Source organism: Bombus fervidus, chromosome 10 (assembly GCF_041682495.2).
Source record: "Bombus fervidus isolate BK054 chromosome 10, iyBomFerv1, whole genome shotgun sequence".
Taxonomy (NCBI): Eukaryota; Metazoa; Arthropoda; class Insecta; order Hymenoptera; family Apidae; genus Bombus; species Bombus fervidus.
The window spans coordinates 3,103,806-3,247,984 of record NC_091526.1 but is presented as its reverse complement, the minus strand read 5'-3'; the positions used below and the strand labels follow the sequence as shown (position 1 = coordinate 3,247,984).

The following is a 144,179-nucleotide window of genomic DNA, read 5'->3' as shown; positions in this document are numbered from 1 at the left end:
TTATTTCATGCAAGCTCTTTGCGACTTCTCGCAGCGACCACATAAACATTTTTAACTCAAACTCAAACCTAATACATTGGTGAATTTAAATTTTATTCGAATTATGAACCGTAACAGACATTTCTTGTAGCCTAACATGTACACGTTGTACACGGGGCTTTCAACTCGCTTAGAAACCATCGTTTAGAAACAGACGAAGAACGACTGACGACAGCCAAATGCTACTGACGCGTAATACGTTGCCGCAGACGAGCAACTACAGACTTTTATATAGTTTAATAGTTTATTGTAATGGTACCAGATAATTTTCACGAATATCTCAGAACTTAAGAGAGTCCAGCTTGCATAGGAATTCATGCATAGGAAAAACTTGTTCAAAATATCGATTTCTCTATCGTATCCAAAAGTTGTCGAAATCGGTGTCTACTCAGCCTTTCTACAGTTTCACTACTAAACCGTATAAAATGAAGACTTACCTGATCTATGGCATTCCTTACGCAAACAAATTCAAAGATATTTAATCGATATTTGTAGGTTCCGTAGAATACAATGATAAGTTTTTCAGTACATGTATTACGTTATAAAAATTCAAATATATATATGTAATAAAAATAAAAATTCAATTGTGTAAGAAAATAATATACTTGTATTTGGTTTTCAAATCTCTACAAGGAATACTTTAAGAAAGTATACGGAACAACTTATTAGCTGTTAGGTAATAAATGTTGACTTTGCTCAACTTCATCTACCTGTACATGTATGTACATGCATGGATTGAGAACATGTATATTTATGATGCACGTTAAAACATTTTTGTTTTTTATTAATGACGTTTTTAGATAATTCGAGAAAAAAGAGAATAATTTGTACCATATTTACAATTGTAGATTGGTATAAGCAGGTATATTGGTGCACGTGCTATATGTTGCTATCTATAGGTATAATTATTATCCAGTTTATAGTAAAATAAATTACCAGAATTCTTGCTTGGTTGAAAACAGTTCTTAAATTAAAGTGTACGAGTAAAGAGGGCTATGATTGGAACTGCCATAATCCCGTTTCGTTTACTTTTACTGACTCGTTAAATTGTACGGAAAAGAGTAAGCTACCTCTCACATGCTCTAAACCAGGGCTTCTTAAACAGAGACCCAAATGGGATCGCATAATAGAATTATGCGGTCGTGAAAATTTTTTCAACTATAACAAACCTATGAAATGGAAAATATCGATGATATCTAATAACATTTTCTATACTAATAGAATCATGAAGAATTCAGTGATTGTGAGTTATGAACCGACTTAACTATTAAGCACAGTCAAAAATATTATTGTTGAGATATGTATAATTTTCTGTGCTGAACTGGGTTAAATGCATAGAGGAGATACTTGTTTGTGAGTGCCAGTATGTGTGTGTGCGCAGCGTCTCGAAGACAAAAGAATGTAAACGGTGCAGTCGAGAAACATTCGGTTAAGAGTCGGGTATGGAAGAAAGTGCTGAGACGCGTGCAAGTGTGTATCGTTGAATATATGAGGAATCGTCCATGAACTAAATATATTATTATTTTAATATTAATCCTCAATATAAATTTAGTGTTCCTATAACATTATTTCGGCTCCAAAGATCCACAATTTTCAACAATTATAAATAAGAATTATATATTACTATCGATGAACGATTGTTTTTGACACAAGCAAGGTGTAAATATATTCAATAAATGCCCAGTACACCTGACAAATGTGGTATCAAACTCTAGTTATCATCCGATGTGAATAGCAAATATATTATAAACGACTTTCCCTATTTTGGAAAATATGAAGGGAGAGAACCTTCAGTTCCGCTTGGGGAGTTTGTCACTCTAAAATTAATAGTACATTAGCATACAGGGCGTGGATGAAATTTAACCACCGAAAATTTCTTTGCAAGCGTGTCGATCGCGACTATGCTAAAAAAAGTTACGGTTTTTCGAACAGTTCGTACAAGCAGGAGAGAACTGTTAAAATTGGCAGAACAGACAAAGCACAATATGACACGCTACTCAACAAAATTATATTGTTCAAACAATTGTACTCTGATAATTTCCAAATCTAAACTAAATAAAATAGTACTGATTCTTCGTTCAATGTATACATCTGTAGAAATAAAAAAAAAAAAAAAAAAATAATGCTCATATCCCGGAGACAATTAGATTATATATCATCAAATTCGGTGTAGGGATGACCGGTCAAATTGCCAGAAAATACACTGAAAAATTTATATCTCGGAGATGATACAAGTATTTTTCAATATCTAAGACCTAGCTGGGATAAATACATGGATTTTACATAAAGAAACCGCGGGAGAAAAACTTTCGAGGCAAGAATTTTTATCTCAGTTGAGAGAAGAACTTATCACCGAATAGGAAAAAAAGCAATAGCTATGCAAAGAACGTTCAGCAGAACCAGTAACAAATACAAATATCGCTCCACGTGAACAGAAAATATGCAAGATAAGGTATTGCAAAAACGGTAAGACTAACAAAATTGGTCTAAAATGTAAAAAATGCATGGAAGATGTGCGATCGAGAAGCCTATAATTTGTAAAAAATGCGGTGAAAAAGAATGAAATATACATTATCTTTTTCTACATGAAAGAAACTAAATTTTTTCACTGTCAAATTGGCTATTATATTCATTCTATATCAAGAATTATAGTTGCTTTAAAGACCGGTCATTTGACCGGTAAGAATAGGTACACATGGAGAGTTTCACTGTTATATAAGTTTCAATGTCGTTGCCACGTACATTCCTGATGGAAAGAACGGAAGATCTTGCAATGTAAATAATTATAAATCGTTTTGTGACTGTAGTTCGAGAGATACAAATACTCTTGCGATTTACTGTATTCGGATATTCTTCGTGGAATCATTATCGTGGACGGACGTTAACGTGAAACCACGCGAGTTCGGCATTTCCATATATGCGAAATATGATTTCAACGCGAGTATCTTGAACTAGTTCAATTATTTTCTTACGCTGCTGGAATAAGTAGCACGGAAGGGTCCTTTTTGCGCGGTAAGTGTCACTTGTTAAACATTGCCACTTGGAACAGATACGAACAGACACGAAACGGACTGTATCAGGAGAGATGGTCTTGCATTATTATAAAGAAATAGATATATTAATGAAATGAAATATCTCACACATCATGGTGCTGATCATTAATGTGAGTGAATGTATATTGTTGGGTTTTTAATGTACTATCGAACATCTTATATCTTCAGTTAGCAGGCCGGTCCGCAGTCCTGTTAAAATTATAGTGTTGCCACGGTATATTAATGGAAAAACACGTAATTGCTTTTAAATGCTAATTTATACTCGAAATTCTATTACTTCTAAATTTCACATGCTCTATCTTTACTCACTCGCTATCTCATATATGTTGCTGAAGATTCGGAATTTATATCAGTGAAAGCGCGTTGAGTCACGCACACCATTTCTCACACACTTACACAAACTCAAGATCACATCAATATTTCAGAAAATTTTGTTCATAAAGAAATCAGAATATATACTTCTGATCAGTTATTTCGAATGCAATAAATTGCATTTAAAATATTTTCTAAATGAATCAACAGTTAATGATTTATTTCGAGGTAGTAAATTTTATTAATTGAGCCTGTATATTAATTTACAGGAAACGACTTGGAAGTTATATTATAATATTCGTTGAAACCTCCCCAAACTATTTGAACGATAATAGAGATGAAATATTTATTGTAAAAGAATGAAAAGAATGATTTAATTTTTATACTGTTTTTTTTTTTTTTTTTAACAGCGTTTTGCATGCATTAGCATTTCAAAAATCTTTGAAACGAAATATGTTTACATTAAAAGGAGCATTTCTATAGCATCGATATTTAATGAAAACACAAGTGAATTATTAATGATTACGCATATAATTGCGTTTGGAAATTTACTTTGCAAATGAGTTGTACTGCAACAGAATCGTACACATACGCAGTTCGCGGAACAAACATCGGGGAATCATTTTTCCCTTAGTATGGATTATCCTGAATTTTTTTTCTTTTTTTTTTGGATAATATAAAATAATGGATATATAGAAATTTAATATATAAGATTATACGATATTCTTTATTTATTAATTTTCCGATTTATTTTTTCTTATTCATTTGCAGATATCTGGGTTGAAAGAGAGAAAGCCCTGTGATTTTGGTACAATGAATACAAAACTTAATGAAAACGAAATAAATGAAAAATTACGTAATGTGAATTCCATCGAGAGATTCTATGCCGGAACTGGAATTCTTATTACTGGTGCGACTGGATTCGTGGGCAAAGCCCTCCTCGAAAAACTGATACGCACGTGTTCACGCATCGCTGCTATTTTTATATTGATCCGTCCGAAACGTAACCAAACGATAGAACAACGATTTAAGAAGCTAATAGATGATCCGGTTCGTAAATAATATTCTACTCGCTTTTTGGAATTTCATTATATAAGTCTCGGATTAACGAGCAATTTACAAGAAACAAATGAATTATCTTCGTAAGTTCATTTGAGCCGTTTAATGCAAATATGGTGTAAGTCGATTCTCGCCCATTTGATTCAACACCGCGATTTGAAACACTAACTTTCATTCTGTTTTGAGCATAAATGTTATCAGTATATACTCGTTAATTTTGGATGGATAACAGAGTAGCTAAGAATGGCCCATTCAATTCCCTACAGAAGTTTTATTTTGTCATTCATTAACTGGTAATCAACTTCTTGACTTCCAACGTTTTTGTACTAAACGGCTCATTTTCTGCAAGAAGATGACATAAATAACAGTGAACTTTTACGTGAATATCGAAGACATCAATAAACGCGGTTGTTGAAGTCCATCAGTGCAGCTTTTCAACTCATTCATTTATTCATTTACTTAATAGATGCTATTCGAAACAAATTGGTTCATTTCTTGTTCCTTATCGAGGAAGACTTTTCACAGGGTAGCAGTTTAAAATTTCGATCAATTATCTAATTTTGTGTCATTAAAACTGCCTTTTTATTTGTGCTTTTCCACCCTTCTCCTAATTAAGAAATACTAACATAAAGCACGTAATACTGTCAGAATACTAAAATATTGGAAGGCGTACATATATTAAAGTTATTGAAATATTATTTCTGCTAAATATTATGTCTTTGATTGAATCTCACAATTTCTCTCGATTTTTAGCTATGTTACAATAGAGTATTCTGTTTTAGTCATAAAATAACCGCAAAATTAAAAAATCAGCAAAATTTTACTTGTAAATGTTCTCTCCGTGATTCTCAAATACAGAGAATAATAATTTTTGTTAAATAGATAATTGGACTGCTTGGAAGAATTAGTTTTGATTTGCAACAATTGATTGAATTAATGAAGGAAGAATTGCTGCCGATTACAATATATAACCAGGGATGAAATGACAGTGGTCACGTTCGTAGCTCTAGTTTCACATAGTACAGTAGTACAGATGCTGCATTACGCGGTCAATACTGGAAAGTGATTCACGCTAGTATATTCAAAAATTTATGCAATTAGGGAACTTTTCTTCTCATTAACATAGACAAGAATATGTTTAATTCCACACTACAAAAAGCCTATTTAATTGTACGGTTATACAGAAAAGTTCATATGCATTTTTCTGTCCAAGATAGGTAAGTATGAGAATAACAAAATCGTGCAATAATTAGGCTATTTGCAAATTGCCCAAGAAAGAGAAATTGATTGTTTACTATATTTTTTCTCGAGGAAATAGGAGAATATTCCCTTCCAAACGATAATGAATCAGTGAAATGAAACAATAATTTTAATATATTTTCAATACACGATAGCGTTTTAGATTTAAAATTAGATTGACTTTCGTCGCGATAATGTTTTTGTTGTAGTAAAATCTAAGTATCAATTGTTTAATAATAAATCGTAGCACACTGAATAATATTTCTGATGAAGTGTATGATATCTCTGATATCTGTCTTACATGCGTGTTCGTTTACAAAAACGATGAAAACGGGAAAACTAATTGATTATAGGCAAAAGGTAAAGAGATGAAAATATAATGAATAATTTGTGCAACTATGTAATTGAATAAAGTAACTAATCACACTTCTATCTATCTTATCGATGGGATTAATTAATCAAATGTAAAATAAGCAGAATATATGTATTTAGCAAATCAAAATAACAATTATAGTTATGTATAATAGTCAAGCTAGCTGCATGTTTTTCACACACTCTCTCACAGTCCACCCTCCTTTCGGGTTGCACATGACTTATATTCGGTTAATCAGTTTAACTTGCAGCACTTACTTTCGTTAGTAACGAAAATTTTTATATTAAGATGAACATTTTATATTATATTGAAAACAGACGATATGTCTCATTTGATATCCAGCGAGGAAACAGCGAAAGATCGGAAAAAAAGATTGTGAAAAATGAAACGAGGATACAAAATCTTTCAGCGAAAATTTAAGAAATAACCAATTAAAAGTCACTACAAAGAAATATATATATGTCGGAGATGAAAGGACAACGGGACCCCCCGTTGAAATTATTTGGAAAACCTCAATACTGTAGCATTTACAAAACAACCCAAATACAGTTATTCGAAACTTGAGACAATGAGCTTAGGCGGGATGAACGTTCCACCTAACAGAGATATGGAGTTGCATAGCTCGCCTTTAAAGAATTGGCCGTAACGACACTTGACAATAAACATTCCAGCGGCCACACACAGACCCCATTTTTTGGGTAGGATGATCGCCAGATGCCGATACATCATTCGCAGTTTATGTTCAGGTAGCCTGAGGAACCGTTACAAATCTTAGGATCTGGTTAACTAAAGTCCTTCAGATTGGCAAACAGTCTTTATTATATCAGCCCGTATATCTGTCACCTATTGCGGCAAGATACGGGAGATCTGATTTCCTCACGTACGACGCTTCCCGCTAGGAACTCTCTCTCAAGAGCGACTAGCATTCTTTTCTAACCGCCAACATGGAGATTAACCAATTTAACAGCAACGTCTATTTCCCTCACCCTCCGAGCGGAGGCTTTCTTTGACGAATCCGATGACCTCGTGCCCTTAGGCACATCCCACCATAGTTTTCCTCTGCAGCGTCGTTGCGACGGAAAGTCATTCTTTTTCTTACAGTCGCATTAGTTAGATACCTAGTGTGTTTGTACGATCAGTGAATAATCTACGTCTTAGTAGAGAGTTAATCAAGCGATCCTTGTATCACGAGGAGTAAGTCGAGTTCGACTTAGACTTCGAAGTAAAGTAGATCAGTTATCCCGTGGGCCGTGGATTCGCTATACCGACCCCACGATCGTTGTCATTATCGTTCGAGTATCGAGACCGGTAGTTTATCTTGTATTTGTGACAATAAAAGATATCATCGATTGTACACCGACGATGAGCGACCCTGGCGCAGATTCTTTACACGCCCCAAACCCAAGTGTTAACCCTAACCCGACATATATATGTCGGAGATGAAGGCGCACCGGAGCCTTTCTTTCGGAATATTTGGGAAGGTCTCCAATACTTTATTCCAGACTTTTTATTATAGTCGTACTTAAACAATAAAACTGAGAAATAGCTGTTTATGAGTTAAGTCAATTATAATTACCCGAGATTTATGACAGTGGGTTTGGGCTCGAAGTGACATAATGTGTCACTGAACGTAGCCACGGTCACGGGAGGGACGTGTACCTAATAGAGGTATGGATTAATTAAATAGCTCTCTTTAAAAACAAAGATTGACCCGTGGGATACAGAGAGGTACGGAGAGGAGTATATAAGGACAGTTCCACTTGGACTGAGGGTCAGTCAGATAAGTTCGACTAGCCACAGTGAACACGTGGGTCAACGCCCATACCGCGTTGAGAGCACTCGTTCTCGTTTGATCACGAAAGTTAAACAACGCTGGGCACGGATAGCAGTTAGATGGGTGACCACTTGGGAACTCCGTATTGTGTTGGCCTGGGGGGGGGGGGGGGGGGGGAGGCACGAGGCGGGTATGGGTTCTCGATGCATAGGACCATGCTCCGAAAAACTCCGATGGATCTGATGCTCTCTCATATAGTCGGATGGCGGCTGGTCGGAGCCTCTGACGCCCGTCAGTTCGCCGATCCGGTGCGGAGAGCTTCGGAGAAGTTGATGGGCCCATACCCGCCAAGACCACTCACCTCACCTTCCCGTGAGGTCCCCCCGTCACTCTGCACCGGCCTCGGCCGGGACAGGGTGTGAAAGAGTGAGTGGCACCAGGATGGAAACCTCTGTTGACGACTTGGCGACAAAATGAAAACAAAAACACTATGGATTTAGACAACAGTAAGAAGCAAGTTTACGGTGCAGGGGAGGGAGACCCCAGTACCGGCGCAGTCGTGGGTTGTAAAGTGGGCCTCGCTGCGTCGTCATCTCACGACCACGGCCGTCCGAGGGTGGACCGCCAGGCCCCCGGACGCGTCCTACGCCTGGCGAGGCGATAAGCGATGACAACAGGATGGAGGTGAACGAAGCCCCAAGGAGAACGAAGAGGGGCCCGCAGAGCATCGCGGACAGGCCTGAGGGCACCTTCCTCGCCCGGCTGCAGGGGACGACTATATCCCTCCGATAAGAAGAAGATCCTGGGCGCGAGCAAAATACGATGACGAAGAATCGGTCACGTCATTCATGTCCCGCTCGTCTTTGGGCTCCTCAATGTCCAGAGGAGAAAAAAAGAGGAAATTAACGTCGCTGACCCCGGACGTTTCGGAAGAGCTCGCGCTGGAGGTTAGAACGTGCTTGCCGGCCGACGAGGTTACGCGACAACTCTCGGAAATCATGAGAGTCGCAACGACGTCGGCCAATCTCAAAAGGACACTGAGAGACGCTGCCTCGTACATCACCACCGCATGGAGGGATCAGGCAGCGAAGAGGACCGAACAAGCTCACAGCAGCGACACCACATCCACAAGGCTTGTGAATGCAAGGCTGACGGCGCTAGAGGAGGAGAACGTGGCACTTCGCCAAGAACTAGCGCGAAGGCCCGCCTGCGCTCATGGGTGCCCACGGTGTGATGGCTCGGTCCCTGAGCCCAGCCACCCTCCGCGAACAGACCGAAGTGACAGCGAGCGCATCTCCAGATTGGAGAAAAGGATGGAGGAGTTCGGGCCCAAAATACTCAGGGCCATTGAAGAGCGTTTTGGGGGCCGACGACCTCGCACCCCAGAACCTCGAAACAAGGCGGACCATTCAGCCGCTCCCCGGGCAGCCCAGATTACGCCGCTCCCCCCCCCCCCCCGAAAGAGCAAGGGGGAGAGGAATGGAGAGTGGTAGAGCCCAGAAGAAGGAGGAGGGCAGACCAGAAAAAGCCGGAAAAAACAGCCGCCCCCGAAATGACAAGGAAAAGGGCGACCATGGCTACACTGACCAGAGCCGCAGGAGCACCGAGATCGAGTACCGCCATGGCCGCGACAAAGAAGACACCGGCGCAGGTACCAAGGACGACCGCGCTCCCCCGCACATCGCGAACATCCGCGGTGAGCGTGACGCTAAACGAAGGAGCGAGTATGTCGTACGCCGATGTGCTCGCAACGGCAAGGGAGAAGATCCCACTCACGGAGATAGGGGTGTGGAGTCCGTCGAGATGCGGAAAGCTATGACGGGCGCCATAATTATAAGGGTCCCTGGGGACAGGGACAGAGGAAAAGCCTCGCGACTAGCAGCACGACTGACAGAGGTACTGGACCAGACCGCGGTGAGAGTCGCGGCTCCGACAAAGACGGCGGAGCTACGAGTGGTCGGGATCGACATCTCTCGGTGGGCAGGGAAGAGCACTGGCCTCGGCGGCGGGATGCAACAGCGCGGAGGTGCAGGTTGGGGAAATTGGCACATCCAGAGGCGGCCTCGGGTCTGCATGGATTAAGTGTCCGGTGGCCGGAGCCCGAAAACTGGCCAGGGAAGGAAAAGTGGCGCTGGGTTGGTCCAGGGCCAGAATAATAACCATACCGGCAAGGCTCCCGCAGTGCTACAGATGCCTGGAACTGGGGCATGTACGCGCGGCCTGCGTGTCTGCCGTGGATCGGGAACAACTATGTTACCGATGTGGTGAAAGCGGACACCGCGCCAGAAAGTGTCCAGCTGCCACGCCCAAGTGCACCTTGTGTGAGTCGCTCGGGGCACCCGCTGACCACAGATTGGGAGGGGTGGCATGCGCTCCCCCACAGATCAAAAGAAGACGCCCCACTCGCGAGCCAACCGTCGCGGCGAGAACGACACAAAGGAGCACCACCGAAACAGCTGGGGATGGCCGGGGGGAGGCCATGGATTTGAACGAGTAAGTTCAAAAGCCTCCTCCAATGCAACCTAGAGAGAGGGAGGCAAGCGCAAGACCTGCTCCTCCAGACCATCCGGGAGAACGGAGTCACCCTCGCGGTAGTGGCCGAGCCGTACCGTGTTCCTGACGCTTCCAACTGGGTCGGGGACCTAGACGGATTGACGGAGGACAGCAGCGACACCAGGGGAAGAGCGAACCGTTTCGACCCACCGCCACGCAGATGGCGTCTCAAGGAAAGAAACAAGGAGATGCTACGGGCGGCAGCCATCGTCTCGACCTGGAGCTGGGACGCCCAGAGGACGACTGCGCTGGGAAGCGTCGACGAGGAAGCGGAAAACCTCCGAAGGTACATGAGCGCGGCATGCGACGTCTCAATGCCGCGCTCCATCCCGGGGGTGGGCGCGACCGCTGCGTTTACTGGTGGACGCCAGAGATCGCAGGGCTGCGAGAGGGCTGCAGTCGCGCCCGCAGAAGATTCTTGTGGGCACGCCGTCGCAGGCAGACGCGCGGCGAAGAGGAGATCTCTCGCACCTACGAAGCCTATAAAGAGGCGAAGCGCACCCTCCAGCGGGAGATCAAGATCGCAAAAGCTCGGTCTTGGACGGAACTAATAGAGTCGGTCGAATCCGATCCGTGGGGGAGGCCGTATAGGATCGTGACCAACAAGCTACGACCTTCGCCCCCCCCCCCTCCGCTGACCGGAAATATGGACCCAGTGGTGCCGGACAACGTCATGGGGACTCCGTTCCCACGGCAGGACAGTTGTGCTGGGCAACCAGGACCGCCTTCCGCCACTGCCTCCGACGAGAACTGCGGGAGGGCGCCGACGACGACGGAGTGGAGACAGGAACTCCGAGTCACCGAGGCGGAGCTGCACGAGGCAACGAGGAAGATGGCATCCCGTGACGTGGTACCAGGTCCGGATGGAATCCCGGGCCGGGCTTGGGCGGAGACGACGGACACCATGGCGCCTCGCCTGCGACATCTATTTACAAGATGCCTAAAGGAAGGCGTCTATCCCCGCATGGCGAACGACAAGGCTCGTATTGCAGCGCAAAGGGGGCTGCCCGCTGGACTCGCCATCCGCATACAGGCCGATATGCCTATTGGACGAGGTGGGCAAACTACTAGAAAGAGTAGTGGCCGCCCGTCTGGAAGCCCATATGACGCGAAGAGTGCCTGGTTGGCACGACAGCCAGTATGGGTTCCGACGAGGACGCTCGACGGTGGACGCCGTGGGACAAGTAAGGTCCATGGCGAAGGACATGATCACCCGGGAAGGAGTGGCGATAGCGGTTTCCCTCGACGTCATGAACGCCTTCAACTCCATCCCCTGGGCGAGGATAGTGGAGGCACTGCGCCACCACGAGGTACCAGCGTACCTCGTCAGAGTCATCGAGGCATACCTCAGCGACAGATGGGTGGTGTACACCAATAGGGATGGAGAGGTGAAAAGACTGGTCGAGCGCGGTGTGCCGCAGGGCTCCGTGCTAGGGTCCATCCTCTGGATCACCGCCTACGATCGCGTCCTTCGATGCCCTATGCCACCGGACGCGGGCTTGGTGTGCTACGCGGACGACACCCTAGTACTCATTGGAGGGCGTCATTGGCACGAAACTGTCAACCTCGCGAAGGATGCCGTGGTGTGTGCGGTGCACGCCATCCAGGAACTCGGTCTAAGCGTGTCACCTGCCAAATCCGAGGCCCTATGGTTCTTCAAAAAACGACGCAGAAGAACACCTCCTCCCGGTCTGTCCGTGAAGATCAACGGGGAGCCAGTGCCGGTGGGGAACCAGATGAAATATCTGGGACTTACCATCGACAGCCAGTGGTCCTTCAAACCACACTTCGAGCTTCTGGTCCAGAGGGTGACTGCCGCAGCTAACGCCCTATGCGGCCTACTACCGAACATCGGCGGAGCAGGAGTGAACGTCCGTCGACTCTACGAGAGAGTAGTCCGGTCCCGAGTCCTCTACGGGGCCCCTATATGGGCCGAAGATTTGATGGCGAGCCGCCGCAGCCTACTACTGCTGAAAAGGCTGCAGAGAACGACCGCCATTCGCACAGTGAGGGGATACCGTACAGTGTCCTACGCGTCAGCAACCATACTAGCCGCGTCCCCCCCCCCCCGTTCGAGCTACAGGCGCCCGCACTTCGGCGGGTGTACAAACACCTGAGGGCCCTGTGCTCGGACGGGTGGGCGACAACTCCACCGCCCGAAAACCAGTCGGCACTGGACGCGCGGAAAGCAGCAAAAAGGGAAACCTGGGAGTGATGGCAATACCAATTGGCCGAGGAGGGTGCCGTGCGGCCACACAGGGCCGTCCGCGCCGTGCTTCCTAACTGGGAGGCCTGGAGGAACCAAGGCGGAGCCCCGCTGACTTACAGGATGACACAGGTGCTCACCGGCCACGGAGTATTCGGGGAGTACCTGCTACGCATACAGCGGGAGGGGACCTTCCGGAGGAAGAGGAGGACACGGCGCAGCACACGTTGGAGTTTTGTCCGACGTGGGCGGAACCGCGACGCGTCCTTCAGCTCGAAGCTCTATAGCTTTTACTATTAAAAGCAATGCTGAGAGGGCGCCAGGAATACACCGCCGTCCGCACCTTCTGCGAGCAGGTGATGCTCGTGAAGAGAGAAAGGAAAAGAGCCCGCGATCCAGCTAGAGCGACAAGACAAGGATCTCGACGCTAGAGGCGTGGTCCCCCCTAGCGGCCCAACATAAAAAAGAAACAAAGGATGCCTCCCTCAATAAGGGAGAACACGACGAGGGGTACCCCCTGGTAGTAAAGCGCAAGAGAGCCATAGTACCTCCACTAAAAACGTGAGGATGGCCACCGTGGAGTTTTAGTCGGTAAGAGTCCGACACTACTCGGTTGCTGCGAAAAGCAACACCGAGTGTCCATGAGGATTTCTCCACGTATAATAAAAGAAAAAGCCCAGTGAACACGTACATCGAATTCCTAATCGGAATCGCCATCCCTTTGACCGTGTATTCGTTATCGAACCTAAATTCATCGTCATAGGCATCTCGAGCACTCTATCATAGATATCACTTGTTAACTTTTACATTTATATTTTAAATACATTCCCATAAACAAACATCATGTGGTGTAAGACAACTATGGACAACTTGCAACAAAACTTATCACACGCCCCGTTTTCCAAAAATGATCCGGCACATATAGGAATATAAATATAAAAATATAAGGCATTATGTAGCAATATTGGTAGACAAAATTTAATTTTAGAGAACAGTCGAATATTTTTACAAAAATTTAATATATCTGTGAATTTTTTACAAATATAAAAAAAACTATTGCGCATGAAGAATACATTAAAATTATAGCATCAATTCCATTGATCTGTTATCGTTTGAAAGGGAATGTTTTCTCTTCTTCTCTAAAACAAACATTGTAAACAATTACTTTCTCCTTTTTCGGCATCTTAGAATTAGTCTAATTATTGTACGATTTTGTTATTCTCATATTTACCTATCTCGGACAGACAAATACATATGAACTTTTCCGTGTAACCGTACAGTTAAATAGGTTCGTGCCGCATAAAGCTAAATAGATACTTGTCTATACTAATGAGGAACCCAATAGGGCAGTTCCGTATCTTTATAGGTTCTTCTATATGCTAACGTGGGTCACCTTCCAGTATTGTTCGCGTGATGCAACATTAGTCCGGGAATAATCAGGAACATAAACGCGAGTACTCTCATTTCCTCTTTGATATAAATTATTGTCTCGTGGAGATATGACAGTTTGAATATAATAATGCAAGCTTATACTGACTTACGAAAATATGTAGGCACTGCAACATTGTATGCATATACTACGTGGGATAGATACATTTTTTGAAACTTTGTCAGCTCTATAATGAGATGCGAGTATCGTAATTATACTGAACAAATTTTAAACCAGTCTAGGAATGTATAAAAAAATTGCAAGTCATTTTTGCGGACATACACTTCCAACACACTGTTGACCGGCTACGTTAAACAAAAACTAACAAGTAAACTTTCTGCCTAAAAAAAGAATTTATTCCTGATCGGTCAGTAATGTGTTAACAGAAAATTAGTATACTTAATTTATATAATTCTATGTTGGGAAATATTGATTATAACATTTTATATTGAGAACTGAGCTTATATATTATCTTCTTCAGATTTTCGATGGTGTCAAAGCACAAAACCCAACACTTTTCTATAAAATTCATCTCGTGGAGGGCGACGTGGCTCTACCAGATTTAGATCTTTTGCAAAAAGACAGAGATATGTTGATAGAGAATGTAAACATAGTGTTCCACATTGCGGCCGCTATCAATTTCCATCAACCGTTGAATACGATCGTCAATGCAAATGTGAAAGGTACCGCTAATATTATCAAACTGTGCAAGGAACTGAAGCATGTAATTAGCGTTGTCTATGTGAGCACAGCATACAGCAATTCGAATCTATCAGACATCGAGGAAAAGGTCTACACGTAAGAATCAGTTATAATTCGTCATTTCTTAAACAACTTTTTATATATCGTGCATAACCTACTTATAAATAGAGATAAACGATGAAAGTAATTGACAGCTTAGTATAATTTGTTTACTTATTTATCTAATTAACACTTGCAAGTCTCCATTGAAATGAAAAATACTTGTCAAAACAGGTATAGATTTAAGAGAACTTACACAAGAAATAATCAATGATACATGATCTGTCAATGATAAAAATTACGGATTGAAAGTTATTTTACCTTTTACTAATTTCTTTTTCTTATTAAATTTAATAATGAACTTTTATTCTTGATACACGTACATGATAACAACTAGACACTGATATCATTATAAATTCATATTTTAAGACGTTTAAACATGATTTGAGCAGCAGAATCTAAGCAGAACTTTGTTCGTTTACTAAAAATTACAGCAAGTACTTCATCTTCGATTTTGTCTATATTATTGTGTATTATTTTATTATATTCTATTATATTATTATACATTCTATGTGTTTTTGCATTTTAAATCCTTGAATGTGTCAAATTTGTAATTTATTAATGACTTCAGCGTGACGAATATGTTATCTTATGCTTGATAATTTTGCAGCACGAACCTTGATCCCTCTCTCGTGATAGATATATGCAACCGACAAGACAAAGAATTGATTAATCTGCTCGAAGAAAGAGTTTTAAAAACGTATCCGAACACATACGCGTTCACCAAGAATCTTGCAGAGCAGACAATATCCAACAATAGCAAAGGATTGACTGTTGCGATAGTGCGACCAAGTATAATTTCTTCTTCGCTAAAAGAACCGTATCCTGGTTGGTTGGTACCTTTTTCCGGACAAGCAGGTATTTCTATAGATATTTACAATGATAATTCCTCATCACTTCATATCTCACTCATATCGCAAATAAGAGCGTTTCATTATATCCAAATGATTCCCAATAATACAATTCACACGTATCACAAGACCTTAGCTCTCCATAAGTTTCATAGAAATGAAAGAAATCAGCAATAGAATAAAACTGTGACAATTTTTAACTCGCAGATTCTGAAGGTTACGTATATGGAAGTATACCTTTTGCGCATTGCGCTATAAAAATTAGTACATGACAGCGTTATTTCTTTTTTTTTTTTTTTTTTATTAATTTAATCACAGGGATATGAACCTTTAACATACAATCCAATTACAAGCAGTTAGCATCAGGCTAAGATGTGTAGTATAGTATAGGATTATGCCCGAGAGAAGATTAGGAGCTGGGAATGTCCAACGATTCATAAAATTCATTCGTGTTTGTAATTATGCTACTAATGGAATTAAATTAAGCATAAGAAGTGCGACGTACCTCTTGAAACAATAGAATATGCTTTGTTACGATGTACTTAACGTGAAATAACATTTTAGAGCACACGGTAATATCATTTTATGTAGCAACAAGAAGCGAATTATAATATATTTTCGTGTAAGAGGCAATAATTTTAAATAATTATATAATATATACGATGTATATGTATTAACGTTGGTCAACTTATTCAACAAGTGGCCAAACGCAGAAATTGACGCTGTATGCTTTCCAACATATAATAAAGAAATTGCTGATATGTCAGAGGATTGGTTATCGTTATAAAACTGTAGATTATGATGTGGCCCGTGTGATAGCTAAGATATACCGGTCATTCATCTGACAGTAAAAGAAAGATTACTCTGCTATGAAAGGACAAGACTAATGACGACTGAAGGAATATATTGGAACGAGAAGTGACCAAAAGTCAGATAAAAGAGGAGATTACTCTAACTGGACGAAGAAAAAACTCTCGAATATATTTCCGCGGCTGGAACTTCCGATGATTGGAAATCCAGATTTTCTTACTGTAGAAACTTTTACGGGATATGGAGTATTTAACTTCTCCTAGGCTTGGATTGGAAAAACTACATGTAGGAAGTGTTGAAAGAACGGATTCTGAATTATATCTCATCACTTACAAACGCCGAATAGCCGTTTACAGTACAGAACGCTAAGAGCCACGAAGAAAAATCCCGTTTGTCACTTACGACACACAGAGGGAGGAAATGACACAAACAACGCTTACAACTACTCAGTCTTCTTGTGCGATATGGAAATTCAATTAAATCCTTTATACAAGCTTGAAATTAAAAACAAATGTAGTCAGTTATTATAATCGCTTTGATTATGAGAGACGATCTGCGCAGAAGCGATTACGCTGATCAACTTCACGAATTACGATAAATAGGGAAAACAGTTGTGACATTGCAAACGTTATTCCCTAAAATTCAAGCTTGATTATATGATTTCTTCTTTCAACGGATAAACTCATCGCTATGAGTTATTTGCGAAGCTGAACGACAAACATTTTTAGGCAATGAAGTTAAAAAATTCAGAAAAATGTAGTTGTAATTAATTTCTGAGAAGCTAATTGACTCTAATCTTTACCAGATCGCCATTATTTAAGCTGTGTTTTTGTTGCCAGTTACAGCTACTCTTTCCATATCTGTATCGCTACATTTCGAGACAGTTGAGAATCATTAATAACTTTTGAACCAATTTGATGTTGCAGGTATTTTCGTTACTATCGGCAAAGGTATTGCAAGAGTACTCTTGGGTAAGAGAGATGTGAGAACAGATATAGTGCCTATTGATTATGTAGTCGACACAATAATGTGTGCCGCGTGGCACGTCACGCTACATATTGATAAGGTCAAAGTTTACAACTGTACGAGCAACACACGTTCCATCAAGTACGGAAGCGATATTTATTACATAATTTTCTCAACTAACGTAATTCAATTGTTATGGTATCCTAAAAGCTGTGATTCATTTAAGCAACCCGATCAATAGAAACGCCAATGAATAAAGTGCATTCCAGTGTGATTAATCTACAAAAGATTATAGTAAACTTAGAGAAAGATATCGAGAACACAAATGGATTAGAGCTAGCCAGATTTTTAATGTGAATATCGGTATATAGGATTGATTTATTCTAATGAAGGTGGATATATCATAGAAACGTTTTTACACTTTTACTACTGTCTTCGGAAATAAGAAAGGTATCTCAATTCGATGAGTAGTAACTTTTTTTGTGTTTACCGAGTTCTTCGCAACGGCTTGACCAACCGAGATTTGCATCTCGAAGGACATGTTCTAAAATATCCCATTATAAAATTCTTCTGTATTATTCTTTCTTTTTTCTTTTTGCGATAACCCAGTCTTTATGTATATTCATCGATTAGGTTGAGCTATCGGAAAGAAATCTTTTTTACAGGTATTTCCTCGATTGGTTTGATCCCCGATTGATTTGATTTTGCAAATGAAGTTCTCGTTACCTTTGCGTTTCTGCAAGTGCTCTTTCGTCATGCGTCATTGTACTTCCCGGCTTGAAATGTTGCTACTGCTGGAGATATCGGATGTAGCCATCCATATCTTTGAATCTGCTTCTAATGGATTCGTTGCGGAATTTTATGAGTACCGAATCCGACAATTCTCTCTCTTCCAGCTGATCTGTTTAAAGTGCTGGTTGTGGAAACATCTTTACAATTTCCATTGCATCTGTATTTTCTTTCAGTCGCGGGGAGACACGATCGCGAGGAAGCGCGTCAATTGAAATCGTAAATTCCCGTTACAATTGTAATAATCGTTATCACGAACAGGTCGATCCCCTTATTTCTTGTGAGATAATAGGGGTGGTTGATGTGGTATAAAGCTGTAATTAACAGTTTATAATAATGATATTTTTCAACAACTTAATACACTTAATGTTGATATAGATATAAATGATTGATAGTTGTAGACTTGGTCCCGGAGTCGTAGAAGCAGAGAGTTGATTGAACTGATGTCGTCTAAACCACTGAGATCACTGCCCTAATGTCGGAGGAACAGTAGAGAGATGACTACGCTAAGGTTGTAGGCACAGTTGAGATGAATGCACTAATGAGAGGACTGCTCTAGATTGTAGCAACCGTTGAGATGACTACACTCTTGAGAGGAATAGTAGAGACGACTGCCCTATTGAGAGGATGTAGCAAGAGTGAGGACGCGTCTCGTGTTATTACGGAGGATAGCTCAGTGTGGGTGTGCCTTTTTGAACTTAGAACACGAATTCGTTGCTCATACTTTTCGATAGGGAAGTGAGGGTAACATTCCGCGATGCCCATTGGTTATAGCCAACGTTAATAAGTGAAAATATGAGGAGGAAGTCTCCTGACAACGCGGCTCATGTGTGTCCTTGTTTTTGGGAAAAACCTGCTTTTCCGTTAGACAAACATCCTCTTTCTCCGTAATTTGTAAGAGCGTGCAATAAACCTAAGGACTGTTTTAAGGACCATCCATGAACCGAAAATACTTACATGAATACAGATTAAGTTAAAAAGATTCGGATTATGGTGGATCCTTAGGTTTATTGCGGTTTGGTGTAACGGTGTGTGGGCCTTGGCGGCCAGACCATGAGGGACGTAGCACGGACCATCCCACGCGACGTAACAGCATCTGTTAAACTATCAAAAATTGAAACGTTTCGTCGCAATTGTCACAAACTCAGAAACAGTAATTGGATAGGCAGCCATCGAAGCAATAACCAAATAGTAACATGATAGTCGCGTCTGATATATACCCGACGATACCCCTCCCCCCAGAAATAACAAACCGTAGTATTAGAAGCTTCCCAAATCTCAACTCAACACCTTTTTTGTTATAACACCCTGAATCGTTATTCGGTTGGATTCGTACAATAAATGTTATTATTACATCTAAATTGCAAATTTTTACCTTACTTATGAAACGTTCGAACTACGACACTAGGAGATCACCGGTGATCCGTCAATTTCGTGATTTCTTGTGTCTCCTACGTGACACAATATAACTCATGATCCCTCATCTAACATTATTGAATACACTCCTTCATAATTACTCTTTCGTACAGTGCATTCAAAATAACAGCCTGGACGAGCGTTGCTTCAATAATTTGCTCTGCATCAGCAAAATGTTAAACGGTCGCGTCCCCCAATTAATAGAACTAATTTCTTTGCAAAAACATCTCTGAAAACACAGACAACTCTCACAGACTTAACTAAAATTTCCATTTAAATAACCAAAATTTCATTTTTATCATCACTTTATTTTCTAGATAAAGAACGAGACATTCTCTTTTAACTGAAAACTTCCTCAACGTAATGGAGATATAACTCGATTCTATGCCTAACGAAAAAACAAACATATCGATATTGCGATATTGATGTGCGCGAAAAGCTGCGTGATTTCTTTGTCCGTAAAGTTTATTGCCATTTTTCACTAAATCATTAATTCATAAATAACTTCTGTAGGTGATAGCAAAATAGAAAACTTTCAATCGATTTGTGCTGCATTCTATTGTTCACACTTAGATAGCTCAAAATATAACCTATTTGCACATGTTTAATGATTACGCGTGTTTGAAGCTTCATCCTTTACGACAGAGTGTTGTAGCACCGAGCTTTAGATATTACTAGTTTCTTTATTCCGATAAATTTCCTCGTCGCCACTGAATTTCCAAGCGTAATTAAATTATTACAAAAATTGACTTTCCGTTATAATTCCAATAGTAAGCTTATTGAAATTCAAAATATTTATGCTACCTTTGAAACTAGCAATAATAACCAGAATGTTAGTAACTTCATTTGGATTTACATTGAGATTACTGGTAATGAGAAGCTAGATTTACTCGAAAAAGAAGCGACGAACGAAATTTATACTTGCATCAGATATGAGAGTTTCACTTATAGTCAAGTCGCATTAACATCTTTTGTTTAAGAACAGATTGAAAGTAGAAACGTTTTTGGATAATCTGATTCGGAACAACATTTAGGACAATATGAGCGATTTTGAGAAAAATTTCCTCCGCCGAGATATAAATAAAATATCGATCGTACGTAAAAAATTTTGAGTCATTGCAGGAACTTGTAAATAAAGTTTTACAATAGTTTGCAGCAAGTTGCTAATAAAATTGTGTTTGAACCGAGCCTTATTGCGTTACGATAAGCCCGATTATTAGGTTGCAAATTAATAAAAACTGCTTGTCTATGCGCAGCAGACTCTCCACATCTGAATTATGGCATCTGGGTACACCTACACTACGAGAATAAAAACAGACGCCGAGTATTACTAACAATGTTCCTCAGACTCTCCTTCAACGAAGCTCTATCTTTCACTTTGTATTAGATCTTTTTTTTTTTTTTTTTTTTATGTGATCTTGAAATTAAAGATCTGAAAGTTATTTATAATTTTCTTAAACCGTGTTCCGTACGAATCGTATTAAATTTAAATACGTAATGAGAATTGTAAACCTGTTCATGTTCACTACCTAATTAGAAGTTGCAGTGATAGGTAGATAATGAAAGATAGAAATACTATATTTGTTATATAACCCACGTCGCATTTGAAGTTACTAATAAACAAATACATAAATAATATAACGTTGATCACAAAAGAGATATTGCACTAAGAATGTTGTACTCGCGTCCATTTGTGTCCTCGATACGTCAATTCAGACAGCTGTAAATATGGTGTTACGCCACGAGGCTTTTTAGAGATCGTATTTCCAACCGTCGCTCGCGGCCCTCCAGCGTCGCAGATACATCCTCTTATCTGCCCGACGAAAAATATACATTGTATCGACGAACGCATACTTGTCACCAAGCAACGAGTTCTGGAACCGTCGATCTCGGACCGTTATTTTATAACGAAGAAGTCGGCCTGTGTGATCATCGGCGCGTGCGGTGGCGTGATCCGAGCATATGGGGGGGTCGTCTCCCCGAAAGACAAAGAATCGAAATCTGTAACCGATCAGTCTCAATCGAACACTCTAACCGATCAGTCTCATTCGAAATCTGTAACCGAGGAGTTCATTTTCGTCGTCCGAACAGTCAATAACTCTACCACGGTTCTACCTTCAAATCAATTCGTTTGCAAAGTCTAACTATCGCATCGAGACATATCGTCAAATCGGGTCACATTTTCTGTAACGCTTAAGCTGTACTCATCGTCAAATACTTGTGACGCTCATAACATTGTGTAATCCATTGTTGAATATATACATCATATTAACCTGTTAACACAGTGTTAATTTCAATTAACCACCCCTGTTATCCTAACCGAAACACGGGGAACGACTATTTCGCGGCGTCGATTAGCCGAATCGTAGCGAGAATTTACGCCTCTCGCTGACGCGTTTTCCTCGCGACCGCGTCTCTCCGCGAACGGTCGTAACATTTGGTCCTTCGAGCCGGATTCAGTGGTAAGTGAAAAGTGCACACCAGTGACACCCACTACCATACAGTGCCACATGAATCCAACATAACCAGCAGCGGAAGCGTTACCACTCCAGCGAAGTCAGTAACGTCAAGGGACCGTCACCTTGGAAGAGGCATAATTTAATGGTTGAAGACGCAACCAGGCAGCCTCCCGCCGCAACTGGACAATCGTAAACATAACGATATTCAACAACTTCGATCACACGAGAAAACACGTCATTTTCGGGAAGAATCGCCTTCCTCACGAAACGTACGTCAACGACATTCCACTGCGCAGGGACAAGCTACAACCTGCAGTCGGAACAACTTCAGTTTCACTACAACACGAGTGATCTTCGGGAAGAACGCCTTCCTCGCGAACATCACGATATCCCGCTGCACAGTGACGAGCGAGCACTGCAGCCGGAACAATTCTGCATCGGGAAACACCGATCGCACATCACAAGTACCACCTTCGTTAACGAAGCATCTTCGGCACAAAACATGGCAAACGAAGCAAGACTCATCGCCTTGAAACAAGAGTACGACGATATAAGCGAAGCATTCAAGACCATATGGAGACTACTCGACCAATACGAACAGTCCGGACAGCGCAACAAGGGCAGCTTAAAATTTTATCAAACACTGGTCGACGACAATTGGAAACAATTCAACATTGTCGTTAACGAATTGCTCGACATCGACGACAACGAACCTGAGGACTTATTGGATGTCTATACAGACCTGAAGATACGATTGGTTAGACTCAACAACATTGATTCTTCCTCAACGGATGCCTCCAACGCAGCGGCGAATCCAAAACTATCGGAATGCAACAGCAATACTTCCAGCAGTTACCAGAGACGTAAGAATAATCTAAATAATAACAGTAACAATGATCATACTCCGCCGATGGAGAATCTCGTATCGAGTCTAGCGCCGATTCCGTCGCATGACACGCGAAGTTCATTGCATAATACTCGCAGCGCGCCAACACGCGACTCGACGACGATCAAGTTCGCGTCCTCATTATCCGAAAAATCTGATTCAACGATACCGGTCGCCGTGAATCAGACAACTTCTAACGTCCGCCGCTCATCGTCAATACGCGACCAGACGACAAGTACGATAGCAACGTCTCTACCTGAACAATCTGATTCAACGTTACCGATCGCCGTGAATCAGACAATCTCTCACGTTCGCAACTCATCCCCAATACGCGACTTAACGACAAACAAGCTCGCGTCATCAGTATCTGAACGATCTGATTCAACGCTACCAATCGCCTTGAATCAGACAACCTCGAACGTTCACTGCTCATCGCCTACACGCGACTTGACAACGACCAAGTTCGCGTCCTCATTATCTGAAAAATCTGATTCAACGCTACCAAACGCCGTGAATCAGACAACTTCTAACGTCCGCTGCTCATCGCCTACACGCGACTCGACGACGACCAAGTTCGTGTCATCATTATCGGAACAATCTGATTCAACGCTACCAATCGGCTTGAATCAGACAATCTCTAACGTTCGCAACTCAGAGCCAAAACGCGATTCGACGACAAACAATTTCGCATTATCATTATCTGAACAATCTGATTCAACGCCAGTAAGCGCCTTAAATCAGACAACCTCTGCCACTCGCAACTCTTCGCCAACACGCGACTTGAAGACAACCTCTCACGATCCTCTGGACCGGAAAAAACTGAATCCCGTTCATGACAACAGAGTCAATTTCGAATCAAAACCTACAGCAGGGGTTTCGAAATCCATGATAAGATTCTCTAGGAACATTTCCTCCTCAATCAACATCTCAATGTTCAGTCTGTCTTACAGCACGTTACCTGTATCATCTGAGAGCAGGAGTATCATATCGGAGAGTCATTCTCCTGGACATAACACGAAGATGCCACCTTCGCCATTTTCGAAAGGGGCCACATCTGCAAATTACCCGAAGCGGAATAATCATCACGTTGTCACCACCGTAACGAATTCCTCAAATGAGATTAGTTGTCAAACCACACCATCAGTTTTCAATACTTATCCACTGAGCCCACAGATTGCTGCATCGGACAAGTCTCGGGAAAAAACCACGAAGATCTCACTGGAGTCACCCCTGGCTCCAATAACGCCAACATATTTTCCAATGCCAAGGCAAGTCACAGTTACGACGTCCAGCGTCGCGACGCCCAACGCTCATTCTCCGCCAAGGATCATCACTAAGAGAGCGCGATTCGGGCGGATCATCGGGGGGAGCCCAACCTCCCAATCAACTCCAAAACTCCGCATCGTGTTGGACGAATCAACATCAGGCAACACAAGAATTCCGTTCAACGACACCTCATGGGCAGAGGTGTTCCAAGACACTTCCTGGGTCGAGGTACTCCACGACACCTCCATGATCGAGACATTCCACGACACTTCATGGGCAGAGGTGTTCCATAATACTTCCTGGGCCGAGCTGCTGCATAACACCTCCAGGATCGAAGAATTCAACGACACTTCATGGGCAGAGGTGTTCTACGACACTTCATGGACAGAGGTGTTCCATGACACTTCCTGGGCAGAGGTGTTCCATGACACTTCCTGGGCAGAGGTGCTTCACGATACCTCCAGGATCAAGGCACAAAACGACACTTCCTGGGCCCAAAAACACAACCGCAAATTCCTAAAACGACGAGAACCACAGCGATCGAAACTACAAGGAGTTTCCGAACAGGACATAAACAACAAACTTGTCAAATCACTATAATTTAGTAATTTTCAGATGTAATCCGTACTCTACGAAGGGAATCTCGCCCATTCATCAACCTCAGAATCACCTATTGCAAATCATTTACGTCAAAGAGCGAGAGGATCGCAACCACCGCAGAATCCAGGTATTCGTATCCAACTTATACGTCTTGCAGTTAATGCAGTCCACATCGAGCTGGTCAACGATCTCATAAGCGAGGCCTTCGTCGCGTCTCTGGGAAGATTCATCGCTCATCGAAGGGTCAGTCTTTCTAGCCGGCCGATGGATCGAATGGCACTTCACACTCTCAACTCGCCTCACTTCAACGGATTGTGGAAGCTAGCAGCAATTCTTCAAACGACATCTCAGACGTGTCGTCATTAACAAGCATCATACAATTAAAACGCGAAACACACTCCCTATCAGAATCAAAACCAACCCTCAACTCCAGACCGCCAACTTCGATATCCCCAGATCGAAACGATCTCTTAATCCTTACTCCCAGTCACCTCCTCATCGGAGACTAACAAGTTTGCGAGATTGAGTTTTCAGGGATACTCCAACCAACCTTCTCCAGCTAGCATCAAGAATATCCACACGAGCTGAACATACGAACCAAAGGGAGCAAGGGCAGTTACGGCATACTAGAAGACATCATCGTCCTCCTCATAGAAGACAACGTTCTCCCAATGCGATGACCATTGGGCAGAATCATCAAGGTCCAGCCCGGCGCAGACAGCATCATACGGACGGCTACCGTACGAACGGCAACAAGCACACTGGATCGGAGCGTCAAGCGGATGGTACCACTACCGAGCAGATCGCCGACAGATGACTCCGAAACACCCAACAGCTACGAAGTCTAACGAGAGATCCACCTCACAGTATTACCCATAGTACTTGATCGGTACCCTCTCAACGGGGGGAGTATGTTACGCCACGAGGCTTTTTAGAGATCGTATTTCCAACCGTCGCTCGCGGCCCTCCAGCGTCGCAGATACATCCTCTTATCTGCCCGACGAAAAATATACATTGTATCGACGAACGCATACTTGTCACCAAGCAACGAGTTCTGGAACCGTCGATCTCGGACCGTTATTTTATAACGAAGAAGTCGGCCTGTGTGATCATCGGCGCGTGCGGTGGCGTGATCCGAGCATATGGGGGGGTCGTCTCCCCGAAAGACAAAGAATCGAAATCTGTAACCGATCAGTCTCAATCGAACACTCTAACCGATCAGTCTCATTCGAAATCTGTAACCGAGGAGTTCATTTTCGTCGTCCGAACAGTCAATAACTCTACCACGGTTCTACCTTCAAATCAATTCGTTTGCAAAGTCTAACTATCGCATCGAGACATATCGTCAAATCGGGTCACATTTTCTGTAACGCTTAAGCTGTACTCATCGTCAAATACTTGTGACGCTCATAACATTGTGTAATCCATTGTTGAATATATACATCATATTAACCTGTTAACACAGTGTTAATTTCAATTAACCACCCCTGTTATCCTAACCGAAACACGGGGAACGACTATTTCGCGGCGTCGATTAGCCGAATCGTAGCGAGAATTTACGCCTCTCGCTGACGCGTTTTCCTCGCGACCGCGTCTCTCCGCGAACGGTCGTAACATATGGTGTAACTGAAATTCTATAATTTTTCTTGAGCTATCACAGAATATTTTCTGACATACTCTAATAGTAATATACGTTATCTTGAATATAATTTAATTAACTTTACAAATGTAAACATTTCAATTTTCAAGATTGGCTGAGATTATAGATATGTTCCTGGAATGTACCAGTGAAAAACCGATGAACGATACGTTGTGGTATCCGAGTTGCACGATAGTAGCAAACAGATATGTTTACAATGCACTGAATATACTTCTAAATGTTTTACCTGCGTTTGCCGTGGATATCTTTTTAAGACTTCAAAGTGGTAAACCAATGTGAGTATTCAATCGTTTGTCAACCACGTCAAAATACTCAAAAAGCGACATTTCAGGGCAATGCATATGAGCAAATATTACAATAATTTGGTCATAGCGACAAGCTACTTCAACTCGAATGAGTGGTCCTTCAAAAGAGATAACGTTACCGACATGATTAACAAGGTGAATACCTTGGAAGACGGAAATATTGTTAAACTGGATTTGCAAGATATGGATTGGAAAAAATATGTAGCAGATTACTTGGTCGGAGTTAAGAAATTTATTCTGAAGGAAGACCCTCAATCTATAAATACAGCGCCGCAACGGTTATCGATGTACATATAGAAATATTTGATATGATGACTTGATATCATATTTTCTTTTTTTTTTTTTTAGATTCTACTGGATACGCCAGATATCTAAAGGATTCGGTATAATCATTTTGTTTCCGATAATGTTGGTAATAATATTGCTATGCACTGACTATTTCAATGTTATATTTTCCGCTTGAATCAAAAACAAAGTATATGGAACATTATGGAAAAGAGCTTTAGAATAGGAACATGTCGCTACATATAAAGGGTGTCCGGCAGAGTTATATATTATATACTATATAGTAAATATATGATATATTCTTCGAATAAAAACTGTGGATAAATGAAGTTATTTTCCGATATTGTGAATAATACATGTATAATATTAGTGTACAGTATTACATATTGTTAACATATATTAAATATACTAGATACTTCAGAACACTATTGCGTGCTTGCTAGCTACGACCGCATGATGGCAAAGAAGAACTGTTAACAACTAACTAGAACAAAAGAAGAAAGTAAGGCGTGCACACTTCCACCTAGAACATCGATCCCGGTGGTCACGTTTACACATTGCTATTTTTATTCAAATACTTCTATTCTAATTCATATACTCAGGGAAATATTAAATAGCGGAGTAGAGACCGCCAAATACGCATATACAATGCTCTCTTAAAAAACGTACGGGTAGGACACCGACTGAACGCGTAGAATGTAATTCGTGTAGTTACGTAGCTCTCGCCCCGTCTTCCCTTTCCACATAAACTGAAGTACATAATCACATACACACATTTATATTTTTCGGATGCATCACGATCACTCGTTATATTCTTCGGTATAGAACGATTTGATGTAAACTGTCACTCTGCAATCGTTGCTGTATGCATCGAGCAGCAACATTGAATTCAGACAGTTGACAAACTGTTTACAGAAGATAAGGATTTATTTTTCCGCATACATATAGTGAAACTGTACTTTGCAGGACACACTGGTTGTTTGATTTATCTCCAAGATCCACAACAGTTCGTTATGTGTTCGAATTCGGTGCCACGGCTTCTTGTATGCAAGAAAAAGTTCTGAGGTATTATGTAGTTCACACGGACGAATTCGCATTTGTTAATTGTTAAGGTATTAACAATGTACTGGATCTCGCAACTACCATCAATATTGCGAGTGATGTGAAGTCAGAATCAATCGAATGCAAAAATCTTTAAAATACATTTCAAAAATAACAAATGTTTCCATTGTAACTAAATAAGTCGTTTGCACCGTGATTGTTCTCACTTCGTAGACGAAGTGGATCTTATCGTCAAGATAATTTAAGTTCGAAACGATCTGCACAAATGTGCGCAATGTGGAGTGAATCTTTGATTGCCAGCGCCAAATGTAACAAAGATCCTTCCACACCAACATAAAACAATTAGGTTGTGTGTCAATGATTGACTTATTTGTATACGTGTCATTTAATCCAATCCAATCAATTCATAATTGTCATCAATTTTTTCGAGAAAGGGTTGCTAATTTCCTTATTGACACTGTAAATAACAACATTGTCTAAAATCTCACAGGCATTGATTCAGGAATCATACTTACTTACGATAAAATTTCATTAAAGTCTATCATATGAGTGCAAAGTTTCAATTATTGTTAATAATGACCTTTCCATTGCCGAGACCATCTTAGGAACGTTGTTTTTAGAAAAATTTACACGATATTGAAATATAGAAATGATGAGGGGAATAGTCTTCAGATTGGAGACAAAGGAATTTTTCCTTCTTTCGTCGTCTACCTCCTTGTACTAAAACCATATAGCCCAGTCTGTCAACGAATCCAAAATCAAAGTAGGTCACATGAGCAAACTGATCACTGATCCAGGCGTTTACATAGGGCAAGCGTCAGTTACGCTTTTTGCAATTAACATTACCTCTACCTATGTCACTGCACCAGTACCACCCATTGCATTAGAGGAATGTGAAAATAAACATTCTGTTCGACGCTCAGCGCGGCGTGAGAATCCTAATCTAGCTAATGCTCTAATTGATGCTGTTAGGTAACTAATGGCAGTAGGTACTACTTGGTGGGGCAGGCACGCTCCGATTAGATGGCAACGTGTTTTGCGAGTTCAAATCTCGCCGTCCATGGATGCCTGAACGGGTGGGAACCACCAAGTTTCTTGAAAGTGCCAAGTGTGGCGGGGGGGAGGGCGGTTTTCTACCTTGCGCGGTTGTGAGTAGTTTGTGTGGAGCACTTGCGTATTTAGATATAAAACCAGGTCGACATCTGGACCCCGTGTGCTATTAACTGTCCCGTCCGTGGAGGCTTTAACCGGTAAAAATTCGGCCCTGCCTTATACTCCCTGCGAGGGAGCACGAGACAGGTTTGGGTTATCGTGGCGTAGGACCACGCCGTGAGAAACCCCCCACCTCCCGGATGCATCTGATGGCGACCGATCTTGTCGGTGCTGATCCGATACGGACAATTTCGAAGAAGTTGGTGGGCCCATGCTTAAAAAGACCACGTCACCTTCTCACCAGTTACCCTGCACCGGTCTTGATCGAGGCAGGGTGAGAAAAAGTGAGAGTGGCATCAGGATTGAAATTACTTGGTAATTGTTAGGAAGATGATACAGTTACACTGTACATGTGAATGTGTGTGTAAGCGTGAGAGGGCGTCCAGGCCTTAGTTGGGACAAAAGACGGTTGGCAGTCGTTTAGAAGCATCTGAAAGAGTCGGTTGACAACAAGCGTGCGTGCGAGTAGGTTTACGAGGTCTTCAGAGTATAAGATGTGTGTATAACTGTTGTGTGCTAAATAAAGTGAATTATTTGTATTTCCGAATCCCTCCTATGTCTTTACAGTAATGACTACGCGTATGTCGCGTAAAAATTCAACAATTGACTAAAATAAAATAGAAAAATTGTCGATTTCCAAACAGGAGATCGAGTTCTTTATTTCCACTCAATTTATACAATAATTAAATTAAACCCTTTATAGTATTTGCGATTCGCGACGATAGACTTTTAATATTCAGGCTGGTTTGGACTTATTCAGACTGACTTGGGTAATTTTGGGAGGAGTATTTATATTCTTTATTCGTTGGAGTGGGAAAAGACTTTGATCGTACTTATCATATATTTCTGAGAACGGGTAGATCGAATGCTACCCAGACGGTCACTAATGATAAGGCACTTGGAATTTACTATCTTGTCGCATAATTAGTCGAATTTCACCTGTGACAATGACAATGATTTGCGGATTCTGGAGGGAGGGAGGACACTTATTTGGATCGAGAGCTAACATCCGTTTTCACAATATATGGACAAATTAAAGTATGCAACGTGGAAATAGAGCTCGACTCGATTAGCAATTCCGATAACGACAAGTATTTTACTGCTGACGAAAAAGAGTCAAATAGTAGTGATAGGAGCCTGGATCGTGTACACATCGTGGGTCTACCTCGACTCAGCAGTCTGTTGGCTTTTGGTGATTTCCTTGGAGTCCTCACTCTGACAGGTCAATTGGCTAATGAGATTTCCGTATTGTTGTCTCGACCGACACTTTGGCATCTGCAGCTGATTTTGAGGTCCAGATTGCAATGCCGCGTTTCACAGTTGAAGTTGCGATTGAGACCAACGGAAGTCTTGATTTTTCGTGGATAGAGATGTGTGTGAGGCTATTATGCCTGAATTTTTTTCTAATCAGTGCGCGCAAACCTCGGTTCAACCTTCAATGAAGTTTATTGACAGACCCGAAAAAATTAGTGAGTCCTAACCACAGGTGCTACGGATGCTAATCCTCTAAATCCAATCATTCATTCAGCAACACCTACGTTTCTATATTCGACAAAATTACCTTCACATGCGTCAGGGTAACGTAGTAAATTTTTATCTTTAATATTGAAATAGTTTCTTCTATTGTATGCAATGAACTGTTGAAACGCAATAAAATTTCTGTATCTGTGATGCAATGGAATAATTTTAGTCATACTTTGGTTTTCCCAAGCATAAAATTTTCTGTACTTCAATTATTCATCAAATCCATCCATACTGCTACATCAGTTCTTTAAAATATAAATTTTTGTCTGACCACTTTGAAACAATTAATGGATTTCATTGCTATTAAAACCATAAACATCTCTCGGAATAATAATAATTTAGAACCCGTCGGTTGGCCCTCTCTCTAAGCTCTCCTTCAGAAAAATTGTGGTCCACCAGAATATATTATTACTATATGCATGAGTGAAATTATAACTCCATTTATATCCAAAAGATCAAAAATTCTAAAAGAATATCTTGAATCGGTAGCAGGCGGTCATCAAACAGTGACAAAACTTTATATACAAATTAGAGCAGATTTTTGTTGACCAAGAATAAACGAATATTATAAATTTTATCCGGACATATCCCAGTTGTTAAAGAAATAAGATTGCCTCTGCCGAGACCAAACAATCTATGAGAATTATGGGCACTCACAAAACAGTTTTTGACAACTTTCAAATAGATATTGTAGATTCCTTCCCTATCTCAAAACGTAGAAATAAATATTTGTTAATAGTTCATGACCATTTGGCACGTAAAATATTTACATGGGATTCTATTATCCTCGGTAGACTCGGCTCCTGTTGCAACCGCGTTTCATAATTAGTTTTGGTTGCCCCGTGCAATTCATACGGATTAAAATATCCAAAACTCAAAGCATAACGTCTACCGCCTTTCATCTGTAACTTGCAAATTAAGTTTTTCTAAATTATTCAAGACATTATTGCACTGTGACAGACTAGGATAAGATTCTCTTTCGTACAACACATCTGTTACGTCGCGTGAGTCGGTACCTGCGACGTCCCTCATGGTCAGGCCGCCGAGGCCTGCACATCGTCACACTGACCCGCAATAAACCCAAGGAACCACCATAGCCCACATCTGTTAACTATAAAGTTGCATTCTTTGTACATATTCGGTTTATGAGTGATCCCTTAAAAGGGTCCTTAGGTTTATTGCACGCTCGCACTCATTACGGAGAAAGCGGAGGTTTGCCCAGCGAGGTAGCGGGTTTTTCCCAAGGACAGAAACACACGTGAGTCACATTTGCCGAGGACTGTCCCCTCGTATTTAATTCATTAACATTGGTAATACCCAATGGGCATCGCGGATCGTTACCCTCACTTTTCTACCGAAATGTGTGAACTACGAATCCGCGTTCATTAGTTCAACAAGGATACACCCACAACGAGCTTTCTTCCTAAATAGTACGAGGCGGGTCAATCACTGTTCTAACACTCATCGGGCCGTCAAGTTCTAACATAACTCAGTCAAGTTCTCTCCGCTCTAACGATCAAATCGAACAACCTTCGGGTTCATCACAACGCTTTCCGACACGACGAATCCAAACACGGTCTGTTCACGTCTAATAATGTAATCCAGTGCAAATAAATATATATATATTATATAACTGTGAAGTCCAGTTATATTCCAACCCAATCACCCTTTATTCTCCCACAAGAAATAAGGGGATCGCCCTGTTCGTGGTGTCGATTCGTGCAATCGTAGCGGGAATTTACGACTCCCGTTGACGCGCTATAACGCGACCGTCTCCCCGCGACTGGACGAATTAACAACATCCGTACATAAAGTCACAGGTTTTAGTGCACATAAATGAGTCTTCGGTGTAAGGGCTAACATTTCTTCAGAATTTCCTAAGAAAAAGGTACCATGCATTTTCATTGATTACGTAGACGAGTTGTTCAACAGTATTATCTGCATACAAACTTTTACAGCGCGGAATGTATAGAGTGTTCGGCTACAGGTGTCAGAAAATTTAAGGGCGATTCTTGAAGCCGAAATAAGATGACAATCAAGAATAAAAATAATTGCGTTTTCGGGTTTGTTTTTTGATTATTTCGTTCCTATACTAACGAAAGTAAGTTAGCCTAAGCAGCAGGGTACACAGCGATCCTTAAATCGAACGGCAGCTTATTTCATACAAGTTGTAAAGAAGAGGAATATGACATTTGAAGACATAATCTATTCTACTCGATGTTTTAAAAGAAAAATCGTAGATGAAACATTTTATCTGCCCAGTTATTAAAATCCATAACAGCATATCAAAGACAGTTCTCGTGGGATTTTCAAATAGAGAGCATTAATGTTTCCTCTAATCCTTCGCCTCCGTAAATAATAAATAAATGATATAACGTATGAACAGTGGTTATACATGTGGCGGCACTCGACAGCAAATAGCGACAGTAAATAGGACGACACCAACTAGCGTCGGACGACGGCATCGCAGTGGTTAGCGCCTTAGGTTACGAACGTTCGGGACCCGGGTTCAAATCCCGGCGACCGTAGTCAGATTTTTCTTCCACGCATCTAAATTAAAAGAAAAGCAGCAGTACCCCAACAGCGACATCTACACCCGCAGCAGAACCTATCTCGGCCTCCACTATCCACCAGCAGTAGCACTATCACCCACAACTATACCGGCTACCACAACTAACTAAAAAACTAACATGTACACCTCATACAAATTTCACACACGCACCGCGATTGTTCCATTGGCAGGTTTTCTACAGGAAAATCACACACACATTAAGTATTTGTGAGGTGCTACTAAATGTAGTCAAACGCTATCTTCCACGAATCACATATATTTTCCACACACATTACTGATCATTGCATATCACAATAGTCACATACATACACATGAAATAAAAAATGAAGAAACCGAAAGAAACTGCAAAAAAATTGTTTAATCTCATATATCTGCATATAAAGCCAAGAAGAAAAGCAAAGTATCTTGTCCGAAAACGATTGTTTATACTTGTGCAGGGAATCTCAAACGTCCAAATTCGACTTTTAGTATCTTATAAAATTCTTAAAATATTCGATGACCGAAAATAGTAATATTAACACATGTTAGACTTAATTGATACAAATTTCCGGGCTTACCATAGGTGGTGTTTCCATAAGAAAACACCTTTTTTAATTAAGGGCAAGGATGTTACGTATTCACAATTTCAAATCATTTGGGACAAACGCTGCATAGCGTTAATTATAAGAATAAATATAGTTACCATCTAGTCATGAACATAGCCACGGCAAACATTAATTGTACAACAGCGTAACCGAGGCTACGAAGAAAAGAGACTGATGACGAATTTACTTATTAGTGATGGTCAGAATCATTCGCCAATTTGATATTGTTAATAAATAGGTTTTGGAGTTTGGTATTTATTGATTCACTCAGATTTAGCTTTACGTCCTGTATTTCACCACCGTGTGCAAACATGTGAACACACCGGATACACTTAGATAATTAATACGTGGCCGACTCCTCAGACAAAGGAGAGCCGTTAGAAGTCGTACCAACTTAGCATGTAGGAACTAGTGATCATACCAAACTTTTTTTTTTCACGTGGAGAAATCCTCATGGACACTCCGCCGCTGCAGGCAGCAGCAGAGCAGTGTCGGACATTTACCGACTAAAACTCCACGATGGCCTGCCTGCACGCATGATAGGAATGCTCCGTGGTCTCGTTCTTTGCGAATTGCTATCGGTTCATTGCCGCGGCCCCTTGATCGAGCTGATCCTAATGTATTGGCACCAGTGGGGGCCATTGCCCCTGATACCATCCCTCTGCTAGTCGCGTCCCATTGAGGGTGGTGGTGGAGCGGCCCTGGGTCGCCTGATCGCCATCCAACTCCGTCGCGTTATCTTACAAGGGTGAAGTCCCCCTTTTTCTCCCTTTCTGCCCGTTCCTTTGCGAGCATGACTCGCTCGCAGAAGAGGCGAGCAGCCTCGTATTCTGCGGCTTACTCAGCATCGCTTCAAACTCCAGCGTGTGCTGCGCTGTGTCCCTGCTCTCCCCTCAGTGGTGACAGATGTCCGTCGTCTCGCGCCCGATTTTCCTCAGGAACTTACCGAACACGCCTGTCCCGTAAGCACCTGGATCATCCTGAAGGACAGCGGGAAACCCCGTCGGCTCCTTCATGCCTCAACGCCTCGATGTTCGCCTCCCTCGTTGATCTGCTGGGACCGCATCCTCCTCAGCGGTTCCCTGGTCGTCTGGGGCCGCCTGCTTAGCCGAATCCTCTCCCGTGTCCAGCGCTCACATGTGGATGTATCGCCTCTTCAGCACCAACGCCCGAAGCTCCGACGGTGGAGACACGGTCAGAACCGTCTCCGACGCGTGGGCCACTGGTCGGTATCCCCTGATGATTCTAATGGCGGTTACCCTGTGCAATCTCCTAAAGAGCAGGATGCTGCGACGACTCGTCATCAAGTTGTTTGCCCATACTGAGGCCCCGTACATCCCTCGGGACCGAACAATGCCCTCGTATAGTCGGCGCACCGCGACACCCACTCCGCCAATGTTTAGCAACAGGACGCACAAGGCGTTGGCCGCCGTCGTCACCTTCGAAATCAGGGAGTCGAAGTGCAACTCGGACGTCCACTGGCTGTCGATGACGAGACCTAGGTATTTCATCCGCGATCCCACCCCGACGTTTCGCCTGACATGCTTATGTTCAGACCGGGTTGTGGAGTCCCTCGCCTGTTCTTGTCGTAGAACTAGATGGCCTCCGACTTCGCAGGGGAGATCCTCAGGCCCAGTCCGCGCACAGAATTTATCGCGCAGGTCGTTGCGACTTCGCCGATGCGCAATGCCACCTGCGACCTCCTACCAGGACCAGAGTGTCGTCCGCGTAGCATACCATGGCTGCGCCCGGAGGCATCGGGCAGCGCAGTACCTCGTCGTACGCGATGATTCACAGGATGGGTTCCAACACCGAGCACTGCGCGACGCCGTGCTCGACAGGCTACCTTTTCTCCCCCTCCCTGCTGGTGTCGTGTGTCCCTGTCGTTGACGTAAGCGCTGATCAGCCGAACCAGGTAGATAATCTGAGATATTTACGAGCTTATGCCTCGATAGGATCATCATACTAAGCTCGGGCCCCCTAGGCTCCATTGGGGTCGGGATACGCCCAACCATCGCACAAGATGCTCTTGCACCTTGCTACCTAGAGTAGCTAAGCCTGGCAGGGGCTTTCGCTCGCCTCAGGTTAGACGGGGCTGCTTTCCAAAGCCCTACCGTCTCCCAGGACGGTTCCGGAGCAGTTGGTACGCTGCTCACCCGCCGGCGTAACCGCACCGAAGACACGGGGGGCACACCCGCGCTCCGCGAACGGTCGCCTTGCCAGCGTCTTGGCCATCAACCACTGCCACCACGAGTCCATACCCGAATTGTGGACGAGCAGAGGGGTCGCTACTCCCTCCGGACTAACACCCGTGGTACCAACTTATGTCGTTGGTGGGACCACCGGTGTGGATGTACGGCCACGTCACTGCTGGCCCGGCGACCTGCTAACCGGGCATTCACCAGACTTAGATGGGACTTCACGCAAGCGGGGACCTGCGGTACTTTTGTACCCAGGGATTTATCCCGGCGGTCCCATCCTTCGCGGCAGAATCGTGGGTGCGTTACTACCCAAGGCCGCGTAGAGAGAGTATAGCTGCACTTAAGCGCACGTATACTCCCGGCGACCTTCCCTGCGGTGTACATAAAGACTCACGTAAGTTTGTCCCGACGGTCCTCCCTGGCTGCGGGAACGTGGGTTTGCCAGCCCCCATAGGCACACAGCCTTCCCTGCGTGGAGCCGAACCAGGTAGCTGGGAACCTCGAAATGTTCCAGAGCCGCCACCATCCTGTCCCACAGCATAGTGTTGAACGCGTTGACGATGTCCAGAGATACCGCCAGTGCCACGCCATCCCGGGAAACCATGTACTCCGTGAGTGCCCATACGCGTCTGACCGCGTCAATCGTCGAGCGTCCTTTCCGGAAGCCGTACTGGCTTTCGTGCCAGCCCGGCACCCGCCCTGACATGTGTTACTCCAAACGGGCGGCGTCGACTCTCTCGAGGAGCTTGCCGACCTCGTCTAGTATGTATATCGGCCGGTATGCCAACGGCGAGGTCGCCGGTCAGCCTTTCATATGGAGCAAGACCAATTTCGCCGTTCGCCACGCTCGTGGATAGACACCCTCCCTCAGGCATCTGGAGTAGAGACGTCAAAGTTTGGGAGCTATGACCCCCATTACTTCATCCCAGATCCGATCCGGAATCCTGTCCTGGCCCGGCGCCACGTCGCAGGAGGCCATTCTTCTAGTCGCCTCTCACAGCTCTTCCTCGGTGACTTCCCATTCTACGATCCACTCCGGCGTCCGGACTGTTTCATGCGGCTGTTCCACCGCGGTGTCCTCCTGCGGCGGGAAGAGCATCCCGATGACCTTGGGCTACAGCGCCGGTTCCATCTCTGTCGTTGCTAGGGGGCCCTTCGTCCCCCGGAGATGGGACGCGATGTGACATGACAGCACACCGCTCAATTTGCGGACAGATTATTGTGCCCGGAAGGGGGGGGGCTGGTGTGTCGCCTCAGTGGTTCTCTCGATCGCAAGAGGGACGGTCATCGTGGAGGTTTTAGTCGGTCTACCGCACCGCTCTTCCCCCTAAAAGCAGCGGGCGTCCGTGCGGATTTCCGCCACGAAAAAAAAAAAGAGAAGGGGGGCCCTTCGTGCGTAGTTCTCGCGTCACCGTCTTGTATGGCCGTCCCCCCGAACGTCGAGGACACCACAGAGTTCCAGATGGAAGAGCTCTGCGAATCAGTCAAAAGAATGACGAGCGGGGAGTGTCCTGGACCAAACATGATCGAGGCAGAAGTAATTCAACGCGCCTGGGGTGGGCTCCGCCTAGAACTTTCAAACTTAATGAACGGCTGTCTCACTTGGGGAGTCTTCCCAAGAAAATGGAAAGTGGGAAACCTCATCACCATCCCAAAAGGACCGGAACGAGACAGAAGTAGTCCAAAGTCTTACAGGCCAATCTGTCTGCTCTCCATGGTGGGCAAATTGTTGAAGAGACTAATGGCTACCAGAATGTCAACCCTCTTCCACGATCACGAAATGACCTTGGACCGACAATACGACTTTCGCCCCGGAAGATTGACGATGGACGCGATAATCAAACTCAGGGAAAAGGCCGAGCAATTGTGCGATAAGAAATACGTCCTCGCAATCGTGCTCGACATATCAGGCTCGACATATCACAACGTGTGGTGGCCAAACGTCATGCACGAGTTGAAGAGAAGAGGATGCGCGGACAACCTATAACGGCTAACACGGAGCTACTTCTCAGACAGAACCGTGCAGATCGCAGGTAAAAACGAAGTGATCGCCAAGCCCGTCACCAAAGGGTGCCCGCAGAGATCGGTATTGAGTCCAAGTTTTTAGAATCTAATATTCGACGACCTGCTGGATGAACTAAGAACGAGCACAACAGAATGCGAGCCGATTGCGTACGCGGACGACATCCTCATACTGGTCGCAGGAAACGCCAGGACAGAGCTATAGAAGACAGGGCAGGAAATAGTCACACGTGTTTCCAAGTGGTGCTCCAGGAAAAAGCTGGTATTGTCGGCAGAGAAAACGGAAATGCTCCTGTTGAAGGGAAAATTGGATGCGGAAAGGCCTCCAATCATCAAAATAAACGGGAAAAGTATTCGAAGGCGACAAGCGATAAGTACCTCGGAGTGCACTTCGACAGTGACCTAAAGATCAACAAACACATCCAGGAGACAACACAAAAGTCCATAAATCTGTTCAACAGTCTCGCAAAAGTGGCCAAGGCGAGATGGGGACTCGGTCAGGCGGCCATGCGTACCCTATACAAAGGATTGTTTGAACCAATAATCACGTACGCCGCGGCCGGCTGGTGCGACCTGCTGAAGGGAAAAACAAAGACAATGTTACTAAGAACACAGAGGATGGCACTTCTACAAGTAACAGAGGCCTACAGGACAACATCCACAGAAGCACTACAGATAATCGCAGGGGTCATGCCCATCGATTTACTAATCGAGGTGAGGGCATGACTACATAGGAAAAAGGGAGGCCACAACGAAGAAAGCAGCGAGAAGGTAATTATCCAAGAAGCCATCCCGAAGTGGCAGGAACGCTGGCAGAACTACTTTCGAGTACTTTTACAACGCAAAGGAAAGACTAGCGAATCGCTGGGTAAAGCCAGAATACATGACACAGTTCATCAGTGGACACGGCAACTTCAACAGCAAGCTGAAGACATTCCGGCTGAGCGAAGTGAACACGTGCGACTGCGGCATGGAGGAAACTCCGCAGCACATACTCGAAGAATATCAACTTTTCAATGAAGAACGACAGAAGCGGAATTCCATACAGGAGTTGGAAGTAAGCTGGCCGAAAGAAAAGTGGGAGTTCATCACTAAGGATGTGTACCCCCACTTCCAACAGTTCACAAAAAGTGTCCTGCTAGCAAAGGAACAAAAGAGGAGAGCAGCACTACAAGGAATGACGGGCCCACTGCAATAGGAAAGACCACCAGCAAGAAGGCCAACGCAAACAGAAGAACAGGCAAACCAACCCCTAAGGAAAAGTACAAGAAAAGCGCAACGAGCACCAGAACGGAGAAGTGGCGAACCAACTGAGCCACAGCAGCAACCATAAGAATAATAGAAATTAAAAGAATAACAAGCGGAGCAAGAAATAGAATAGAATAGAACACAGAACTAAAAGACGAATAATAAACAAGAAAAATAAGCACGAACTAAAGCGCAAGGAAAAACGCAAGCGTGCAGACGGAGGATATTACCTGCGGCCGTCGGTGCAGGCGGCACCCACACGATGGGAGCTGTGACGGTGCAGGTATAATCGGCTGGAAAGCCAACCTGCTGGGACCGAGCCTCGAGCTGGCAGCTCCGCCTCCTTGTGGCCCCCGCTGATAACGGTACAGCGCAACGCGCGCGTCGCGAGGCACCGGCTAAGCGAACTGTCGCCTGCAAGGATAGGTTCAACTTGTCCAATGACCCGTAAGGGGAGGACAGGATTTTTGCAAGTTGCGCGCCGACCACCAATGCGCGCCGTTCCCAGGGTGGGGGACGCCGGAAGGTAGTCAAGAAATAAGCGAAGCCAGTATAAGTTTCCACTCGAGGAATGACGCAGTCGACCAATGGTCGGGCTCTTATACGCTAACACTACTTGTATGGCCGTCCTCATCGGTCGGACTCGACTGCTTCGACCAGGTTGGACCAGACACGGTTCTTCGCGATCTTAACCTCCTCTTGTAGCGTACGCCGTAGCACGCGGTAAGCTCGGTAGCGCATGGAGATTTCTTGCTCCTCATGTCGTCGTCTGCGTCAGGCGCTCTGATACCGTCTTCGGGCCTGGACACATTTCGTCCTCAGCTCCGCGATGTGGGGAGTCCACCAATATACGGCTGTGTTTCGTCCGGTGTTCAGCGTGGTTCGCGGCATGGACGAGTCACATATTGTAGTCATGTCTCGGCGAAGGTTCTTGGCCTCCTCCTCCACGCTTGTTTCCGTCGCCGTCGTCGAGGCCTGCCAGTTCCAGGCAGCCACTGATGCGGCCGCTCGAAGCAAATCTTTGCCCCTTTCCTTAGTCTTCCACCTCATTGCTGGACGCGCGCGACTCCCTCTTGGTGGGATGTGGCGATTACCCGCGGTCGCCGTTCCAGGTCCCAGTGTTTCTTTCACCTCCATGAATATGTAGAGGTGATCTTTTTTTTTACGTGGAGAAATTTTCATGAACACTCCGCCGCTGCTGCTGCACCAGCAATGGCAGAGTAGTGTCGGACTCTTACCGACTAAAACTCCACGATGGCCTTCCTACGCGTCTGACAGGAGTGCACCAGGAACCTCTTGCGAATTATCTGCTCCGGTGCACCCCCTTTACGCGTCCGCTCGTTCGTTCGAGCCAGTCAAAAGTTCTCCTACCTATCGACTTCTGGCGCTAGGGGGGGGGGGGCATTGCCCCTAGCGCCATCCACCCTTCTTCAGGTCGCGGCCCGTTGGAACAGCGGTGAGGCGGCTCTCGGTCGCCTGACCGCCATCATGTAGAAGTAATCTGAGAGTATCTCAACCCCTTCCGCCACACTGCAGCCTGAGATCCGTCTGAATTCTTTGGGGGAGTGAGCCTCCCCCAAAGAATTATTACATGAGTGTAATGTCAACGATGGAACACTCTCTCCACGCCACGCAGGTACTGGAAGAGCCCCTGTTCACCAACACGAGACCAAATTCCGCGGCCCAATCTGATAGCGCGTGGCCGCGCGCATTGGTCCTGAGGTTTCCCCATTCCGTAGAATGCGTGTTAAAATCTCTCAGGACGAGCTTCTGCCGAGGAAGGTGCCACCTGACGCAGTCGCCAGCTCCCCCCAGAAACTCCTCGAACGCTGCCCTCTGTTGTTGGGTGACACGTACACGCCCACTACCACCATCCCTGCCCACTCTACCGTGACGTGTCCGTTGCCGCGCTCAAGCGGGGCTCCGTAGGCGAACGCCTCCGGCGTTGATGTCCAGGTGACAGCGACTATTTCGTCCATATCTCGCGCCCAGCCCGGAGCATCCAGAACTCTGTATTGTTCGGCCACCACCGCTAGGGTGAATGTGCTCTCCAGAATGGTTTGATATAGCAGGTCTTGCGCCCGTCTTGACCGTCCCAAGTTGGTCTGAAGAATGCGCATTATCTTAATCCCCTAATGACATTACTTCCATGGCTTCCTCCGCGTCAGTCTCCTTGCTCGCGGGCTTGGGGTCAGGGGTTCGCTGCGGCGATGAGCCTCCTTTGTTGCCAATTACGACCGTGGATCCGCGGGTGGTTCCTCTTGTTTCCTTCTTCGAGGGGCGCAGGCTGGTCCCCCATCCTATGTATCGATGGTGTCCCGAGCGCCTCGCAATGTATGCATTTCGAGTTCGCCGCCGTGCATCCTTTGGCTTGGTGTCCCGGGTCTCCGCATCTGTAGCACAAGTGCCCCCTGTCTTCCGTGGAGGTAGGGATCATACCAACCTAATATTTCCTCAATACTCCCCTTTGATCATAGTTTTTACAAGCCCCATAGCTTTGGTAAAATGCTGAGTGTTAATCCTATTTAAACCTCTGGTGAGAATATCAACAATCAATCTCAGAACTTGGCACATAGACATAATCTAGTATTCCCCTTGACGCGCAATTCTTAACGTAGAAATAACGAACTTGAACGTGCTTAGAGCTTTCAGCGACTATCTCATCTTTGGACCATGAAATGGCTCCAATATTTTCGCAGAAAATTTTACATGATCGAGGATAATATGATAATTAACCTAACTCCTTTAACAGTAAGGATATCCACACAGTCTCCCTTTCCGTTCCTTGCATCGCTACAAAATCTGCATCACACGTTGACTGAGATATGATTGGTTGTTTCTTTGACTACCAAGATATTGCACCACCAGCAAGTATGAAGACATACCCATTCCGAGATTTTCTATCTACAGCACAGCCCGCAAAGTCAGAATCGCAAAACACCTTCAAAGGTTGCCCTCTCTTTTGGTATACTAGCTTCAAGTCTTTTGTTTTTAGCAGGTACCTAAAAATCCGTTTCACTGCTCTCCAATCAGACACAGTCGGATTTGCACATCTTTGGCTTAGTTTACCTATTGCACATGCGACATCAGGACGGCTTACAGTAGCGACATACATTATAAGTCCGTTCGTACAACATATTATCAAAAGGTTCGTTGCATTCAATGTCGAAATCAGCTTCGCACTCCTTAGCTAATGGTGTTGATAGTTCCAATTTCATGAGTAATATCAAACAAATCCAGCATTTGACTTATCTGCACAGATTGGTCAAACACAATGGTAGTGCTGTTTGGCTTATTCAAATGGACGGACAAGAATTGAGCATCAGTACCTAGCATTCTAACATTAAATTTTTCCTTAATACTAGTTTTGAATATGTTGATCATATTCTTTGTCCCAAACACAAGAATGTCATCCACATACACGGCCACGATCAGATCTTTGGATGCATTCACATACACACACGGATCACTCATACACGAGTTCAGGTTCATACCCTTCAGAATGCTATTAATGTGTTTGAACCACATTCTCCCAGCTTGCTTCAGTCCATACAGACTCTTTTTAAGTTTGCACACATATCGAATCCTGTCTTTTCCTGGAACGTCAAAGAATTCAGGTTGCTCCATGTATATGTCCTCATTCAAAGGACTGTTGAGGTATGCACACTCTACATCAATATGTTCATAATTCTCAACACATAGAGCAAGCAAAATTCTCAGAGTTTTGCGTTTCACAATTGGACGGAAGGTTTCTGAATAGTCCACCCCAGGTCTTTGCCAGAACCTCCGAGCTACAAGTCTAGCCTTATATCTATCAGGATCCCTTTTTACGACAAGGACCCGCTCAGAGTCAATAACATTATTATTTAATGGCCTTTGCACTATGACCCATACATCTTTATTCACCAGATTGTCTAACTCTTTTATTATTGCATCGGTTCACTTTTGAGGATCTGCCCCCCAGGGCTTCGTATACATTTACAGACACACACAAACCTTGAGTTTTGCAAACGGTTGCAACATAAGCACAACTGTTATATGTCTTTGGTTTATGCAGTCTTGTTGACCTTCTAGGCACAATCGGTACACTTACAACCTCCTTCTAATTATTTTCATTAATGAAATTGTTCACAAAGAAATCACTTTCCTCCTAATCATTTTTACCATCACTTTGAACCTCAATATCAATTTGCTCACTTCCTCTTTCAAGTGCAAAATTTTCAACGTTCCATATCCATTCATAAGATTTCTTTTTGATGTTACTCGTGTCCACATTAGTACTGTTGTAAGGAAACACATTTTCTTCGAATCTAACATGACCAGAGATTATTGCCTTCTTGGTCTTTGGTAGGTAGATCCTATATCCTTGACTTGTCGGTCGTAACCCACAAAAATTCCTTCATCTGCCCTGCTATCAAATTTCTTTCCGTTTGGACTTATCAGGTATCAGACTTTGCATCCAAATACCTTTAGCCTGTTTATCTCCCCTTGGATGTCGCAACCCTTACCTTTCGATAACTCCAATGGAATTTTGTCTCCGATAGCAGTGAATGGGCATAAGTTTCTAATGTGACACGCAATGTGTTACGATCGTTCGCGGAGAGACGCGGACGCGAGAAAAACACGTCAGCGAGAGGCGTAAATTCTCGTTACGATTTGGATAATCGAACGCCACGAATTAGTCGTTCCCCTGATTCGATCAAGATAACAGAGGTAGTTGAAATGAGTTTAACACTGAATTAACAGGGTTAATATAAACTTGTATATTTAACAGTAATTAATATAATAATAAAAACGTCACAAATTATTTAGCGATGAATCAATTAATGTGTTACAGAAATTCAACCCGACTTTACGATATCTCTCGATGAATTCGTTAGACTAAGCAACTTTAATTTTATTCGTCAGAACCTCTCGATGCATATCGTTTGAATCTTCAAATGAGACTGATTGCCCTTCGATCATTTCTTTGTCTTCTCTGGGAGACGATCCCCACTACGCTCGGGTCACGCCACCGTTCGCGCCTATGATCACGTATGCCACCTTCTTTGTGTGGATAAAATAATGAACCGAAATCGACGTTTCTGGAACTCGCTGCTTGGTGACAACTATGCGCTCGTCGCTACATTGTATATTTTCCGTCGGGCAGATAAGACGATCTGTTTGCGACACTGTAGTACCGTGAGCGACAGTTAGGAATAATACGGCTTATAGTAAGCCTCATGGCGTAACATAGTGTTTATAGCTTCGCCCCACAGATAGTCAGGGAGTTCTGACTCAATGAGCAAACACCTAGACATCTTAACCTGTTGGCTCGTTCTGAAACGCCATTTTGCTCAGGGTTCCTAGGGACGGTCTTCCTGTGTAGAAAACCTTTCTTTTCAGGTAGCTCTCGAAATTGATCCCTGTGTACTCGCCGCCATTGTCAGTTTGGAGGGAACTTATTTTGGACTGATGCAGAGCCTCCACTTCCATCTGATATTCTTTGAAGCACCTGAATACTTTGCTCTTCCTATTGATGATTCTAATATGAAATGATGATTCTATGCATGAAGCGAGAGAAATCATCAATAAAAATTACGAAGGCTTTAGATAACTTGTCACACAGGGCTTGGATCCTCCCACAGTACACGGAGATATTCATGCTAGGGGTCTTCTCGACAGTGCCCAGTTCCCGCATGCACAAAATAATGTCCATCGATGTTGATCTCCCATGAATATCTTCCAATGCTTTCCAGCACTCCTTCGTCGTTTTCAGAGCTCTAATGTCCGTAAGATATTCGAGACGAACATGCCGGAAAATGTAAGCACGTATTTTGTTATCCATTTTAACATACTCGGGTCTTAGCCTTTCTGCTGCCGTTAATCCAGGATCCACCAAATCCCAACAACCCAGGAAAACCATCGTAGCTTCCATCATCGTCTTCCAATAGTCATAATTGTCCTTATTGAGGATGGGGTTCATGTCATGTCCACATCGCTCATCTTCTCCTGGTCAACCATGGCGTGATCTCTTCTCAGATAATTACAGAAAACAAAAAACTCAACAAATAAATACCTTCACTGTCGCAGTTTACTGCCCTGGGTCCATAACCTGTTATTAAATAGGTTTTGGAGTTTGGTATTTATTGATTCACTCAGATTTAGTTTTTACGTTCTGTATTTCACCACCATTTACAGACATGTGATAATTAACACGTGGTCGACACCTAAGTCAAAGGAGCGTCGTTAGAAGTCGTACCAACTTAGCATGTAGGAACTAGTGATCATACCAACCTAATATTTCCTCAACAGATATTTATTTCTGTTGCTACGTGAGAAGACATTAGTAAGGTATAAAATGCTCGTCTTGCTCCACGATAACCTTCAATGAGATTAATTTGTATTTGTCACTAGTAATTTGTGATTTTTTATTGGGTATGACAGAAGTTATAATTTATTATTTTGTAATTGGAAGAGATACACAAGACTGATAGGTAGATTAATACAAGCATTCAAAGAGTCCGGACATATTGTTTCTCAAAGCTTTCTTTGGTAATATTAATATTAATTTTATTCTTGTAAAGTTCAGTTTGTTGTTCTATTTATCGGTAATTTAAAACATCTACATAGTTTAAATACAAGTCTATTGATTTTATATTACATTTTGTTATTATTATGGGCACCCGAATTCGTTTCAAAATCCTTTTTTCTCAACATACGTGGCCGCAACAATGTAAATGCAAAGTAAACTAAATTTCATATAAATGTAAATCATTGAAATATTAATCTTTATGTAAAGGTTAAACAACTTTTAATAAAATAATATACACACACAGTTATTGCAAACTGAATATTTATTCCCATCCCACATCATCCATAAAACTGTACTTTTATATTTGTGATACCTTAAAAAATTATATTGATATTGATCCAAAAATGTATATGTATTTCACGGTTTTTGATAAACTTTAAATGAGCTTTAATTCTTGCATTCCATTTACCAAAATTTTGTAAATTGTGTATCCATGCAGAATATGTAATATAAAGCATTTTATGCAATATATGTTTTTATTTACAATAAATAAATTACATTTTTTTATCAGTAGGTCAACAGAGTCACAGAATCAGGAAGAAAACTGACGGCGACACTAGCAAAATGTTGGCATTCTTACATTTCATAAAAGCTGATGTTATATGTTTGTACATATATGTATATCTTATGAAGTCTTAATGCAGCCCCATTGCATTATGATATTCATCAACAGAAGCTTGATCAACTTTGATTAAAATTTATTTTCACTAACAAATTTTTTACACTTTAAGTATATTATAATTGTAGGAACTAATTACAAGAGTGTACGATGAATGTTTTCACATGAGTACAATTTAGCTAGATTATGTACTGGAAAAAAATATTTATAAAATATTAGTTTGCCAACTGTTTGCAAGTGTTTGCAACTGTCAACACCCATTATAAAATTTCAATCATTTGTAAAAAGACAGATTGTGTCAGAAATTCTTTAAATAAAGTGATGGATAATAAATTTTGGAAGAATTTCCTTGTAAAACACAATTTGGTCAAAAATAATCCACAAATTGTAGGTTTGATCCTGCTTGTTCTTCATTTTTCAATATCATCATTTTTTAATACTGAGTTTGGAAGGAGCCAAGCCAACTTCTTACAGGAGTTATACATATAGTAACAGTATACAGATCAAAGTATGTTATCACTTATAACACTTCTTTCTAGGGTTTTACTAAACTAAAAAGTGTTATTAAGCAGAATATTACGCAGAATCAATTTATTCTTTAGTATATAGATTAGTAAATTTTACAACTATTATTTTTAAAGAAAGGGAAACTACAATTATTATGAAAGTTTTAGCATTTATAGTAAGCTTCTTATGTAACAGTAACGTTACTTGCTTGTTAATGATACAAAAATTGGAAGATTTTTAGAACTTTTTCATTATTAGAAGATATTAAGACCTTCCTCCAAAACGTTTTCTTGAAATTACATTCCCTTTAGAATTGATGATAAGTAATTGCATTAATATAAAGCAATATATTACTCTGATCCTTTCACCTGGAATATATATTATTTTTCGGAAAACATAGTTTTAAGACAATAATATGATAGCGTGCGTGCATGTTGAAACAAATCAGTTAATTTCTGTTGTAATATTCTGATATAATAACCTTAACGATATACTAGTTATTATAAGTGATAAATGCCTTGTGCATGTTAAAGAATATTGCATGTACTAAGTACTTTAAAATTCTTTGTTTGTTGTATGCTATACTCCATATCCTACATTGTTTTAAAGTAACATTTACATCAATTTTTTCACGTAATAAGTATTTAATTAAACCCGTTATCAAACTTGAATTTCTCACATATAAAATTCATAAAAATTTTTTGTTTGCATATTAACAAAAAATAGATTTACATAAATATATATATATATAAATTATCTAAAAATATTTTCAAATAACACTAGAAAAAATATGTTGTTGAACATATTTATAATGTTCTTTCCGAATAGAATACTTATCTTACATCAAATTTTTTCGTTTAGTGCAGCATATAAATGATAAAAAGTATAGATATTTACGATTCCCTAAGTCTAAATTAATGGATTTGATATGTAAAAGACTTTTTCTTGTTTAAAATACTCCATATTTTTACAAAAAACAATTATTTCGAAAATATATTGACAATAATATTTTGAAAGAACTATCTTAGTAATCACATGTGAGATAGTTTAGAGATAAATATTACATTGTATGAAATTTGGCTTCAGCTGCATTCCAAAATATGTTTTCTCCGTGAAATCTTCCTTCTAATATTGTTTTATCAAATATTATTTTCAATGCAAAAGTTATTTTTTGTTTATCATATTATTTCTTCCAAAATATAAACATTGTTGGCTTGGCATTGTGGACATACATACATGCACGCTTTAGAAATTCATACATGATTTAGTCGGTTTTCATTAGAATGGATATACACCAAATGCTATATTGATCTATGCTACATTGATATTGTTTGGCGACATTTCAAATGGACCTCAATGTACATGATTGTGCGGTCATTCGTCTCCTATTGTCTCAAGCACACATAGGTACAAATTGTGATAATCGATATCTGATTATGCAGTAGGAAAGACAAGTCGTGCTTGAGTGAAATGTTAATAAAAACTGGGCTCTGCATATTATGTTAATAGTTATAAGATAGAATAGCTATCGCTCGTGGAAGGTATGTTACTTTTTAAATATCTTATGCAAAATCAGAAAATCGGTTACCCAGAGTTCAATAATGATGATCTAGCCTGCAACATTTCATTAAATTGAATCAAACTTATTAAAATATGCATATTAATTTTACTAGCTATTAAACAGAGTTAGAAATTACACAAATCATTATCATATCAATAATTGTTACAATTTCAACATTCATATATGTAGTCTTTATATTTAAATTTATTGAATTGACAATTCAAATATCTTTACTTAAGTGTATGTCTGTGTATAATTTCCTTTAAAGTTCAAATTAATCTTTTATTTTTTATTTTAAGTGTTCTATTGTACTATTCAATTTATCATTTTAAACTTTAGTTCTTACGATGTAAACATAAGCTGAAAAAATTTACTTTTTGTTTATACTGATACATGTATATTATTCGCTTAGCATTATATGAATATTTAACAAGAATTTTAATAGAAATATATGTCTGCAACTATGAAAATTTAATAAAATCAATAAATATATTTTTGTTACAAATAATTAATGGTAATAAAAAACGATTTCAAATAAAAGCTTGGAACATAATTATGATGATAAATATGTATTTATAAGAAAAGTTAAAATGTTTTACCTAACTCTGTTTTAAAGGTACAGAATATTTATAAATCTCAGAAATAATAGAAGGATAAAAGACATCTATAAATGAAGATCATTGAAATTATAATTTGCGGGTAATCCGAATAACTGATTCTGTTCCCAATTATAAGTTTCTTACAATTACATACAGTGAAGACTATAATAGGATTTCATTATATTATACATAAATATATACAAACACATCTCTTATATCAACAATAATTCTCATAATTGATCATACTAATATCATATAAATATATGTATATGTGTATATATATATGATTTATCTATCAATAATTAGATATAATATTAATTTTTAATATTAGAATACTCTTCAATGTTGAACGCAACAGTTGCACTTTACATACAGAATCACATACCAGTCCATTGCACCTCATGCTGATACAATACTACTGTATATAAATATTATATCTTTCACTAGATAAGAACTATACTTTTACAGGTTTACTCACCATCACTAGTCGAAGGAAACTTTATAGAGATTTAAACCAGAATTTCTAACTTATGTTTTGGTTTTAAGATATAATAATTAAGAAGGATAACTTTTTAGTAATAAATTACTACTATTTTTACGAATGACGTAAATTATAATTTTCTACTTTAAAATAAATAGGAGTTTTTCAGTCTGGGCTCTTATTATTAGTGGTGTTATGTGATCCATACAAGTATACAAAATGAGCACTATATATGATGATATTCTATTTATTTGAGTTTCTTATTATAGTTAACATTTACTTTCAAACACTTATTAAACACATAATAAAGAGTGAAATATATATTATATTGTAAATTATGTCACATTAAGAATTCTGTAAAAAATATACGAAGAAAAAATTATAAATTGATGTTGTCTCAGAGATTGTAGTGTACAATCAGAATTGTATCATATTATTGTTTAGAAATATGTCATGTTTTTAGGATACGTTAGAATTAAAAAGCAAAATGAAAGCAGGAGTTTTGTACATATAAAATAAATCAGAAATATTTCGTACGTACATAAGTAATCTTACAACATAAACTGAAAGAATAAATATAATATGTAAATAAAAATGAATAAATTTTTGTTTCTATATAGATGCATGTCATTTGTTTTATACGTATCTAACACAGTTATATAGAAATATGCTAAAATAATGTACTAAATTATTCAATTGATAAGTGAATATAAAGCTCAAAGAAAGAAGACAAATAAACAAACAAGGCTTCATAAAATAATGAATTTATCAATGTTTGAATCAATAAAAGGAAATAGTGTTAAGAGATCTCATACTATGAGATACACATTTAGCAAATTTCAAAATTGTTAATGTTATGGTTTAAATAATTCGGCTCAACTATTTTTCATTCTATAAACTTCGTAACAAATAATGAAAATAGCTTTTCCCCATATTTAAAACTATTTCAGAAGAAAAGTTCATAGAGGTTAAAATATGTTCGTAAAAAACTTAAATAAAAGTTTTGAATAAGAAATGTTTAATCAAAATTACGTTTTAAAGTTAATTCTTCTTTCATCTGCATTGTATTATTCTGATTCGATTTTAGATGTAATCATAATATATAATATTCGTGTTGTTATATAAATATTGTAAGTAATACCAAATATGTTCTTCAGTTTTTTAAAAATATGAGTGACAATGAAAAAGCTGTTATGTGAACCATTATAAGAATATAAACAACGCTCACTAAACATAGGTTTGCATTTCTTATTATCATTGAGTTAGAATATCCGCTTTACACTGTAATTGTATCTTCATGTATGTACCAAAATTTTAAAACAGAATTTTAATGATTTATCTATTATGCCATCGGAGAAAAGATTTTTCTAATCATAGAATTAAACGATATATTGAAATTATAATATTATAAGTATCTATATAAATATTTGGCACATTATTATTTTACTTGTACTCGTCACCCATTGGGAATTTTTTATCTGCTTTATAATAAGTGCACTTATTTTAATATAAATTTAAATTATATATATACAATACTTTATCTAAATTTAGTTTTCTGACATGAAATATTACATGTAGAAGTTTGTAACTATTAATATGCCAGTATATATCAATAAAAAATATAGTAATATCATAGTATGATAGTAATGCAGTCCAAATTTTTTTATAATGTTTAGTTGCATAGTTTTTATTTCTGAAAAAGAAAAGGAATCAAATCAATTTAATGTTTCTTTCATTTTTGGGAATGGCATTTAGATAAACCATTATACCTTCAATAACTTTTCAGTACATTTTGTATGACACATTGGATTATAAATCTGTACAATATATTTACTGTTATATTATGTACATACACGTATAACTATGTTAAATACAGATGACTTGGTTATTTGTGTACGCTTAAAAAATTATTTTTAAAAGACTGAAGCAAAATAAAATGATTAATGCTATCTGTTTAAAATGGAAATACTACATTTTAATTTAAATCTATAAAGAAAAATTGTATAGTTCTACACACATATTTCATACAAATGTACAGAAAATTTCTTGTCCACTGACCAGTAGATATTATTTATTTTAATTTTTTTACTTATTACGACAAATAATACGAAAAGCAAACTCTAATGAGGAAAGTATATAATATTCGATTAGAAAGGATTTTCTTATTGATAGTTGGACAGATAATTAAAAATACACATATTGTTATTTTAGGAAATAGTATCGATAAAAATTTTTAAAACATAAAAAAATCACTCTTTTGATGATGTGATTGGCTACACAGCAAATTTTGTTTATTAGAGTATCAAAAATAACAAAATTGTATTGTTAAGTATTCAATATTTTTGCTTTTAATTTCCGAAGTCAATTAATTTTTAACGTGCATTTAACTGCTTTCTATTGCAAGGTATGCGTCTATTATACAGAGTGAGACAGTAGTATAACTGAAACTGAAAGAATAAGGAATATGTTACGAAAAAATAAAAGAGACACAATTGATTTTAGAAATTGCTTGAATACACGAATAATTAATCCTTCTACAGTTTCTGTTTGATATACGTGTATACGTATGTGCATGTGCAAAAATCACGAGCTTGAATGTCTGGCAATATTGGTAAAAAAAGAAAGAAAGAAAAAAAAAAGAAAAAGAAAGAGAAAACCCCGGATTTGTACAAAAATTCCAATTATATTACCAAACTACATCATTGTGTATCGTCAGTGATCGGAAGTCTTTGATTGAAATCTAAATAGTCGAGAAAATTATGTCATTTAAAGCAATTAGCAACGAAATAGGATAATAACTAACCCCAATCTATGTCCGATGAATTCCCAAAATAAATTTTCCTGAAAACGAAGTCTCGGATTAGAAATTTCATAGCAGGTTTTTTATTTATCCTTTCCCATATAACTCTCTCTTTTATCTTTGTACTATAGTACCATTCTGTTTGTACTCTGTATACTTCGACGCATTAAATAAATACACATTAAATAAATCAGTTTCATTATAATAGTAATTCTTTTCGATAATTTTTTGCTGTACATTACCATATTGTAGAATTTATTTTTAATGTAATTAAATCGCTTTTTTTGGCATCTTGGAAGAAGATTGCTGCAATGTTTCATCACAATAACAAACGCCATTAACTTGATTAATGAAAATCTCTTTTGAAAAATTTCCTTCGAAAGGTGATGGTATTTTGTTATTACAGCTATATTTTATCTGTTACGGCAACGAATTCTTTGAAATTTCACCGCAGATTGTCTATAGTTCGCTGCATTATTTTGGCACTACATACGTGTCTTCGATTGTTTGTCTATTATGATTGTGATCTGTCTTGACTACGAGTTCGTCTGTAATTCATATCTGAGTATTCTCTTTCTCTCTACACTTGTGCATGTTCAGGCCCCTATCCCCTTGGGTATTTGTACTAGAATCTGATTTGATATTATGTTCAACAAAGCAATGTAACTCGATCTTATAATTCGTTCATAGTAAACACTGTGCAAACTTGGCACTTATATGATTGTATATCTTCGTCCGGCTTTGTATCCTCTATGGAAAACGTAGGTTAATTCTGCCTTTCTTCCGCGCTGTTCTCGTGCTTCTGTCGATTAAACTAAGAATTCCCAAGGTGGACACCGGACTTTGGATTTTTGTTTGCAATTGGCACATGATACGATCGATACATATTCGCGGTTGTCACTTTCACGCATGCTGTAGAATAGGCTCACCCTCGTCGGACGAAGTCTCGCCACCGCTGATCACTTGACTTGGAATTGTTTCAGACTCCCATTGACCTATTTTTGTAGGATCTTTTTCACAAAGTCTTTGAGCCAGCATCTGTTGAAATAGAGTAGTGTCAATTTTAGAGATAATTAACTATTTGTTGCTCGCGACTTTGTTCAGGTAGAACGCGGGCAATTGATATTCTTTTTATTTATTTTTTGATATTATAGTGCCTTTACATAAGTTATATTTTTAGTTTTATTAAAATTAAAAAGGTTAATTGTATTAATTCTAGGAACTTTAAAATCTGGGCAAACCGACATATAATTGCTCGTGAGCAAAAGCTTTCTTGCCCTAAATCTATATCCGCATACCTACATTAATATTACAAAAAGTCCAAAAATATTTATTTGGCTTGAGGTAGAGGTGTTTCGGGATAATTGTGACTATCTTTTACGTGTTTTATTTACGAGACGAAGCTAAGGGCCAATTCTGATTCCGTAACGAAAACTGTTAGAAAGCAACTCCTATTTTTAAATATTCGCGGCCGCTAGAGAAGTGAGCGCACGGTCGAGCAATCGATATAATTCGATCTCAATGGCATCTTCGGTGCAACGCAAAGCGATTTCATAGCATCGCATCGTCATCTCGTCAACCCATCAAGCAACTGTGCGATTCCAGATTCAATGGCATTTGTCATAGAACGAAATCGAATAACGGTGCGGTGCAAATCAAGTTTAATCCGGCATATTTATTCATTTAGTAATTTACGGACACTAACCTTATGTTACAAAAAAAGAAACGAAAGTACAATATCTGATTAAGAGTTAAAGACTGTAATGCTGATCGTCTGAGTTTATAGAAAGGAACAGAATAGAGGTCGACTCAATCGATGGAAATGCATATTCATATATTTACATAGTTGCATATTCTGGTGACGGAATCGCCAAATCTAAGATCACTCGTGAAGAAATGGACGCGGAAGATCAGAGTATTGCATAAGGAATGTGAACAAGTATCGAAATTACTAAGCTGAACTAACGAAGGACTGTGAACGAGGTTATTAATGACTTTATATAAAAGAAGAATGTTAGCGTATTCTTCATTATATAGAGTATGGGATCGTAGTTGTGATGACGACTGTGAATTGGACAACAAGTGCGCATGATGCAAATCGCAGGAATTTGCGCAGTGTCGCATTTATGCTCACTACTCGGTTCCCCGAGGAGTACGCATAATAAAATGTAGCCTGTGTCCATCCGGTGAAAATGTACTTTCCAACGGTTAAAGAATTGTGTAAATCGGTTGAACAGTTTCAGAGATACCTCGTATGCACACAAAGAGACCCTCTCTCTTTATAATATTAATGTAGATAATCATTTCAAGTTATTGCATGTTTAGATGAAATGAAATTAAAGTCCTTTATCGTTTATTTTGTCTATATACTCTAACGCATTCCATATTTTCCTAACATATTTTTTATATGTACAATATGGATAATTTCATAATTATACTATGTTTTTTTTTTTTTTTTTTTTTTTTTTAGCGAAATACAAATTTTTACGAATCTTGTTACTGTATTAAATAAAATATTACATATAAATATGAAATTTTGGAGAATTTTTTAACGTATCTGAACTTACCTGAAGACTAGAAAGACTATTATCACAGTCGGTAGTATCAATATCATTCAAATTGACACCAGATCTTTCCATCTCAGCGTACGTTCCGAAGGGTAATTTTCCTAAACATTCTAATTTCATAATGTGCATTTTGCTACGCAAATGCTTCGCCAAGTGACCATGTATTCTGAATGCTATTTTGCAGTCTGTACATTTAAATGGCCTTGGATTGCTGGTGGTCGCTGCACCGAACGTGGAAGTCATACTAACCTGTAATCAAACAAATTTGAAAATTCAGTTCACGCCTAAAGTATCGAAAAATATGCATGCATATCGCATTTAAACACGAGTGAAAATTTCAACGATTTGATAAACTCTGGAATTAGGAAAATTTCATTCTATCTTTTATCCTATCCAATCTCCGATAAATTCAGTTCACTTTGATCGTATACAACATTTTTGCTTCTACGACTTTAATCACCTTTAAACGTTACCGTAAAATTTCGTTTCTTTCAGTCATATTCCATTACTATGATAATACAATAATTAACTTTGTTCGATTAAAATATTGGATACATTATGCAAATGTAAAGAATGAATAACGAATCGTACTATATTACCATTCAGTCGAACGATTGAAGTCAATATAAGGTACGCTCCTGAAGTTAATATCGAATTATAAGGGAATAATTTTTAAATTTGTCTGGAAATTTAACTGAAAAAAAATATATAAATAAAACGTGTTCTTCTTATTTATATCACATGATCACGTCAATTCATTTTATAGAAAAACAGGTGCGACATACAGATGAAGTTCTATGCGCACGATATATTTCAATATAAATATCGATGCTTCAAATTTCTAGTAATAGAATAATGAAAGAGCAGAAAAGCAAGAACAATCATAATCAACACATCCGGGATTCTAATGTTAGTGGCTGTTAGAAGTTTGTATGATTTTCCAAGCATGATAATTTTAAGAATAAACACCTAGGAACAATAATTATTTTAATTTAAAAATATTTACTCTGAATGAGGGACAACTGTGCATTTCCTCTAGCGAAAGTTATACCGCGTCTAACGCAATTAGTCGTATATGTTTGTTTTACGACTCTCAACTTGACTTGAAATCAAACCAAATTCAGAAAACCTAAAAAGTTTCTAACGTAGTCAGAAATAACATCATGACGGAAGATTCGGAACAAAAAATTATTCAAGATATTTATATAAATTAATAATGAAACAAACAGTAAGAATAATAAAGATTATTAATTTATATTTTAATTTCTTTTTAGTATAGTGATTAGTTTAGTATAGTAAATATATACAATTTAGTATAGTAAATAGGAATATAATAATTTATCAGAAAATGGATTAGTATGATTTTTTGTTAGGAAAACAACAGTTTTATTTGATCAAAATTATTAATGTTGAATACTTGTAGGATGAAAAGATGAAACGACAATTGCAATTATATTTGAAGAATATTTCATAAATGTATGAAAATAGTTGAAAATTGTTTTTATTAAAGCGTTTCGAACCACGCTAATTTATGATTATGATATGCTATGCGTCGAAGATACGTCATATAATGCGTCTTTGAATACGTTCTAAAAAAATGTTATTGTATTATAAATAGAAAGATATGCATTTGAAACAAATCACCTTAAAATTTCCTTCATTACTGCAGAAAAACTGCGTAGGAATCTCTGTAGAAACAATTTTTGTATAGCTTTATTGATTTACTAAATATTTAATCATTCTGATTGTAAGTTAACTCACACGTGCATGTGCACGTATCTTCACAGAGAATAGTAAATAATTCACCCCTTAACCGCAAGATTTTATTTGTCTTTAATTTTATAAAATAAATTTATTTCGTTATGAGTAGATTTATAAACGATTTATAAATCAGTCCAATATAGTACACTTGTAAATTCAATTCATTACAACACGAAAAAATATAACGAATAGAAACTTTATTTCAGGCTACGTTGCTGTACGAGGATTGTTTGAGGAAAGTATTCAACCATTCTGAATATGTATATCTTGAGAGCAGATTGTGTGAGTTTGATGTAACTAAACAACCATCTGAAACGAATGTCACTATATGTATGTGAACAGCCATTCTTAGCGAGGCCACTCAATATTCAATTGGTAACGAAACATCGCTGAGTGAGTTTATGTTTTGTGTGTCTGTTGCTACATTTACAATGACTAAGCGACTAAGTTTTACCTTTCAAATATCAGTTTCAACAAACAAAAGTTTGCACAAATGATAAAACACTATATCATCTAATTACGTCTGTTAATCCTTTTATGTCGCAGATTTGGCACTTTGTCATTTATAATCAACAGTCAAAAATTGTAAAACTTACTTGCTTAAATGCACATTGTCAATTGGATAACTACAGTAGAATTTACATATACACTGGAAGATTTGTTTCAAATAGTCGTTAAGTTATATCAATTTCATTCGGTTTCGAAATATTTAAAATGACTGGATATTTTTGAAATAATTCTTGCAACCAAGTATATTATAACGTAATTATAACGTAATTATAACGTAATAAATATATGATATATGTAAATACTTGTGAGGGAGTTTTCAGTCGTAAGATTTAGGTTTCTTCCGTTTATTTTTGTTATTAAAAAATTTCTTATAAAGTAATAATTAAATAAATGAACATTTACAATTTGAATCACATTTAACTGCTTCAATGGTAATATTTGTTTGTATCTCCTAGGAAAACCATACCAGCTGTTAACGACGTTCTATAAATCTACCGGTAGATAATCCCCGCATAACGCGTTCCTTTTAACGCGGGACGTGCCCTTACGTTATACAGGGATCCACTGTAATTACATTAACAATTAAAAGCCGAAAATCAAGTAATGACTCGATTAACTCGAGATCATTAGACAGTTTATTATCGTAAATGAAATATGTAATATTTAAATATAAAAAGTTGATTACCTTATTGTGATGAGAAACAGATCTTTCGTGCTTTGTCAAATGACCCTTGGTTCGAAAAGAAACCGCGCAACTTTCGCATCTAAATGGTCTCTCGAAGTAATGAATGTTGATATGCAACCGTAACTGACTAGGTTTGCTGAACACCTTGTTACAAATTCCACAGACGCTTCTCCCATCTTCAGTCACACTGTAACTACATTCAGTAGACTCAGTTCTTTCAACGAAAACTGCTTTAGCATCGAATGTGGCAAAGGATTATCAACAAATCGATCATTTTATAATTGTACCACTTTCCTACAATCTTAAATTTCTATAAATTCTCACATTTTCCAAGCTGTATATAAACTGTTATATTATTCTCTTTTATATCTATTAATCGAGTGTAGGCAAATGGAGCTAATTCCTTATTTGGATTATCAATATATATTCTGCGGATAATAACTCTTTTTACAATGTATCGTTATAATTGTATTAAAAATGGATGAAAAACGAGGAATATCTGATAGTTTTATTAAACCTTACATATGTATTTTATTTTTCATTTATTTATCGTACTTCCCATGTTATGTACGGAAACTTTATGCGTTTTGTTACTATTGATGTAATGCAAACATACAGTATCCAGAAATAGTGCAAGTAAAAAGAATGGCGATATTCCTTATTTTGTGCTTGATATTCTATGTTTGTAACTTATACGTCAAATGGAACTTTGGAACTCTTTGCGATCTTGTTTGACAGGCCTGTCAATCCCTTATCATGGGCAAACGTAGTAGTATCAAATGCGCTTGTCTTAATAGAACGAATTAATCCCATTTTATTCATGACTACCTTGGTGTACCAAAAATTCCGAGTAAAAGAGAATTCGACTAAATTCATTATCCTATACTAACCGTATTTTAAGTAAAAAGAATCATATTACAATAACTTTTAATAAAACTTGAGATTTCTTTGCCTTTCAGTATTTATATTGTACAATGATAAAATTAGGTTAATTTCTTAACAATTCCTTATTAGAAAAAGAAAGATGATTTGCAGCGTGAGTGTTAATTATTCCTAAATCTGACATCGTTGAATAATCAATAATCACAACCGTTTATTTCTGACTAAATGACTTAATTTTCCATTTCATTTCAATTAGTCACTAGTGGTCTTTATCGTGTAAAAATACAAAACAGAAGTTAAGAAATACTTGAAAATTAAGTAATTGAAATGATCGTGGGTCATCAAATGATGTCAGTTAAAGTTAAGGAACTCGTGAAGTGTTTACCACTCAATTAAAACTAACGTGAGAAATATCGCTCACCTGACATAATTAGGTGCAGGTCCATTCGAGGGCTGCAAGAACTCAGCTTGTGGTTTAGGGATTGCAGCGTTAGGCGAGGGCGATCTAAAACCGGGTCCCCCGACAACCATTTTCCGCGCAACCGTATGTTTCATGCTATCTGCTATTTCTTTTTCTCTGTGAATCGATTCGATATCGAACGACCGTCGATCTATGACGATATTGTTCTGATAAATTTTCTCTCTGATTTCCATCTTGATATCTTCAGTGGTATGCTTCGATACGTGCTTAATCCTTGAATCTATCATAGTCATTTGTATCTTGCTAGGATCGTTGTAAGTCGTTACTGGACTAGTCTCTAATTCAGCGTTTCTTGATTTCGGAGATGATTGTTCCGTGTAAATGTCCCTCTCTCTCAGTTGCTTTTCCATCTTCGTATTTCCTACTCGGTATTGTTGTTTAATTTTACTATCCATAACGTGTCGTTCAGTAAGATATGCTTGCAACATATGCCCCTCGGCATCCGGTTTCCACTCTCTTCCTTGTATCGGTAGTCTTTCCATCGTTTGAACGATCGTTTGTAACAGTACCGGTTCCGAAACGGGAGTTAAAATATCTGCTGGCTTGGCTCTTTGCGGTATGGAAGAGGGCAATGGTTGTAGGGCTGGTTTCGTCGTGAGATCCATAGGCTGTGCCAAAGTATTTCGCGAGTCGGTATCGACTCCGTTCACCTCGATGTCGGAACTTTCTTTTTTCGATGATTGAATCACGGTCGTCCTCGATTCTTCCGGAGCGGTTCGACTCGAGGGGAAATAGTATCGATGGGACAATTCGTTTCGAACGAGAGTAGTTTCTTGCGTGGTGACGGTTTGGCTGCTCAAGCAGACGTTGTTGCTTATCGCGGTAGATGATACGTTCGCGGACCTGGAGGTCGTTGGGAAAGTTAGAGTGTAAGGGTAAGTTGTCGGTCTTCCAGACGGTAGAAGCCCTGGAAATCTGTTTGTATTACGTTGCGACAGACTTAGCAAACTCTGTGCAGCTTCTTGTTCCTCGCTTCCGGATTCTTCACTCTCCTCTCCATCGCTTTCTTCCTCTTCTTCCGAGGATTCCTCGGTATTTCCACCTGCAGCCAACCGGGCGATAGCATCTTTATCGATATTTTCATCACAGACCGTCGTAGGCACCGGAACAACGCCGAGCTCGACGCACTTCTTGTAATGAGCTTTCGACTTCATATGTTTCGTCAGGTTGCCTTTGGTTTTAAAGCTGCGCATGAAAGAAGAAGAAATATTTGTAAATATTTATAACATATAATTCTATAATTTATAATATACGGAATGATGCGCGCAACTAAAACCACTACTACTACTAATACTGCAAATAAAAACTTGAGCGTGTTGATTCGTCAGGAAGTATACGACACATTATCGGATTTTTCCTATCACTTGCATTTATTGAAATTCCCATGTCACCTTCAACCTTTCTTAAATGAAATTCAAATTTTTCTTTATAACGAAAATTATGAATAACATTAAAAAAAGAATAACAATATGTATTAAAGTGACTATTAAACGACTATTAAAGAAATTCTACTAATTAACGCGCTAAAGTTTAAGTGAATACTTGACTCGTACATGTAAATGTATCTTTCATTATAAATAAGAACTTATCTTCTATCTGAAAAATCAAACATGACTAAAATGTCGAAAAACAAAAGTGATAGAAGAAAATCGAATAGCTCGCTATTAATCCATGTAGCATACATACGAAAAATTTTTCGATAAACTCATTATTTTCAAAGTTATCCAAGTGGTTCTAATTAAATGTCTCGCTTTAAATAATATTTGGAACTATTCTAGTATAAATATCGATTTTTTAAAAATAGTATTTCGAGCATATAAAATAACATTTCATTTGAAACTACGATTTTGTTACAAAACTTCAAATTAAAATTTCCTGAAATAACAAAGTTATACCGTTCCAAGTCAGCCATGTATATTCGTATACACGTATGAACCGTAGTTAATATTTACGAGTGTTTTCTCAGAATATCATTTTATGAAATAGTGTCACAGAAATTATAAAAAGTGGTAAGCCGGTTCAATTTAAATTTTGCACAATTATTTCATATAGAATCATGTAGCGACTATCCTCAAATTTTTCTACAATTTTTATTTAGTATTATATATATATGCGAAAGAAATACGTATTTTAAAAAAGATAATTAAGAATTGCGAGGGCAACCTGCGATTTTTTACAAGAAATAAATATTTAAAAAAAGAAAGAGTAGATTAAATCTAATATCTCTGCGTTATTATTAAATGTTAGGCATAAGTATGCTATCTCAAAAGATAAAAAGTTTACTTTAAAATCATTTGCTTTCTTCGGAAAGCATGTCGAAAATAGTTGTAGTTCATGATTTTAAGACCTCAGTTCGTTTGACATTGTGCAATAACAGCTTTCGCATCGTAATCCTCATTATCGTTTATATGCTATACACACATGCAGAAATATTAGAATTAATAAAGCAGATCAAAACAGAAGGGAGCGTTACTTGTTGTATGCCACATAATTGAATACTGCATATTTAAAAAATAGAGCTATGTTTTATTCTAAGAAATCGCGATTCTTTCAAACAGTTTTAGTTTTTTCTACTATTTTGTATTTAAACATAGAAATTAGTAAATAAAAAACATATTTCGCAAAATATTTGGAATTTTTGAACATGCTTATATTGCCACGAGATACTGCCAACAGATATTCATCAGTAGCGCGAAAATTCAATATGAATAAAATGTGTATGCATTTCTAATAGATTTTCAATAAAAGTTTTCAAATAATTAATTCTCTTTGGCAATAAATTGTAATTCCTATGTCAATGTAATAATTTTAGTAAAAGCCCGTATGCAGTTTATGTTATTTTTTCGAATTTCTTAACGACGTTAACATGATTATCTGTTTAAGTTTTATCTCGCAAGGTTCATAACTTAATATATACAACATAACTTATATGTAGATAAATATATGTAACAAATATAAAAGAGATAATGAAAAATAATGGAAAGATATAACATATTACTAATAAATATTACTATTATTCTTCCTCGTCCCATTTCTGTGTGTGTGTGTGTGTGTGTGTGTGTGTGTGTGTGTGTTGTTATCTTTTGTGTATAATGTTTGTGCTATACGGTATCATGATGTAAATTAAGCAGGTTTCCTTTCCTCCTTCCTTCATGAATATTAACGTCTGAATATGTATATCGTTTGTTACATGTATTTATTTTATCCGCATGTATAGGGTGATTCATAAAAGTATACCTATACTTTCGGAAGTGAATCTACACTAAAATAACATATATAGCTCCTACGTGCCTTAGTTTTCGAGTTAGAGATGATTGAAGAAAATATTCAAAATCCACCTCGAGCCTCGACACATGTTTCGGAATCAAACATATCCTAATCAAACATGTTCGCATTATGATATGATAATTTATTATCTCTTTTCTATTGAATCCCGTTTCCTCAACAAACAACATGAAACAGCAAAGCAGGATTTTCAGAATATTGTCTTGGGAACAATTCGCAAAATGATTCTTCGCAAAATGAAGACGTATTCTACTGTGTATAGTCCAATGTCAAGCCGTACAGAAACGTGTACCGCGGTAGTTTCTTTAATTATCTGTACCTCGAAAACTGTGATACATACGACAAACATACAAGATTCTAAACTTAAACAGATGTGTTAAACAGACGCTAGACTGCGAGGGCGTAATCTATAGGCAAGAGGACGAAAGAAATGTTATATAAAGTTCGTCAATAAACGATTTGTTGCAGAATTATAAAGAAATGGATGAAATAAATAACGCTGCACGCAGTTTATTGAAACTGAGCAATATCCTTCTGATGAAATATTCATTGATGAGTTTGTATCCGAGGACAAGAACAACATTTTGAAATGAGAAAATAAAAGTACTCGACAATCGTTTTTGTTATATTGCATATGATATTTTTCAACTATTGACGACATAGAATTGTTAACACGTGATACAGTCAATTTCTGTGCGGTGCAATGTGTCGTTATCTATTGCAATTTTTTTTTATAGCTCTGTAACAAAGTACTTATTGACAAACTTGCGTACAACGTTTCCTTCTTTCTTTTGCCTGTAAATTAAGTCCTTACTGTTTGGCCATTTAAGTTTGTGGCAGCCTACAGGCATAAAACATACATTTATATGATATTTTTTTTATTTATTTTAACGTGTAGATTCATCCCCTGAAGTATAGACACGCATTTATGAATCATGTCTATTCTTGGATGTGCACTTGCAAGGAAGGTACGAACGTTTACGCTGTATAATTGATATTGTCTTGCGAATGCTTGGTGTACAACCTTTACTACAGTATTGTTTCTGTCTGTATAATCTTTTTCGGCAAGTAATCTGCTGCTATCTATGTTCTATTGTTTTTGCAGTGGTAACAATTGTTTGCATGCGTTATGTCAATGGTCCCTTTTATTATGTATTGTATTTCCTGCGGTTTCTCGTATTTTCATGCATTGTAATGACTGTCATGACAGTATTTCTTTTGTTTTTACGAAGAATTATCTTAAACCATTTTATGAACCACTTATATAGAAGTACAGTGGATCCAGTACAACGCGTTCCCTTCTATAACTTGGATTCGTCTAACGTCACACTCATAGTCCATATACAGGGTGTCCCACATTTTAATGTACAATATTTAATTGTTCTGTAAGGAAAGTTCGGTGTGCTCTGTAACTAAGGACAAGACTAAAATGTCGTGTAGCAAAAAGATCGCATATGCTTCATTAAGTTATAAGAAACTTACAACGAAAATGTAAAATGCGACGAATGAACGTTAATATTCTTTTTCTCGGTTTAACAGAGGATAAGGCAATATATATTCATATATAATATTCATGGTAAGTGTTGATATATGGCACATACATGAGGGAGTATTTTGTACATGTAGGTATGTTTATTGCTTTCGTGTATGGATTTACTATACAACGAAAATAGCACGCTATTTCATTTTAGTTTCGTCCTGGCTTGTGAAATAAGAGTTGAGGGCCAAAGTTGCACGTGGAAAAGTTAAACAAAACAAATCAATATCAACTTTGTACTATCAAAAAAATGTTTGAACAAAAGTTGTTGGTTTGTTTCAAAGGAAGCATTATTATTGCCAATTATTTTTCTGTAGATCGAGTAGTAGGGATTTTTCAGGGTTAACTCCATTTTTGTAAATCGAACCATGTACATTTTGATACATTAATCGAACCATTTCAGCATTCCCTTTAAAAGGTATTGACCTATCTATGCTGAAAAATCACTAATTTAGCAGATATTTTAATTTGAATTTGTCAAATTTAACATACGAAATACAAAGACAAGGTAAACGCAAGAATACAGTTTCGTGTCTTTTCTTGGTTCCAAACATCCTGTATATTATATAGCTTCACGTGTCATACTTTTATTAAAACTTCTTAAGGAAACATTTATGAACTTTTTACTATGTGACATTTTAGTCTTGCTTTTAGCTATACAACACATTAGCAATATCTATACACCAAACTACGGGTACCCTGTGTAATGCATACATATATACATGTGGTTGGTATAAATAACGCATGTTATCGTGTACAGCGCATATAACGTTGTTTCCTATAACGCGGAACGGTGTTCCTCCGCGTTAAACGGTGGCCCACCGTACTTGTCTATATTTGGATCTTATATAATATCGTGGCGTTTGTCGTTTAAGTACTGCCTTTTTACTCTTTTATCTTTCTCGTGTCTTATCACGCGCATGCGTTTCTGTGTACATGTTCTTGTACATTTTTTTTCTTTTAGACTCAGCAGTATATTTGTATCAAATCAGCCCGATTAAACAAGTTTCTGTTGTGCGTGATATTGTGAAAGTAGTTTTATATCTATTCAGGTAGCTATGTAGCTTTACGATTCTTTCGTAGCCATATCTTTCCTCAATAGTGTTTGGCATTGACTGCTCGATGGTAATATTTCTCTTTTCTCTTTTTTTTTCTATTACATTTTGATAAAATTGTCTGTAATTTCTATTGAATTATACGTTTTGTATTTCTTTTCCATTTTATCTTTTATACTTTATTATTATTATTATTATTATTATTGTTATTGTTATTGTTATTATTATCGTTATTGTTGTTGTTGTTGTTGTTGTTGTTGTTGTTGTTGTTGTTGTTGTTGTTGTTGTTGTTGTTGTTGTTGTTATTATTATTATTATCATTATATATGAAATAAAGAATCGTTTGAATTTTGCAATGTATTGAAGTAAACAAATGTAGATATTGAAGGAAATAAAAGAAAGAAGATTCGTTAAAAACGACTTACCTAAAAGCGCAATGTTTACACGTGTACGGCCTTACGTCCGTGTGCGTTCTGATATGTTTCTTTAACATGGATGGCTTTTTACAACGAATGCCGCATTCCTCGCAAACGTATCGGCCTCGACCTTACATAATAAAGAAATAAGTTGAAACCATTAACCAGCACATAATATGCTATTTACGAAAAAGATATATGTCTCAATAGACGCACACATAAATGCAAATATTAGTTGTGTTGTCATATACCTATACCTTTAACGTGACAATATATATGAGAATACAGGCTGGAGCGGAAATCGTAGTACTTTTTTCTATTACTCGTTAGAGTCATATTACGCATAGTGACTACAAAAAGTATTTGTACACCATTGAATTTATGCATTAATTATATATTATATTACACAGTAATTAACCAGATCCGACTGTAACACATTTCACATCATTTGGTAGTACCTTCGTATGATTATAAAAGCTTGACAGTATGTAAATGGAATGTAAAACCTAATAAAAAGACACTGCATTGGAAAATATGGTACGTACAAATACTTTCCGTACCCTCTGTCTGTAGATATAAACATATCTGACTGAAACTTACTAACTGACTTATTGCATATTGGAAAGAAATTCGCATATTCGTTTTTTCATACGTTCCAATTTCTCTGAATATCAAACGTAAACAAATAAGTGAAAATGTTGAAAGTACAAAGAGAGACAGGTGTTGGATTGCGCATAAAGTCAGTACTGAAGCCGAAGGCAAGGCAGCGTGTGTAAAAACATGCTATATATGTTTACCTCTGCCCCTGACATATGTATAGTCCTCGTTGCTTTCAAATCCTCCGTCGAATATCTTAACCCTTTTCGCTTTTTCTTGCATATCGCTATCCAAACCGCTATCGGAACTAGTTGGGGTGGTCGGTCTTTCCGAGGAATGCGTCAAAATGTCCTCCTGTTTTTTCCAGGCGGTCGTATAATTAAGCGGCCTGTGCCTCGAATCATAATGCGCCATATCAACGTCAGATGGTACTTCTTTGCATATCTTCCAATTCGAGTACATAGATAAGCCGTGTTGCTGTGTCACATACATCGGCTGTGGTCTATTCAGAGTGCAGTAAAATACTCTGGTCGAACATTTCAGACCAAGATATGTATACGCGTGACCGTTCAAATAAAGCTGCCCGTAGGACTTCTTCGGCCGAGGGGTTTCTGGGCTTATGAGCGGAAGCGTGTTTGCCGTAGGAGTGATACCATGATGCTTCTTGGGCGTGAACGTGCCTGGCTTTAGTGGCAACGAAGTCGGCCTCAAGAACTTGAGGCGAAGTCTCGTCGAGGTCTCGTTAACACTAGGAACTTTTGGACTCGTTAACCCAATCTTCAAGACGTCGTTGCCAGGAGTTTTGAAGCCGAGCTTGGGGTCCTTTGCCGGGCTGGCGAGATCCAATGGCTGGCCTATCATCGAGACGTGTCCATTGGACATCGGCTCTGGAATTCCAGCTATTGGCGTTTGTATCTTGATGGCGTTGGTATTTGTACTTGGCGGTTGTATTTTTACCGGACTGGCGAGATCTAAGGGTTGAGGGACTATGTGGAGGCCAGGCAATCCTGGTATCACCTTGTATCCGGATTCATCGGTGGCTAAACTCGTGGATATGTCTATGGCTGGCGTCAGGGTGTGTGGTCCAGGCATGCCAGGAACATAAGGTATAACTTTACCACCGTGAAGGATATTCGTGATTCCCGGTTGAGGCAAAGTCAGCGGGTTATAGGCAGTGATACTGGTCAGAGGATTTAAGTTCGGCTCTAAATAACTGTAGCACGACATGTTGGGTGCTATATTCGAGGTTGATATGTTCGGTATGATCGGCGCCAACATTTTCGGAGTGTTGGGCAAAGATATGGAGGAACTAGGCGTGCTGACCGCCGTACGCGGCGGTTTGTGTACCATCGTGCCTCCCGAGTGAAGACCCGATCTAACTACGATCGAAGCGGTCTCCGAAGTGACGCACTTGCTGCTCACGATCTGCTCACTCGTAGGAGAGTTGGTTTGTCGCGGCTCGATTCTCATCGTCTTCGTTTCACCGGTATTGTCCAATATCCTGACTTCCCCGCCGAACATTTGCAACGAGTTTGGTCGTGGATACTTGCTTAGCTCCTCGAGAGATCGTAACGTGGTTGGTACGGGGTCTGATCTCTGTTTCTTCATGGGTGGAGCGTACGCGTCGACGAGCCTCGTATTGCCCAACAGAGGCCCGGGAGAGGGAAGGGGTTGCAAGGTGCTGTAATATTCGGAAGACTTGGAATCAAAATCCGACTCTCTTTTCTCCATTTCCAACTGATAATCTCTTCGAGGACTCACGTTGCCTTTGCAGTAGTACTTACGATGAACATCTAGATTATCGATACTTGAGTAAGGAATATTGCAGGAAGGGCAGAAATAGCTCTCGTATTCCGTCGTTGCCTCTTGACTCGAGTTTTGATTTTTCAGTAGGAGATCCTTGATTATCGAACTTTCCGGACCGTTCGGATAATCTTTGTTTTCTTGCACAAAGCTCTCACTGTAACATCGTTTTCTCGAAGATTCCTCCGCGGATGAGAGATTCAACGGCTGATCGGTAGACTGTTTCGTTTCCACGAGGCTTTGCTGTCTTTGAATCAGTTTGTGCAGTCGCGGATCTACCGCATCGACGATCGCTTGGTTGTCCGTAATAATTTTATCAATATGCTCCTGTACTTGTTCCGGGTTTGGTTTTGGCGTGGTGGTAGCGGCTGTCGAGGAAGAACTGTTCGTGGAAGAAATGGAGGAAAGGGAAGACGTTTCGATATCGTTGTTAACACACTGGAGGGCCGTGTGAAATTTTGGCTTGTAAATTTTCCCCGTTTTAATCGTTTTTACACTAACTGAAGTCGTTGTGGGCGTCGATGACGGAGGGGGTGGTGGTGTACCGGTTCCGTTGCTCGCACTGTCGGACAAGCTTATGTCCGAGTCCTCTGATACCTGTGAAATGATCGAATGTTTTTACGTCACATATTTTCGTCACAAAGCTGCATCCACAATCTTAAATACGCGCTAATGTCAAGCTCTTTCAAACTCTGTAAGAAAATACAGCTAATCGTTCCGTTAGCTTTCAAATGAAACGGGATACGTATGTTTACGTATTTTGATGACTTTGTATCGCGTTAAGCCTGACAATTGTAACAGCTCGCGTCATATTATAACGTATATTGTATCTATGTCGATTCGAAAATCCTGTATGTGAGGCAGTGTGAGGAAGAGTGAAATAGGAAACGTACCTTGCTGGCATCACCACCCTCCATCTTAAGGGCATGAGCACGGGATCTGCAGTGCTTGTAGAGATTTGACTTGGTCTTGAACGCGAATCCGCAAGGAACGCAAGGATACGGTCTCTCGTTGGTGTGAGCTCGGATGTGTTTTTGCAGGACGCTCGGTTTCGCGCACGACAGCCTGCAATAAGGACACACGTAGCCGTTTTTCCTCGATTCGGTCGGTTCTCCGTCCGCGGGTTCCGCAGAGATCTCGATCTTGATCGGATCTTTCGGCGACTCTCTGGAGTCCTTGGCCGACTCCTTCCTTTTAGTTGTCTCTGGAGAACCGTTGCTGACCACGGCGTCCTCCTTGGGCTCCACTTGCGGCGTAACCTCGGTCGTCGCCATCTTCTTGAACTTCTTGTGCAAGTATTTCGGCTCGCCATCGTTATTGTTATTGTTATTGTTGTTGTTGTTGTTGTTGTTGTTATTGGTGTTGTTATTGTTGTTGTTGTTTGCTAACTGTGGGTCTGTCATCGCCACAGTGTGAGTCTCTGCAGAGAGGAAAATAAAAATTCGGTAAGAAAATTGATTTGGTGTTTCGCTCGAAACATGTTGTCAATTACGAATAAAATTTGCCTTCTCTCATCAAAGTATTCATTTCGAATGTTTTGCGCACATATACATACAATAATAGCCATTGAAATTAGAAATGACGGGAAAATATGAAATATTGTTAGAAACTTAACCGAACCGCGTGAGGCACGCAAACGCGGGAAAAAAAATATATCGTTTGTTTGGGTCCGATACTCCATCGTGATTCAGCTAGATTGTTCCGAGAATCGTCTTACGAGGAACATTACAATGAATCACGTGTTATGAGTAGAGTAATAGTTTATGATCGCGAAGAGCAGGAGATTCCGGGAAACATGTAAGAAAAGATTTACTAAGATATTCTAGAAACAACAGTGCTGTGCATACAGTTACTCAAGATGGATAAATTTTTTATTTTTTCCTTTGTCGTCCTCTATACGTGATTGAATAATATTTACACGTGGAATTTTATCTTTTATTATTTGATGAAAAGTAAAATTGTCTCGGCGAGGACAGTTTGAAAAACTTTATTTTACATAGAAATCGAGTAAATTATTTTCAAATAATCTTTTATTTCAACTGACGCTTTCAAGCAAGATTATAAATACTGTGTTTCTACATAAATTTCTTACTTTGATTATCAGCTTTTTTAATAGATAACATTCGGAAAAAGCCAATGTATATTTTATTTATAACGAAAATAAAATCTAACAATTAATTAATATCTTTTCAAAGATAAGTCAAGCAATTAAGTAGAACCGCTTCGGCGGTGGATTCTGCACATGAAAACAATAAAAAACTGTTTGCATTGACATATGTTCAATAGCAATTTGACCTTGTTTTCGAGGTATAGCGAGTTTCTTTTGTAACAAATTGTATCCGCGCATCTTTACGTTTCAATAATCTGACATTTACAACTAGTGCACCAATGATTTGTACGTGAGGTACTTAACTATTTCTTTAACTGCACCTTTCCATACAATTGTTGCAACACAAAGCTCGTTATAACTGGAATACAACGTCAAATAGAGTATATGTTTATGAGGATTTTTCTTATTATTCCCACGTACAGAATTCAGCGTCTAAGCGGTTCCTCGTTGCTACGAGACACTCTGCATAAGCAAGAACGCGGTGAAATAATCGAATGAATATTCTTATCATGCTTCCAGTGCATGACGTTACACTCTTGTTTGTTTCGTCGTTGTATCTACGACATATTTTAATGAGTTGTAATGTAATGTTACTGAGAAATAGTAAATTATGTCCACGCTTCACGTTTCACAACTTCCTATATGATTTTCAAGCTTGGGCATGACTTAAATAAAATACTTGAAAATTCTATAACATCATTTTACTTGGCTCGCTCGTAATTAGTTTAACATAATTATATATGTATTAGTCTATTTGAACAAAAAAATGTTTTTCTCGGAATTACTTCATTGAAATGAAACAATTTTTCACATTACTTTTTATTTGTGCAACCATTTCTGGAAGTAAATGATACTTTTCTATTACGTCAATTGCTTCGGAAATATGAATATACAGAGTCACGTATTTCATGATAAATTTCAGTAGGAGCAACTGCGTGAGCAAATTCGTTACTTTTTACGTTATATATATATACATATAACATATAATATATAATTCTGCTTTATTGTTTATGACTCAGACATGCGAAAAGTGTGAAAAGATCCAAATTAATAGTAAAATTTGCTAAAAGAACAGAATTACTTGATTTATTTGATCTTGTCATAAAATAAAGTTACTTTTCGCGTAAAATTATTTTTAAAATAGACCTTGAAGATCAGTGGAAATCCGAGTCGTTTATTACAAGTTGTGACGTTTTATTTTCGTAATGTTCTAAATATTGTCGATTACCCATCGAAATGTTGTCCGAAGTGCCGTTTTAAATGGTTCGTGCAAAAGCTGCACACGAACACGTTTGGCGTGTAATTATCAGGTCGCTTAATATTCAAGGCCTGAAAGGTCATTCTTGTGGAGTTATACGGCAGTTACGTTACGAAAGCGGAAGAAGCCAAGTTCAATAGTTCAGAGCGTCGTTTATGCGCGAATAAGACTTTCCTTCGATTGGATTTCCATCTATAATGAAATTCGTTGAATGACGTTTTTGTTCGCCAGTAAAAGACGATCAGAAATTATTCATAGCGAGCAGAAGCCGTTCAAATTTTTTAATCACCCAAATTGTTATCCTAATTTGTTCAGCACTGTAAATATTTTCGACGTTAAATATTTTCGATCGTTTAATATCTACGTCTAATATCCTTACCGACTAAAGGCACAAATTCTTTGCTGCTTAATGTAATTAGTAATTACGCAGAAATAGATTACGCGCGTGAGTTAATCAAGCGGTCGTTAATTACTTTGTTTGTACCAATACACTACAGCATTCTACTACTGCACAATTTACAAATTATTGCTATACCGATTTAACTGATTTAATTTCTTCTATTTAAGATCGACGATAGTTTGTATATCTCTTCGTTCGATGAATTATTACCACTCGACGTTCATCGCTGTTCCTAACTATGGCGTTTTCAAATTACGTGGCGTAACATTGAATAGTAAAATGTCATTCTCGGAATGAACACAGTTGTTTTCCTCCGGTAATATGTAATGATGTTCCATCATTTTGCAATCTGTGAAAGTATTGCTTCATCTAATGTCTTGTCAATATTTCCAACACAGTTTCCGTCTGATAAGACGATTTTTCGTGCTAAAATGCATTCGCAAACCATTTTTTACCTTACTTTACCAGGAAAATGATTAGCATACATATTTTATTCACTATCGGAAAAATGAATTGATATTGAAGCGGAAAATTCGATCAAAAATGTAAAGTGTAAATCGATAGCAACGTAGAAGAATACAAACCCGAAGTTTTTAAAATCTGTATAACATATTTTTATAATAATTTTTCTAATAAGGCGAGTGAATATCAGTTTGTTGCCCTACTTTCGTATTACTTTTGTATTTTGCTTGCATGTCAACAATTTTGTAGATCAACATTTACATTTGCAAATCATTTCTCCTTTTGTGACTTTTATTCCAACGTGCAATTGTATACCTCAGTTTTTAATTCCTACTCTCCTTCCCTTCTAACTATATATTCGAGATTATAGCTCGGATATGATAAAATTCACAATCGAAAAATTAAACGTATCATATATATGTATGTGTACATCAAGAATAGAAATCAATATGCAATGAGCAACACTCGCGTTACAAGTACTTGTTTTTTAGTGTTTTAATGTGTTTAGTGATTAACCAAACAATTTCCAGTTTTTCGAATCGGTTGCCCGACACCAATTTAGCAAGAAGAATTTAGTGGCGACCAAAAATTCTGTACAAATGTGATTACGGCAGACCAATTTCACGGAAGAATACACAGCTACATAATTTGATTCGTGACGACATAACATCTTACATGGTAAGAAGGATGGAAGTGGAAGAACAAACAAAATGTCTAGTTCAGGTTTTAAGGTTTAGATATCGTTATGCCTCGTACAAAACAATCGCTAACAACGATCGAATTTCATCGTAATCGTTAAAGCGTTTTCACTTTTGAAAAATGATCGCATGAAACTTGTATGTTCCAACTTTATTTGTACTGAAAATTGAAGCGAGAAATGTGAAAGCTTTGTTATTATGTACATATTTAATCAATATGCAAGAAAAAATTAATCTGCCAAAGTATTTTCGTGTCATGATATAAAGGAGCTGTTTTAAGTAATCGATTCTTTAAATTTTAATTCGCTTCTCTAAAAATATCAAGTATTTAAGTCGATCCTTGTGAATATCTCCCAAACACATAAACAATATCGAAAAGTGAATTAGATACAGATTTAATAATTCAGCATACGATTTAATATAATTTCCTTATATGGATGGATTTTCGTTTTTCGCATAAAACAAAACATTTGAGTGCGTTGATAAATGCGATCCATAACTTTTTTAACATAACAAATAATATCAAGTTATTTCGGCCAAAAATATTTCGTATGTAGGTTTAAATTCTAATTGTTTGTGACTCGAATGTATAGGAAATATAGTATTATATCGGTATTATTGTAATTTCAAAATTACGTTATGGATTATGTAAAATTGTGTTGTTTTGTCCGAAAGCGTTTTAAAAAAGTGAATAATTACTCGCGAAGTGGTTGCTTGTTATTGTTGTTTGAAATACACAGGTGACTGATACGCGTAAGACAACTCTCCTGTACGTGCAGACGTACGTGGAGCGCAACAACGAAATTACAGAAAATTTTGAACAAGTCGGTGGCTAGATAGTTAGCCCTGATAAAAATAAATTCATCTTGTCTGACGTAATGTCTGCTAATAAATAGCGTGGCTATTATTGCCGCTCGCGTGAATCTTATTCGGCTGACTCGTGGAAAAAATTTTACTACAATTTGCGCGTTTCCTTCGAGAGTTGAAACGACTTGGTCTGTGGGACGATTTTTCTTCGGCGACGCTGTTTTCTGCGGCACTGATCGCCGAAATGCTTGATAATTTTGGAACGCTATTTATACGTGGTAACGGACGATGCTGGGAAATCAAGAGAGGAACGAGAGGGACTGACCAGAAAGCGAGCCAACCTGCTTCTTCGCGTCCCGTCGCGTCGACGGAAGCGTTTCGCCGAAAACTCGTCGCAAACTTCTCGCGTAGCGTCGCGTCGCGTCGTCCACCTATTTTCCATCGAATATTCCCTTTGTGTTGCGCGAGCAGGAAACGAGCACCTATACTCCTACAGTGCGGGACACAGAATGATCTTTATTTTCGAATATACAGGGTAAAGTTGCCTAATACGAGAGCCTAGTTTGTCTCCTCCGTTACCGTTAATTCTTCAATGTCTTTGTTCCGTAATTATCCCTTAATTAGTTGTTTTCTTCGCGCGTTTGCGTTGAAATCAATTAAGCGTCTTGAGAGAGTATGTCGTGAAATGCGTTGTAGAAAGCTTTTCTAAGTGATTTAATCAAGTTACAAATACCTTTCAAATGGTAAATATTTCTGTTTTCCTTTGTTTGAACATGATTATGTTTTTATGTTATAACGAAGTTTAAGATTTACTTGTCCTTTATCATTAGATAGACTTATCCTTCAAGCTATTTAAGCTATCATGTTATTGTTTTCGTATATGGAACACTTGGAAATATGAGACCAATCTCATATTTATATAAGTCTGATAGTGGAATTGATAAACGCGAAGAAGAAATTGTTCCAAACGACGAAAGTGATCATCAAAAAAATTATGATGCGGACTGGTCGTTTGGTACTTCTGATGTATGCATATGGTGAATAAAGGGTTAAATGCATAAAGTGTGGGCCCGCGAAGACTGGTGTTGAAGAAATATAATAGATTATATGTGTCGAATGTGTGAAAAAAGAAAGAAACGAATAAATATACGGATCCTGAATTACGAATCCATATTTTCAATCTGTGCTTTTCATCATTTTCATTTTATGGTTAAATCGTATTAACTTTACCCTACGCAAAAAGATATGCATTTTCTTTTATATTATAGGTGCCATCAAATGTAAACATACTGAAAATCGCTTTAGTAGAACGTGGTTTCTGAAGGTTATAGGAAGAAATGGAAAAAGTAGAGATGATATCGATGGAACGATCCTCGTTGATCAATTCCTTGTTATTGGGTCTTATAATATATGAAACTTGATTGTTATAATATTAAAGATTGAAAGCGCTAGAGTATATTAAATTCCTAAGCAGTGTTATAACGTCTCGTTTTTCGATTTATTTAAAAAATGGGTCGACGAAATGTTTGAAGTAAAAGTGCTCTATCGAATTTCAAAGTTCGTACTGGATAGCAGATGTTCCGAGAGATACATGTTTGTAGTATTTTTAAAACATCTCAATGTCGACAAGAAAAAAACGCATGTCCCCATTTGAAAATGTTAATTCGATCTTCGCAAAACGTTACCAAGCCATCAACACAAGGACGAGAGCATATTATATCCTCCTCGATAGCATACATAACTTTTGTCCGAAACAATTTTTCATTGAGCATTCTCGGACATTATATTACAAACGCAACACTCGACATTTCATGTGCATAAGATATGCAAAACATATATTTTCTTATGTATATATTCAGAAATGAACAAAAATATTTTATCATTTTGGCGCTGTTTATGTGTAATCTCACCATTTTTGTTTGCTGTTTATAGCGATTTTATATACAATTTTGTTGTCATTGTCAACAATTGGAGTTACAGAACTGACGAAGCACGGGCACAGCACTTTGAAATTTCAACGCGACATAAAAATTTGCGTGGCTGCTTGTAAATAGGAAACGAAACAAAAAACGTTCCTATGCTTTTCCAACTTTCATTATTTGTGATTGGTAAACTACTGATTTATGCACTTTTAACAAATCTGAAAAGATTTATATAAAAAGGATGCGTATGCTTTGTTATATTAACACTTGGACGCAGATCTTCGGCGCAGATCTTACTGCGAATCGTCCGCACTTTTCAGTCAGTCTGTTATCGTGTAATTATGATACGTTTTTTTGAGAAAATCACGGTGGATTCAGATCTATCGTCGTTATTGGCTCTTCACCGTATTATCCTAATTTATTTTGTACACTTATACATTATATGAGTTTATTTATTTATCTGCTGATCGTCCCATACAGTTCCAGAAATTGGGATTATAATCATTTTTCGGGCCATTCACTTTCACCGCATCGTTCGATTCGCAAATTGTCAACCTTATCAGCGCCGTTTGTAAATCTTTTCACTTAAATAGGACACTGACAAATACAGGGGTCATCTGTTTTGCGTGTATCATAAATTTGAATCAAGAGGAATAAAGTCATACGCATTACAAGTGAATACATACAAAACTGAGTGTCTGAGTATCGACATTAACATTTTTTTTCTTGGTGCGGTAATACGGTAATTTCGAACTTTGTTCTACTCTTTTACTTTGCTTCATTTTCGTTCTACTTTTCGCAACTTTAAAAAGATTGTAAAATCGTGTTTGCCTACTTTTGCAATAATAGACTTATCAAAAGTTGGAGAAAATTCCGTTTCTTCGAAGATTTCTTCAGGGAAGAGATTTGTTTCGAGCTTTTTCAGCCGTTTCAGAGACAGAATTGCAGGAAACGTGATAAACCGATCGAAAAATGCGATCGTGCGAAAGTTAATATCGTGTCAATGGAGAGCTGAGGAAATAATAAAATTAATGGAATTTTGCAAGCGTAAGGATAGCGGATTCGTCGACTACGCAGAAGCCCCTATAAAGCGATAAACGGCCTCTGAAATTACGTGGAGCCAGACGTCGCTTGCAACTTTATTGGATCATCGAAAAAGAAATCCAGAGAAATGAATGAAACTACAACGAGTCCATTCTTATACGACGAATTCAGCTGGTTCATTCTTACAAATGCTGCTCTGTGAGCACGCGTCCGGTATCAGCGGAAAGCAGAATATCTTGCTACGGCCTCTATCAAGAGCGTTCATTGCCTCTCTATTTCATGGGATTCGATCTCCATCGATCGAGTAAATCAACACCCTGATTCTAAATAAAACTTTTATTCGAAATCAAATTTTGCAGGCTTGGAGTTTATAAATAGATCGCGGAGTTTTATAGATTTTCATATTTTTATAAACGTAACTAAACACATGGAACCTAATTATAAAGTCGATTATATAAATTATATTATCGAAGTTTTAATACGACCACTTTTTTTACATTTGCGGTAGCAACATATTGGCATAACTATTATTCGCGATCTTTTTCAGATTTTTGGTAAGACGCGGTCTAGTCAAAAAATCAAACAACAATTTTTCGAGGTGTATGTCTCTTATCTTCTCGAGTCTAGAGTCAAGAGTCTCGAGTATATTAGCTATCGACTCAACCAAGTGGATAGCAAAGTCGTTAAAGTTAAAGCTGAACGCGAATTTACATTGTTTCGCTTTGCAGATTGGAGGAACACGGTTTCATGAAAGCAGCGTTCATCCGCTGTGTTCCTCCAAAATCAGATAATAAAATTCGGCTTAAGCTATATAAACTTTTTTCGTCGTAAGTTCGCGTCCGAAGAAGATAAAATTCTATTTATATTGGTTTTTTTAGTTGTTTTCGAACGTTAATATCTAATGTTATTCGCTTAAGAATATCGTAAAGGTATTTTATCGTAAAATGTACATAAAAATCAGGAAATCGCACATCATCTTTGTTATAATTCATCAATATGGCACGTAACATTTCATGATAAAATATTTTTGAAATTTGTTTAATGAATATCGTTCATCGTTATGCAGATGATAAAACAAAATTAATGGAATAGCAAAGAAATTAAATCTCAATGGGAGCGAGAAGCTACGATAGAAAAAGGTCATGGTGGTTTCCTAATCGAATACCTTAACTTGGTGTTTCGCTAGATACCATCGTTGGTTCAACAGTTGATATTCTAGAATCCGGAATAATCGAATTAGCTGGTTCATTTCGTTTATATATTATCTTCTTTTGAGTGCAAGAATATGGAACATCAAATAATATATTCACTGTATAAAAAGAATTCAAAAATTCAAAGCATCGATCACGTTTCTGCCCGAAATACCTCGAAAAAATCAGTTTTTGAATTTTTTAACTACGGCGCACCGCACCAAACGGTCTGAAAAAATTCAAGGTAATACGTTGCTACTGTAAAAATAAAAAAGTACTCGTTCTATAACTTTGATATGAAATACACATTTTTCGGCATGTTTCAGCATTTTCCATTTTTTATACTCGGAATTTGCAATGAAAAAATCCAAAAAATTCTATAGCATAGACCACCGTATCTGCGAAGTTCCTGGTTTTTTCAGAATTTTTACATGTTTTTAAATAGCGAAAATAGGAAGAAATAGACAATCAGAATTTACCCTCTAACTACCCTTCCTGTAGAGATAAAGAGTTGAAAATCAATTTGCCTTTGCAGGTACAAAAACGCGAAATGTTTTCTCTTGCTAAAATATATAAAATATAAGGGCACTTTTAACTTTAACATTTTTCGCTTTAACCTTTGTTTCATCTACTAAATATTACGATAAATATTCAACTTTGCATACTTTATATATTTTTATATATTATACGCATTGTGTATGTTCCTGCAGCTTCAAATTTCCCATGACCGTATAAAAATCCGCGATTTTAGCGATTGATAAAGTTCTAGCCACACACACATCGATTAATTATAAGACGATAAAGCATATTAAACGTCTCGTTTCTCAATAATTCGGATTCCTGCAACGAAAATCTGTATATGATAGCTACGCATGTATATCATTTGCACGCGTATCGTATATGTATTGTACGAAAGAACGTAGTGCATTGAATATTTCTATCTAGTGAACGATCTTAATTTCTTATGTATTTTCCTCGTAGTATTATAACGTTTCATGGCAAAGGTATTGCTTCGACATCGTGTAATTCTAATAGATGTAAACATTACGGCTTCGTACTATCGACACATTAAATTAGACAGTGGGTTACGAGCTCGATCTTTTAAAAATTGCCATTTTTCAATAAATAAATATATCCAAATTTAGATATATACAAAAGTTTAATTATTACACTACATGTTTCTATTGTAGCTTGTATATTATTAATGAGTATCGATCATTTAAATCGGATATACTCGACACACATACACGAATAGATCTGTGGCTCACTTTACGTATGATGCAATTTATATTATAACGCGTGTTAAACAAGAAAGAATATTTCTTCAACAATTTACATACGCAGGCAAATTGAAGCATCTTTTTAAACGTAAAGTCTACGAAAATGTTAGATAATTTTGAGTATGAAGACATATTACGTACAAAAAATTAATGTTAGAAAAACGATTTTTGGATTATATTGTAGAAGAGTAGACAAGCTGACGTCTGTATGAAATTAGCTGCCCATTTTTCAAATCTCGTACGTTAGTCGTTGTTGCAAGTTTATTTTACATTGTTTCAAGGAAATAGTGATTTATCTCGAAAGGTTTCAGAAACAACCTCGTAAAAGTGAATTTAGTGCGAAAAACTGCTAGCCACTCGTCGACGACATTTGACCAATTTTCTCGACGATTCAACAGTAAAGGCATCCTTTTGTTCGTGATCCGGTCATGAAATTTTTGTTTTCGGTTGTTTTAAAGTTGTAAGTACGTGTTCCAAAAGAAGTACCCTTTACTGTATATTATTGTCGTCAAAATAAAGAGAAATGCCCACAGACTTGTGAGTACAGCTTTTTCAAATTACTTGCTAAACTAAATATGACATTGAAATATAATAATTTGGAACAACTCGAATAATCCAGAGCAAGTTTTACACGGTCGATTTTCAAGAAATGGGAGGCTGTTAAAAAATTCACATTTTTTGGATTGTTTTTAAAACCTTCCGAGGTAAGTCATTATTTCTTTGGAACAATGTTGAACATATTTAGAACAACTTGGACCAACAAAAGAACGAGATACGAGATTTGTTGTTATTTCACTTTACACCCTTATCGACCACGAGAAAACTTACTATGTTTTAAAAACAACTGTTTATGACGTTTATCGCTGAATTTATCTGCATAAAAAAATTTGGATCTTTTTTTGAATGACAAATTTTCTTCTTTTACTTTTATTATTGTATCAAATTATAACTAGTTTTTGTCCGAAACATCTTTTTATGACGTTAGGGAAATTATTTCATATTTATAATATGATATCTATTATATTTATAATTAGGGAAATTTTTATGTAACTGTCACTCGATTTTACTTTCACAGATGTCACGCGACTTTTAACACTTTTTGTAAGTATAATACAGTCCGTAGTTGCAACTACACGTATCTAAACGCTTGCTTGGGTAGGTGTTTTAAGAATTCGAGTTATTGAAAGGGAAATAACAAGTGTCACTGAAACGTGGATATTTAACGTGAATACAATGCGTATGACAGCGTATCTATGACAACTGAACACATCGGTATTTCTATAAATTAAGCCGATCTATTCATGAAATTATTTATTGGGTTGGCAACTAAGTATTTTAAATAAGAAGGAAAATTCAAAATTTTCGCTTCAAAATATAACTTTATTCAGTTAGGTATTGTCCGTTTCCGTCGATGACCTTTTGCCATCTTTCAGGCAGTGTCATAATTCCATGTTCATAAAACTTTTGATTTTTGCCAGCAAAAAACTGAATTAAATGTGATTTTACATCATCAGAGTCATTAAAAATTTTACCATTTAAGGAGTTCTGCATGGAACGAAATAAATGGTAATCTGAAGGCGCACGTGACAATACATCCCCAACCTAGTTCCAATAATTTTTGGCGAATGACCAAAGATGCGTTGGGCTTAGCATTATCATGCTGGAAAACAACACCCTTACGATTTGTCAATTCTGGTCGCTTTTCTTCAACTGCATCGCTCAGTTTGACGCGCTGTTGAACGTACACGTTTGAATTAATCGTTTGGTTTCTTGGTAAAAGTTCAAAGTACAGAATTCCTTTATAATTTTACCAAACTGACAGCATAATCTTTTTTTTTGTGAATCTCAGCTTTTGGTGTCGTCTGGGCTGGTTCATCTTACCTATTGACAAAATCCGCAATCACTTGGTTTGAGTGACTTAGTTTAAGTTACTTGATTTAAGTGACTTAGTTTGAGTTAGTGACTAAGTGATTGCGGATTTTGTCGATAAGTGGTGTTAGCACATTCTTTTGTTTTGTCAACCTGTTCAAAGCACCTAACCTATATAGTTTTCTTGTTGTTTGGACTTCCACCTTTAATTCAGTAAAAAAATTGTATCGATTAGTTATTTAGTTTCGTTTTTATCCCAATTTAAGAATGGAAGAACAAGATGCGCATTTCAGACATATTTTATTACATTATTTCAGAAAAGGCAAGAACGCATCGCAAGCACACAAGTTATGTACGTATATGAGAATGAAGCCTTGAAAGAAAGGCAGTGTCAATATTTAATCAAGGACAATATCTAATTGAATAAAGTTATATTTTGAAGCAAAAATTTTGAATTTTCCGTCTTATTAAAAAATACGCAATCACTTAGTTGCCAACCCTAGAAAGAAGGCCTTGAGAATTGTAACCAAGATTACTGAAAATTGGTAAGCTTTGTACTTTTCTATGTAATTATTTGAAATTTATCTTCTTTTTCAACATCTTCGTGTGTAAAACAACAATTTTTGTATGAAATGATCAAGTTTATGTAACTAATTTTATCAATAATACAAGAAGATTCCTAACATAAGAATCAGCGTACAATTTAGATATGTTATTTAGTTGCAGTAATTTAAAAACTAACGATCTCACTGTTTAATATTAAATTTCCAAATATTCTTACGCCATGGTTTAATAATTATTTTAACACGTTCGTCGTCACGTCGCACATATCTATGCGACGGGTATACTCTCGTGGGAGCTCCGTCACCAAAGGATGGTGACGCTCTTCTTATTCGAGTTAATTAATTAAATATACGATTATTATATATAGGATATACAACATAAAAATATTAAAAACACATTATACCATACTTTTTATTAATTTATATTCTAGATAATATATTATATTATCTTATATCGTATGGTATTCGTTAAAACATTTCAAACACATTTGGGGTGATTTTGGGCACTTCGAACAATAGTTATAGACTCCGTCATCATTGCTCTCCTCACTTTCAAATATATTTTCACGCTGTTTACTGAACATTTGAGGAGGAAAAAATCACTGATGTACGTCTCACAAGTATGCTTCTCGACAGAATGAAAGATCTGAGATATCTGCCATTAGATCTAGCTGGAAAGCTTATCGCTTTCTCCATTTTAGATATAAGTAATCTTTTCTTTACAATGAATCGAAGGCGATAAACAATGAATCGAAGGGGATAAACAATGAATTCCTGCTTGTCGCTCTATTTACGTTCTGCGTACTGGCGGTCGGATTTGGGCCCCGCAGGAAACTTAGCCGAATTACGCTAGGCGACGAACGTGTTAAATAGCCAATTATAATTCATTTAGGTACTTTTATTCACTTTGTATTTAGGCCTAATTATTTATCAAAGTATCAGATTCAAATTTTTTCGAAAATGTTCCAGAACTGATTGATACATGTATGTGAGTATTCGCATTACTACACTACTATTTTTTAGCACTAGATTCTCCTCAGCTTATTCGGTTACAGGAAAAAACAAAAGACGAACATTACCGATCTGTTATCGAGACGATACATACGATATTCGAAGCAAACAAGTTTTGTCAATGACGTTCTTATTGAGATAAAAGTGTGTCATTTGTCGGCGTGACAAGAAAGTATCGGCAAATATAAATAATATAAAAATAAAGCAAAGAATTTAAAGCTATATGGCATTCATACAAAGAAATTGCGACCACACTCGTGAAACGCGATTAACACCCTCGTATAACTTGTTAGATAAATTTAACATTTTGACGCACTTTTCCACTTTTTGTGGAAAATAAATGTTTTGTGGAAACTAATATGTAGTTACCAAAGATGTAAAGGTTCATCGAAAAAGATTTCCTATATCAGACTTGTTATACGGAGCTCCACTTCTGCACTTTGAATATTCTCCTGATTTAACAGTGTTTAACCCTTTTATAACGTAAAGTATTATTATTATTAAAATATATCACAGTAGTGAATATTCCATATCTTAATTTGAATTATTTTAGCCATCCTCTATAATCAATTCCAATGCATCTTAGTGAATCAATTTGGTACCTATATTAATATGTTAATAATTCGTAATACTGCAATTCCGTTTATTTCTCAATTGGGTTTAGAAGTCTTCTCCAAGAAAAGTTTTATATTATTTTATTGGCTTTGTTCTTATAATGCCAAAAGACGATAGCACAGATTCCTTTGGCCATGCATAAATACATTTCATACCGATATATCCTAAACGAGCGTCACGTTGTTATCTTATTTCCTTTGTTATTTTTTATTGTGAAATTCAACTTTCTTGTTGTTCATTAAAGTAGCACTATGTAATTTGTAATGTGTAATAAAAATTTAATAAAGCAAACAAAAATGAAACATCTGTGTGTTTCAAGATAAATTTTTATCAAAATTGCCAATCTCTCTGTGCATATCGATGTCAGTATCTCTGCACGTGTATTAGAAAAACGATTTGCAATTTCCAAATCTGTAGTTTCGTTTTATCATATTATTCGATGAACTTGGTTTAGAAAAATATATTTGAGATTTCTGATACTAGTCATATCGAGTATGCCAGCAAAGAGGCAGTAGCCATCGCTGACAGTGCTGAAGGATTATCCGTAACTGATGATGCTTGTGCCAGCGGTAAATTATCTGGCGAAAACACCATCCGCTTCGTTTCTCAAATTTCCAATAACCATGTGTATCTACATATATCTGGCTCAGCGATTTTCAACCTTTTTTATATCATTGTACACACGAATTAACTACTGAAATTGTACGGCGCATCAGGAAATCAGGAAATATACGATATTTGCTTCAAGACGTTTCATTCGCATCGGACGGCTATTGTTCTTGTTATTGTTACGATCTAAGGAAAAAGAGATCGGTTCACCGACTAAATAGTTTTAACAATTCTTGCGGAACATCTGTATAAAAGAAAATCGCGGATCTAGACGGTAAACAGATATCTCACCAATTTCTCTCTAAATAGACCTCAATTTTGTCAAGAACACCACCAATGCCGTGATAAATCCTTTAATCTCCCCTTCGCAAAGAGTAAACTTTCCAGTGAATCGACATGTATTTCAGACAAATATATTGAAAACTTCGTGGAATGATACGTCAAAGCTACGAATAGCTATTCAAGAATCTCGTTTCAATCACGTCTTAAGTTTTACAAGACAATTATATGTAAATTCGAAAGACGCATTGAATATCGCAGAGTTATTTTCAATTAACCACGATAATACGCAAAAGCGCGTATTTATATCTACAAAGACAGTCGGCGATCTTCTTTGAAAAAAAGATACCATGTAATAAAGAATTTCAAGATGCAGCTACTGACAATATTATTGCTTCGAATAACGATACCACACTTCTGGCAATAAAAACCATAACAGCGGTAATGATATTACGTATTAAAAAGCTATTTATCTATTTTTAGGTCAAAGATACATTTATAAAAAATTAATTTACATAAACGTCCGCAGTCTAGTCATTACTTTGTTGTCGCACCGTGTGCAGCATATCGATCTTTCAAGACAGCATCTGTTACAGCATCCGAACAGGATCTAGTTTATTTAACGTTTTATGTTAAACATTTTGCCGTTAGTCAGATTTGCAAATTGAACTGTATGTATTTACACCTACAGGGCGAGAAAATCCGGTCACGATTGGTTTTGTCCCTGTTCGAAACAAATATCGATCTATGAGCGATCTCTGTTGATGGGCTATAATTCGTGGCACAAAACGTTTAAGCACTTTTCACGTCGAATCCAGGAATGTGAAACAACGCGACTGTAAATTAGAAAAAAGAAAGGAACTGAATGTTGGTATCGATTCAAACATTGTTTTTAATACTTGCAAGTTTCCTCTTATTCGATTCCTTATTTATTGATATTAACGTTTATGGCGGGAAACAGAATAAGAAATAGTTTAAGAGTGGGAATAAGATAAAAAAACAGTTTATGAAATTGAATTGTTTCTTGATAGATTCAATAGAGGTTCCCTACTCTTTATTTCCATAAACATTCGTTTCATCTTTGTAACTTGTTATATTACCTTTTTGTTTAGTTCCGACCATGTCACGATATTCCATCTTTAGTTGCAACTTGTTATTTCTGTTAATAATCAAATACACGGTAATCTTTATATTGCTCTTTCATGTACTAATCTACGATATATAAACGCTTAAATACACACACACACACGCCTTTTCTGTTAAAAAATCCAAGTTATCTCTTCGGTAAATATGTGATCATAAAGTTTTGGTACTGTTGCTACTGGTCTAACAAATGGTACTATGTGTACATTGTATGCTTATCAAGAGTTATATTATCGATACTCTTCGTTACATAATGAAGAGAAAGTAAAAGTTTATGAAAACTCGAAAACATAATACATTGCTCGAAAGATGATTCATTTAGAAATACTGAAATTATAATTGACGAAGCAACGGAAATATGTTATCTTAATGTATCAAAATTGGAAGAAAAGAGTTCGTAAATTAGATATTTAACAACACGTTATTGGTATGAAAGCAAAACGTCTGACAAATGTACTTACTCGTCGATGCATTCCAGCAACGAAGAAAGTATAGAAACGTGACACAATCAACGTCTTGTCTAAATTCTGTTAAATTTGTATGACAGAAAGTAAGAAACATTATACCTGGCAACTGTGAGTATCGGTTTCTTTCCCGCTCGATAGTTCATTCTTCAGAAATAATCAGACCCGCTACTATTCCTCTATATTTGAATTACACTTTCGTAACTTGTTTTAGTTTTATTACAAAATGTAAGTAAATGTTCGCTATTCTTAGAATACACGGTTATTTGAACAATTAATACTGGTCCTAATTACACCTATCTTATAGTTATAAGTATTTGTTTGCATCTCCTGATCTAGGACACTAATCTAGAATCTATAATTTTTACGACTGACCAAGTTTTCACTTTTCGGCTGTGACAGATTTGACTATTAATCACTATCGTATAATATCTGTTAATTCGTCCAGTCGCGGGGAGACAGTCGCGTTATAGCGCGTCAACGGGAGTCGTAAATTCCCGATACGATTGCACGAATCGACACCACGAACAGGGTGTGGGGTTATTTCTTGTGGGAGAATAAGGGGTGATTGGGTTGGAATATAACTGGACTTCACAGTTATATAATATATGTATATTTATTTGCACTGAATTACAATAGTTAACGTGAACCGAACGTGTTTGAATTCGTCGTGTCGGAAAGCGTTGTGATGGACCCGAAGGTTGTTCGATTTGATAGTTAGAGCAGCGAGAACTTGACTGAGTTATGTTAGAACTTGACGGCCCGATGAGAGTTAGAACCGTAGACTTGACTGTCCGAGGGGTGTTAGAACAGTGATTAATCCGTCTCGTACTATTTGGGAAGAAAGCTCGATGTGGGTGTATCCTTGTTGAACTAAGAACGCGGATTCGTAGTTCACACTTTTCGGTAGAAAAGTGAGGGTAACGATCCGCGATGACCATTGGTTCTAGCCAATGTCAAGAAACAAAATACAAGGAGAAAGTCTCCTGCATTTGTGGCTCCTGGGTGGCCTTGTACCTGGGGAAAAACCCGCTATTTCTCCGTAATGAGTGAGAGCGTGCAATAAACCTAAGGACCCTTTTAAGGGACCACTCATAAACCTAAGATGTTCAAAAGAATGCAACTTTATGGATAACAGATGTGGGCTATGGTGGTTCCTTGGGTTTATTGCGGGTCAGTGTGACAATGTGCAGGCTTCGGCGGCCTGACCATAAGGGACGTCGCAGGTACCGTCTCACGCGACGTACAATATCTGACTATCAGACTATCGACTGTTAATCAGATGACGTGTTAAACACTTATAAGTGGCAGTGTAGATATCTATCGTATATAACGATATTCGTTGCATACGCTATTTCGCTTATATTCATTAAGTGCTAATGATTGGACGCAGTGCGATGCCATGAGGCGAGCATGTGCGCTCGCCGATGCCGCGAGCTCAGCCAAAACGGAGTGGAGGAAAGACGCCTACGGCAGGGCTACAGGCTCGTAAGTCGTACAACCATACGTGCTATTTAGTGTTTACTGTCAACTGTTCGGTTTCAAAACATAATTCCCTTTCTTTCGATAGGCGATCGTTACTTCGTACATACATATATACACGCTGTCGTACACTGTTTTCTTTACACAGGCATGGAGAAAACGTATTGAAACGGTAGACGCATTACCGCTCAAGTATTTACGCATTTATTCATTTTTAATAGAATGTAATTTGGTGAGAAAACGATTAACGAGAGGATCGACCACGGCTTTCTCCTCTATTGTTACACGATCAAATTGATTTTTAAGAGTTAATGTGTGACAATGCGTCAACTCAAAACGTTGTCGAGTAATATTACTTAAAAAACTTTTTAATATTGGCTTTTCTAGTTTTCAAGCTATATATCGGACAGACAGAATTCCTTCAAACTAATAGAAAGATTATCACGACGGAAGAAAAAGCAAAGAAACTTTGAAGATTTTCTTGCATTACTGTAATGTCAAAGAAGAAAATCCAATGATCTAAATTGCTTGAAAAAGGTTGCAAATGACAGGTTGCGTTAAATCTTAATGTGTTAATGTTAATGCAAGCTCGTACACTCGTAGCACAAGAAAGTATTGGAACACTCGCAGACGAACTTTACGAATATATTATGCGTGTTATTTAAAACATCTTGAAATTTCATTGGCACTGTTACGAGGCCCGATATCCACGCTCATATCAGTAAAGTTTTAAACAAACCTGAAAATACAGCATATAGAAGTTGTAAAATATTTAGTACAAGTATATATCTCGGCGAGATTACAAAAGTATTTGGATCAATAAGGCACAATATTCATAGGAACTACCTGTAATACCTCTGTTATAAGTATACGTACATGTACATTTCATTTCAAAATGTATATTTTCAGATTGGTGTTAAATATCAATATATGTACGATATAATCATTGAAATGAAATAAAATTTCAAGATGATTTATATAGAGTTGACCCTCTGAACGACGCGCATTTTAGGAGTTTCCGTCCAGAGATACATACTATGCACTTATGTGGTCCGTGTAGCAAATCATGATTTTGCAACAAACTAAACGGCTAACGAAGAATGCTTAAAAAATATCGCTGGTGCGAAGCCACAATCGGGCAAACAATGTCCATACTACTACTTTTGTCTTGAGATCGATCGTTTGTCGGCCATCGCATCATCACAGTATGAATATGATATATCATCTCATACTCATCGACTCATTGAAAAAAAAGGGTCGAAGAATCCCGAACAGCACGGTAGCGCTTGTCTTAATCGATCGCGAAAAGAAACAAACGGCACGATAGCGCTCTTCATATTTGTTACTTTATGAAATACGTACTAATATGCGTACTATTCGTTTATAAATATTTCAAATTTCGTCCAATAAAAATTAACAATGAAATACAAAATACCGTCAGTCGTCCGTAGCGTTCAAATGTACTGGAACTTTTCCACACAAAATCTAAACAGCGCGATTCTTTCTCTAACTTATTTTATTATTCGGAATAGAATACGGTAATAACACGTGTATGTACATCATATAGTATGCAAAATGAAGCTTCTTGTCAACAGCAAGTTATTACATACATATACGAATATACGTGCTATTGCATACACAGTTAAGTTTTTGGAGAGTTAAAAATTATACGCAGAGTTCCTACTTCGTATCGTGTCTGCGTTCTTAAATCCCTTCGTTGTTCGAGGGTCAGCCGTATAACACGTACGATATGGACATATCAATTTTCTGTGGTAAATGCTCAAACATTTTCGCGAATCAGCGCATGTAACTCTGTTACAACGCTGTTCGTCGTGTAATTTTATACGTTGTAATATTGCCGAGAGATGAACGAATTTATTACTCGACTACATTATCGGAACAATGCCTATTGATTTTTGAAGTCGTTGAAATTAATATTGAAATATGAAATTAATAAGCCGTAGCACTAAAAGTAATTCGATTTAAACTTCCGAACTATAGTTCCAACCCTTCCGATTTCCCGATCAAATAAATACCTTCTCCGCCGAAGAGAAATAGCAGGAGCACGTGCGACTATCGATTTACGGAAGAATTAATGTTGTTTAGCCACGGCTAGGGATGAAACACGTGCCGTTTTACGATTACACTCAATTGGTCAGTGAACCGAATAAAGCCCTGATGCGGCGTTTGTCGATGCTGCACGAGTCATAGCAGCGTTTTCTTCTTGTATTGCTGTTATTATTGTTTGCTCTCTATCTCGATAGCTCGCTGCGTGACCTCGTGCCCCTCGTTTCCACTCGTCAGACTTCCAAGCGCAGCGTTTCTTACTTCCGCTTCTGCTTTTTCATGTTCCTCCAATACGAAGAAACAAAGAACAAAACCGAGGAAGGAGAAACAGATAGAAAAAGAGCGCTCTTATTTATACAAGAAGAAAAGTAAATAAATCCTACGTAATTGGCGGTGAATGAGCAACATGTTTACAAAACTGCGCTTAAAAATGGTGTAAAATCTGAAGAAATGAGTGAATTCGCAGAAATTATCAGTAATAATAAATAGATTGCAGGTATTTATATATTTGTGGAAAATTTAAAGATTTAGGAATGCATAGAATGCACGTATTATACAAACGTGTATAAAATATCCAAAATACAGTACTCGTTATAATATTTAGTAGATGAAATATATCTCTGCCTAGGTTTAGATGTATTCATAAAACCATAATTCCATATACCCTAGTTGCAACTAGATCGTATCGCGTATGCTTTCTATTTTGTCGGGTAGACATACACCAGACGTTTCAATAATTATCGGCAAAAAAAGCGATTCTATGTAGAAGAAAAAAAAACAAGTCGAAAATATACACTAGAATTTGTTCATATAATCTTCAGTTTTCATATTTGTCAAATGTACTTAAATTTAGCTAATTCCGGACTGGACAGAGGCAAATTAATCGACGCTATTCTACGTGTGACAATAAGTCGAAAATGTGAAATAAAGTTTGCTAATTATTTAGAAATCTGCCGCCATCTTGGATTTCGACGATTTTTTTAATGTCTCGTAGGAATCAACATTTTAAACAACCTTTTCCTCCGCATGTTATCACCCGCAGTTACAGAGCTCGTATAAGAAAAAGTTGCTCCCAACAACATGTTAAAAAATCATCAAATCAGAAAATATTTTCCAAATAATTACCTATAGCGTTTTATAGAGCGCTTTGTTTCCGAAGAAATGAAATTTGAAAATTTATCATACAAGTACGCGTGCGTGAAGCCAATTGATAACTAAAAATTTTATTTTACATTGTCCTCTTGGTTTTGCACGCAGAATAACCTTCTTCTGATCGTTTGATCAAACCTAGTTCGTAATTAATCAAGGTTACATATATTTTAAACAAATTCTCAAACTCGATTTTCACGAAAGCAAAGTGCCACATAAAAAATCGTATTCTAAATATTCGATTTATTTTTACGCGTAGAATCATTCTTTTGCCGATTGTATTTAATGACATGTCCCGCACCTAAAGTTGGCACCCACCATTTTTCAAATCCCGTTTCTTTTGTTGTTGTTGTTGTTGTTCCAAGTTGTTCTGCGCTTGTTCTACATTGTTAGACAATTTTTAGTAGGTCAACAACCCTCCAAAAAAATAATTTTTATGCAATTCGCCACTTCTTGAAGATGTTCTTCTCGAACATGTAAAAGTCGTTCCGGGTTGTTACAAACGTTATTCCAAAGTAGTATTTCGATATCATACTTAGTTTAGAAAAAATTGTACCTGTAAGTCAATGGACGACGAACACTTTTTCATTTTTACAGCAATAATATACAGTAAAGGGTTGTTTTCTCTTAAAACGCGTACTTACAGCCCTAGAACAAGGCAGAACAAAAATTTCAAGAGCCAAACGCCTAAGCTTCGCTGTTTGGAACAGTTACCTACAGCTCTAGGACAATCCAGAAGAAAAATTTGATGTTCGGAACGCGGAACAACGCTTTACTCTTGTGTCGACACTGCCTTTCGATATTGCCTTGTGGGCACAGTTTTTTCAAATTGTTTCCTAAATTAAATATGATGTTGAAATAATACTTTAGAACAATGTTCAAATCAATTAGAACAATGCAGAACATTCTTACATATCCGAGTTTTGGGAAATGACAGCTGATCAAAAATTCACTTTTTGGAGATTGTTCCTGGAACCTTTCGAGATAATTCGTTATTAGTTTGAAGCAACGTAGAACAAGAACAAAATATTCAGGATTTAAAAAATGGGAGGCTAATTTCATACAGGTATACCCTGTGTAGACGATTATCGTTAAACCGATAAAAATAATGCCGTTTAAATTGGCCGCTGAAACCGGTGGTCATAAGTTGGTTCGAAAATTGAGATATTCACGTCACGTAGTTCCTAGCCGGACGCGAAACGAAGCTTCCATTTCTATTACACCGAATGTTGTTGCGCGTTTCTTTCCGCTTACTACAAATCGATATTTTACAACGAATCATGAATCGAAATGTCCGACTTTCCCGCGCTTATTTTTCATATATATCTGTTGATACCGTCGGGATTGGAGCTTAGAGGGAATAAAGGAATATCAAAAAAAAACAAAAGAAATGATAATGTTTCGATAGGTATTAGGTATACTTCAATGTAGATAAGCAACAGCCGTTGATAAAACTTTGTAATACCAACGATAACTATTATTGACTTAGGCACTTCAGCTTCAAACTATGCAAACCTCTAATACCCGGATTCCTGCTCGTGATTCATTTTAAGCGAACTGTATTCTGTCATAATCACCGTGATTAGCTTTAATTGAAATTTTTTAGCATTTATTTCTTTTAATACAGCTGCATTGCCATATTCTATCAATTACTGTAAGCCTATTGTATATCTGATCCTCGAGTCTGATAAAAGGAAGAAAATGTAACGACGCTTTAAAATTATTGAAAATGACAACGTGAGTTCATGCTCGCCCTCCATATGCGGATGCGCTAATTACAAAAACTGTAACTAGAAGATTGTTCTAGATACAATCGATAGACTCAATCGATAGTTTTTAAGATGTTCTTTTGTTCTTTTTTTCCCCTAGTCCATGTAAGTGTGCGCAATAAAGGTTTTTCGGTTCAGAACGGTGTGGTAAATTTATCCGTACAATATAGTAATAACTATTGTGATCCTATCTCTGAATATACAAATAACGACAAATATTTTTCTTAACTTTCCATCACAACCGACTTGATTCACTTGCTAAAACTAAAATAAATTTGTACAAGTGGCCGCATTATTCTAAGCAAAATTATCAAATTCGTTATCTACGTATAAGTATCAATCATCGTATTAAATTAAAAAGATAATTTAATAACTATCAAGTTAGAATTATATCTTAAAATACATATTCTTAATCTTTTTCTATATTATAAAAAATAATTTTAAATAAGGAAGGGGGTGCAGGTTACTGGGATATTATAAAGGAAACAGACATCGGGAACTCTGTTCTGATATAATAATATGTACTCATTGCCAGAAAGGTTACATTCGAATTCGATATTTTTATAACGTCATGCGACTGGAAACTTATTTACGTATCCACCTTTCTACGTGTTACGTTTCTTAAGTTTTTCATTACTTCGTGAGCGTTTTTACGATTATCACAAACTGTAAACGGTCATCTGAGTCCTACGTGTTTTTCACCGAGTAAAAGTCTTAGCAAAAATTTGTAAAAATTCGTATAGCATCACCGAAGCTTCTAAATTGACATGCTTCAAGTTGTCTCTCTTTCGACTTTTTTTAGGGGGGTGACCTGCTCGTTTGCGAGAAACCGATAAAATTATCAAACTAACTTGAACACGAAAGAACCCGGTGTACAAAGTAAAAATATTACGTTGTTGTCCTTTGTTATCTAGTTCAATGCTTTGTTGTTAAGTAATTTAATTGTAGTTCTTTATATTTTAGACCCTCTATGAATCAACATACATAGATATTTCGGAGATGAAAGGACGCCGGAGTCTTTCTGTCGGAATGTTTGGGAAAGTCCCCAATCCTTTAGTCCAGACTTTTTATTATAGCCGTACTTAAACGATAAAACTGAGAAATAGCTGTTTATGAGTTAAATCAATTATGATTGTCCGAGATTTATGACAGTGAGCTTGCGCTCGAAGTGACATAACGGGTCACTGAACGTAGCCACGGTCACGGGAGGGACGTGCACCTAACAGAGGTATAAAGTAATTAAATAACTCTCCTTAAAAACAGGGATTGACCCGAGGAATACGGAGAGGAGTATATAAGGGCAGTTCTGCTTGGACCGAGGGGCAATCCGATAAGTTCGACTAGCCCAGTGAACACGTACATCGAGTTCCTCGAGTAATAGCAATCGTCATCCCATCGAGCGTGTATTCGTTACCGAACCTAAATTCATCGTCATAGACATCTCGATCACTCAATCATCGATATCACTTGTTAACTTTTGTAATACATTTCCATAAACAAACATCATCTGGTATAAGACAACTATGGACAACTAGCAGCAAGACTCATTACTCGTCCCGTTTTCCAAAGATGATCCGACAGATATATATTAACCTTAATTCCACCCATTATATATTACATACATTTCTCATTCGTTGCTGTAGTTTAACTACATTATTTATTATACACGAGTATAATAAGTTCTCGTTACAAAGATTCGTAGATTCTGTATATAACATAATGTGGTGCAAACCGTACACAGTTCATTCACGTGTAACAAGTTCAACACTGGCTAGATGATCGAATAGAAGTAAAGTGGAAACAAGTTGCAAAAGCAAAAGTACACTATGATTAAGTTTATAAAATAGATGTATAGAATAGATCGCAGTAAATGAAATATTGCGATGAACAAAAGTATTGGCACTAACTAACTTTTCTTGTACAATTCTGTAAAAACTATGATGCTCTATTTAATTTGTTCCTAAAATTGAATGAAAAATTTATGGAATTTAAGCGTTGAAGATAAAGTTGTGAGACATTTGTATTCTGGCAATTAATTGTTACAAGTAATTGAAATTTCTGTATCATTTACAATTCTTCGGTCCTTCATCGTTCCTAGCCCATTTTTCAGTTTCTTTATCTTTGGTTTCATATTGATCTCGCGATGATTCTATAGTTAATTCACACATACACACAAGTATTGGTTTTACAATACTTGAAATCTTATGTTTCCCTACAAGCAGTTCATTATGTATTCCCTACTATTTACTTTTATTGTAGTTAACTGCAGTTATAAACAACCCATTCAACGAATAAATTGTGATATGCTGAAACTTTAGACACAAAAGTTAAATGGAAACTTAAAAATAAGAAAGTCCAATATTTTTGATCATCGCTGTATAAAGCTCCGTGTCACAACATAATGCTTCGGAAGCAGAAATCGAATGAAACTTCAGATTTCCAATTAATTATGAGATAACAATAATTTTGTGACGAGTTAAAAAACTAACTAGAAAACAGTTATAAAATGAAGGGTATCCATTGAGATTTTTACTCCATGCATTTTTGTATATATAGGAAGCTTTTATTTTCGTAGAAGCAGAAAAGAGGTCCAGTTAGGAACATTTATTTTAATTTGGAAAAATCAAAGTTGTGTTTCTAGCGATCTTAGGGCTGACATTAGCAAAGAATTTGTAAAATATATTACTAGTAAAACTAAATTCTGAACTTTGAGCATACATGTACTTAATCGCTTTTTCTTTTCTTTAATTTTTCCCTTATTGTCAGTGACACAAATATATAAATTAAAAAGCAGAGAAGAATGATTTTTATTTTAAAATGTATTAAAAAGAAGGAAATAATTTTCTTAATCAGGTACCATTAAGCAATTGAATGTAATAATAATATACAGGGAAATCTGTATACCGTATGTTGAGTACGCATGGTAATCATATAATAGGATATCACTCAATTGTTTAACTCGTATTACTAAAACTAAGAACCTAGCAAACTCATTGCAGCAATTCGACCAACACCTTTTCCATTCTCTTGGATGAAGTTTTGGATGAAGAAATATCTAACGAAGACAAGGAAGGCAATTCCCTAATGATCGCAGGCTTAGAACGGAGGAATATTTGCCTGAAATCGTGAAGTCGAGGTTTATCTAATCAAACAGATGGTCTTTGAAAGTGTTAAAATTCTGAAAACTTTGGAACTAAACTAATACGAGCTCGCCAGGCTCTTATTTTTAGTAATACGAGTTTAACAATCGAATGATACCCTATTAGACGATTACCGCGTATGCTCGATATATACAGGTTTCTCTGTGTATTATTATTACTTTCAATTATTTAATGACACCTGATTAAGAAAATTATTTTCTCCTTTTTGGTACATTTTTAAATAAAAACCATCTTTCCTCAATTTTTCCAATTCGTACATTCTATTTTCTGTTTTTTAGTCGCGATTGGTGATGATTGTGATTCATCGATGAAAAGGTTTTTTTAGATTTCCCCTTAGCTAATCAGATAATTATTTTCAACAACCAAATTGACAATTTTTTAAAATTATATTGTATCGTTATAGGAAATGAGCGCGTATTCCAAATTTCATGAAATTTCTCTTCCAAAATTTCACACGGACAGACAGATAAACAGAAGAATAAGCTAAAATTAATTAATAAAACAATCGTATTTATAAACAGCACGATTTCTCTTCTATACTTATTCTATACTTACAATTATTAAAGATTATTCTACTTTTAAAATTTTTATTAAAGCAATACAAAATACAGTTAACTTAATGCAGAGAAAAAAATGATTGTAAAGTTATAAGATCAGTGAATAACTTTTATCATAAAATACATCAAAGTGAACAGTTCCATTCGATCTCTGCTGAAACGCAAAGTTCTACCGTCAAGTATCGTCGTTGCATGTATTAATAGAAATATTTGGAATAAAAGAATTCTTAAACGTATTCTTTGATACGAATTGGTCGGTTCCTGAAATTGAAAACCGCGATATACAGCGATTTTCGCATGTTCGAAACAGACAGCGCAGAGTGTAACCCTTTCTTAGTAATCGTAATCGTAACAATGAAAACATGATCAATTAGTACTGTTCGATTGTTGCGTTAATAATAGAGCCGTTCATTGTCCGAGTCATTCAACTTGCAATTATTCCAGTCTAATAATTACAACGGCGAGCGTGGAATCACTATGTCAGAATTAGCATGGGACTGATAAGGGAGAAAAAAACGTAATCGGCCAGTGAGTACCAGTGACACACGAAGGCTGCACTCGAGATAACGGAACAGTACAAGAAACGAAGCGTCAGTCGCACGACAAACAATCAATTACGGACCATGAATAGTCTGTTCAGGCTACTGTACATTGTCCAGCCAGCCACTGACCGGCGTTTGTAATTCGTTAATTGTTTTATGCCGGACGTGTCAGTTATATTAAAGACTGCCATTACTCCTTTAATATTCCTGGCAATAAGTTTCCAAGCATACGCGATAGTACTAAGTTAACTGAAAATATAAACATTTTCAACGCATATTGCATTGGCTGGCTCAAGTCCGAACGCCGAAATATGAATTTTTATAAAAATCAAACAGCATTCTTTTGTTCACATTTGTTCGACCAAAATTTTCGTTCGTCCATTCTCCAAAAAGAGTGGGCTTAAATTTTTAATTTTTAACAATTTTCATTTGATAATAACTTTTCTGTGAAGAGTAGACCGAACGAAAATTCTGGCTGGACAAATCGTGGTTAAACATACCTCGCTTAAAAATCAACGATTCAGGAGGCGCTGACTACGGATTTTTTTAAATTTTTATTTAATGACAACTTTTTTTTTTGAAAGGTGGACAAATAAAAATTTTGGTTGGACAAAAAATGTTGGTTTTCGTGAAAATTCACATTTGGGAGTGCCAACTTCACCCAGCTTGTTATTTTTCCAACTGAGATTTTTTTTTGTTAACTGTACTGATTTCGTTAATAGCCAAAACTTCGATTATTTTTGTATTTACTTCATATCACGTCGATTTAACCTTCTTATGTATTTTTACCCACATCATAACATTATTATTTATTTTTTACATCTCAAAACCTTTAGTATTTTTAATTAACTTACTATTAATACTAGTATTACTGTGAGATCTTATTGCCAGAGATACTAAAACGGCTGTCGAACATTACTTGAATTTGTCATATAATTGCACCTTGACCCACAATCGGTTTCGCTTTGTTCTTCTTGGGAAAATTCAAGGAACTCCATTACAGTTTCGAAAACAGTTTTTGAAAAGATCCGAGATATTGCCAAGGAAATATTGAAAAGGAAATAAAAATAAATTAATGTTCAGAAATTAAATAACAAGCTTTTTTCCTTCGGTTCATTCTTATTGCCACCTATACTAATGAAATCAATTCAAATGATTGATTTTCGTATCAACGAATCTGCAAGATACACAAACGTACGTTTAAAAAATATATATATCGCCTCATTTCACTCAATGATTGCCTCCAAGATTAATCATGTGCAAAATTTTATAAAATCCATCTGCAATTTATAAATTTCGTAATTGTTATTTAACAACTCGTTTAGTCTTTCTTCAAAAATATGCAACTCAAATTATATCAGTATAAAAATGATAATTTTATATATTGCATATTATATTCTAATTTTTGTACGTGTGTGTGCACGCGCGCGCGCGACGAATCTTAATATTTTCGTAAAGGAAAAAAGAAGAAAATGGAAAGATAGCAGAAAGAATTTTTACATACATTTTACATTATATATAATAGTTGTTAGAAATAGGTAGGTAAAACTAAAATTTCAATTTCATTCATGAAAGCAAAAGACAGTTTCTTGAAATACGTGAATGTTTCTGGGAAATGGGATAATCTTGAGATTCTGATATTTTGACATGCAAGATGTATGTAACATGCTTAATATCTTTCACTGACTTGTCATAATATTAAAATTAAATACATCGACAAAAGCCTTGACCCTTTTATACGAAAATAACATTTATTCATAAGCGTTATACATGCATTATATTAAGCATACATGTGAATACGTTTTAATGTATTATGTTAAATGAAATAAAAAATTCCGTTCTCTCATCTATCGCATTGTACCGTCCGAAGTTTCACACAAGGAGAATTTAACATACAATCGAAACTATAATTTATATAATACAATGGAAAACGCAGTGGCTAGTTTTTCTTCTTTCTTTCGTTATCTTTTATACAATAACAACAAATTTTAGACTTTTTGTAAAAACGAGAACTTAAACGATTTCTTTTTAGCGAAAAAAGAACTAAAGGGTTACATAATTAATTTATTAATACAATAAAATAAAACTTCCTAGACTAATCCCAAAAAATTTCTTTTAACTTTATTTATCGCATATCGTAACATAAGCGTTCAAAGTATACTAAAAAGTATACGCACTCGCAGATCTATTTTTAGCGAGACTGATTAATTCGAGATATTGTGTTAACGTTACGTTTTGTTCTTTTGGCAGAGCGTATGAATCATATCTTAATCCACTTTCTTATTTTGTGTATAATATATTTCATTCGTATTTCAGACATTACTATGCGGATGCTTTTAATATGAAATATTATTATACGAAATTCAAAAACTATTTACATGAAAAGCAAAAACCATATTATACTGGTATGACATTTTTATATTAGGGAGAGGGCAGATTTATCTTGTATCCTTGAAGATTATAGTTGTTGCAAAATTTACACTTGCAACCGATAAACTGAAAAGCTTGTAACGAATAACATAAAAGAATGTACTACTCTAACAATTTTACCTAAAATATTGATAGGTTAAGCAAAAAAGAATAAAGAGCGCTCGCAAGTTCCAGGATACAACCAATTGTGTTTATCTGTAACTCAGGATCATGCATCAGATATATGATACTAATGAAGAATGATATATGATACTATTCATACTAATGAAGAAACTAATTTAGACATAGAATATTAAACTATGCGATAGATTATCTTCAAGCATTGTAAATAAATCAAGGTTACAGTTTTATTCGGCACTCTTAATTTAAGTAGTAGCAATAATCCCAAGGTCTTTTTCAATACAATAACGTTTTCTTCTTTTTTTCTATATATTAATTTTCAGAAAGATACGATAAAGTCTTTAACGATATGCAATCTTTACTCTAAATTAAACATTTTTTTAAAAGCAACTAATTAAATTGAGCAGAAATCGAGGTGTAAAAGGATATAATAATAACTATTGCTTACAATCTACTTTCTTAAGCGTGGGGACCTCCAAAAATTTTATGTTACTTGTTTTTTCTTTTTCTTTTCTTTTTTTGTAATTACGCGCTAAAGGTGGGTACATAAGTGAAGAACTTTCTAAAAAAGTAAGCTATTTTACTATTACAAGTTACATATATCTATTAAGATGCAGATCTGCGTATTAAAAATTTACAAACAAGTGACATACATCTAAAAATGAAAGCATGTATAAATTGCTAAATAATAAACGATTTAGAATGGAGCCAGCAACATATTAGTCTTATTATTGACAATATACTACAAACTTTCCAATTTTACATTAACATTTTATTATTGGTACTGATTATATACTGCTACTATAGTACATATAGTGATTTATATTAGACATATATAAAAGATTATAGAAGAACGTATGATGTATATATTTACATGTAGAACTATCAAATATCTCGCAAGCATTTGATATATTTCACACAGATCATTCAAATCACATTGATATGACCGATTTGAATATAATTAAAATACGTAAAGGAGAAACATATCGGAAATATAATTTCATAAAATTAAATCTTATTGAAAGCAAGACATCTTTAAAAAAAATGTTATGAGATTTCGTATACATGTATGTGTATTAGGCGGGTTGGACAGTAGTACAACCGGAAAGGAAATCATACATGTAAAAATATGATAATTTTGTCATTAATGATTTGAAGATAAGGAAATCACCTTTTCGAAAAAATGTCAAATACGTAATTAAGATGGATTTACATTATACATTTTGACACGGGTCGGTTCCATTCTGACAAACATTCTTATGAATAGTCAGATAGGACTGTTCACATATAGCGTAGCGGATCCGTTCTGACACGTTACGTACGGAAAGATACCAGCACCGGTATTAAACAGTGAAACATGCGTTTTAAACGAGACCCTTCACACTATCCGTCATCGGCCGGTACGTGACGTTGCCGTTAAGTGACGTCCCGTGTTGTATGGTATAAATTTACCTTTAGACCTGGTTATCGTGTCAATCAGAGGTTTGTAAAGTCGACACCCTCAAGCGCAAACTTTTATTGAAAACAGAGTATTCCTTTGCCTACGATCTGTCCACGTTTGTCCAAGCAAAATGTCTTCATCATAACTTTTTTCTGAAAAACGAATAAACCAAAATTACGGTTGCACAAACGTAGACAAATCGTGGGCAATCATATTCCACTTACAAATCGATCAAACGAAACGCTGATGTCAATTTCTTTTCAATTTTAATTTGATGATAACTATTGTTTGAACGGTATACAGAAGGATAATTTTTAAAGGTCAATCAATAATGAGCATAGTACTACATCGTATATTCGTAATTTGTAATATCAAAGTATTCTGAATCATTCCTTTTGTACGCGAAAACGACACAAAACTACGCGATGAAAACAAATTTTATGAGATTATGTTATACAGAATGAAGAAATTTCCTGAATATGTACTTTCATTGCATGTAAAATAACATTAATAAGCAGAATCGCATGTGAAATATTGTACAAATTAGGAAGATGAAATTTGAATGCATTTATACATTGGCGTATGTAAATCTTTCACGAATCCATACAGCAGAAAGGAACTTTAACAAACATTTATATTTTAGATACGACTTGGGCGATAGAATATAGTCCCAATTGCTTTCTTCGGAATTACTGAAAGTAGATATGATTTCACGTGTTAGGTTTAGATAATTTATTCTTTAAGTATATGATGTAAAGTCTTTTATAGACGTTATTATAAAATTTGATGACATTCTTTTAAACTCTTGCTTTTTTTTATTCCTCATAGATAAAAAAAATACGGAAAAACGAAAGTTATTACTACAAGAAATCTTCCATATAGAATATACGATTCTATGAGAACGATTGAACGAGTACGTTACTTGTACATTACGTCTGTAAAATATACTCTAGAAAATCATTTAATTAAATTTAGAAAACATTAAAATAAACGTTATCTTTTATTATGTAATTGTAAATTAGAATAGTAGACAGATTTAAATATACGTGAATATCATAAATGATTGATATGTGTAATGTATTCAAGAGCAGACGCATGATTTAACCGACAAATCAAACTTCAACTTCGACCGAACAAAGAACTCGGTCATGTCATAATTGGTCAAATGCTCGAGCATTCAATTATAAAACGCGGTTGCATAGTGGAATATAAACGAATCTAAACTATTATCACCGTTTTGAGATATTTATTTAACAAAACTAAAACGAAATCAAATTCTTATAGCGGCACTTTTCTAAAGCATTCCTATAACATTTTACCCGAAAACGTTATCTATAAACGGCTTTTCACTAGCAAGTTAGGTATCCCAATAACAGTTCCTCAAAGACAATAATGCCAATTTATTATTTTTATTATTATCGCAAAAAGTCATACTGAAATTTTCGTTTAATCACAATCAGCTCATTAATTCAAGTCATTTAGCTAATGAAACATTCCTCGAATAACTCCTTTTTGTTTAAAAAGATATGGACTTGAAAAATTCGCAAAGAACTGTAAATATTTTAACGATAAGTCATACAAATTTATGAAACAAATGTTTTGACGAGATCCTTGAATAAACAAAATTTAGTCTATGCATTTAGAATTAACCGCATTTTTTATTACAAATCAATATCTACTATTAATTGTATACTTATATTTATATATAAGAGTAATTACTTAATTACCTCATTATACTCATCTACCATAAATTCTTCAAAAATTCAAGAACTTAATGAACATTTAAAAAACATGTTTTAATTTATTTAAAATCACTGTAATCAATTTAAAGGGTACTAAAAGTAATAAGTACTATTACTCACTGTATTTAATTAAACTATAAACTACTGACTATATAATACAATACATATTATACAATGCACATACTATGATAACAATACATATACTATAAAATACAAACTGATGTACTTAATTAAGCAATAAACTACTTTTCAATATTAAACGAAGAAAATATTCTCCCGTTTCTAAAAATAAAATTATTGCATATTCTGTACATCTTTGATAAATCTTTCAGAATAATCGACTTATTATTTTTTGATATATAAAAATTTCCATCTAACTTAACTTATCGTTACATTGCCACAGAAGTTGCGCGCTGATTGGTACACAACGTTATAATCGGAATAAAATCTCTTCAGTCACCCTCAACGGTGAACCGTTAAGGGGTTAAAGGTTAAAAAAGCGGGACACACGAATGATAAATAGGGACGCAGGGATGACGTTATTAAAAGTTGGAACAGTTCAATGACAATCAAGTAACGATCAGAAATGATAGTAAGTCTTAAATTTGTCACGTGCAACAGTTTTCTAGAGCACTTTGAGCGAACGAGTTATTTATATAATTGCATGAACATAAATTTCATATACGTATATAAACATTACAAAATATAAAGATTGCCAACCTTAAGTGATAACGTTTAAAATGCCCTCGTAAAAAATTACATACACGATATTTTACAACTATTTGACGAATGACTTTCTTATCATACTAATAATATCTTAACGATATCGTCAAATAATTTGTACGATATCTATAAGTTATATACAATCCTAGTATTTCAAGTTCTTTCCTTTATATTTAATTGCAACTTGAAATATATAAAAAAGCATTGTATAAAAATATTTAACTTTGCGTATCTTTCGTAAATGTTGAACATCGATATCGTGTTATTCAGTGTACCGAAAGTTTTCATACAGATCACAATCCCATATATAAAATAGATTTCTTTACTTCCTAGATTACAGAGAAACTACACAAGATGGACCCCGTAAAATATGTATTACGTTATACGCAAAACTGTCGTCAATAACTATGTTGTCGTTGCGACGTTAAAGAATGGAAAAAGAAGAAGAAAATATGTATTACGCTCTATCTTCGAAATTACCACATTTTTCTTTATTCACTTTTTTCATTCGAATAGCTACTATCAAACTTCATTACATGTATTTGAACCTTCTGCGTAGAGTAACGATGAAAAATTCAATTCAATTCAATTCAATTTCAAATTCAAAATCAATTCGATTCAGTTGATATTCTAAAAGCTTACAATGTTAGAACTTGAAATACTTTTATCTCTCTGCTATTTTAAATCTTCTAGAGAGATGAATACTTAATTTTACTAAGTACTCACAAACTTTCTCTACAGATAAGTTTTCTTACTTCTCAATTCAATTCAATTCAATTCAATTCAATTCAATTTCTACTTTTCGATATTAAACGAAGAAAATAAAAAAAATAAAATTATTGCGTATTCTGTACATCTTTGATACATCTTCTAGAATAATCGACTTATTATTTTTTGATATACAAAAATTTCCATCTAACTTAACTTATCGTTACATTGCCACATAATAAATTTAAGTAAGCGAATTTTTAGATGTTACCCGATGCCAAGATAAATGTGTATGTAATTACTGATCAGCTGCTAAACTTCAGCTCGATCTCCGGAAATTATACGATACAGAGATTTCAAACAAGATAATAGAATATAACACAAATATTCAAAGGAGACGTATCAAATGTATCACAGAGAGATAATTCATTTTTATTATTGCTTTCCTTTCCCGTCAAGCTATGCTTTAAATACTAAAAAAAGTCCCCGTTAGGAAGCGAGTTGATGTATATACCTTAACGCTATTGTTCAAGTAAGCGTATAGTGCGGAAATACTGGAAATTATATAACTGACAATGAGCCGTAACTTCTTGGAACGAACTTTGACAAGAGCAGCTCATGCTGCTCTCTTAACTTAATTAATGCTTTATTAATAAGTCTCTTAAATTAATTCTTTCTGATACTTTTAAAAAAGTTAAATATTCCTGATACTTTTACAAAAGTGAACAATGCGTTTTCAATCATGTACGAACTCTTTTCTTGAAGAACATTTGGCCGACCACCTGCGTATCTCGAATCGGTTTATTCATCAGTTTGTCACAGAAACGAAACAGAATAAGATCTGTGCCTCGTTGCAACCAATCCTCGGATCGCAAACGAAGGATCAATTAGGACATACGCAGAGATGTTTATTATCTTCTAAACTTCATTATCATATGTGTTATTGTTCTATGAAATTATATAAACAAATTTATTTTTTAAGCGAATTCTATATAAAAGTAAATGTTGTTCTCGTTTGACACTTCGCTTTATCGCTATAAAACAAAACATTTGATATTCCAGGTAATGATGACAAAATCTCCGGCAGTTAATTGTCAGAGTTAAAACATTTACACTCCTACCGGAAGATCATATAAATTTTATAATGCAAACACAGTAATAATGTGCATAGAAAACTAAGACTCCTGTTTGGCGTTTGGTAGAGAATCAAAAATTATTCGTGAATTTTTAACGGTACGTTATATATGGTTTTCACACGATGGTACTCCAACTCACTTTGTTAGACGTTTAGATTCGATATGCGTAAGAGGTTTAAAGCAAAATTGGAGAACACACAGATTGAACGTGACGTTACTGTTTTGTAGTTTTCTCGGATAATAATAGCTCTTTCTTCTAAAGTTATGTAAAACATACAGTGACGACTATTCTTAGCGCGACAAAAAAAAATATAAGGATAAGAATACTGCGCATCAGATATTTCTTCAATGTTATCAAATATTTAAAACAATATTCACAAATGATTTAATAAATCTAAGAATCCATGGATGTTACCTTGAACATTTAATAAAATAATTTTAAGCTGAAAATAATTCGTTGACGCGCCAGTGGTCACGAAAGAATTTCTTGTAGGTACATTATACGATTAATCCTTCTGCCCCTTTAATTAAGAAAAGGATTAGAGTCGATATATTTGCAACTGTAAAGAAAACGGTTTGTAACACCGTAGGTGATCAAACCTATACAAGAGCACTAACTCATTGGTTTGTTAATCATTCTCATTTGTACAACTCGTTAAATCTATAATAACAGTCTAATCTATGATAATAATCTAATCGATGCTAAATTCCAAGAAAAATGTAAGATGGAAACATTGGAAATAATAAAGACAAAAAGTATGTAACTACACAGATCAAAAGATTATGGAAAATTATAACGAAATCTTGTTAAAAACTTGTAATATAAAAGATTAAAATCAAGTGGACAATCAACGTTCTCAAAACGTTTGATATTTGACCTTCTCCTAAATAAATTAAATTATTTGTATAAATATTATAATAAATTAAATTATTTGTATAAATATTAATATTTTAGAAATTGTATATATTTGTAATTAAATTACAAAATGATTTTATTATGTAAACGAAAGTGTACATATAAATAAAATATTTTGTATAAAGAAATTTTTCTCTTCTAATGCATTACAGCAAGAGAAAAAAATGAACATGTAGCAGTCTGCAACCTATTTTTGGACGTAGAGCACTGGCTTGGAATGAATCATATCTACTACCAAACGATAAGCGTCCGTTTTTCCTTTGAAATAATAGTTTGAAATAACTTCATTAAAGCAAAATTCTCATTACGTAACGAAGCATATACACACTTAGTGTATAAAAGTATTGCGTCATTTAATATACACGTGTCAAAGTTATTTTTCACGTAACCTATATCCAAATAAAAAGGTACAATCGTATTCTTTCGTCAGTTGTCGAGACATCGATATAATTTTTGACACTATATTTGAAAAAAACATTCGTTTTCCGATATCTGTAAAATTTACAAAAAGCGAGGTAAAATGTTAATGCGTAAATTCTGGTAACTGCGAGTAACAAAGTAACGAGGTGTATTGAGACACCATTGGCAATGACTCGTACAGTGCTGCCACCGGCAGAGAAACGGGAGATTCCCGCGGCTAGCAAGTGAGTCACGCGTGCGAATGGGCTCGTTCGTCTGACGAAGCGTCCTTCCCCGCCCCACGGTCTAACAAAACATCCCACTCATTCTCTATAGACTGACGAAGCGCCAACACCCTCCCCGCAAGCGTCTTCGCAACACCAAGCGCACACGAGGACGGTTGCTGGTTCCCCGCTGTGTCTCCGTGAGTCGACAAGACTCGACTTGACTCGGCTCCGTTCGCCTTGCCAGCCACGAGGAAACCCCGACTTCCCCACTCGCTGCGCACCACTCCGCACTTGCCGCTTACCGCCCATGATCGTTACCCCGCGCTCTGCCCCGCCGACGAGCCGTTCTCAGAAGAGAAGCAGTAAACTCGACGCAGATTCGCGTCGTTCGACTTGCGCCACGCCACGCCACGCAACGCCGCGCCGCGCCGCACCACACCGCACCGCACCGCACCACACCGCACCGCATCACACCGATAGAGCGGTGAACGGGTGATTAGGTCACGCACCCCGTGCGTCGTCTACGTGCCCTAGGCCGTTCACGGCCGTGTGTCCGCGGAATCCCCCGTTGTTTTTAACAGCCACCGATCACCTCCCTACCTATTATTACCAACATTCTCTGCCTCTGGTTTCTAACGTAGCTTGGAATGCGCCACTTTCACGATTTGCGCGAATTGCTTTATTTTTATTTCAACTGCTAACGTGTTAACGAGCCGATTTCTTTTCAATTAAACACAGTTTTTTCGAATAGAATATTGCGGTGATTTTATATTCTTCCAAATCATGATATCAACACTAGACTGCAGATTTTTATGCAAATTCACATTTTTGATAATATAATACGAAAAATAGAACCTATTTTACCTATATACTATATATATATACGTATGAAATGTAAAAGACACTACACTTTGGATATTTTATATATTTTATGTTATATCATGTGCGTTTTAAATGATATTTTGATTTGATCGTGCACATTTGTATCGATAATCTCACACAGAGATCGTGTGATTTATCAAGCGCTATTGTTGAACGTTAGGAACGCTATATTGATTGCTTAATACTACATTTTTAGCACAAAGAAGGTAGAATAAGAAAATAATATTTCTTATTCAAGCTCCATTACCATTCAAAAGTAACTTGAAAACAAATCTTTCGAGAATTAACGTCATTAAAGAGTATTGCAAAGCGCATGCTACTATGCGGAATCTTTCCGGACTTATGTATGAGTATCTTTATGTTTTCCTGGGACCGTAAATGTCATAAGTGATCATCACAGAGAGTGGTTTTACCAGGAAATTTCCACAATGGATAAACGATACTCAAGTATGCTGGCAGATTACTATTAAACGCTGAAGATGCTCCAAAGATAAAGCGTAGCCTAAAAATAAAACGAGGTTTTCGTTTCACATATCCCTCGGTGGAAACAATTTCCACTGTTTTACAAAATTATTACGAAACGTTTGTAACATTTTATAATAAAGAATAATAAAAATATTTTCCAGAACACCGTTATTTCATACAATATTATATAAACATATGTAAACTATACTTAAACTATACATATGATATACAAACATTAAGAAGACATCAAAGAATAAATTTTCTAATTACAATAAGAATATTGTATTTGTATTTCTATTGTTGATCTTATAAAACTATTTCTTTTCCAGATGCGACTATATCGTGTAAAACTTTGATTCTCGTATTCATAAGTCACGATCACTTTGTACAAATATTCAACCTCAAAATATTTCATATCAGTGTAATGTGAATGTCAACAAAAATAACTTATTACAGTAAGGAGGATAAAAAAAGAAGGACGTCAGGCTTACCAGGAAAATTCATTCACGCTACAACCATTATCATCAAATGTTTAAGTATCATATTTTTGCATTTTAAATCTACATTTCCCAAGTCATGAAATATGTACATTACCAAAAATCATCAAAATACAACGCATAAATTGCCGATTGATAAATTATAGTTATCAATTAATGAATTTCACATGAATATTTTAATTTCTGCGCAACTTAACAGTATTCATGACGGAATACTACTTGTGAATGGGTGATTAGGTCATGAATCCTACGCGCGCCGTATGACGGAACATTCGTAATCAAGAATCGTGCGCTTTTTGTGAATAGTTCACTCGTTATTATAGCGGTGAAAAACATCTCTTATTGTTGTATCTCATTTAATCTAAAACGATTTATGAAATGGATTACAACATTAAAACGGAAGAGCTTTCTTCTCTATTAATTTGAACATTTTCCTCCTGTTGTTTAATCCATATTTTTCGAAATGATATTAACATTCAATTCAACATAAAAGCTATAATCTAAAGATTCTATGAGTGATTCAGTTATTTATAAGTTGATATTAATATCGGGAAATTTATGCATGTTACAGCAATAATAAAACAACTTATCAAACATCTTTGATATGGGAATAAGCGACAAACGAAATTTGAGCCTTTTGACGTTAACATAATTTTACCGTCAATACCCAAGATTAAATTATTTTAATGAAAAAAGAAAAGGGACCTTCCGCAAATTTACCTTTACGTGTCGGTTCCAGGTAAAAACATTGGATTCATCAGTGTTTTCTACAAAAAAGGGAAGCAGATTTATTGATATCTGAAATATGAATTACGCGGTGGCTAAACGACGACGATTAATCTAATCTCAACCTGCAGCAAAATACAATATCACGTCGAAAAATACGTCGTTATCACTGGTATGGTGTATGGTTTTCGATCGGTTTTATCAGAATCAACACAAATTTTAAACGCGTATCTCCAACTTCTCTTTTATTACATTAATGTTCCAAAACTTTCGCGCAATTCATTAAAAATTCAATAACGTGCGCTATATGCAATAAACACATTCGTATGTTTATAGTGAAGAAGTAGTTATCGTTAAAATTTTGCAACAGATTTTTCTGTAAGATTTCTGTATTAAGTAACTTGTTTCCTGTATTTTCTTAAAATAAAACATTAATAGAGACAAACGAGACTGGTAATATAGCTTGCTTTTTCTTCAGTAAACTCCCATTCAATTCATTTCCTCTGTTAAATCTATTCTTAGCTTGCGGATTCAGGAACGATCAAATGATAGTGCAACGGTTCTTTTTTATTGTGATCATTTATATTCAATCAAAGTATGTGTGTATAAGCTGCCAGGTGAACGCCATGGAAAGGCGTCTAAAATTATACAATTCCTTTAAGAAGTTTAAATAAATCAACGAAATAATAATCTTGTTGCGATAACGAAAAGTACTTTGATGATTGATTTTTTATATTCGAGCCTTGCTCCGTCCACAATGAAAGTCTTTCCAAAGTGCACAAATAGCATATTAAAAGACATTAAATAGTATAATAGCGATATTAAGCTTTGCTATATGCATTTCTATTTATGCCATACATCAACATAGACAGAATATTCAAAACGCATAGGAGGCATGTTCGTGATCTGAATAGATATCTGTTTAACGCAAATAAAACAATTTGAATATGCAGATACTAATTACAACATAAATCCACTTTTTGTAAAAAATTAAATTGTAAATTAAATTTTCCACTTTCCAAAGAAGATTCAGTTATAACGGCAATTTTTACTCAAAAAATAGGATTGTCGACCATGTTTGACGCGTTCAAGCGTTCCTAGGCAACGACTATGAGATTTTCTTTCATATATTTATGTATTCTGTCAAGAAAACTATGATTTTACTGAACGCATATAGAAGCATTCGTAGAATAGAAAAGGTTAAGTTAAGTGCTCGGCGTGCGAGTTTTGATAATTATTTTCATTCAATTAAGATCCTTCGCGCCAAAAAAGATAATATTCGTTAAAAGGAAAATACAGAAGATGAGAACGGAAATCACTAGATAAAATCAGTACTTTGTGTTTTGATGCGAGAGAATTTTACTCGCATAATATAATTTCAAATTAAGAGGCTGGAATAAGAATTGTGTCGGTTCGTTGAAGCCGTTAAAGTTGCAAGATCGAAAGTAGTTTCGATGAGAAAAATGAATGCATTCAACGCTTTTGTAACGAGGAAAGCAGGAGAAATTTTCATGCAACGGATAAAAGCAACTGACATACACATGCTTTAACAAGTATATTTATTTACTGATAAGTAAATTCGAATTCGAATAATGATCGTCGAACTTTCGGCAATTATCAATATCATTAAAAGAACATACAAACACGTGTTCTCTTACGGGGAAATGATCGATCCCTTTGGATGGATACAGGCGGGTCGACTAAGCGGTTGGTTGGCAAGGAGTGCCAGATAAAGAACCCTAGTCGACCAGAAAATCTAAAAAGTTAAATTCCGTGGTCGATTGAACATGACTAGGTTTTACTAACCTACACAACAAAATTTAGTATTCATACACGAAAATTACTCGAAAAATAAAGTCGATCGTCGACTATGTCAGTCAACCAAATTTGCACTTACACAAAGCGACATATTAAACTTTCTCGCTAGTCGGCTACTTAGTCGACCCATCTATAGCCGCCCTTTGTACCACCGTCGTTGCTTTTACAATATTGCACCGAGAAATTTCCATCTGCTAGAAAATTCCTTATACTTTCAACCCCTTTAATTTGGGCCCGTGCGTGCCGTAGTCAGTAATAAAATTGTTTACACACTTGGGCAAACAAACTTCGGGTCGTTCTCTTGATCTTCCTTTACTGAGGGGGGGGGGTGTTTATGTTTTGGTCCGTAATCTGTGTCATGAATCTATTTGACTATTTTCATGTTTATTCCGGATTCCATACGAGTCTGGCTTGCGATTTTCATACTTTACCCTCTTTCCACGAGTCTCATTCGATATTATACGCCAGGGGGTTAAGTTCATTACAAGGCCGTAAACACTTTATGCTATCAATGAACGAATGTAACCAAGTTTACCAGATTTACGACAACGATCTCTCGGCTATTAAAGTTTTGACAAGTGAATCGAATAAATATAATCGTTCCGTCAACATTGACTGGGTGCAATAGTTACGTATTTTAATCAGATGGTTTAAACGAGTATTCGTAACATCTTTCTTCTACTGGGACAAGTGTGCTATTCATTTTTTCTATGTACGTAATAACGTATCCCTCTTTCTACTCTTTATGACTTAATTTGAACACTTTAAAATTTTTAAGACAAGAGGAAATCATTATATCACGTCGATCCATTTAACACTGACCTTACCAGGCCAGGTCAAATGATCGGTTTCAAAAATGTAGAAATTGATTAATCATACAATATAAGAATTTGCACAAAGTTAGATGAACGAAAGAAATAACAATGTATGTACAACTTTAAATTAAATCTCGAAACCGGTCATTTAACCGGGCTTGGTAAGGTTAGCGTTAAACGAAATATATTTATTTGAAGAATATTATAATCAAAAATAACGAATATGCTATGTAATTCTTTTTATATTATAATAATTATTCGATTGACTTAAGAAATAAAAAAATATTTAAGAGAGACTTTCTGTCAGATACAAATAATCGATTTTGCCTGAATTTAGAAAGAATTTAACTATTTTCTCTATATAAAATCGATACATTATAACGGATAAATTTCCACACTTTTATTGTAAATAAAGCTTCTTTCAAATGAAAATTTCTCAAACTACCAATGGTATGTGAAATCATCATAGAATTTGAATCTGGGTTAACGCTCCGCAGCTGTCTTCCCAATTTCCTCGAATTCTTTTTCGAAACTTCTTGAAAATACGGGTATCGAAAACACCACCGGGATTCCATTGAAGTAACTAATAATTAACAGCTATTTATAACATAACTTAAACTTTGTCGATTCGATATAACAGATAGCAATTATCAAAATAAAGCAATTGAATTCTAATAGGTTATAGAACTTCGTGCGTGTAACTCATGCATTTCTCTTACTTGAATAATTTGTCAGCGATGGTTGTAACATCACGTTCGTTATGTACTATTTAATAAAATAACGTCGGATTATTTATCTTTTTTCGTTTCATTCTTTGATAAATTTTTTCATCAAAAATACTAAAAAAAAAATACGTAGAACGACATTCACATGGAGAAATGTCTTGAAGAATTTGAAGAATTTGTTAATACCTATTTTTCTATCTAAACTGTCAATGTTCATAAGTGTTAGCTCGGATGCGTACAGTCACAATGGAATAGCATGATAGGTGATTGCGTATCCAACAAATTTTCAAAATCATATGTCTGGAAAAAATGTCATACCACTTTATTTATTTATTTATTTTCTTTATATAGAATCTCTGTCTTTCCACTTGTATTGTTATTTCTGTCCCACCCTATACATATGCATTTGCGTCGAGGATATCAGGCTGGCGAGAAGTAGGCTTCCCTCTTGCTTTAATGACATACGATTTATTGTAAGGAATCTCTCAGTAAGTTTTAATTTTAACAATTTACTTTATGTATGTATGCTCGTGTGTGATGACTTGAACTCGACTTGTGAAAATCTATGTATGCATACACTGTAGTTGAATCGGAAATTATCGCTTTTACACGTCTCTTATCCAAATAAAGTGATTAATTTATTTTTGCGTTAACGTTTCCTTAAATAATAGCTTGGAAGTATAGTTATTTATAACAGAATTAAAAAATGTAAAAAGGGAAAAATCATGAGTAATTTGATGTTTTCTGTAACCTAACAGGCTAGATAACTAAAGAATTCCAGTTGGTCGGTTCGATCTGGTTTCGACTTTATACAGCGGTCGGAGATCAGTCGTGTCACCTACAAGCGTGGCGCGTCGCTAGGTGTCTTTCTGGCGTAGCATGAAAATAGCCAAGCGTACTTGGAATATCGTGCGGCCTACGCGTTAGGCATGCTACAACGGCGTTAACCGAGCGCTCTCCAAGCGTAAGCGAGTGCGAGCTAGCACGAGAGATTACACGGCTCCTTCGAGGAGTGGGGAAATACGTACGAGAGAAGACCGTTGAGGAAAAAGAAAGAAACGGAGCGCGAACAAAGAGAAGGACGGAAAAACAGGGGGGGAAGAAAGGCCACGAAGCGGAGACAGGTAGATAAATGCGGTTTATGCTAGGAAGAAAGAAGACAGACGACCTCCTGTTGTCGCACCGTATCTTACGAGTATACGGGGTCAGAGACGAGAAGGGGGACAATTGCGAGAATCGGCCAAAGAACGAGAGAAAGAAAGATAGGAAAAGAGGAAAGATAGAAAGAGAGGGACAGATTCTAAGATTGACGGCAAAGGGAGGTTACAAGGAAAGAGGAACACGAACGAAGATAGAGATGGAGGAAGAGAAAGAGAGCAAATAAGAGATTCCGAGAGAGGAAAGGATTCATACACGTGCGCGCGCGCGCGCCCTCACGAGAGAGAGAAAAAGAGAAAGTCTATAGTGAGGGGTAGAAAAAGAAAGATTCTCGGAATGGAAAGACGGGAGAAGAAGCGAGAAAGAGAGAGAGAGAAAGAGAAAGAAAGAGATTGGTAGAAAGAGAGAGGAGTAGCTCATGGTTCACCTGTCGTCATGGCAACGCCGTTTCGCCGCTCACTTGTTACTCCAGAAGCACGAGAACAACACAGAGGGACTTATACGCGCACTATCCTTTTCTCTTTGGTATGCGGTGGGACACAGAGTCGCGACTCCTCTCTCGTTATCCACTTACCAGCGCGTCAATCTGTTTGCTATGCAAATCCCATCCGACCGGTGCTGACGTAGACGGTAACACCAACGCAGAAACGGGTCCGTCGACGATATCTCCTACTAACACACTTAACGGTGAGCAGTTAGTCATTGCCCGCGTAGCATACACGTAGAAAATATAATTGGCTACCACGACGGACCACGCAGCAATTCCACACGGGTTCTCCTTTAGCCCCACCACTTTTCTGCTCGGTAATACTGATACCGAACTCACTACACAACTCTTGCCAGCACCAATACTACTTAGACATATAGTGCTGTTGTTACTACTACGATTACAATCACCAACCGTAATATCACCAATACAACGACGACATTGTGTCGGTAAACGCACCGCAAACTCCACAAACGAATTCCTCTTGCGACTTACACGGTTCCGCACTGATATATATACATATCAGTGCGGCTCCGCGACTCTTGTCTGACGTCATTGGCGCCTAATCGCAACGTATTTCGTGTATCACTTCGCGTACTTCTCTCGGACGTGCACCTCGCGCTTTAACCAACGATAAATTCTTCCTGTGTCTTTCTTCCGTTTTTCCTTTTTGCCCTTCTTCCCTTGCGTGATTCTCAAGAATAACGTTACGACGCGATTTCAATAGTCTTGGTTCAACAAGTATCCATGACGGAATTTTCTTTTCTTTTTAGCATAAGTTTCCTATCGCGAAAACGATACAGTGTTACGCAGAAATCAGTTTCTTCGGTTCGATGAATCTTCGTTTGACAACCAACAGGGACAACGTCGTTTCGAGGAGACAGCTGGGATGCACTATAACGTTACAATTTCTCGCTCATTCGTCCTCGATTGAGACAATAAAGAACCGATTCGATCTACCGTAAGGTACGATCTTGAAGCGCGTATCGCGTATCGAGTGTTTGATCGCGCCACTCACTCGGCACAGACACAAACCGCTTTCCACCGTGTCTAATACGTTACTACTCATCACTCTTCCTACAACATAATTCCTGTTCGACAACACTACACGCACTTTCCACGCTCCTGCTTGATCGTCACCACTACCACTACCACTACTACTATCACCACAATCTTTTCTCACTAAAAGATGCTCGTACTGTGTAGCTGCGTTGCGAAACGGATGCGCGCTCGCCTCAACAAGTGATCGCAGCAGCAGTAACAGCAGAAGCGGCGGCGACGACGACGGATCGTCAGCTCGTCGTTCCAGGGTCGTTCGTCGGCGTATAGGTGGCACAGCACGCGCATGCTACACCTCCTGACGGCGTTGTTATTGTTGCGTAACTGGCGGCCCGCTAAGCCGAGTGTGCCGCTGCCAGCAGCCGGGCAGAGAGAGAGAGAGATAGAGAGAGCGAGATGACGAGAGAAAGAGGCCGCGAGAGCGAGGTAACAGCAGCCGTGGGTGAGCCAGTGGGCGAGTATCTCCGACGAGAGAGCAGTGAGCGTGCGAGCAGTGCGCCGTCTGGCGTGGCTGACGACAGTCTACTGCCTTCCGAGAACCACGAGGCGATTCCGTGTATCGAACGCGCACTGCCGAGCCACTGAAGGGATGGACTCGAACGATCAGAGTGGGGATCCTGGTGGGACGAGAGGGGACGAATTCGAGGTTCAGACGAGTGTAAAGCTTCATCCACACGCATTCAATCTTCCGAAACGCTCTTGGCTATACCACGCTCGTGATTTATAACGGGTTCTCTGCGATGGGTTAATACTCTACGTTCAAACATTTCCGTAGATTCCTCGCATTTACAGCTGTCTTAATAGCAGTAATTGCATTAGCAGAAGTATAAAATTAAAGCAGAAAATGTAGTACATTATTATTGGTTTCATGAACATCTCAACAAGTATAGTTAATAACTATATTTAATTTAAATACGTATTTTAAATGACTTTTCGTTAGTTAACGTATTTATTAGTTGTTGTTTGTACGTTACTCAACATGTCTTTTATTACTCGTTTTAAAATAGGTGCTACGCCTAAAAAAAAATATATATATATATATAGATGTATATGTGTGTATATTTAAATTTTACATTCACAATAAATTATAATTGGAAAATATAAAGGTGATAGAACGTCTTTGCGAATAATAATTTACTTGTATAAATTTCTATAGCAATACTTATAAGTATGTATTTAAGTTTCGATTTATTTATTTCGAATTTATTACGAAATTTTCTAGGAAGCATTACGAACTCTAAATTTTTAATTACAAATTCCTACATTAAGTTTTGAGCGAAACAATTAGAAGACAAATAAACGAAGTATATGTATATTTTTGTTATGTCATTATTTTTTCTGTGGTTATAGTATTAAGCGCTCGTACATTCAGCTTTGTACATTTCATGATTTGTTTCAATTATGGACATAGAGCAAACTGCATTTTTAGTTTATATAAACTATACGTTATATATTTACACATATACATGTACTATAGTATCTAGACAAGTCGGGTGCGTTTCGAACACTAAACGTAGAAAAGAACATGTGGACAGACTTTAACATCGAGAAAGCCTGTGGAGAGGCAGAGTTAGCGATACTTGACTAAACCCACAGGGACGTACTCTACTACGCTCTCTCTCTCTCTCTCTCTCTCTCTCTCTCTCTCTCTCTCTCTCTCTCTCTCTCTCTGATCTATACCTCATATTCGAAGACGATAATGAGGCTTTTAACAGTGGCCTTGTGTCTCTACACATTAAATGGAAATTCGAGAAAATACCTGACTGCGATGATTCCTCACTGCAACTACTTTTTACATCAAGCTGATTTTCTGATGAGATGTTTGATGGATTTTCTTTGATATCATCGGGTAGATGTAAGTTATAAATGAGACATCGAATAAAATATTTTTTGTCATTTTATTTCATATTTCATATTTATTCTATATATTAAAATGATTCTATTACATACTACTTTCATTCTAGAATTTTGAAACATATGTCATTTTCTATCAAATGTATTATATGTCATTACATTCTTATAATATGCAAATATATAAATTTATAAAATATAAATTAATAAAATGATAATTAAAATGATAATCTTGTCAATAAAATTCACTTCACTATTTGCGTCTTCCTTCGCTGTATTGAAACGCATTTTATTGTTTGAGCGTTACTGTTCTTTTGATTACACTTTTACGATGTAAGGAAATCAAAGAGACAAGAGAAAAGTAAAAAGGTATTTAACATATTCAGCATTGTTGGCGTAAGGGCCAAGCTTCTTCCGTTTTAAATATTGATATGAGAACAGGGAGGATAACGTAATAACAAGTAAACAAAAATCCCTCGTGATAATCTACTTTAACTATCTATTCTGGATCGCTAAAAGTTAAGGGCACACGCAATTTTCTGAGGTGTCGCTTCAACTGTTCCATCGTCCCTGCTCGAGAGTTCTGCAGGGAGTCTCTGCTATCGGGCAGATATGTATGTACATACATACAACCTTCTCACGCGTCTGCCAGTCCCGGAAGGACGGCCTTCGGGGAATTGACCTCTACGAAGCACCCGCTTCTCGGGGAAGACGATCGAAAGAAAATACTAATCGTGAAAGCTAACAGAAAATAGAAGCCATCTTTCTTCATATTGATGGTTTTTATTAATTTATTAAAAGATCCTTGTTATTAATTTAATATTAAATATTTTCAGTGAAAAATATTAACAATGATCGAGGATTGTGGAATTTGTATAAATAATTAGATAATGCTTGTAACAATGCAATCATCACGATATTAATATCATTTTTTATTAAATGTTATATTCGCCATCGGATTAATATTTGTTACAATATCTATTATTTTTGTGGATTATATATCTATTGGTTCTAATATTATTAATATAAGCTTTGACGCTAACATACATGGCTTAAATGTTTTAAAGTTTAATATATATTACAATGTTTTCAATATTTATTTCAAAATATATCTCGTACAATATTGTAGAATGTTTAACATTTTTTATTATCAATATGTGAATATATTTAGTAATTACTATCTCGTTTTCCAAAGTTTGATGTTACTCTAAATATTATTTTATACAGCAAATGACGTTAATCAGGTAAAGTATGGGTAGACATTTTAGGTAACAGTGGCATGACTAATTTTTTCTTAAAATACGTTCTTATTAAAGTCTTTTACAATTATGATGTATAAATATAGCTAAAATTCTTAATCTGTTAACCAGGAAATACAGGTCGATTCATTAGTTAAGCTTTTAATCTCCTTTACGTAGTGATTCCTTTATTTAAAAATCCCGTATTCCATTACATGTTGTGTTATTTCTATTAAGAATGGCAATATCACATCTATACTTGCAAGGATGAACACCAATCTATCTGTTAGTGATTTGCTTATTTTTAATCCTATTAATAATTCTTTCATTAAAAGAAATAAAGTAATAAAATTCGATTAACTCCATAATTACAAAAGTTTCTGGTGAAGGAGTGATTCAATTGATAGATTAAAAATTTTCACGTTAGTAGCGTGTATAGTATAGTATCATAATATTACCTAAATAATTACTAAGGAAGGAACAAGCCGTATTTGTTGTGTAATTTCGTCAGCTTCTGTTCATTAAAATATATTAACGTTATTAATTTTGTTAAAAAATTGAGCACTGAAGTAAAATTGAATACGTAGTACGTACGGTCACGAGAAGCATGAAACTGATGCCATTAAATATCTCATATAACATTTATTTTTAGATAAATGAAATTTCAATTTTATGCGAAACCGGATACATTGGAAAAGGTTAATTCAAATTTCGCGGAAAATGTTTGTTTCGTTTTTAAACAATTTATAACGACTTGCGTTTAGAAACATGATTCATTGTGTTCCTGGAAATTCTCATCTCGTTAAATGATATATATGTGCATAGATAACTATGTTCAATCTTATTTGAAACGTAGATTTTTATATATTTTGCTTTATTGTAGTTTATTGTTTTTATCCATCATAAAGTGTTTAATATTGCAGCTTTTATTTTAAAAAGTAAGTGTTTTATGATCATATGTGTAAACATATAATACACACAGTTGTATTATAAATGTATTACAAATGTTACATAAATGTATTATAAATACATAAATATAATCGAATATATTCGATTTTAGTACTTTATGAACACATCATAATTTTATAAAATGTATACACGCAATAAATAAAATTTGTTATTGAGAAATTCGTGTATAGTACTAAAGTTGAATGACTATGTACTTAACTAAGAGCTGTTTATTATATCTGTAGGAACCATAAATACAAATATATATGATAGAAGTACTCGACAGAAGATACAGTGAAACGTAGAGATTCCGAATCAAATAATAAATATAATTGATGAATTGATTAATAAAATGAAGTAATTTATTGCATTTGAAATGATTCCCAGCAGTTGAGTGGACCCGGAATAACTACTGCAAGTAATACTACGTATCAGATATGATATGATCGATAAACGTGTGTAACTGGGAGTTTGTCTATGGGCTACGTGGCACAATCGTTAATTATACGTTTGCTTGATTGTCCTTGGATGATAAGCCACGATAATGATAGTGTATTAAGTACTAATTGCACTATGGCTGAGCGGTTCCTTATAATATTTTGTAAAAATTTTAACGTGATCGAGACACACACACACACACACACACACACACACACACACACACACAAGTATAAACGTAAATCAGCTACTGAAGAACCAACATAGATAATAATTAACATGCAAAGGGTATTCGATATATTCGTTTAACTTGCGCGTCATGTATTAATTATTGAATATAATTTAATCAAACAATCAATTATAATTGTCATTTCTTTGATTAGTCAAAGATATGAGAAGAAGAGAAGCTTATCAACAATTACATATATAAATTATTCTTAACTAACAGCTCGGGAAATTTTTTCATTCATATATTCATTGTTCGGCACAGCTTCGCGTATAATGCAATAAATTTATAGTTCCGATTAATTTTATGAATAACGAATATAAAAGTATAAAATTGTATATGTATTCATCCTTACAGAGAACGGTTAAAGGTTGTTTGAAATTGCTCGACAATTTCCGGTGCAAACGACGATGTATACGGCCCTGCACGAGGAGCAATAAGAGGTACGCATTTGTAGTAGTATAATACGAAGAGAGGCGTGATCGGTTGTATATTGTACAGTGTTTGTGAGCGTACGTGGAGAATCCACATGTAACTTACTGCCATATGACGTGGAGATTGTGCACACTTTGTGTAGCGATGGGATCAATTTACGATCAAGATGCCTGTATACGTATCGATTCTTCTCGAATTTACATTTAAACATCTTTTTATTTATACGCTCTGCTTGTCAATATTTATTTATTAATATTAATTCTATAATGCAAGTGTTCAACCATCGTATAATGCAAGTTTTGTTTATGAATATAATTTTAGGAAAATTTTCATAATAAACATGTTGCTTCTTATTAGGTATTTTATGATACTTATTTTAAGAAATCGACGATGCAAATAAATTACAAAACGTACGTACAAAAGATAGTAACGATTCCATTTAAACAATACAGAAATAAAATTATTAATCTATATAAATGTAGATTTATGCGTAACTTTGGGTCTATTGTTATACGATGCACTATTCAAAATGTCGATAATAATTCTGAAATTGTATCGAGGAACTAGTAAATAAAAATGTTATCTTTTCGAAATTTACAGGACTTGTAAGGACAATTTTATCGCACATCGATCCCATCGCTGTGCTCGTGCTCGTAGAGTACTGCTTAGGGATCTCCGAACGTTCAGGCAGCAAGTGGAAGCGGCGTGGAGTAGAGGAAGAGGAAAAGAGGGGAAAAATGGAGGGAGGAGTAGAACGGCAGGGCATTTCGTGGAATGTCCTGGCGTTTCGGACGAACACCAGGCGGACTCCACCGGAACTCCGATCGAGCACAGGCTTGCGTCTTCTAGCCTGACTGGTTGGCTGGTTGGCTGACTGGTTACTCGCCTATACACAACTTGCCCGACTTGTATGTTCCATGGTTCAGTTTACATCGGCTCGACAATCAACGGTCGAGGCCTTCCTTCGTCTCTTCTCTGCTACTTCTATGTATGTGTGTATGTACTATCGTGGCCAGTTTTTCTCTTCTCCTCTCTCATTCTCGATTCTTCTTTAGTCTCTTTTTACTTTGTTTCCCCCACCACCATCTCTTGATTCCTTTTCTTCCTTTTTCCTCTATTTCTTCAGTTCCTTTTCCTTTTCCCTTTTCCTTTGACAATTTTTTGTTTCTGCTTCTTCGATGATCTTTCTTTGTTTATTCCTCTCTCTCTCTCTCTCTCTCTCTCTCTCCCGCCCCCTCTTCTCCCCATGCGTTTCTATTTTTGGCAAAGTAATAACAATTTTTACACTTATCTACGTACATGGAACAGTTTGCTCGAGATCTTTTACGTAAGAATACGACGCGAGTATACGTATCTATGTATACAGCACTTTGTTTGAGCTCCTAGTTCTCAGTTTCTATGAATTGTGACGACGATTTTCCGCGCTTTGACATTAATACTCTTATCACAAACGAAGATGAATTTTTAAAGGATACAGATAAGTATTTTATGTGCAAAAGTAGTTAAAAAGAACACAATGATATATTCTTCAAATATAAATATAAATAAATTCAGGAATTCGATGCGTTTATTTGAGTAAAATGAAATTATATCCTATTTCTTTATATTCGAATTTAGTTGATTTACATATTCGAAATTACTAGAATCTAGTGGCCATTATAGTATTATTTTCTTTGACAATGTAATTAAGTTTTGCATCCATTCAAGTCAATTGTATTATATGGATTTTCAATAGCGATCACGTATTTTTTGAATTCAACATTTTATTTACAAGTATAAAATTTTATTGTAATTCCAAAATGATTTTTTTTTCACTAGTTTTGTTCTTTCGAAATTTCTTTTATAAAGCATCCGTATATTTTAGAAATAGGATAACGACATTAAAAAATATAATACTTTTTTCGAATTTTGGAACTTAATAATTCATCGCAAGACACTGTTAGCTTTCCAATTTTGTTTTAATCTCTCATCTTATTTCTTTCTTAGAATCACTATTGCTAGAAGATTCCACGAATTGCATATCCAGCCGTGTTTGACGTAAAAATTTCGATTTGAAGTCGCATTATCGTTCTTAACATCGCGCTCCGAATACGTAGCACTCTTTCACGAAACTCTTTATGGAACACTCCGAGAGCGTGCTTGAAAAATTCTGACCTACTGTTGGTGACCTAATGAGTATAGAAATTGCTTGGAATCAAATGGAATGAAGAAATTTGCGGCATTCCCAGATCCCCAGGAATGTTTTTATTAAGCGTTCGAGTTCGAAGTGTTCGTGTCCGGACTCTCGACGAGTGTTACTCGCTATTGAAGATGTCGAGTTTCTTCTCGCTTTTTATAATTATGTAAGTATGTATCTACGAAACTTATCGATTACTGGTGCTACCTTTTACTTGTTATATCGGCTAAATAAACTGCCGCGACCAAGTACCTCTTCTCTTCCGAAGAACCTTGAAACGTGGAAACCGCAGGTGGAACGGATCCTCTCGTACACCTTTTTTACACCTGCCGGTCATCCCTCTTCAGGGAATTTCTTGGCTGTTCTGTGAGCTTAAACAACAAGACTTGGACCACGCGTGGGATAGTTTGATCAGTTTGATGACTTATTGGCCAAATTTATCGATTAACCGACTTTGAAACATTTGTCATACGTTCTACGTAATTCGGTTTTAAAAATAAATTATTACGATATGATTAGAGCGAATGAGAAGTTTTTATAATTAAGATTAATTAAATATACGTAATATACTGATATATACAAACTAACAATAGAACATATACAGTAGAATTCGTTGCTACGCGACCTTGTCAGATATTTTGAAATTGTACAATCAAATGTTTTATTATCTGAAAACGGATTCGATCTTGAATTATTCTGCGTGCGAATTAAGATTCTTAAATATTTTGTTATCAAATACTACAACAAGGTTCAAGTTTCACGAATCTTACTGTTTGTGTGTGTATGCTGCTTGGTATGATTTCCAATCTTTAAGAATACAATAACTTAAGAATAAATAACTTTTACAAGAATACACTTATATTTAGGACAAATCGGTATAGGAAATAATAATTTAATTTTGGAATATAATTTCACAAAAATTATTAAAGTTACAAAGATTTTTATATAACTCTTGTTTAAATACCAATCGTGACACGCGCTTCACGATAAGTAATATCAAAGTTATCAATCGAGAATAGAAACGGAAGAAAACGTTACAACTTACAACCATTTCTTACCCCGAATTTGTAGTACCTTTGTACAGAGTCGACAACATATTCGTAATTTAAAACCATCACAATATTTATTCCAGTAAACTATAATAAATAAAAAGATAAAGGAGAATATAAATAAAATATATAAATAAAAAAGAATACAGTATCGTGTAAAAGTCTCAAGAAGTATATCAAATAGAGATATTTTATTTCGATGAACGAATATAAAGATAATATATGTTATATTAAATATTTAAGAAGTTTTTAAAATGAAAAAGTACCAGTGCTAAAATACTATATCTAATATAATAACACGGGATCTTTTAGAGATCTTGTTCAATAATTTCAATAAATTCATTTATCCGTTATTTCTTTTTTATATTTCAATCGTTTATATCTTTTACTTCCTTTCGTTTCATGGTTCATTCCAAATCGGTCTGTACATGTTTTGTATTGCATTTAATTTAGGATTCTACCTATCGAGATAATGTCCGTAAAGAGTGTTCCTGAAAAGTCCGTAAATTAGAAAAGATTACAAGCAAGTAGCTTTTATGTTACACAAATATTTCATACGAAAATATTTCGTGTAAATGTAATTTTTCCATTACGAAATCACTACGCTTACCATCGCGCCGTGTAATAGCCACAAGATTTTTACACAGTCACACATGCAGCTAATTCAAAATTATTCTAAACTTTTTGCGATTGCACAAATGTATGAAACGGTTGTAACGTTACATTCAATTCCGACCAATGATGTTGCAGTCATCTCCGGCTATGTTCTTGAACTTTGATTGCAAAATTTTCATTGATGACGCATTTAAAAGTGCAAAGTACGTTACAAGTTACATAGAAGGAAGACTAGATTAAAAAGTGTATCAAATAAAAATGCTATACGTATACAGCATCGCAAATTTTAAGTATTCTAAAGCATCACAGTATTAATTTTTGAAATTGTAAAGTTATTTTGGTCGTTGCAGACGCCTACTGTACATCTAGTCGGTTAATATATTTATAGGTACACGTTAGTTACAATCTTTTACCATATAATTAACACCTGTTACTTTTGCAAAGTTCTAAATGTAATCATGTGCTATAATATGAAATTAAAATTTTACAAAAAAATATATGAACATTAAGTTGTACGCCTATTGTTATCTCGCGATACACAAATTATTCGTAATTCGTAAGTAACTATTCGATATTTTTCACATATTATATGTAGTTTTCTAATCATATATCTTTGAAAGAAGATGTATTTTTTATGCGTGCTTCTTTTTATAATAACATTTAAATAGACTCTATCAACGTTCGATAGAGTTGTTAATTAATCCAGTTGAATTTAAATAAATTTGAATAAGATATACGGATTGAATAAGATATAAACATATTTTAGCTGGAAAATACGCATATAGATTGTTAAATTTTCAAACTCGATAATCCAAAGAACGAAGCCTCGAATTTTGTTATTCCTGATTTTTACTCCATTTTGAGTCATCTCTTCGTGAGTTTGGTACTCGTTCCACGAACTTAGGACCACAACACTAATAATTATTTGCATATATAATGTAAATTTATAAGAAACCCGAGTAATAATAAAGCCACATTAATAATTGGAAATGCTCGTTTATGCCGAGCATGCGTAAGAGGCTACATGTCGATTTTTGTTACGAAAGAAGGAAAGTTCAGAAAAAGACTGCTGCGAGTTTGAAGCACGCATTTTTATTTGCTGTCCGCGTTCTGCGCGTCTCGACGATTTTCGATTATGCGGCCAGTGAATCATGTATTTTTTTTCTTTCCAGTTGGAGTGCCTACGTACCGAATATTTTCTTCGTTCATGTATTAGCGATGAGTCACACGAAAACACACGTTCACTGTACACAGCACAGACCAATACACGTGCAATTCGCAAGACCTTCGATATGATACACCGTATTGCACACGAATCTCACGACTCTATTATCGAACGTATTCTACGAAAGTCAACTGCTCGACCACTTTTACGTGCGAAACGCATTCGACGCTTCGCATTGAAAATTTGACTCGACTTCCAGGAATCCCACGACAGATCTTTCATTTTCTTATGCACCTGTTTTATGCAATAGAATAATCGGATGGCACAGTGGCGCCTTTTCATGTTTGATATAACGATTGATAAACGAAATAAATATCGATACGGAATTGCGTTACGTAACGCGTAAACAGACGTGTACAGCGAGAACAAGACGTCTTTATACGCTTGTTAATTTTTTTATTTTATTCAAAATGACAATTTGGACACGTTTGGATTTAATTAACCGATACTTGCATATTAATTGACATTAACGGATTAACGGATACTAATAAATTAATGGATATTAATTAACGAGTAAATACTTTTTGTAGCTACGATGTAGTAAGCGTGGGACATTTATCACCTAACATATTAGTTACATTATAAGTATAACCTCGATTCTCGTAAATTTTTGCGTTATAGTCAATAAAATGTTATTCGCAATGAATATGAAATTGCGAATTCTCGAGTGACATGTATCGTGGAAAGTAATCTAAACAATTTTTTAAACTACATCTTTTTTGGATTTGTTTGTTTGCAGAACAGGAAATATTCATTGGAAACTGTATCCTAGAAAAGAGAAAAAGTCGCTTAAATGATTTATTTGAATCAAATATTACGTAGAGGTTGACTATATTTTAAATATAAATTTTAATTTAAAGGCAACGAGTAAAGAGAAATATTAAAATGAAGCTTTCGCGATGACAAAATTATCATATTTTCTTTCACGGCATACAAAATTAATTCTAATCTTAAAATTAAATGTTTTCGACGTTAACAAAATACAAACTGTCTTTCCAGGAATTTTGCATATTTATTTTTCTGTTCAAACCTGTTGTTTTGGACTATGACATCGAAGTACGTAGTTGCTCGCAGAGAATTCTGAATGAACGTTGCCACGGAGCGACGTATACGTACTGCATACGTATCTGTGCATGAAATTGTTTCCAAGTTTTTTACGGAAGCATTGTTACCGGCAATGGCACTGAGATCTCGGCGAAAATTACCCAGAATTATCACTAGCATTCGTCATGCAAATGCGTATTATCAGGTTGCGAAACAGCCAGATAGAAACAGAGACAGAAATACGTTCCGAAAGAGTCACTCGTGATATGTGTATTTGCGCACAGCTTCGCTCTTTTAGTCTCGATTAAATTACCGCCTCGATTAATTAGTGTAGAAATCACGAAGAACAGTCCGATACATGGTAGATTTTACAGGTTGACGATGAATGCTAAGCCGAAAGTTGGCAGTCGAGGAATAATACTATTTCTATAGTATGAACTGTTTTATTCAGAAGAATCGCAGTGATTCATAGAATCACGCGCAATGATTCATTTTTACGCGCACAGCAATTTTAATTAATTACAAGACTCATCATGACTTATCTTTATTTTATTCATCTTGTATATTTACGCATTCCTGAATCTAAGGTTCTAATGCAAATGATTCAAATCATTTTCTTGAATATCTCACTTATTAGCTTGTGTTAAATGAAAATTCTTTTTACATCTGTTTTACAAATGTTCCTCATTGTTTAGTTCAATTAATTACATTTCTTTAAATTGAATGTATTCAATGGGTCGATTCCCGTAGATTTATCTAGAATGAATCAGTGTCCTGCATATTTATGCGTATTATTGGCGAAGCGTGAGCAAATCAGTCGGATGCTTTCAGCTAAGTCTTTTGGGGATGTTTGAGTAGCAGTTTTTAGTCATACGTGGTTTTTTATTCTGTTAAGGTGAGCATTGGTACGGTTTGTAATTTCCCTTTCAATTGTAGGTTTTTTTAATGTTTCTCGTATTTCGTCGTTTCTCACGAGCCATGGCGTGTTTAAAATTGATCGCAAAATGTCAGATAGGAGATTTTCCACTTTTTAAATATTCGACCTTGGTAGACGTGCTTGAAATTTGCAGTCTGTATCTTCAGATAGGTTCGATTATGGCCTTGTAGATTTGTGATTTCTTGTTTCCGTTCAGTTTCGAACGTCCGGATGTATCCATTACATATATTTTCTTGTCATTTTTATTTGTTTTATTTTTCCTTGAATATGATTTTTCTAGTTTAATTTATTATCTTGATTTTATTGACTCTGAAAGTTTACTCTGGGAGCTGGTTTTTTATCGAGGCTGAAGACGATGCGCGAATATTTGCTAGAATTGAATATCACACGAAATGTCATTCAGAATATAGAATTATGAAACTTAAAAATCTGAGCAAAATTATTAAAAGTATTTCCAAGCTGTTCAACGTTCAAAATTGGTATTTATTTTAAGTACTGAAAGCAAAGGTACTTTTGTATCTTAATCTTTCGATCTAGTTGCAGAGGCTCTATGCAATTTATACAATATGAATAAAATTGAAGCGAAAAAATCTGTGAGTTATGAGAAACTGAACGGTTTTGTTTAATTTCTATTGCAACAATTATACAACGAACTACCATTATGGATTATGTAATGTAACAAGTTGAATCATTCTTCGATATCTCAAATAATATAAATCCCTCTTATATTAAAATTACGATATTAATCTGCTGTAAAACACATAATTTTCTTCAATAGACAAATAATTAATTCATTAAAGTTGTTATGAATCTGAATATATATGCAATGTATATACATATGATATATTTAGAATAAATTAATATATGCAGTTAATACTTGTTATGGTATTCATAATCATATTAGTTTCTCTCTCTCTCTCTCTCTCTCTCTCTCTCTCTCTCTGTATGCTTAATTTTATATTTGATAAACACTTTATTCAATTACATACCTATATAATATATTCTTAACTTTAAAATAATATTAATTCGTTCTTAATTTATTCCTGAGATGCATATAATACCATAAGGTAGAAAGGAGGTGGATTTATATGAAACAATAAACCGAAAATGCAAAGCGATATCTTTTTGTACGAGGTTTTGTTATCGAGAAAATCGAGTTTGAAAATTTGTCAAGTATACTCGAATTTGGCTAATTATTAACTAGGTATGAGCAGAGGATCAGTAGGGAGTTATTCTAAATGCACAAATTTCAAAAAAGTAAACTAGGTAGGTACGTATGAATATATTTAGCTGAGAATTGGCCTAGTAGACGCCTATAATCATGTTTTTCATTTATTTTTCTCAGAAACGAAGCCTTTCGTGAAAAAGCTTTGTTGCGCTTTTCCGATTTACTTTTACGCGTAGAATAAACTGCTGGCGATTATCTATTCTTGCCGTGTCCGAAATTAGCTATATTCGAATACCACATACTTGACTTTCAATCTCGATTTTCTCGAAAATGGAACACTGTACGAAAAAGTGTCACTCTACATTTTGTGTCACTTACTTTTGTATGTAGATTCGTCTGCTTCCGGCTTGTGCTTTGTTCTACAGTTTGGTGATACCCTGTATATTAAAGTTCCGTTAAGTTTGTTTAAGTTTGTCATTATTCTGCTATTGATCGAAATACTTATTTTTGTGAAAAATTCAATATATATATTGATATATTCTTTTTTTTCTCTTCTACTCAAAGTTCACTGTATAATAACTGGCAATTACATACAATTATACAATAGTAATTTTAACAAGTTTTCGTAGCATCATATCGAGAAACTAGCTATACATATGCAAGAGCCATTAACGCTCAAGTATTCAATATATAATAGATTACATTTATAATAGATTGTTGATATCGTAACCTTATTCTAGAAACTTTTCGGCAATAAACGTAAATGGCAATAAAGAACTATGTTGCAATAAATATTCATGGCCTCGTTTATGACGACATTGAATGACTTTAAAATTACATTATGATAATTAAACAAAATACACTTTAGAATCATCAGATTTTCTCATTACATAAATCTTATGATATTGAAGAATCACAAATTAGACGAAAGGCAACGTTTTATTTCGCATATTTTTTTATCGATTGCCGTAAAATTGTTGTAAAATTTATTTGGTAAAGTTTTTTTTATTGATTCTTGCCATTTCTTCCAATAAAAAGTCATGTTTTAAATTTCATTATTTACATTTATTTACATTTATGTAAATTGATATATGTATGAGTTAATTTACATTTGACAGTCAATGTGTCAATATTTAATGACATTATATCGCTGTACGTATTGTCTGGTGTAACAAATTTAGAAGAACATAAATCTAGAAACAATAAATAAAAATATCTGGATGCTGAAAAATGTCAGTCGCATCGTTTATACAAATTCTCAACTGCGCTTCTTCGAATAAGAATCATTCGATAGAATTATATTTCTCTGGTCTAATCAGTTTATCTTGTTTCATAATGTGCGCGTGCGAATGTTTATTGTAGTCGTATATGAATAATAAATCTCTTTGTCTCAATATGTTCTTAATATTCGAATTGGACATCAAAGTTCCGAATAAAGTATCAAAACTTTTGACATATATGTGTATTAGAGATGTAGGTATTATATTGGTAACGGAGATCGAATTGCATTTCTATCGTTGAAACTTGTTTGTATTTTCACGCAATCTTTCGTTTTCGCAATTTATCGACAATCTTTAAAGTACTAAGTTTTACGGGAAAAAACAACAAAACTATGCGATCGTTACACGTCTGATAAGCAGTCGTTTGGCAATTCCAAAGACATCCGTCACCTATTTATTTTCGCCTGTTATCTAGCATTATCTGGCTGCGCCACGTTTCACTTCAGTTTGTTTCATTACTTGCACGAATGCCCTGTATGCATATACACGCAATTTCCTCGCCACTCGAACCCAAGAGTCATCATTCGCTCATTAGCAATCAAGCATGACGCAAATCGGCGCACGCCACTGTTTTTTGTTGATCTGCTTTTCCTGGAACTTTGAGTGTATCTGGACAACCAGATTAAATCGCAATGTCTATCATTAGATTGATCGCAATATCAGATATGACTTAACAGCCGGTCATGCGATCTACCTTGATACGGGGTATTAAATTTTGTCTTTGACACAGGTGCAAAATTTTGTCTGCTTCTTGTGTTATCTATAGATGGCGTTATTTTTCTTTAAAAAAATTATGACAGACCGAAATAGAAGCTATGTATGTAGTTCTACATGTAACTACAGATGTCTTACTTTAACAATACGAAAAAAATGATAGCTAAGACGTAAGTCAGAAAAGGTAACCTAACCCCAAAAAGCCTTTTATATTTATAACTACAATTATATCATAACTATTTTCTATTATTCTATTGTTATCTTCTGCCAGCTTTTAGCTAACTTCATAATACCATCCTTGAAAAATGTTCCAGTTTTACGTTTGAAAAACTTCTCCACATGCGTTTTATGTCTCTACATTTGCCAATTTTTTCCCTTTGAGAGCATTTTGTAAGGCTCGGGATAAATAAACTTACGAGAAAACGACACGATAAACGTAATATGACGAAAATGTGTTTTTAATCTTTTACAACAAGTGATAAACTGTATCAATCTTGATAGTTTCTTTTATAAGAAAGGTTGATACGTAAGTTTTCAGACATATGTATGCATTTGCAAAAACAAAGAAAGATGTTGGCGCTCGAAGCGACATCAATGTCATCTACTAACAAAAACAAAAACATTTTTTGGCCAATGTTTACATATATACAATGCCTGATCAAAAAGTTCCAAGACTTTACAAATATTTACAAAGAACGTCTTTTAAAATAATCTCCTTCGTTATACTTACATCTTTGAAATCTTTTTTCCCAGTTTTCGATAGCTGCCTGCTACATCGACTCTGAAAATGAGTTTAGCACGTTTTGGCAATTCGATTTGGCAATAATTTCGTCCTACGTAACGAAAGGAGCTTTTCATTTTGGCTGCCACGGTGATTGGTGACCGCTTGAACTTCTTACAATTGTAAAAATTGAATGAAAATTGACAGTTAGAGCACTTTGAATATAACCGATAAATAGAAGATACTTTGAAATAAAAAGTGACCCATTGAACGATTAAACATTTTTATTAGAAAATCAATAGAAAAAAAAAAAAGAAAAAAAATGAGAACAAATCTTACATCTAACGTTGCAGTGCGTTAAAACACTGTGGCGTCCTGAGCGAAACATGTGATTTCGGCGTGGCAGTCAAAGTATTAAGGCAGGGGAAAAAGAAATGATCTGCTAGAAGCAAATTCTGGTGAATGTGGTGGTTGCGGAACTACGGGAAGCCGAAGAAATTCGGACCAAAAGCTCCAACGAATTGTCACACCTCTTAGGTATGATGCTCCACTATAGTGGCTCACTCCATCGACACATTCGCTCACCGTTTGAACTAAACGATCTTTTTCGTTTGTCTTGCTTCGCACTTTTTGTGCCCTCACTACGTTTCATAACAGTGTTAACAATATACAGACAGAATATATAGTCTTTGTTTTTGATACGCCAGTGTCAGGTACCAATTGTTGCTTTTCGTTAAAATAAATATACCATTGTTAGATGATCTTTTAACATGCCGATCCGCATCCTTATAATCTTCTAGAATCTTCAAGCTCAAAATGTCGCTTTAAAGTAGAAAACGAAGAGCAATTTGAAAAACACTATCATGCTATGAGTGTGAAAATTGTGACGTGGGTCTATGTGTCGTACCGTGCTTTAAAATACACCGCGCTCAATTGTATTATTAATTATTAAAGTAAATTGTTAAAGTTTAAGTATATGTATCATACTTTTAAGAAAAATTAGAATTTAGTTATCAAAAACTTCGTTCCAACGTGCTCGCGTAGAGAACACCATTATCCGTCACACATTGCAGTGCTGTATCGTTTACTATCGCTTGTATCTAAGAGGTTAAATAAAGAATAAACAATAAAAAATGGCCCTTCCAACCTTCCAATCTTCAAATCCTAAAGTATCACCTATCGCGTTTTGCAAATGACGTCCCCGAACTTTTTGGTCTTGAACAAGGAGCGCGAGAAATTGGTGAAGAGTATTATCTGTGGAACATAGTCGTCGATTAACGGGATGCATGGACGAACCTAACGTGCGATCAGGAAGCTGCAAGCAGGACGAGAAATACAGGAACTGCAAGAGGCTAACGCTTCGTGAACGAAAAAATGCAATGAGAAATCGGAGAGTCATTGCAGAAAGACGGCGAAGATAAACTCGACGCGAAGTTGAAAAACTGCTAAGAGTTGTAGACGCTGTTGGTAAGTTGAATTATTTCCAGCGAAATTGTGGAGTTTTTGGACGCAGACGACCTCGATGCAAAATCGGCGAGTCATTAGACGCGTTTCTTTCGAATATTAGTAAGACCTTGTAAATGTGCATAATGATATGCTATAAAGCTACCATACGACGTTACTAATTAGCGGGTTTCGAGAATAACTAAACTTGATTTAATCGGAAACACTAGTACGTACGTGTATCATAAAATTGTGTTGGGATAAATTTAGATGTGTTATTTAATGTACATTGCTGGCTGTATGTATTAGGATATTTTCTCATTGCTACATTTACCTATTTGAAAACATCGACGTCGTGCTATTTTGCCACATTTTAAACAATGTGCGTAATATCTACTGACAAATTGCAAAGTATATAGGAGATATATATTTAAAAACAGCACATTATGTTTATCGAAACAGCTCTAAAGTATCATACTTTATATTAAGATAAATATGACGAAAATTTTAAATAGGAGTAGAAAAGGAAAGCAGTGATATCCTGATCCAATTTGTACTAAATACCTACAGGTGTTCTGACAGTTACGGCCGTGTGCGTAAACAGACCCATTGGCAATGCGGCAACTAAGCGGTTTAGGAATTTCTCGAATAGAATTTATGCCGATTCACGGATTATGTGGGGCTAATTGCCGATTCAAAGAGAGACCTTAACTCGACTTTCGTAGGTGTTAACTAACGTTTAAACACACGCGATACAAAGCAACGCAACTTTACTCCGTGTTGGTCGACGACGGTTTGCATTTAAAAACTTATACAGCACAAAACTTTGATGGAATTATACTCCCACTAGTTATTGTTTAACTTAATCGAGATTGCGCCCTGCGTGATCCTCAGACATAAAGAAGCATCAGTATTATAGTAGCAAATGAGTTTGATAGTTTCGATACGCGATCGACGATGAGTAGCATGATCATTGATCATTCCTCATATCGTAAAAGTGGCGACATACTATCGTTTAGTCTAACAAAACTATCCTTGACAATTACTGTATTATGCTTTATACCAGAGTCTCTTTATCACGACAATTATCAAAAAGTTAACAATGTACATATACGATATACACTTTCGTTGACAAATATTGGGACTTGGAACACCTCTTAGTCTCGTAGCAAAACATAACGATTGATCTAGATTAGCGAAACAGATTAATTGAGCAGAATTATGTATATATTTCTACAAGATAATTATACAAAATGTATGGTAAAAAACTTGTACAACTATTTGCACGAATCATAGAAAAATAACGAATCGAAGATGAAATATCAAACCCCATAATCTTTTGATCTAAACTTATTGAGAAAATTTTACATTGATTTTAATTTTAGAAATTGGTTTGGGAATTCAGTGGAGTTCAAAAGTTATTTACAAAAAATATGGAATCAAAGAATGACAAATATATACACAAATAGGAAATTTAATAATACAAATGGCAAAATTAAAAGAGAAAAGAACTTCAATTTATTATTTAACGAGATTCTCATTACGTGTAACATGGGATTCTTCATAGCCTGTAGTTCCAAACCATTAAAGATAATAATTTGCTTTAAAAAGTCCCTAATATTTTTCTCGATGTACCTCATTTTCTTTCGATTCTTACGAACGAGAGTGTACATATAAAATATGCGTATGCCCATATAGTAATACATACACGCATGCTGCTGCATTCTTCTCATTTGTTTCCACCTCATAGAATTGAATGATTCTATACAATAAGTAGATAACTAAGTAAGGTAAATTGGAGATGATTAAGTAATTGCATAAGTAAATAATTGAGTAAAAATAATCGATGAAATAAATGCGATAGGTATTGAAAATTATTACATATCAACTTCTTGAATGTTTTACAGTTTACTTGACTGGATCATCTTGTACATAAAGCAATTTGCATTAATTAAAACGATTAACGTAATTGAAGCTGGGAAAATAATATAAAGAAAAACACAAGATAATGTGCTTTCTGTAATTTCTTCCAAAGTTTTTACTTCTAAAAACGATGTAAATAGTATTTTCTTAAAATGTATTTTTGATCAATTTTTCTTTGGTTTCCCTTGTTAACGATTCTATTGTCATTTATACTTATTTATTTAACGCGAGCATGCATAATCGTGAAGCTAAACGGATTGAAATCTTGTCTCGGCAATATACTTAGCGAACATAAAAAAAAGATTCATATCGGGATACGTTATCGTAGTAATGTATTCGGTAAATTTCCAACATGCGCAAAGTATAATCGCTTAAATAAGTGGGTTAACGATGGTAATTGACGATCTTCGTCTCCGTTGAAATTACGCCGAGTCAAGGGCTAATAATTATTCGATGCGCTTTTCCGCAAGTACCTATTCGATGTTTCGGTCAATTTCGTCGAGGTAGTTACCTTACTTCGTTCGGTAAAGGAGAACAAGACGAACATGGGCGCGAACGAGACATATTAATTATTAAAATGGATCGTCGCCTTAATAACCACGACGTGGAATTCAGCTCACGGGTCTTTTTTTTTTTTATTTTCTGAAGCGGGGACACTGCGAAAGACTGAAGCGTTTTAAGGCGATAAACATAATTTTCTTCTTCTCACGCATGCTATCGACGCGAGGAAAGCACGGTCCTTCATGGAAACAGATCGTATCCTTGATCGTATCGATCTGTGCCTCGTCTATGCAGATCTTTCGGACACAGGAGGTTCGTATCCATCATGTGTGACAAGAGAAATCGAAACGGGGAAATTACTTTATGATCGTACGGAGTGCGACCGAATAACGTGTATTCCTTGCGAAAAAATAAGAGGATAATACAAAGTAAAATTTGTTCATAGGACGCTTCGTCTTTGAGCAAATCGAGTTTGAAAATTTATCAAGCATACGCGAACATCGCTATGGCGCGTGATGCAACGCGTGAAAATCAGTGGAAAATGTGTCAAGGAACGAAAAATGCTACTAGCTTTTATCCGAAATGCAATGGGAAAGTTGAAAAAATGAATGGAAAGATGAAAAGGTGGCGGTCAAACTTACTACGCGTTACACTTAATCTTCGTCATCTTTGGATACTAATCCATCCACGAAATAATTCTGAAGAGATTCTATTGGTAAATCGATGGAAGTTTGCGAGCAAACGCAAAGTATCACAAGATCCTTGTTGCCCATTCTTCTCAAGTAGCAACAATCTGCAGGTACTTCAGATTTGCCCGATTTCAAACTTTAATTGATTTGTCAGCAGAATTTCTGAAGTATCATCACGTCGATACAGACGAATAATTATTCTGTAACTGTTCTGTGGGCTCGAAATTTGAAGATTAAGCGTAAATTAAGATTAGGCGCGAGTGAGTTTGGCCGTTGTCACGGTTTCACTCATTTTTTCCCACTTTCTCATCGCATTTCGAATAAATGTTAATAACATTTTTCGTTCCGTTCGCCAGGACGCCCAAGAACGATCGTTTTTTAACATCCTCTTTACCGTACGCGCGTATTGCCGTGTTAATTGAAATACGCCTATCTGGCTAAAAGGGGGATTTGACAAAAATGACTTTTAGTATTTAACGACCAGGCATCGATTTCACGTGCCTCCGAAATATGAATCGTTTATTTATAAATAATTTTATTTATATAAATATAAACTGTAATATATATAATATATATAAACTAAAAAATATTTTCGTGCTACCTGACAGCGCTAAAATGACTTTATTTAAGCTAAAGTCGGAGAGTCGCCCTTTTAACTTAGCACAATAACGTATTGCGTTAATTCTTAACTAAACACTCTCAAATTCTATTTTTTTGAAAATGAAATTTTAAATGGGGAAACTTTATTCCACGTTTGACTTATTTTCGCACGTATAACGAGCTTCTATTAATCGTTTACATATACCTAGACGGTACTTAGCCAAGTATAAGTATACTGTATGCTTGACAAATTTTGAAATTCAATTTTGTCGTACACCAAGCGATAAATGACAAAATTTTATTCATAGTTTTTCATAAGGAATCACTTTGCCTCCGTATATACATTGTTGTACGTGTTATTCGATCGCACTCTATATTATCATTGAAAAAAAAGTGGATTAAGTGCCTCTAGCAAAACACGTGTGCCTGCAACTTACTCTCGCCGAGTCGTCTACTGTTTGTGCTAGCCCTTCTTATACAAGTGCTTTACTTAACAACGTGGTACTACATGGTTTTCTTTATTAAGGCAATAAAAATTAACATTCTCGTAGTTGCTACTGTTATATCTTAATATACAGTATGACAAGGTTAAATTTCTGCTCGCTCGTTTAGCGACGATAATGTTTCACGAATACTTTTAACACGTTTGTTACAGTGTAAGCCAAATTATTCGTATAAATATCAATCAATATTTTTTCATTTGACGACTCATATTTTTACGTGTTGGAACATATTTCACAACAAAGAGATGTAACATCAAATTTTGCGTAAAAGTGAGAATATCATTACCAGATTACACGTGATTTTAATGAAAGCTTAAGGTGAAGATTGCCTTGTGCACAGCCATTTCGTTGGTACAAACGCTTTCAAATGATAAGGGCGATGATGAAGACGATACTTGAAGTGGGCAGGTAGAAACGATGTCAAACTCCAAATTAGTTGTGACAATGATTAATTCCCTCAAGAATGATATAATACTTTCCTTTAATAATGATACGATGATTTGCTTAAAAATTCTTTAAAATTCAAGATGAAAGTCTTACTTGTTGACGATTACAACGCGATATTGCGTCTGCGAGAACGCCAATCAGTATAACGATAAAATGAAATTCTTATACTCAATTATTGTTCTTACTCTCTCGATTCGGCTCCAGATAACTGCTTCTCTTTCGAAAATTAAAATTGGAATTAAAACTTTTGTTATCGCATTCGATGGACATCTGATATTTAACCGATTGTTACAACGAAATTAAACGTAATTAAGTTAGAAGAATTTTCGAAGATTTCTAAGCTATTATGTGAATATCATAAGCGAGTCCATCGAAAATTATTTCAAAAGAAATAAATAAAAAAAATCTACTGCGTCGTCTTTTGTACGTCCGTGTACTTTACTTTTTTCTGGTCTCGTTATTCTTTTGCTGCACCGTGTATATCAGCGGAATATACATAAAAGTATTGTATTATTACTAGACTATAAATCTTTCTGCATTTGTGCGAAATTTAAAGATACAAAAGTGCACAGGATGCATACGATACACAAAACTGTATAAAACATCCAAAGTAGGATGTTCGTCGTCTCTATTTAAGTTCTATCTCTTCAGTTGTGCCCATTGAGACATAAATTTGCATGGAAACCTGCAGTCTAATTATTACAAAATGCGTTATATCAATACCACTTACATCATGGATTATGCATATTGCACGGCATGTGCCACACATAAGCGACCAATCAGCGCTGACTACTGACTGATCAAAGTCAAATCGCGGAGAAAGGAAAATATAATGGGAAATGTATAAGTCAAGATTCTGCGTAAAGTAGCTATATTTCGTGACAAACCCAACACCTTACTATCTCCAAGTGTCTTTAGCTGGTCAATCCATAACTGTAGAACGATTAAACCTCCTGCGGTTCGAATCTCGGGTCTTTTGTCCCCCACGCTCATTATCGTTTGTCAGGAAAAAAGTCTTGAAATAGTTTTTCTTTTATAAGATAAATCAAAGAATCACATTTCTAAAATACATTGTTATTAGTTTAAGCGAAAATTAGATAATGCTTATATGACTTATTCATTAAATATTATCGACCTTACAGTACATCGAAGGATAGAATATTATCATTCATTTCCCACAGTAAGATATTTTAATGTGTGAAAGTATTCGAATACTCTTAGGACCTTTATGAATATATATATATATATTGAATTTTGAAATTTCAATGGTAATATAACGAGAAACGACCGTTGCCATTGCATCGCCAAAATATAAGACGGATCTATGTGTGTACATAGAAGTTAGAAAATACTTATTGGAAGCATTTGAACAGTCGATTATTCGCTATATTAACATTAGAACTACTATTTTACAATTTTATTTTAAAATTCCTACTTCATGTTATATTTCCTTTTCGCAATGATGCAATGACTTTCGCAACGATAACTAAAAGAATAATATAATGAATTTTATTTTGTTTTTGATGTATTCAAACTGAAAATAATTTAGTATCAAGGCTATTTATACCAATACCAGTAAAAGTGACTGGTACTTGTCAAAGTGTAAAAGGATGCTGTAATCTGTTTATCGAACTCCATTTAACCAGTTTCTTCGTTTTGTACAACTTCCCACACGTTTTGAAAATTTTTACTGCGTATCATTCGATATGACGATATCAATTATCAGGAAAATTCCGGATCGATCGCTAGATCGCTAGATGCTAAGACTGCAAGTGTAACACCACTCAAAATGACTGGTTCTACAATTTTATAAATGTCTCAACCCTCGCTTAGGGATCATGGTCCCAGATGGATTAATAATACCAAAAATGTACTACATAACATGGAATGCTTCTGTAAGAAAGTAATAAATCAATAAATATAAAAATATTCTATTATTACGTATTTTCTAAGGACCGGTCATTTGGCTGGTTTTGGAAGAAATAGCTTCGTGTTAACTATAGGTAGTTCTAGTGTTTGCTGTCTCTAGTGTGACTGTTTTTACCGCTAACTGTATATTTTAAAACTGTTAAGAATTGTGGATCGTAATCGCCGAAATAAATAAGTAGGAACACTTTCATTACACGTAGAGATCATAATAACATGGTTTTGTATTTATTTAATATGTGATTTACAAGATATTCGTAGATATGCGATCCATTGCACGCGATTCAGCACTCTCCTAGTCTCACTTTTACCATGCGTACAAAACAGTGATATTCTTTTGTTCTACAAAACGTTGCGCACGCATATACTTACACATATACTCACGCACATACATGTGTATCACTACTGCGTAGCTGATCCGGTGTAGCGCACACAATTACATATACTTAATAAAAACCACTTTATGCTGTGTACTAATTTTCCACTAAGCGTTTATTGGCAATAAACATCGTGTAACTTGTATAAACATTTCCTGACTAGTTTCAAATTTTACCATTGTAATGACGATAGTCGTGTCCTGTTACATCGCCAACGAAACTTTAAAAACTTTTATACAATGCACACGACGTATTCATAAAGTAAATTTTCTGATAAATGTTCGAATACTTTTGTGAGTTGTATAGAATTGGAAACTTAGTGAAACGCCAGCCACGTGGACACTATATTTATGATGTTACGAAGCCAACAGATTATGTTGGGAGACGATCTGTTTTATAAATATACGAATCGAGCTTGATATATTTTCGCGTCATCCCACGGACTGCTTGCTATGCAGGGTATAGTATAGTCTTTTCTGGCCAAACGTTGTCAGTATATTCTACAGACCAGGATAAGGAAAAGGAGTGATACAAACACATGTATATCATTCAGAGCATTATTAAAGACTATAACAAAAAAAAAAAAAAAAAAATATCTCTGTTATATATATAATATTTGCATCTAGTGGTGGTAGTGGAAAGCCATCGCAACACTTCAACTCCAACTACAACTACATTTAAAGAAGTGTACCATATCCGCCAGTACGAGATTTGCAGCGGGAAAACATCAAATTTATTACTCTTTGAAGTTCTCGTTTATTATTTATGAAGTTGAAATCATCAAAGTATTATGATATATCCTGACTGCTACTAGGTGTAAATATTCCTCATTCATTCGTACTCTTTTCTCGTATATCGTTTTTTTGTTATATGTATTTAACGGTGTTTCCAATGACATGCAAATGTTTATATGTCTTTTGTTTCTTATTTTGACCTACATAATGCACTCTGTATAACTCACTTTTGTTCAAGGTGGGCGAAAAGCTTCGAATTGTATTCCGTGAGCGCGTTGCTTACGTTCACCAGCATTTATATAGGTTCTAGCTCTTCCAGCTTGAACGTCGAGAACGATATCCTCGTTGCTGGATTCTCAAGACTGTGTAGTGCTGCAAGTCAAAGCGAGTAACGTTCGCAAGAGACGAAAAAGGCGGTAAAAAAGAAAATGATTTCATGGAGATGGAGAGGAGAGCGAGTTTCCTTGGTCTACTTGAAATAAACTTACCTGTTAGACAAAGACAGGCTAGCAGATGGATAAAAATGAAATAACGAGGAATCGAATAAAAAGATGTACTTTACAAAATGTAGGCATTTTCATATTGTACTGCATTTTCTGTTCCACGACGATTTGAAAATTTCGTTGAAAGAACGGTATTGTGAATGCTTCTTAGGATTTACAAAAATGATCGCCAGTTCCTCCAAGTTCTTCACATGTAAGTAGTTCGCTCTTTGTTCGATAAGTATTTCAGTACTAAAAATATTTTTGTATTTTTGTGCTGTCTTTTTACGTGCAGTTAGCTCTATCTAGATATGTACAGTTTTTATTGTATAACTTAATTTCTTGCGTCATTCTGTTCATAACAGAAGCAAAGTTAGATAACAAAAAATTGAATAATTCTTGTAATAACACGCACGTTTAAATACTGATATGCACATGTGATCAGCTTTTGTGCGCATATTTTTTTGGTTGTCCATTATCTTTTTTAATGGTGTATGTACAGTGAAGAGCATAACCAAACCAATAATAAAGGTATACAGAAGATAAATAACGGAATTACTTTGTATAATTAGAGACAGTCTAAGTAATTTCTTAAACTCCTGAATTTACCTGAAACAAGAAATATTCATTGATTCGGCTTTCTTTCATGCTGTATAAGCAGGCTTGTTGTGTTAACGTTGATCCATTCAATTGAATAGAATGAATTGAATGGATAATGAGACAGAGAACTAGTATTTATATGCATATATATTGTAGAGAAAAATGACAGTTTCTTTTCAGAAACGATGATATCTCAGTACGATCTCTAGATCTCTAAACACATAGCAAATGGTGTACAAAATTGGATCAGAATGTTAGGTCGGATCAGGGAATTTTCACAAAAATTTTCTACATTGGAATGGCCGTCACAGAAGTGCGACTTCGATTCAATTAAAAACCCGTTGGGATTTTTTAAATGAAAAATACGAGACTCATGAATTTCCATTCAAGTCGATTCTTGAATTGCAGAAAAGAATATACCAGCAATGGAACGAAACTCGTCCTCGCTACTGCTGAAATTTTGTACAAAGTATGTCGAAATCGATTAAAACGATTTTAAAAGCTAGGAAAACTGAATCAATGAATATTTTCTGTTACACGCAAATAAAGGAATATCCACAACATTAAACAATTTTTTAAGTTAATTTTAATTATACAAAACGCTTCTATCGTGTTTAGCTTTCGCAAACCTTGATGTTAATACAATAAGAAATGATTTATACAAAATCTCAGATTACCAATTCAGTTATGTTCTTTAATGTATATAGGTATATAATAGACATGTATTGTGCTGCAGATAGATCTAACATATATGCATGTATTATCCTGATGCAACGGGTGATCCACCGTGTATCTTCGTATACAGGGCGTCTCAGCTAGCTCGATCGCCTGGAATATCTCTCTTATTTTTGACGATATTAAAAAATGTTTCGGATACAAGTTGAATGTGACCGAGCGGCTGACACGATCACTTCTTTCGTAGGTGAACGTGTAAAGGGCATACGAAGGAGTTATATTATTCTCTGCAAAAAAGTATCAATCTATTTATATTGAAAAACTATTAGCAAATATTTTAACTTTAATTCGTCATATTGAACCTACGAAAGACCTTGTCTCTGTATTTCGTAGGTCAAATTTCAAGAATTAAAGTTGATATATCTGCTAATACTCTTAAGACTGTTAATACTTTTTTTTACAGAGAATGCCGAGGTAGACCAGTTAACGTATTAAGAAATATATGGTTCTATCCAAAAAAATATTTCACCTACGAAGAAACTAATTATGTCAAATTATGCCTCCCTTCGTCACATTCAACTTGTATCCGAAACCTTTTTTAGTATTATCAAGAACGAGCGAGATATTCCAGGTGATCAAGTTAGATGAGACACCCTGTATACGAGCACATCTTCTGCGCTTTCTCTGTTAAAAGTCTGTTTATATTCGATTGGCAAGTCGGACGAAGAATCTTTACGATGGGCTTTGATTCGAAATTGGACGAATGCACGAGGAATTCGCTTAACCTCACATTCGATTAAAATCGTTTCGCGGAAACTCGTGAAAATTGGTGGGGAACCAAACTGACTAGCACTTTGAAAACGCGTCGAAGACGAATAACGCACGAGTACGTGTCATAATTGAACGTGCCCGTTTTTAACCGTTTAACAATTTAAACATGCTCTGCTCTTAACTAGGTACAGAGATATTTTGTTTGAAGGAAATGTGTGCCAGCAATATATTTGATGTAAGTTAAAATATCGAGTATTATTTGCGATTTTTAACGATATACTTTTTCATTTGAAAAAGCAAGGCACATAATCAAATCGATTCTCACCTATGTATTTCTGCATATCACCATATCTTTCTCCAAAAATGCAAAACGCATTGATATTTTTTTTTAAACAAAATATTCGTTATATTACACAATTACTGCGAATGTAAAGAAAAATTGGAACGGTTAATTTTCATTCGACAAGAAATCATTTCGAGAGATCATCTTTTATAATACTGATTGTTGAGTCTTGCTTTTGGCTATTAAAATACATTATTGTTTAGAAAGCAGAAAAATTTGGCATCGGTCGTTTTTGTTACAAGCCTCGCGATTATTCCGATATGTTACAGTATTCGTTATAATAATTTATATTTGTTATACGATGATATTTGCACGCAAGGTACAATGCTCGTTTACATTTTTCAATATACGGTATTTGCACAGAAATCTAAAACGTTACAGGCAAACAAGCGATGAGCTTATTCAGACTGAATTGCTTTAATTCGAAGGACAAACCATTACATCTAACGCTAAATCAACAATCGGTAATTAAATATTCAGCTTTATATTAACGTTGATTAAATATTATTGTTTACCTTACATAATTATAATAAACTGAATTTAGTGAAATAGATACGTCATGTACGTACGCCAAATATGCAACACGTTTATGCGTATATTATTAAACATAAATATGTAAAATATGTGTTGCACAAAAAATGTAAAATAAAGAACACGTTTCTACAATCTCCTAATCACATTTTACAGGATTCATTTCTTTGGGGAGCATGAGGCGGGCATGGGTTTTCGGGCCGTAGGACCACGTCCCGGGAAACCCCGATAGATCTGATGCTCTCTTACAGTCGGGTGGCAGCTGGTCGGTGCCTCTGGCGCCCGTCAATTTTGCCGATCCGATGCGGAGAGTTTCGGAGAAGTTGGTGGGCCCATGCCTGTCAAGACCACTCACCTCACCTTCCTGT

At 36.6% G+C, this 144,179-nt stretch overlaps 1 protein-coding gene and 1 pseudogene across 3 annotated transcripts; one reads left to right on the top strand and one right to left on the bottom strand.

The window, feature by feature from the left end:
* Positions 1 to 7,886: 7,886 nt before the first annotated feature.
* Positions 7,887 to 8,005, top strand: LOC139991831 (5S ribosomal RNA; annotated as a pseudogene).
* A 38,582-nt stretch (positions 8,006 to 46,587) lies between these two features.
* Positions 46,588 to 114,223, bottom strand: Shn (zinc finger protein schnurri). 3 transcript variants are annotated; one of them, XM_072012007.1, is made up of 8 exons: positions 114,083 to 114,223; positions 69,170 to 69,696; positions 66,674 to 68,873; positions 65,886 to 66,006; positions 59,524 to 60,768; positions 58,221 to 58,413; positions 55,265 to 55,513; positions 46,588 to 53,735 (listed from the first exon to the last, which is right to left on the bottom strand). In XM_072012007.1, exons 1-8 carry the CDS (start codon positions 114,090 to 114,092, stop codon positions 53,601 to 53,603), a joined length of 4,680 nt encoding a protein of 1,559 aa, XP_071868108.1. In that variant the 5' UTR covers positions 114,093 to 114,223; the 3' UTR covers positions 46,588 to 53,600. The 3 variants fall into 3 exon arrangements, with proteins under 3 accessions (XP_071868108.1, XP_071868110.1, XP_071868109.1); XM_072012008.1 differs by lacking the exons at positions 46,588 to 53,735; positions 55,265 to 55,513 and adding an exon at positions 57,954 to 58,099; XM_072012009.1 differs by lacking the exons at positions 46,588 to 53,735; positions 58,221 to 58,413 and having other exon boundaries at positions 55,370 to 55,513.
* Between the last annotated feature and the right edge of the window lie 29,956 nt (positions 114,224 to 144,179).

Coding starts and splice junctions, on each gene's coding strand:
- Shn (XM_072012007.1), bottom strand. Junction 68,874..69,169: donor AGGGTGGTGATGCCAGCAAG/GTACGTTTCCTA, acceptor ATCATTTCACAG/GTATCAGAGGACTCGGACAT. Junction 60,769..65,885: donor TGTAAACATTGCGCTTTTAG/GTAAGTCGTTTT, acceptor TTTCATGCGCAG/CTTTAAAACCAAAGGCAACC.